Source organism: Mus musculus, chromosome 10 (assembly GCF_000001635.26).
Source record: "Mus musculus strain C57BL/6J chromosome 10, GRCm38.p6 C57BL/6J".
NCBI lineage: Eukaryota > Metazoa > Chordata > Mammalia > Rodentia > Muridae > Mus > Mus musculus.
In genome coordinates this window covers 81,968,018-82,082,151 of record NC_000076.6, presented here as the reverse complement: position 1 = coordinate 82,082,151, position 114,134 = coordinate 81,968,018, and the positions used below count along the sequence as shown (strand labels likewise).

The 114,134-nt window shown below is 41.8% G+C and overlaps 2 protein-coding genes, 2 long non-coding RNA genes and 5 pseudogenes across 13 annotated transcripts; 4 read left to right on the top strand and 5 right to left on the bottom strand.

The window, feature by feature from the left end:
- Positions 1-4,424: 4,424 nt before the first annotated feature.
- Zfp873 (zinc finger protein 873) lies at positions 4,425-34,068 on the bottom strand. Of its 6 annotated transcripts, none has more exons than XM_011243504.3 (5): positions 33,923-34,068; positions 23,656-23,782; positions 23,409-23,469; positions 20,987-22,635; positions 4,425-4,644 (listed from the first exon to the last, which is right to left on the bottom strand). In XM_011243504.3, the coding sequence occupies exons 1-5, from the start codon at positions 33,923-33,925 to the stop codon at positions 4,565-4,567; spliced, it is 1,920 nt and encodes a 639-aa protein (XP_011241806.1). In that variant the 5' UTR covers positions 33,926-34,068; the 3' UTR covers positions 4,425-4,564. The 6 variants fall into 6 exon arrangements, with proteins under 6 accessions (XP_011241806.1, XP_011241807.1, XP_017169511.1 ...); XM_011243505.2 differs by lacking the exon at positions 4,425-4,644 and adding an exon at positions 16,995-17,963; XM_017314022.2 differs by lacking the exon at positions 4,425-4,644 and having other exon boundaries at positions 16,995-21,082; positions 21,335-22,635.
- Gm18556 (predicted gene, 18556) lies at positions 25,051-26,044 on the top strand (annotated as a pseudogene).
- A 35-nt stretch (positions 34,069-34,103) lies between the features above and the next one.
- On the top strand, positions 34,104-35,705 carry Gm46195. Its single transcript, XR_001779681.1, has 2 exons — positions 34,104-34,263; positions 34,566-35,705. It is a non-coding gene; the product is annotated as a predicted gene, 46195 (long non-coding RNA).
- Positions 60,439-61,627, bottom strand: Gm8170 (predicted gene 8170; annotated as a pseudogene).
- Gm10777 lies at positions 63,331-85,551 on the bottom strand. 5 transcript variants are annotated; one of them, XR_380630.3, is made up of 6 exons: positions 84,138-85,226; positions 83,615-83,691; positions 82,708-82,794; positions 70,423-70,549; positions 70,163-70,223; positions 67,581-69,611 (listed from the first exon to the last, which is right to left on the bottom strand). It is a non-coding gene; the product is annotated as a predicted gene 10777 (long non-coding RNA). The 5 variants fall into 5 exon arrangements; XR_003948920.1 differs by having other exon boundaries at positions 85,035-85,226; XR_003948921.1 differs by lacking the exon at positions 83,615-83,691 and having other exon boundaries at positions 85,035-85,226.
- Positions 72,070-75,214, bottom strand: Gm8290 (annotated as a pseudogene).
- On the top strand, positions 72,352-72,674 carry Gm46194 (annotated as a pseudogene).
- Positions 85,552-89,578: 4,027 nt separating the features above from the next.
- On the bottom strand, positions 89,579-104,063 carry Gm19802 (predicted gene, 19802). Its single transcript, XM_030245429.1, has 5 exons — positions 104,042-104,063; positions 103,378-103,571; positions 93,435-93,561; positions 93,174-93,234; positions 89,579-92,664 (listed from the first exon to the last, which is right to left on the bottom strand). The coding sequence occupies exons 1-5, from the start codon at positions 104,061-104,063 to the stop codon at positions 91,278-91,280; spliced, it is 1,791 nt and encodes a 596-aa protein (XP_030101289.1). The 3' UTR covers positions 89,579-91,277.
- Positions 95,724-96,255, top strand: Gm8158 (annotated as a pseudogene).
- Positions 104,064-114,134: the final 10,071 nt, after the last annotated feature.

Genomic DNA, 114,134 nt, shown 5'->3' with positions numbered 1-114,134 from the left:
TGGTCTCCCTTGGCTGTAGGCAGGTTCTAGAGTGGGCCAAATTCTGACATCTCACATCTAGGCAACATCTTTTTGTTGTTGTTGTTGTTTGTTTGTTTTTTCGAGACAGGGTTTCTCTGTATAGCCCTGGCTGTCCCAGAACTCACTTTGTAGACCAGGCTGGCCTCGAACTCAGAAATCCACCTGCCTCTGCCTCCCGAGTGCTGGGATTAAAGGTGTGCGCCACCACACCCAGCCAGCAACATCTTTTTATCAAGAGAAAAATATTGGTGAGATACAGCTGTCTAGGCAACATTTCTCGTAGACTTACACCTGCTGTCTGTGGAGAAGGATCCCTTGCGTTGTTACGAATTCTTTTAGTCACTGGCTCAACTTTCCTGCTTAGTGCTGAAGACCATGCAGGTGCCCAAAAGCAATTTTTTGGGCCACTTGTGCTACTGGTGCTCAGATGTGGTGTGAGCTTGATAGGACCCTCAGGCTCCTCTAGCCTTTTTCTACCACTTATCTATCACTGGGAAGGTAAGACAAAGGCCTTACTTGACCAAGTTTGGCTTCCTCAGAAGCCTGCATGGAGCCTCCTCATTGTACACTGACAAAGTTTTGAATTAACTGAATAGGATCACCATGGCTCCATGAACAAGACACCAAGTGACTTTTCACAGGTACAGAATACTGATCAATGGCCCACAGACTGCTGGGATCTCATTGACCTGAGAGGGCAAAGAAGAAAATATTCTCCCTCTTAATCCTTCTGACATTAGAATAGCCTGCAAGTGTGTTGACTGTACTTCCAGAGATCTTTTAGCCACTACTTTTTCCTACTTTTAACTGCTCATATTTCATCTTAGGGAAAAACAGGGATAAAGATGATCAGTAGAGGGCTGGAGAGATGGCTCAGCGGTTAAGAGCACTGACTGCTCTTCCAAAGGTCCGGAGTTCAAATCCCAGCAACCACATGATGGCTCACAACCATCTAGTAATGAGACCTGACGCCCTCTTCTGGTGTGTCTGAAGACAGCTACAGTGTACTTACATATAATAAATAAATAAATCTTTAAAAAAAAAAAAAAAAAAAAGAGACCAGTAGAGGGGCAGAGGCCTGCGGTGAAGCAGAAAGACCCAGCTTGATTTGTACCTGGTTCATGGAGCTCTCACAGATGCTCAGTGGCAGCAGCTTATCTAGCACCCAGCAGTCTATTGTTTTGGTTCCTTTGGGATGTGTGCTTTCCCAATGTTGGTTCTCTAGGCTGATATAAATTCACATGAGTCGTCAAATCTAACCAGTGTAGTAGGTTGTGAACTTTGTTTGATAACTGGATATTTGTTGCAGGCACACAGATAAGAAAATTTGCATGATTTTAATAGTGTACATTTTCTGGCACTATAGTTGAGTCTACAAAAGGGAAGCCCATGACATTGAAGGACACGGTGAAAGGTTGGGAAGACATGGAAGGCAATTCTCATGTGCAAGCTGATACATGTGTACATCTAAAGAAATTGTAATAAACCCTTGTATTTTAAGGAAACGCTGCAGTGTAAATAAACACAGCTGTGCTGCTTATTAAATTCTCATACCACCATATCTCAATGTCAGGTAGCTGATTGTGGGGAAACCTTGCCAATTAAATTTAGAGTCTGCCATTGTCTGGACAGCACAAAATGTAGAACTCCATTTACCAACAAGGCTTCTCCTTCTCTGGTCTTCTCAGGAAGCCTGAAACCCCCACCCCCTCTACACGCAGAAAACTACATAATCTTAGTGAGATTATAGGTTCTGCTTACTTACTCCCGATACCTGCTTTTTTCTTTGCTGATTATGAAAGCCAGGATTCTGGGCATCCCAAGCAAGCAGCCTACAAACTGATCTTACCCCTGGCTGAGAAAATACTAGCTTAGACTTGATGCCTCTCTCTGCACAACCCCCACGTTCCTCACACAATGTTATTATACCACATTTGGCTAAGAAGGGGTTCAAAACTAATTTGTCAATAATATTCTCAGGTCTGTTATGCAAATACATAAATTATAACATCTAGAAGTGGTCCTCCCTCAGGCTAAGGATATGAAAAATGAGTACCTGGGCTCACTCCTCAAATCTCACCATTTAGAAAGCTGGGGCAGGCTGATTCCACGAGTTCCAGTCCAGTCAGAAGTTTATTACAAATTTCCACCAGTGACACTACTATGTGAAATCCTCCCTAAAACAGATAAAATGGAAAGAATCCAACCTTTCTAAACCATGAACTCAGAATTCGTTAAATCCTGGTGCTTAGACTTGGGAGTGTGAAGTACTGGCAGGAAAGTTAGCTTAATATTATTGCATTTTTTTAATCACTTGTGTATTTATTCCTTCTGGATGGGTAGATATGTGTGCCACATGCTCCTGGGTAGGAAGTGGCTCTGTATTCCATGTGTGCAGAAGTTGGTACCCTACGGATTCCAAGAGTTGAACTCAGGTCACATGGCTTGTCTGAGATCACCTTTAAGCAGCCTGCCTGGCACAGGAATTGGACAATTAAATTTCTCCTTTACCTTTATGAGCAAAGGGTTTTGGTGAAGTAAGAGTACAGTCAGATCCATTACACTGTTTTTACCATATTGAAATCATTCCCCAATGTATCTGCCTGCAGACTCTTCTGGAAAGGATACAGTAAAGACCACTCTTCTTTGGTGACGCTAACAAGCACATCCTCATAGGTCATTGCAGCCTAAACTATCCTATTAATGTACATAATGAAAACAGTGAAGTAGACAGTATTGCAAATGTACATAACATTGAGAATATATATGTCAAGGTGGGAACATGGCAGCATCTAGGAAGGCATGGTGCAGAAGGTGCTGAGAGTTCTACATCTTCATCTGAAGGCTCCTAGTGAAAGACTGACTTCCAGGAAGCTAGGGTGAGGGTCTTATAGCCCACACCCACAATGACACACCTACTCCAACAGGGCTACACCTCCTAATAGTGCCCCTCTCTGGACCAAGCATATACAAACTATCATAGAGGGTGAGCTGGAACTCGGATATCTGCTTGCCTCAGTCTTCTGGGATTAAAGGTGTATACTACCTTGCCTGGGCCTAAGCTTTTCATGACCACTATGCCTTAAGATCTCCATACCAAGATCTAGGTCAGAAACCTGTGTCTTCCAGCCTTAAGATCTGGATCACAGGTGTGTCCTCCAATTCTGGATTGTAGTTCATTCCAGATATAGCCATGTTGGCAATCAGGAATAGCCATTACAACAACCAAAGGGAATGTAAAATTATGAGTTTGTGACTGAATTGTAAACACCCAGTATTCCATTAGCTTATTAGAACTCCATTGAGCATTAAAATTTTGAACATTTGAAAATAGCACAAATGAAGAAAGGAAATCTGAAGCATTCTCCGTTTTTCAGATACCTTAAATCACCTTCTTCCACCTCTACAGCTTGCATTTCACACCTTAAATAATTTTCAAACCCTCAGAACGTACCTAAGCCGTTACATCCTCAGACCATTATATACCTTAGAACACACGGTACTTGCTTTAAACCTTTTTATTTCCATATAACCATTTATCAAAGACATGAATAGTTATTACTGAGAACAGTTTATTGCAAAGCAAGTTTAACTAAAGGAACAGAAAAAAGCTACATCTGAAACCTGTTTATATTTTAGTTTGAAGCCTGTTAGCAAGGCGAACCTGTCTGCTTTTTGAAAATAGAGACCCAGTAGTTTTAACTAATAATTAACCAATGACCTAACATAGTAGTGGATTATCTTGACATAAAGAGGTAGTTGACTGTTGTTAAGATGCAAGAAGCTGTCAATGCGATGAGAAATTGAAGGAGGATAAGTTGTAATAAGTTGACTATCAATTAAAATGACAGATTCGCCCATTAACTAGATGGCCACCCCGTTAGGTTCCTGTGACATTGATGACTTCATTGGGGCACAGGTCCCAAGGCAGGATCAATCCTGCATTGATTTTGCAATATCAAAGTAGCTTTTTAAAAGAAGGCAGTCATAGAGCATAACCATAGTTTTTAGAAGACAAAAACAATTTTCAATTTTTTTAACAGTATAAATAATCCAGTGTTTCTAAATCAATATAAAGTGCATTATTTTCATGTTACGAAGTTTGGCTGTCAGCAAGAAAAGTTCTTGTATATAAACATATGGAGGTACAGATTTAATGCCTCGTTAAAGAAACATTTTGTTGTCATATTTATTATTAATAATAATTATTGTATTTCTTTAAATTCCAAATGTTGTCCCAACTCCTGGTCCCCCAATCTCCCTCCCCTTTACCTTTGAGAGGATGCGCCCCCAGACATACTCCCTCCCTGGGGCATCAAGTCTCTACAACATTAGGGACATCCTCTCCCACTGAAGCTAGACAAGGCAGCCTTCTGGTACATATGTGCCAGGGCCTCAGACCAGTCTGTGTATATTCTTTGGTTGGTGGCTTAATCTCTGGGAGCAACCAGGGGTCCAGGTTAGTTGACAGTGTTGGGCTTCCTATAGAGCTGTCATCCCATTCAGTTCCTTCAATTCTTCCACAGGGATCCCAGATCTCAGTCTAGTGCTTGGCTGTATCTGCATCTGCCTCAGTCAGCTGCCGGTGTAGCCTCTCAGGGGACAGCCATGCTAGGCTCCTGTCTGCAAGCACAATAGCATCGGTAACAGTGTCAGGATTTGGTGCCTGTCCATGGGATGGATCCCAAGTTGGGCTGGTCACTAGTCGGACATTTATTCAGTCTCCGCTCCATTTTTTCCCTGTATTTCTTTTAGACACAGACAATTTTGGGTCGAAATTTTTGAAGGTAGGTTGATGTCCCCCATCCCTCCACTGGAGGTGGTCTCTTCAGGTTCCATATCCTCACTGTTGTGCATGTGAGCTAAGGTCACCCACATTGAGTCCTGAGAGCCTTCCCCATCCCAAGTCTCTAGGACTTTCTAGAGATTCCCCCCACACCCACACCCTGTCAGCTGCGTGTTTCCATTTATTCTCCTGGCCCTCTGGGCTTCTCTCTTGTTTCCCTCCCATACCTGATCCTGACCCCTTTCCCCCTCTCCTTGCACTCTCTCACCTAGGACCGTCTCTCCCTCTGCCTCCCATGATTATTTTGTTCCCCCTTTTAAGTGGGATTTAATATCCTCACTTGGGCCTTTCTTCTCATTCTATTTCTTAGGGTCTGTGAGGTATATTATGGGTATTCTATATTTTTTGGGTATTCTCCACTTATCAGTGAGCGTATACCATGCATGTCCTTTGGGGTCTGGGTTTTAAATGCTATCTCTTTAAGTCTAGTTTCTAGAACAAAATGTTATTCCAATTTAAAAGTATCTTTAGAGACCTTGGTTGACTCATGCTATGTGTTGTTGCCCAGGATGGCTTTAATCCTGAGTTATTTTAAACCACTTTTCTGTTAGCCACTCTTTTCTTTGAAATTAGTTCAAACTAAGTCAGGGGTGAATAGCCAACAAATGAAATTTTCACCATTTTCCCCAGACCTAGATGTCCTGCCTAAGGGACCCAGACAATCCACAGTGCATAAGTTAACGATAAAACAAAAACAAAAACAAGAGTCAGTAGACCAGCTGGCCATTTGTTCATATAAAAGATGGTTAGTTTTTCTGGCTCTAAAGTTAAGCTTAGATTCTCTGCCAGGCATCTTAAGTCCTTAAAGTGTAACCAGACTAGAGGAGCTGGTGTAACAGCTGGTGGTGTCTTTCAAGGGAAGAGGGAGGAACCAATAATCCACAAGCACATAAAACAAGCGGACACACAAAGGTGTTCCCAGGAACGCAAAACCAAAAAGAGAAGGCTGTCTCAGACGGTCTTCCTTCCTGGGCCTGGAAGACCCACAGACCCACAGCAGATTCAGAAATCAGGTGAGAACTAGCAAGTCCTCCCAGATGGGTTTCAGGAGAGAGTCCTCCTTAACTTCAGGCTAGTGATAGACTACACAGCTGCTCTGTCCCTCTCAGCCTCCAGATTGACAACAGAAAAACAGGCACAGATACAGACCAAGCCCTAAAACAATCAGATATTTGAATAGGGGTCTCCAAAGAATTCAGGATGAACTCCCAATTGTTAGGGTTCAAGAATCGCTGAAGGAAGATTCAAATAGTACACAAAAGCAAAGAGCATTTATTCAGCAGAATTAGCTGCATGCAGCCAGGCAGCGGTGGTGCACGCCTTTTAATCCCAGCACTCGGAAGGCAGAAGCAGGCGGATTTCTGAGTTCCTGGCCAGCCTGGTCTACAAAGTGAGTTCCAGGACAGCCAGGGCTATATAGAGAAACCCTGTCTCAAAAAACAAAAAAAAACAAAAAAAAAAAAAAAAGAATTAGCTACATGCTGGGGTTGGGAATGGAGACACAGGAGTGGGCTCTGCAAAGCCAATTTAAAGCCTGTTAGATTAGGAGTGGGTGGCTTTTACCTTTCTTTCCATTGATTGTTTTGGCTCTATCCCCAGGGGTATGGATGTCTTTGTGATTGGTTAGGGCTCAGGAAACTTCCATAGTGGCAAGCTATCCTCAAATTGGCTGCCCACAGCTATGGTTGGCTGACCAAAGATTCCTGGATTCAGGTTCTCATTTCCGAGAAACAGAAACTTGGGCCTAGTCTCCCAAACTGCCAGATTGCAGCCTGTCATGAAGTCACCCTGGCTCAGGCTAACTTAGTCCTCTCAATATCAACTGTGTCCATGGGTGGCATTTATGGAAAATGCCTCCTCCCAAATGGAGGTGAGGTGGCTTACCATTTGGTGAGTCTTATTTCATGAGATTTTCATATTTATCTAATCTGAGGGATTTTTTTTCTAGTGCAGTGAGGTATTCCCTGCGGTGGGAAAGAAATGGAAATGCCTGGTAGAGAGAACTTTTCTGCAGCCTTCTATCAGCAAATTGAGCCCTGTCCCAAAACATCAGCATGTCCACAGGTTTAAAAGCTCTGGTGACCACCCTAGCAGTTCTTACTGATCAATACATAATGGGTTTTTCCTTTCTTTTTTTTTTTTTAAGGAAAAAAGACAGAGGGGGCATTTCTAATTTTGGGAGAGGCTGTCAGGGTGCAGGCAGAGGTGTGAGGACCTTCTACAGACACCAAGGAGTGGCTGACCAGAAGGTTTCAATTGTCCTTTCAAAGTGTCTGAACCCAACCTGATGGTGCAAATGAAAAAACAAAAAAAAAAAAGGAAAAAATATACTGATAGCTTTCAGGTTGGGGGAGGCTTAGGGTCTTGGGTTAATACCAAATGCTGGGCTTGGGGCCTCTCATCTTTCCTGTTCAAACTGAAAGTCATATAATATCCATCTTGGGTGCCAGCTGCTGCTCCAGGTTGACTTTTCCTTTTGGGGTATTCAAGTACCATGGCACTGGGCACTGAAGTGGATGGAATAAAGTTAGCTGAGAGTAAGTAGGTTAGGCAGGATCTTAGTCACTGTCGAGTGTGAGAGAAACGGCTTTCCGTAGAGATGGTTTTAAATGAAATAGCTCTATTTATGGGGGCAACTAAGGACTGTATAAATACTGGGAAATGGACAGGGACCTTTGGAATGAATGTACACCATTGGCTAGTGACAAGGTGAAGGGAATGTGTCATTTGCATGAAGAGGAATTCCAGGTACTTCCTGGACATGTCCTTATAAGGAGAAATGAAGTTCAACCTGACACCAGGCTACGTGATTACCTCAAGATGGGGGTTGCACTGATACATGCGTTGGGACATACAGACTCAAAGGAAGAGGAAAGAAGTCCTACTTCTAGCCTCCTTCTAATCTACTTCTAATCTACTTCTTATCTACTTGTAATCTACTTCTAATCTACTTCTTGTCTCAGGACAAGAGTTTCAGAGTTTGGACACATCTCAACCTAAATGCTGCTCTGAATCGGCTCTCCTAGTAGCACAGTTTTCCTGGCCCTACAAGAAAGGAAATCCTTTACAATCTTTAGAATGCAAAGGTATAGTGTAGAAAGTATTATAAAAACAGTCTATAAAATCTAACACTTATAAGAGGCTAGCTGTTGGAAGGCCTAGTTGTAAAGGTCCCATTAATTCCATGGTAGCATTTACTCAACATAGATCCTGCAGCAAAAGCCATTTTTCTGATCATTTGTTTGTTTTGTTTGTTTTTTAATTTTTTTGTCGAGACAGGATTTCTCTGTGTATCCCTGGCTGTCCTGGAACTCACTCTGTAGACAAGGCTAGCCTCAAACTCAGAGGTCTGCCTGCCTCTGCCTCCCAAGTGCTGGGATTAAAGGTGTGCGCCACCACACCCAGCTTCTAATCTTTTTAAAATCACAAAATAGAAGAATTCCATGACTGTCATGTTCTTCAATATGTTCCTTTCCCAGTTGTTCAAAGAGTAACACCCGGGTGACTACTTTCTTTTATATTGTAAGGAGCCACTGGAAATCCCAGAAGGGATGCTCAGAAATTCAGGGTATATGATCAGCATGATACTCTCAGAAGTTCCTAGGAAAGATATCCCAAGTTTTCTCTATTGGATTTTGGAAGGGGATTTAAAATTCAGTTATTTCCTGCAACTCTTTCCCCAGATCAGCCAGGTTCCTTCAAACCTTAATATCAGGGATGACAGTTAATTTATGGGGAAGAGATGTTCCCCATAAATTTATCTCTTTATTTACCACTGCTGAACAGTTGATGCTCTCACAAGATTGAATTCCAGGAAATAGTTTTCAACAAATGGTGCTGGACTAACTGGGTGTGTGCATGTGGAAGAATGCAAATACACACACACACACACACACACACACACACATATATGTATATCAAGTCCAAATGGATCAAGAACCTCAATATAAAAGGGGTTGCCTAAATCTCATAGAAGAGAAAATGGGAAATACCCTTGAACATATTGAGACAATTTCATGGACAGAACACCAATGGCTCAAGCTCTAAGATCAACAATTAATAAATGAGACCTCATGAAACTACAAAGCATCTGTAAGACAAAGGATACTGTCTACTGGACAAAACAGCAGCCCACAGATTGAGAAAGATCTTCACCAACCCTACATCTGACAGAAGAATAATATCCAAAATGTATAAAGAATACAAGCAGGTAAACACCAACAACCCAAATAACCCAATTTAAAAAATGGGGCACAGAGCTAAACAGAATTCTCAACAGAGAAATCTCGAATAGCCAAGAAGCACTTTAAAAAATGATCAAAGTCCTTAGTCATCAGGGAAATGCAAATTAAAACCTTGAGATTCCCTCTTACACCCATCAGAATGGTAAAGATCAAAAACTCAAGAGATAGCACATGCTGATGGGGATATGGAGCAAGGGTATGCTCCTTCATTGCTAGTGGGAATGCAAATTTGTACAACCACTTTGGCGGTTTTACAGAAAACTGAGACTAGTTCTACCTCAAAACCCATCTATTCCACTACTGGGCATATACTCAAAAGATGCTCTACCATCCCACAAAGACACTTGCTGTCTAGCAGCTTGTTCCTAGCAACTTTATCCATAATAGCCAGAAACATGCTGAGGCAAGACATGTGCCAAGACAAGACCCATGGAGGACACATGATGTTTAAAGGGAGTATAAAAAGACTCAACAGACAGTGATAGAGGCTGAGCTTGGCTTGCTTACATAGCTTAAACACTTGTTGGTCTGGTGTCTTCACTGGTCTTTGCTTTGCTGAGCTTCACTTCACTGAGAGAAAGAGACACAGCTCAAAACCTTTCCCAGTGTTCCTGTTGGCTCTGATCCCTCCTGTTGACAGCTAAAGCCTGGCTGCTCTGCTATGACTAACCTGACTCTACCAAACTAGACTGCTGTTATATCCATAAAGTGTTTGTGAGTAGACTGAGCTGTTGATGCTGACCTGTGAAATAAATTGCCAATTTCCAGACAACACAGGAGATGCTCCAAAGAACCATTTCTTAGCAGGTCCACTTCCTCCATATCCTTTCTTTTCTACTACCTCTGGTGGGTGATGGCCTAAAAGAGAGGTTAAAGCATTTAAGAACCATCACTTAAAATAAGCCTTAAAAAAATAAAGTTATCTGTTGGTAACAGATGTATGGGTATATTTCTGAATCTTATATTCAATTCCATTAATTAATGTGTCTGTTTCTGTACCAATACTATGCAGTTTTTATAATTATTGCTCTACAGTACAGCTTGAGATCATTACTTTGGGTCCTCCCAAAGTTTTTTATTGTTCAGGATTGTTTTGACTATCCTGAGTTTTTTTCCATATGAACTTGAGAATTACTCATTCAAACTCTACAAAAATTGTGTTGGAATTGTGATTGGGATTGCATTGAATCTGTACACTGCTTTTGGTAAGATGGCCATTTTCACTGTTATATCCTACCTATCTATCAGAATGGGAGATATTTCCATCTTCGGAAGTCTTCAATTTCTTTCTTCAGGGACTTGAAGTTCTTGTCATATAGATCTTTGATTTGCTTGGTTAGAGTTACACCAAGATATTTTGCATTATTCATGGCTATTGTAAAGGGTGTTGTTTCCCTAATTTCTTTCTTGACCATTTATCACTTGTATAAAGGAAAGCTACTGATTTCTTTGAGTTAATTTTGTATCCAGCCACTTTACTGAAGGTGTTTATAAACTATATAGAATTTTGGGGGTCACTTATGTATACTATCGTCCAATAGTATGGATACTTAGACTTCTTCCTTTACAATTTATATCCCCTTGATCTCCTTTAGTGGCTTATTGCTCTGGCTATGACTCCAACTACTATATTGAATAAATAAGGAGGGAATAGACAGCCATGTCTTGTCCCTGATTTCAGTAGAAATGGTTTAAACTTCTCTCCATTTACTTTGATGTTGGCTATTGGATTGCTCTATGTTACTTTGATTATATTTAAGTATGTGCCTTGTATCCCTGATCTCTTTAAAACCTTTAAGATGAAGGGGTGTTCGATCTTATCAAAGGCTTTTCAGCACCTAATACAGTAATCATGTGATTTTTTTTCAAGTTATACGGTTGATTATATTAATGGATTTTCCTGTATTGAACCATCCTGCATTCCTGAAATGAAGCCTACTTGATCTTGGTGGATGATATCTTTGATATGTTTCTGGATTTGGCTTGCTAGTATTTGATTATTTTTGCATCAATGTTCATAAGAGAAATTGGTCTGAAGTTCTCCTTCTTTGTTGAGTCTTTGTGTGGTTTAGGTATCAGGGTGACTATGGTCTCATAGAATGAGTTTGGCAGTGTTTCTTCGGTTTGTATTTTGTGGAATAGTTTGAGGAGCATTGGTATTAGCTATTCTTTGGAAGTCTGGTAGAAATCTGAACTAAAAATATTTGGCTCAGTACTTTTTTTGGTTGGGAGACTTCAAATGTCTATTTCTTTAGGTGTGATAGGGCTGTTTAAATAGTTTAACTGATAGGATTTAACTTTGGTAAGTGATCTCTGTCTAGAAATCATCCATTTCATTGAGATTTTCCAATTTTGTGGAGTACAGGCTTTTGAAGTAAGACCTAATGATTCTTTGAGTTTCCTCAGTGTCTGTTGTTATGTCTCCCTTTTCATTGCTGATTTTATTTGGATACTGACTGTCTCTGTGTCTCTTGATTAGTTTTGCTAAGGGTTTGTCTATCTTTTTTATTTTCTCAAAGACTGAACTCTTGTTTTCCTTGATTCCTTGTGTTGTTTTGTTTTGTTTTTTTATTTCAGCCCTGATTTTAATTGTTTCCTGCTTTTTACTCCACTCTGGTGTGCTTACTTCTTTTTTTTTCTAGAGTTTTTAGGTGTAGTTTTAAATTATTGGTATGAGAACTTACAAATTTCTTTATGGAGGCACTTAGTGTTATGGAATTTCCTCATAGCACAGCTTTTATTGTATCCCATAAATTTGGGTATTTTGTGCCATAATTTTTGTTGAATTCTATAACATCTTAAATTCTTTCTTTACTTCCTCCCTGACTGAAATATCATTGAGTAGAGAGTTGTTCAATTTCCATGCGTGTGTAAGCTTTCTGATTTGTTGTTGACATACAGCTTTAATCCTTGTTGGTCTGATAAGATACAAGGTGTTACTTCAACTTTGCTGTATCTGTTGAGGCTTGCATTGTGACTAATTAATTATATGGTCAATTTTGGAGGGTCTGTGAGGTGATGAAAAGGTATATTCTTATGTGTTTGGGTGAAATATTCTATAGATGTCTGTTAGGTACATTTGATTCATAATGTCTGTTAATTTCATTATTTATCTGTTTTAGTCTTTGTCTAGATGACCTATTATCAATGAGAGTGTTGTTTTGAAGTCTCCCACTATTTATGTGTGAGATTCAATGTGGGATTTAAGCTATAGCAATGTTTTGCTTACAAATGTAGGTGCCCTTGTGTTTGAGGCATAGATGTTAGAAATTGAGATATCATCTTTTCTGTTGATGGGTATGAAGTGTTCTTCACTGTCTCTTAATTAATTGTGGTTGAAAGTCTATTTCATTAGATATTAGAGTGGCTATTCCAGCTTGGTTCTTGGGTCTGTTTGCTGGGAGAACTTTTTTCTAGCCCTTTACTCTGATTTAATATCTGTCTTTACTCCTGGGGTGTGTTTCTTGTATGCAACAGAATGTTGGATCCTGTTTTTGCATCCATTCTGTTCACCTGTGTCTTTATTTGGGGAATTGAGTCTATTGATGTTGAGAGATATTAATGACCAGTGATTATTATTTCCTATTATTTTGATGTTGGTAGTGTTTGTTTGTGTGTGTGTGTGTGTGTGTGTGTGTGTGTGTGTGTGTACACTTTCCTTGTATTTGCTGGTATGGAATTATGTATTGCTTGTGTTTGCTTGGATATATTTATCCTCCTTGGGTTAGATAATGTTTGAATTTGCCTTTGTCTTGAAATATCTTGTTTTCTCCATCTATGGTGATTGAGACTTTTGCTGGGTATAGTAATCTAGGCTGGCAATTGTGGATCTTTTTTTTAAAAGAGGTTACAAGATATCTGACCAGAATCTTCTAGCTTTTAAATTCTCTGTTGAGAAGCCAGGTGTAATTCTGATAGAACTGCCTTTGTATGTTACCTGGCCTTTTCCCCATGCCTCTTTTAATATTCTTTCCTTGTTCTGTAGGTTTTGTGTTTTATTGTATAGTGGGAGGATTTTTTTCTTTTCTGGTCCAGTCTAATTGGTGTTCTATGAGCTTCTTGTATGTTTATGGACAACCTTTTCTTTTATGTATATTTTTTATTAATTTATTTTTTACACTCCATATTTTATTCCACCCCCATCCACCCTCTGTTGTTCCACATCCCATACCCCCTCCTCACCTACCTGTTTCCACGTTGATGTCCCCCACCCCCCACCCCACCTGACCTCTAAACTCCCTGGAGTCTCTTGAGGGTTAGGTGCATCATATCTAAATGAACACAGACCCAGCAGTCCTCTACTGTATGTGAGTTGGAGGCCTCATATCAGCTAGTGTATGCTGCCTGGTTGGTGGTCCAATGTTTGAGAGATCTCAGGGGTCCAGATTAATTGAGACTGCTGGTCCTCCTATAGGATCGCCCTTCTCCTCAGCTTCTTTCAGCCTTCCCTAATTCAACAACAGGGGTCAGCTGCTTCTGTCCATTGGTTGGGTGCAAATAATTGCATCTGATTTTTTCAGCTACTTGTTGGATCTTTCAGAGGGCAGTCATGATAGGTCCCTTTTTGTGAGCACTCCATTGCCTCATTAATAGTGTCAGGCCTAAGGACCTTCCCTTGAGCTGGATTCCACTTTGGGCCTGTTGCTAGACTGTCTTTTCCTCAGGCTCCTCTCCATTTCCATCCCTGTAATTCTTTTAGACAGGAAAAATTATGGGCCAGAGTTGTGACTGTGGGATGGCAACCCCATCCCTCATTTGATGTCCTGTCTTCCTGCTGGAGGTGGGCTCTATAAGTTCCCTCTTCCTACTGTCAGGCATTTCATCTAAGGTCCCTCCCTTTGAGTCCTGAGAGTCTTTCACCTCTTAGGTCTCTGGTGCATTCTGGAGAGTCCCCCCAACCTCCTGTCTCCCAAGGTTGCCTTTTTCCATTCTTTCTGCTGGGCCTCGGGGCTTCAGTCCTTTTCTCTCACCCAATACCAGATCAGGTTTCCCTCTTTCAGCCTCTTCCCCCCAAATCTACTTTCCCTCCCAGGTCCCTCCCTCCCTCCCTACTTGCGATAGCTTTCTTCTCTCTTCCAAGTGGGACTGTGGTGTTCTCACTTGGGCACTTCAGCTTGCTGACCTTTCTGAGTTCTGTGGACTGTATCTTGGATATTCTGTAATTTTTTTTTTTTTGCTAATATCTACTTATTAGTGAGTACATACCATGCATGTCCTTTTGGGTTTGAGTTATCTCAGGATATTTTCTAGTTCCATCCATTCGCCTGCAAAACTCAGGATGTCCTCGTTTTTAACAGCCGAATAGTATTCCATTGTGTAAATGAACCACATTTTCTGTATCCATCCTTCTGTCTTGGGACATCTGGGTTGTTTCTAGTTTCTGGCTATCACAATTAAGGCTGCTATGAAAATAGTGGAACACATGCCCCTGTAGCATGGTGGGGCATCTTTTGGGTATATTCCCAAGAGTGGTATAGCTGGGTCTTCAGGTATATCTATTTTCAATTTTCTGAGGAGCCTCCAGATTGATTTCCAGAATGGTTGTACCAGTTTGCAATCCCACCAGCAATGGAGGAGTGTTCCTCTTTCTCCACATCTTCTCCAACATGTGTTGTTACCTGAGTATTTGATTTTAGCTATTCTGATTGGTATAATGTGAAATCTCAGGGTCATTTTGATTTGCATTTCTCTGATCACTAAGGATGTTGAACATTTCTTTAGGTGCTTCTCAGCCATTTGAGATTCCTTAGTTGTGAATTCTCAGTTTAGTTCTATATTCCATTTTTTTATTGGATTGTTTGGCTTTTTGGTGATTAACTTCTTGAGCGCTTTATATATTTTGGATATTAGCCCTCTATTGGATGTCAGGTTAGTGAATTTTTTTTTCCCAATCTGTAGGTTGCCGATTTGTCTTATTGACTATGTCCTTTGCCTTACAGCTTTCTTTTCTGGTCCAGTCTAATTGGTATTCTATAAGCTTCTTGTATGTTTATAGGCATCTTTCTTTAGGTTGGGAAAGTTTTTTTCTATGTTTTTTTTTTTTTTTTTCTTTTCTGAGAATTATTTTCTGGGCCTTGAACCTGAGATTCTTCACTTTTTATTTCTATTATTCTTAGGTCATTTCATGGTATCCAAGATTTCCTGGATGTTGTGTGTCAGTAATTTTTTAGATTTAACATTTTGACTAATTTATCAATTTCTTGTATCTTCTACACCTGACGTTCTCTCTTCTATCTCCTGTATTCTGTTGGTGATGCTTGCATGTTGGTACTGTTCTCTTCCCTAAGTTTTCCAAATCCAGGATTTCCTCAGTTTGTTTTCTTTATTGCTTCTATTTCCCCTTTCAGGTCTTGCAGTTTATTTCCTTCACCTGTTTAATTGTATTTTCTTGTATGATTTTAAGGAAACTGTTTCCTCTTTAAAGACCTCTGATTGTATATTTCTGTATTACTTTAAGGGATTTATTCATTTCCTCTGTAAAGGCCTCTATCATCTTTATAAGATTAGATTACAGGTCATTTTTCTTGTGTTTCAGTTGTTAGGATATCCAGGGTAGCTGTACTTTGGAGCTGTCATATTTCCCCAGCTTGTGTTGATTGTGTTCTTTAAAGAGACTTTATCATCTGAATGGTTTTGGTACCTGGATGTTCTTGTTGTAGTAACTATTGGGAAGGGGAAGTACCAAGCTTGTATTGGTGTGGAAGGCCTCTGATAGTTATCTTGGGCTGTATGGTTCCAGACCTGCAGGTCTCTTATGATTCAGAAGCCTCAGGTCCGATGATGGTAGGTGGAGACATGGCAGGAGAATGGAGGTCTCCCTGGAATAGCAGGCTACTCAGGGCAGGTTGGCTTGGCCCAGAGGGCTCAGAGAGCAGGGAAGATGGGTGGGCAAAAGGAAGCTTACCTAGGTGTCTCAAGTCTGATGAAGGTTTGGGAGAGAGAGCAGGAGAATGGAATATAATGTTTTAATTTTAAGGGAGATTGCTCCCATTTAGGCAAAATTAAAGGTAAAAGTGACACAACTGACAACTATGTCAACTGATGGTCTCCTGAGTGCCCTTACTGAAACCTCCTTTAAATATGTGCCTCTACTGCCTGAAAATGACCCTGAAGCATGGGACATGGCTGAAAAGAGGAATTGTTTGCCAGTTCTTCCCAGGCATTTTGATGTGTGCTTAATATTTCCTGTACAATTTCAGCAAATCAAAATGCTTATTAGGGATTAGGTATGGATATAATGAAAGACTTTTTTTTTAAAGATTTATTTCTTTCTTTATTTCTTTATTACATGTAAAGCACACTGTAGCTGTCCTCAGACACTCCAGAAGAGGGAGTCAGATCTTGTTACGGATGGTTGTGAGCCACCATGTGGTTGCTGGGATTTGAACTCCTGACCTTCGGAAGAGCAGTCGGGTGCTCTTACCCACTGAGCCATCTCACCAGCCCAATGAAAGACTTTTAAAAGACTTTTGCTTCCTATGATCTAGTTCTTCATACTCTTGTAACTATCTTTCTGTTTGGAGCAATGACGCACAATGGCTGCCATATGATTTTCACACATTTGCCCAAATGGTTGTTAGTGCTTCCCAATCTCTTCGATGCTACATGTGGCTTGCAAATAAAGCTCATGAAAAATTTGGACAACTGGGACTAAGGGGTAATTGTGGAAATGTGGTATATGAAATGCTGACAGGGAGTTATGATAGGTACCCACAGATTACCAGCTATGTAATAAACCTCCTGCTGTGTTCCCATATTTTAGGGGCATAGCCAAGGCTGCCTGGATAAAACTGATATAGCATCTGATACTGGAGTCCAGCTCTTGTGCAGTTCAGATCTTGAGGAAGGGTGGAGTTGGAGAAGGAAGAATGAACACACAGGGATGTGTTGATCGCACTCTCTGTCTTCTCTCAGAGAGGACTTCTTTTCTTTTTCTTTTCAATAATGAAACCATTAAATACAGGAAAGCATGTGTTACATGGATTTTACATAATCAATTTCCAAGAACTTTCAAGATTACAGTGCAATGTTCCTAAAACCTTCTACCCACATTCTCCTTCCACATCTGGGGAACAAAGGTCCTGCTGACCTGACATCAGTTCTACTTCTATAAAAATTAAAGAAAGGTTCCTCTGAGCTCTATGCTGATTCCATAGTGAGGCTCAAAAGTGCTATTGAGAAATAAGTAAAATGGGATCAAATTCAAGAGTTATTTTTAAAACAGCTGGATTTTGATAATGTCAATTGTCTTAAGAGTTTCACCACTGTGAACAGACACCATGACCAAGGCAACTCTTTTTTTTTTTTTTTAATATGTAAGTACACTGTAGCTGTCTTCAGACACTCCAGAAGAGGGAGTCAGATCTCGTTACAGATGGGCTACCATGTGGTTGCTGGGATGTGAACTCAGGACCTTTGAAAGAGCAGTCAGGTGCTCTTACCCACTGAGCCATCTCACCAGCCCCCAAGGCAACTCTTATAGGGACATTTAATTGGGGCTAGCTTACATGTTCAGAGGTTTAGTTCATTATCATCAAGGCAGGAACATGGTGGCATCCAGATAAGCAGGGTGCAGGCACAGCTGAGAGTTCGACATCTTCATCTGAAAGCTGCTAGCAGAATACTGCATCCAGGCAGCTAGGATGATGGTCTTAAAGCCTACACCCACAGTGATACACCTACTCCAACAAGGTCACACGTACCCCAACAGGCTCACACCTTCTAATAGTGCCACTCCCTGGGCAGAGCATATATAAACCATTATATCAGTGAATACTGCCAAGGATCAATCAGGCTTCAGAGAGAGACAGGAAATGTTATGGACTTTCTAAATTATGTAGAAAACTTGAGACCTAAAACATAGAACAAAATTATCAGCTTTAGAAATCTATACTGTTCAAAGACATGTGTCTGCAAAGTGTTTAAATTTCAGCCAACCTGGCCACTTAAAGAAACTATATAAATTGCTCTTATAACAAATGAATACTTAAGAGTTCATGGTTTATGCCCTAGATCCAAGAAAACACTGGGCTAAGGAATGTCAATCTAAATATAAGGACAGCTATGCATGGTCTAGCAACTATATCAATATCAACCGAGAGCTGGGAAATGGATTGAGGTCCTTCCACTTCATACCCCACAGAAATAAAAGGGTTAAATCCCAAAGCACTAACATTTGTGCTAGCTTCAAATTATAATCAATCTATTCCTTACTACAAGCTGGTGCACACACACGCACACACATACACACACACACACAAGTGTTGTTACTGACATTTCTTGCTCTAAAGATTCTGCCATTTCCTTTCTTCAATATACCTCTTAGTTACACACAGGAAATTGTGAACTTGTTCTATCAGGAACAACTGGACTTTTATTTAGTCACAGTAGTTTACCTATGAAAGGAATCATAGTTCATGCAGGAGTCATATTAACAATTAGGCAGTGAAATTGCTGTCATGGAAAATGTGCTTTTGAGAGGACTGAGTTAGCCAGAGCCAGACAGCCTCCATAAAAGGCTGCAAACTGTCAGTCTGGGAGACTAGGCCTGAGTTTCAAAGTCCAAAACAAGTCAATTTCAAGGAAATCCACCCCTCATGAACAGCAGATCAGGAGCTGTCAGAAGCTGCCCCACCACCTAGCTTGAACCAAATATCAGTCAAATCTATCAAATAAGCAAAAGTCCCCCAGAGCATTAACCAATTACAAAAGCAGCCATACCCCTGGAGACAGAGCCAAACAATCAAGGGACAGAAAGGTATGTCACCCACTCCTACCCTAACAGGCTTCTAATTGACCCTGCAAAGCCATACCTCTGTCTTCCATCCCAGTATATGGTAGACCCTTACACGCTGATTCTCTACAGAATAAATACTCTTTGCTGTTGCATACAGTTTGAGTCTGGGGTATCATTCTTCCTGAATCACAGACCCTTACACTTGGAAAGAAACCATCTAGGAAAGGCTATAGCAAGAAAATAAGTTTTATACAGATGGCCCACCATCTTGCATGCCTGTAGTGGTTTGCTCTGTGATGCAGGGTCCTGAGAGACCATGCCAAAATTGCTTCTTGCTGCTGATATGCCTTTCCTGTCACAATTACATAGCCTAATGATTCCTGGCCATCAGCCAACCCTATGGGCAAATTTCCTGCAGATCAACATGAAGATGAACTTTCATAAATTAGTGCTGTTTAGAAGAATTAATGACTTTATAGAATTCCTAGTTATTCAAATTCAAATAATCTCCTTTAATATTTAAGGAGATAGTTTAGTTATTTTGCCAGAAAAAAAAAGTAATAAAGTTAGAATCAAGAATAGAATGTGAAGCCGGGCGTGGTGGCGCATGCCTTTAATCCCAGCACTCGGGAGGCAGAGGCAGGAGGATTTCTGAGTTTGAGGCCAGCCTGGTCTACAAAGTGAGTTCCAGGACAGCCAGGGCTACACAGAGAAACCCTGTCTCGAAAAACCAAAAAAAAAAAAAAAAAAAAAGAATAGAATGTGACCTCTCCTCACAGAATAGTCAGTAAAGGTTACATAATAGGGAATGCAATGAGATTTTCTAAATTGGACGAAGAATTGAAATAGGCTTGGGACGGATTTGTAATCAAGGGAAAACATTCATTCTGAGTCGTGTCCAAAGATGAAGAAGCCACAGGTGTGCACTATAATAAAGCCATGTTAAACTGTTGCTTTGAACTAATAATAAGCTTATACAATGAAACACTGCTTTAAACTTACTATGAACATTCTCTGCAACTCCCCTTTTGTGTAACATTTTATCTGTGAAGTAACCTTTCCTTTAATAGAGAACCTTTTGTCCAAAAAGTTATAAAAAGTTGAAACAATAACAAAGGTTGGTGCAGCCCTTTTCGGCTTCCTTCACCCAGTGTACATGTGTCTCTGTGTGTCTGATGTTCTCTTTCTTTATTTCTTCCTTTCTTTTCTTTTCTCTCTGGCTCATGGAGAGTTAACAAGTTCTGAGCTTCTCACCTATCCAACAAGGAGACCTGAGCCAGGGAAAAAGAGCCCAATTAACTAAGCTTTTCTTCTTAATCCCCTACTGCCGGAAGCTTCTGGCCCCAGAGAGAGAAACAGTTAAACTGCCAGACACCAGCAGATTCACGACCCAGAATAACAAGAGTTAAGTTGCCAAAAATCAGCTGGGCATGGTGGCGCATGCCTTTAATCCCAGCACTCGGGAGACAGAGGCAGGCGGATTTCTGAGTTCGAGGCCAGACTGGTCTACAGAGTGAGTTCCAGGACAGCCAGGACTACACAGAGAAACCCTGTCTCAAAAAAAAAAAAAAAAAAAAAAAAAAAGTTGCCAAAAGTCAGCAGCTCTGGGCCCCAATCGCTGATGCCATACCCCACTGCTTTCCCCATTACCTGGATGCCAGAAAAGGTTACCAGCAGTGCTTCATTCATGATGGAGGATTTGATAATATAGATAAAACTGTAACTTTAAGCACTTTATTGAAGGAGAATCATAAAACATTAATGTATTTAAATTAAATGTAAGAGTAAAAACTTTACATAACTGACTCTGGAAGAATGGCCGCCTACATGGCCTGGGATGGACATATATTCAACCCTGCTAGGGATGTAACTACTACCTCTCAGGAGAGTAAACAATGTGCTACAAGGTTACAGTGCATAGGTCCAGAAGCGGGTCTGTTCCCTTATGTTACTCACCATGCCATTCATCTTTGTATCAAGCACTGCCACAGGGTTTCTCTCCAGCACAGAATTTTCTGTGACTACAGAGACTAGTGAGATATACAAAGGCTTTGCCACACTGAATGCATTCATACCGCTTTTCTCCCGCATGGGCTCTTCTGTGTACTTGCAGATAACTACGACTTACAAAGGCCTTACCGCACTGAGTGCACTGATGTGGCTTCTCTCCAGTGTGCGTTCTTTCATGTACTTGAAGAAGACTGCGAAGTGCAAAGCCTTTACCACACTGACTACATCCATAGGGCTTCTCTCCAGTGTGATGTTTTTCATGGTATTGAAGACTAGCACGACTTGCGAAGGCTTTTCCACACTGATTACAGTCATAGGGCTTCTCTCCAGTGTGACTTCTTTCATGGATTTGAAGATTACTGCGACGTGCAAAGGCTTTCCCACACTGACTACATTCGTAGGGTTTCTCACCCGTGTGAGTTCTTTGGTGTATTTGAAGATGACTGGGACTTACAAAGGCTTTCCCACACTGATTACATCCATAGGGCTTCTCTCCAGTGTGATGTTTTTCATGGTATTGAAGACTAGCACGACTTGCGAAGGCTTTCCCACACTGATTGCATGCATAGGGCTTCTCTCCAGTGTGAGTTCTTTCATGGATTTGGAGATTACTGAAACACGGAAAGGCTTTCCCACACTGACTGCAACAATAGGGTTTCTGTCCCGTGTGAGTTCTTTTGTGTACCTGCAGATTACTGAGCCGTGTAAAGGCTTTTCCACAGTCACTGCAATCATAGGGTTTCTCTCCTGTATGGGTTCTTTGGTGAATCTGAAGATGACAAGGACTTACAAAGGCTTTACTGCACTGACTACACTCATAGGGTTTTTCTCTAGTATGATTTTTTTCATGTTGTCGAAGACTACGGAAATTTGCAAAGGCTTTACTGCATTGACTACATTCATAGGGTTTCTCTCCAGTATGAATTCTTTTGTGTACTTCAAGATAACTTCGATTTACAAAGGCTTTTCCACATAGAGTACATTCATATGGTTTCTCTCCAGTATGAACTCTTTTGTGTATCTGAAGAGAACTGTGACTTATAAATGCTTTACCACATTCAGTGCAATCATAGGGTTTCTCACCAGTATGAGTTCTTTCATGTACTTGAAGAGAACTGGGACTTGGAAAGGCTTTACTACAATGACTACACTCATAAGGTTTTTCTCGAGTATGGTATTTTTCATGTTGTCGAAGACTATAGAAATTTGCAAAGGCTTTACTACACTGATTACATTCATACGGTTTCTCTCCAGTATGAACACTTTTATGAATTTTGAGATAACTGCGACTTGTAAATGCTTTACCGCATTGAGTACATTCATATGGTTTCTCTCCAGTATGAATTCTTCTGTGTATTGGAAGATAACTGCGACTTGCAAAGGCTTTTCCACATTGACTACACTCAAAGAGTTTCTCAAGAGTATGATGTTTTTCACGATTTTGAAGATGATTGTCATTTTCAAAGGCTTTACCACACTTCGAACATTCATAAGGTTTCTCTCCAACATGACTTCTTTTGTGTATCTGAGAACTGGGACTCACATAGGCTTTACCACAGTGATTACATTCATACGGTTGTTCTCTAGGGTGATTTTTTGCATGTTGTGGAAGACTATGGAAATTTACAAAGGCTTTACTGTATTGATTACATTCATAGGCTTTCTCTTCATTGTAGATTCTTTCATACATTTGAAGAAAACTGTTGCATGCAAAGGAACATTGCTTCTTTCCATGGTCTTCATTCTCACAGGGCTTGTATCCACAATTACAAATGTATCTATTAAAGAAGAAATAACAAAAGCTTTCCACACTGCATTCACACATATGAACTGCTTCCCCCATACATATGTGCTACAGGGGTTAATGCTTCTCCAGTGACAACCACCTGCTTGCTTCCCATAAGCTATTCCCTCTCACTAAACTTCGGAAAGTCACTGTAAGGGTATGAGTAGCACGAGCTTTACTATGAGCGACTTGGTTATTAAAGACATATACTGGTCCCCTAATCAGTGCTTTCTCTGATACTCGAATACGATGAAACCAAACGGACTTACAGTTCTACAACACAGCTCTCCTGACTAAAATGGTGTCATGTGTTAAAATATCCTCTCACTCTCTCTCTCGCTCTCTCACTCTCTCGCTCTTGCGCTCTCTCTCTCTCTCTCTCTCTCTCTCTCTCTCTTTCTCTCTCTCTCCTCTTTTTGGTTTTTTGAGACAGGTTTTCTCTGTTTAGCCCGGGCTGTCCTGGAACTCACTCTGTAGACCAGGCTGGCCTCAAAATCAGAAATCCACCTGCCTCTGCCTCCCAAGTGCTGTGATTTAAAGGCATGCACCACCACTGCCTGGCTAAGATATTATTTCTCCTTTTCCTTAAAGGAATGCCTTGCAAACACTGGCCAGCTACCTGAAATCCAAGTACATGGTCTTTTGAGAATTCACTAATCATCAGGATACTTAAAGCTGTTCACACTGTTGATTTTCATTAAAACTTCAAGGTACATTAAAATGTCTACAGTGATGCATTTGTATTAGCTTGCACATAAAAATTACCTCCCAGGTCTTCTAGAACTTTGACAGTGTTCTTCAATATTGTGGTCTTCCAATCTGTACCCTAAAATACAGTACCACAAAATTTATGATGTATTATTTGATACTGTGCAAATTTTAAGTTAGTCTCTGGTGAACATGAGAACCATGTCTGAGTATTTATATTTACCACATTCTTCCTCTGTCACAAGAGAAATCACAGAGGTGCACCAATAACCAAGAAACACTTGTCCTCTTCTTTACATCTTACCTATAGCAGTGAGGTTCCTGCACGTTTCCAGCATCACATCTTTGTAGAGACTCTTCTGGGAAGAATCCAGCAAAGCCCATTCTTCATGAGTGAAGTTCACATGCACATCTTCATAGGTCACCGCAGCCTAAAATATCCCACACATGTACATAATAGAAATGGTGAGAATGACTGCACTGCAAATGTACATTTCACTGAGAATATATTTATATAATTCTGGGTGCTCCACACATTTATTCCATATCACAGACATTCAAATGAAGTCTCCAAGTGCTTTTAGAAGAAAACAGAAAAGGAGGATCACATCTCTCATTTCTGGGCCCACTGAATTCCATAGGGCACTGCAAGAGAAATGACTACTAACAGACAATACAGAGAGACACTCAAACAGATCAGTGCTATTGAGTATACAGTAGCAAAATTGTATCAAAGTCCCTAACTTCAAGAAAGGATGCACAAGATGAATGTGGTGATGCACACCTTTAATGTCAGACCTTAGGAGGCAGAGACGGGTGAATTCAGTGATGGCTAGGCCAGCCTACTTTGCATACTATTTTCATGATAGTCAGAGGCACACAGTGAGACTCTGTCTCAAAAAAACAAATAAAGGATAGAAATCACACAAGAGCTTACTTGACATTCTTCCAACAAATTAAAATTTACTCCAGTATAAGACTAGTTTGTCAAAAAACTGGAGTGCCCCAGTTTAAACCATAGGGGGGATATAATATTTCTACATAGGAATGCATTTGTAATAAGTTACTGACAGATCAAAGAGGTCTCAAAAATATTAGCAAATATATATTAATCCAAAATCAAAACCAAAAACAACAGCGACGAAAGGAACATAGAGAGGAAAAATGGGTCAACACTTAGGATTAAGTGGGGACGTCAGTCCCCAACACTCATGTGGAGGCTCCCAACCATTCATAACTCCAGGTCAACAGAATCCAATGTTCTCTTCTGACTTTAGTAAACACTAGGCACACAAGTGGTACACATTTATGTATTTGTGTACATGTGTTTGCATGCACACATATGTGTATATGCAAAAGACTCATACACATTTTTTTAAAAGCAAAAACATACATAAAGATAGGGAGAATGTGAAACAACTACAGGCCAATGATTGTGGAGACTCAGTATTAAGGTCAGGAATGCATGCCATTTGCTTAAAAAATAAGACCTTATGCAAAAGTTCAAAGCTCATGATGTGAGTAAAGGTCAATACATGTGCTTGGTGCCAAGAGTAAGTGCATGTGGGTGCCATGCTGCCAGGGGAGTGGGAGCAGCTGACCAGGCTGATGTGTACAAGGGGACCACATCCTGAAGTTCATCACCGTCTTTCCCACACGCTTTCCTGAATCAAACAATGTGTAAGATTCTGGACTAGAGGAAGGGAATGGCATGGATGTTGAAGGGGTGACACACAAGCAGGTAGTGGACCTGATTTGCACAGGCAAGGAGGAATTGGTCTTGACAATGTTGTCTGTACCTCTTCCTGAGGCTGATAACCCAGTGACCACTCCTTGGAACAATCATTTTATGATTATACAGAAAAGCAAGCAGTGCCCATTTTAGTCCCCTATACAAACATGTGGAACAGAATGGTGAGATATTTATGGTATACAAAGTTTACATGACAGGGAGGCAGCTATGTTCTAAGTGGTACCAGGAGTTTGCCATATTGCACCAAAATCTAAAAAGAGAGTTTGCCAACTTTACATTTTCTTGACTTCCAGGAAAGTGGCCATTCTCATTATCAGAACAACAATTAGATACCTGACATTCGGGGTCGGGAGTGGAAGAGAGAATATCTAGAATAGGTGTGTTCAATCCAAGTCACTGGTGAGAGAGACATCATGCAGGAATTCCCGCCAAATCTGATGACTACAATGGTATGTCTGATGTAGAGCTGAGAGTAGTGTTACTGGATGGGACAACAGTCACTGTTAGAGTGAGAACAACAGTTCTATGGCAATGTGAAGAAAGGTTACATTAAAGCAGAGAAGAGGAACAATCTTACCAGTTACAAAAGGTATATGAACAAAGGAAGATGGTCATAAGCCTCAAAATGGTAAGGACTTGTAATGGTAATCAACTTCCCATACCGTGCCTGTGAATCTAAAAGGAGGGGCATGTGGTCACGAGCCATCAGCCTCATGAACTCTAAACTTCATGCCTGCACTGAAGAAGGGCAGTCAGAGAAGCAGGTAATAAATAGGATTTGAACGGGATGAGATATAGCAATGGGACACAAATGAAGAAGGAGTGGTCTTCTGAATATGCACAAAGAGAAAAGAAGCCTCCATGGATTAAAATCTTCATACTATATTTCAATTACATGTATGAATATATTGAGAGGGTTTTCTGCAAGCTCAAGAAAAGATGAATATTAGTTAGAGACTGATTATTCCATGTAAGCCAGGACATTCTCTGGTCTCTGGATGATGAAGGGACTATGCAAAATGCCCTGCTTCTTCCCTTGTGCAGGGCTCTCCCATCTTTCATGACTTCATGGACCCTCTCTGCCTATCTGATTTGTTGTTGTTGTGGTGGTGGTTGTTTCTTTGTTTTTTTAATCAAATAACCCTCCATGCTGCACCTGACCCAGGAGAGCACCTGTCCTGAATTTTAGCCATGTGATTAGATAAGTCACAGTAGAGTCTTTCTACACTAACCAAGAACATATATGTGAGGACATTTTTTTGCTACTGTTGTTTGTAGGCATCAATTAGTACTGGAGCAGAATTTAGAAGACTTTAGCTACTTACTCTCAAAGAAAATCAGAAAATCAAGAAGCCAGTCACACAGAAGTTTGTGTTCTTGCTATAGTAGAAAGAATACTGGGCTCTGGAAGTCATCTGAGTCATATACTCTTGTCCACACAATTTACCTGCAAATGTTCATTACAACTGGTCTTGTTTGAGGCCTCCGTCTGCTACACTACCAATATTGGATATTCACCAGATCTCTGTGTCATGGAGATCCTACAGCTTTGGATCTGCAACAATGGCCCCTTCATGACCTCCAGCAGTTTATAGATGAGGTAGATGTTGAGGTCAGCTAACTCACAGCCCTGGATCTGCATCTGGGTAACAGCTGAGTTGGTCAGACCACCAGCTCTCTCACATACTACCACCAGGGCAAGGTCTACAGCACTTCCCCAGCGAGACAACTCAATGATATAGCAGGCAAAAATCAGGGCTAAATTTCCCACTCTCTGCACTCTGAGCTGGCTGGCCCACATCTACACTAGGGCCAGATTTACTGTGCTACTCAGGCAAGGCACAGGGCCAGCTCTCCCCAGTGCTAAAATCAGTGAGGTACAGAGCCAGCTGGTCGGCCATGCACAAGTGACAAGGGTTGAGAGGGCGGAGGGCATCTTTCCATCACCCATACACAGCAAATGATGGGAGGGGCCAGCACTCCCACTTTCATGTCTTCAGGGCTAGCTTGTCCAAGTGCCCACAAGGGTCAGCTCTACTATGCTATCCAAACAAGGTGTGGGGCCGGTTCTCCCATGTGCTAAACAGGTTTCAGGTATAACTTTGACCAAAAGAACATACTTTATAACCGGGCGTGGTGGCGCATGCCTTTAATCCCAGCACTTGGGAGGCAGAGGCAGGCGGATTTCTGAATTCGAGGCCAGCCTGGTCTACAAAGTGAGTTCCAGGACAGCCAGGGCTACACAGAGAAACCCTGTCTTGGAAAAAAAAAAAAAAGAACATACCTTACAATGACTGTCTCAAAAATAACTACTTATGTCTCTGATAAATGATTAAAAGAAAAAAAGATTCAAAACCCTTGCAAGGTCCAAGAATAAAAAACTTAAATAAGTTTTAAGGATCTCAAAAATGATTTAAAATGTATAGTAATAAAACAAAGTTTCAGATTTCTTTCCCCTACTGTGCCGTTATTGCTGTGAGACTTCAGAAGTTCAAGGTTTGATGGCGCACTGACTTTATTTCTCACTCACAAGCTCAGGATTTTTTCAGTCTTTTAGATATAACTTAAAGATGCTTTTCATCAGACTAAAACACCTCTGCCCAATCTATATATATCTGGCTCTCTTTAAAAAAAAAACAAAACTCATGTCTTTTTAACCTAAAGGTATAGTTTTTTACAAAGACCCAAAGGCATGAGTTTGCTCCTGCTGTCTTACAGACACCTGTTAACTTCTTTTTCTACCATGTGGATGTCAAAACAATGGTAATGCTAATATATCTCCTTTTGTAAACTAAAAATTCACATAAGCTTCGGGGAATCAAAGAAGTCACAAGACTTGGATCCACCTGTCACATGTTAAAGGGACTTAATATAAATGCAGTCTATGTTTCTACATCTGTCTATTCCTGAAAAGTCAATTTTCCCCTAATCTTGGGATTTCTCTATGTCTGACTTAGGGTTTTACTGCTATGAAGACACACCATGACCAAGGCAACTTGCATAAAAGCATGGCAATTTACAGGCATACTTGATGATGGAGGCACACTTGAGTTCTATATTTGATCTCAGGCAGCAAGGAGGATACTATGTTCCACAGGCAGCCAAGCACATTGATTGCACACTGGGCAGAGTTTGAGCATAGGAGACCTCAAAACCCATCTCCAGAGTGACACACTTCCTTCAACAAGACCACATCCTGCAAGGCCACACCTCCTAAAAGTGTCATTCTTGAAGTGGAAATTCTAGTTGTCATGTGATGCAGACTCATGGGATGTTTGGCTGAAGCAAGCCCCTCGAGAGAACATGTGATGATTGGAAAGCATATAAGTAGGTCCCAACAGACAGTGACAAGTACTTGCATTGCTAGCCGTGCAGTGCTTCACTGGTCGCACCTCTTCACTTGTTGAAGCACAGCAGAGAACGTCTCTTTGGATTTCAGCTGGTTCTGCTCTCTCCTGCTGACTCATGATGATTTGGCATAGGCCTGGCTGTTTCTGCTAGATTGTGCCACTGCTGCTGATCCTGACAAAGGAGACTGGAATGGCCCCAAGGAACTACTTCTAAAAAGGTCCACATTCCCTTGTCCTAAGGGGGTTAAAAGTGTTTGAGAACCATTATTAAAGTAGGTTTTGAAAAAAATCTAACCCTAAACATTCCCCATGGGCCAAACATTCAAGCACCTGAGTCTATGGGGGCAAAACCTATTCAACCCACCACATTCCACTCCCTGGCCTCAATAAACTTGTAGCCATAATATAATGCAAAATGTTTCTAGTCCAAAAGTCAAAACGACGTTTATAAGTCTAAAGTTAAAAGTTTCTTCTGACATTCATGCAATCTCTTAACTGTAATCCCCAATAGAATCAAAATCAAAAAGTAAATCATATGCTTCCAACATACAACAGTACAGGATATGCATTAGCACACCAAAGCATACGGAAGGAGCACAGTGAGGAGACACTGGACCAAAGCAGGACTGAAAACCAGCTGGGCACACTCCAAAGTCTGCACGGCCATGTCTGATGTCAAAGAGCTCTTCAGATCTCCAACTCCTTTGCCTTGTTAAGTGCAAGACACTTCTATCTCTTGGGCTGATTTTACTCCCTCTCAGAACCTTTCCTTGGCAGGCATCCTATCTATGGCTGTAGCACCTCTAGCATCTTGGAGTCTCCAAAGGAAACTTCAACTTCACAGTTTCACGCAATAGCCTTTCTGGGCCTCCGTTCAGGGTCAGCAGCACCTGGCCTCAGCAGCTTTCCTTAGTCAGGTAGGGAGAGTGTGTAACTCCTATCTTGGCTCTAAAGCCAAAGCAGCCAAGTTCTGCTGTTTCTTGGTACTGGAACATGACCTCTTCAGTCAATTACATCTTCACTAGCTTTATGTTTTCCATGATTTCCTTTACTGCCTAACCTTGGCTGTCTTGGAACTTTCACTGTAGATCAGGCTGAACTTGAACTCAAATCTACATGTCCCCTGAGGGCTAGGATTAAATACACATACTGCCACACCTGGACCTAAACCTTTTCTTTACCTGGAATTTGCTCTGTAGGCCAGGCTAGCCTTGAACTCAGAGATCTGCATGCCTCTGTCTCCTGAATAATGGGATTACAGGTGTGTACTACAAAGCTTGGACCTCAGTTCTTCTTAATAGATTCTTTATCAGCATGGCCACTATATCTCAAGATCTGGATTAAAGGCTTGTGTGGATCTGGATCAAAATAGTGCCATCCCACCTCAAAATCCATATCAAAAGCCTCTATCTTTCAGACTCCAGATCTGGGTCAAAGCATGCAATCTTTCTCCCTCAATATCTGGAGCACTGGTTGTGATGGTTTGACTATGCTTGGCCAGGGAATGGCACTATTCGGAGGTGTGGCCTTGTTGGTGTAGGTGTGTCACCATGGGCATAGGCTTTAAGACCCTCATCTCAGCTACCTGGAAACCAGTCTTCTCTTAGCATCCTTCAGATGGAGATGTAGAACGCTCAGCTACTCCTGCACCATGCCTGCCTGTTTGCTGCCATGTTCCTGCCTTGATGATAATGAACTGAACATCCTGAACCTGTAAGCCTGCCCCAACTGTTGTCCTTATAAGAGTTGCCTTGGTCATGGTGTCGATCCACAGCAGTAAAACCCTAACTGAGACACTGGTATACCCTCCATTTCTAGATGGTCACGTTGTATGTTGTCACATTGACAAAAGAAAACAGATATCATAACTCATCCCTTGTTAAATGTGACACACAATCATATTTATGTCTAAATGAAAACAATAACCATGTCAAAATAATGCCTAACTTGATATAACTATGCCTCGTACAGCAACAAAGGCATAAACAACAAGCTTACCTAGGTTCTATCTTGCCTGAGTCCATCATTCCCTTATTTCCACTTAATATCTTCAATCTATTTATCTGCTTGAACACAGGATTTAGCTCCATTCCACTTCCTGGTGCCCCTTTAATGCTTGAACATACATTTTGTATTGAAAGAAAATAAAACTTGAGACCTGTGATTCATGTAATTTATGTCAAATAGCCCAAAGAGTTGTTAGTGAGCTTTGAAACCTGGGGCTGAGAACATAGCAGAACAGGCCAGGACATGCCCAGGCAGGCCCATCCTTAAGACATTCCTGAGGCTGCTTGGCCATAAAGATAAAGAGAATGACTGGCCTGGAGCCTCCCTATCTCCCGCCCTTCTGACCTAAGTTAAATGTTATCTGCATTTACAGTCTGCTGATGTTTAAATGAACCAATCATGTGAAACTGCGCCAATTCCTCCCCCAGTCCCAGCCCCTTTTCTATAAAAACCCCTGGCTTCCAAGCCTCGTGGTCGAATCCACTGTCTCCTGCATGAGATACATTTTGACCCGGAGTTCCACCATTAAACTACCTCGTGTTTTTACATCAAGACGATCTGTTCGTGATTCTTGGGTGCACGCCGAATCGGGAGTTGAGTGGGGGTTTCCCCACTAGGTTCTTTCAGTATCTGTCCTTGCTCATATTATTCCTTTGTAAAATGTTCTCTTACTAAGAGTGAACCACAGAACAGAGTCTACACTAGGCTGTTTTGAGATTTCCTTTGCCAAAGTAATTATTCTAAATCTCTTCACCTTAGCCTCAAGCAGCCTCTTCAGACATAGGCAAAAAGCTGTCACACTCTTCACCAAAATATCACAAGGACAATGTCTAAAAAACATATTAAAATTCTTCCCCTATGAAATCACTTGAGCCAGGCACCCAGAATTCAAATTATGCTCAGCACCACTGTCTTCCATGCTTCTAGCCCATTAAATCCCACTTAAAGCATTCCACTGCTTTCCTAATCCAAAGTCCCAAAATCTACATCTCTCAAACAAAAGCATGGTCAGGCCTATCACAGCAATACCGCAGGCCCTGGTAGCAACTTCTTAGTTAGGGTTTTAATGCTCTGAGGAGACTCCATGAATAAGGCAACTCTTATAAAGGACAACATTTTATTGGGGCTGATAATGGTTTCAGAGGCTTTGTCCATTATCCTCATGGTGGAAAGCATAGCAGTGTGTATGCAGACTTGCTGCTGGAGGTACAGCTGAGGGTACTATAGGTGATCCTCAGGAAGCAAGGAGGACAGGCAAGGAAAAGGAACACTGGGCCTAGGGGCAGGGCTGTCCATAGAAAATACAAGGGACAAGACAGAGGAAGTAATAGCTGGATCTATTGGATTAGTGAGCTGACCTTCCTGGAAAGATAGGAACATAATGATTTGACTCCCCTGGCATCATTTGCCTAAGGAAATTAGAGTACAAGTTTTAAGAGATAGGATTTGGGCTTGTGAAGGAGCCCTAGGGGAAGTTGCAAGAGGAATGAATATTGCATATGAAGAAAAGTTTGGAAAGTACTGTAGAAATAGATATATAAATGAATATATCTTAATAAAGAGATCTTGCAAGTTTTAGACAAGTTAAAAATATTAACATTATCCTGACCTGTTTAGGCACCATTCTGTTTTCATGCTAATGCTATAACCATATGTTCATGCCTAGATGACCTGTGATGTGGAGTTTTTTCTGAGAGATAAAGGTTAATGTAAAACTTGCTTTAGCAGACACTAAACTGTGTCTTTGGGTGTGCATTATGCTTTCTGGTGGCATAGTTACATGAGGTTTTTCAGAAAAACTAATGTGCTTGAGAAAAGTAATGAAAAGGCTTTGGATTATGTATTACTGCATAACAAGGAAGTGTGTAACCAATAAAAGCCTGAGATGAACTCAGAGAGAAAAAGAAAAGACAAACCAGAAAGCTGTCTCTGAGCTCAGCTTCTGAACAACTATGAGTCACCTGTCAGCTTGAGCCTGCATCATTGCCTGAGACTCTTGACTTCACACTGGTCCAATCCTCCCATTCTCAAGAACCCCAAAACAACTGAGGCTGGTCCTCAGCAATTGTTCCTAGCCACAAAAGTACAAATGATCTTGACTGGTGGCCATGGTGGCACCAAACACAGTGGGGTAAGCACTATTATATCAATCATTAATCAGGAGAATACCCTACACATTTGCCCACAGGCCAGTCTGACTCTAGCTTGTGTCAAACAGACCGAGTCTCAAACAGTACCTCTGAGACATCTCCCAACTCCCAAACACAAGACTTTTAACAAACCTCAATCACCTTAACCCTCAGTTTTCAGCCTGTGAAATGGGCACACTCACATGCAAATTTTTCAAAGTCTGTCAAGTTTAAGACAGAAGAGATGGCTCAGCAACTAAGACTTCTGCTCTAGTGGAAGAGCTGGGTTTGGTTCCCAGCACTAACATGGTGGTAAAAAATTATTCCTAGATCCTGGTGGCGACATCTAATGGCCTCTTTGGTCTTCTATGGACACCAAACACCCAACTGATAAACACAAATACAAGAAAGCCAAACACTTGTGTACAAGAAACAAATGTAGTAAATTAAAAGTACAGATCCCCATATCTCTTATATGTCACCATGGATAAAATGGCCAGAAATACACAGAAGTGGGACAAATATCGGTTGCCAAAACTATAAATATATAATAAAAAAAAAAAAATCAACGAATTCAATCAAAGGAGAGAAATTGCAAGATTGTAGACAAGAAGTCTCAGTATTATTGCAGGACACAATCTGAGCTATGGATTCAACAAACGTCCACTAAAGAGTCTAACGATTTCTGCAATGAACGACAGAAAGCCGATGACAAAAGGTCAGCATGAAAGAAAACATGAACACACAAGGCTGAATAAACAGCACAGTGACACCGTCTGGCTTCTAAGTTACCCTACACCTGCGATAAAGACTGTGCTGTTTGAGAAAGAAAGAGACCAACAAAACACGAGAGAGCACTCAGAAACAGCAACACAGTTAATGTAGGTAACCCAGTAAGTCTGGTCTTACACATGGGATTGGACCACGGTGGCATCTGCATGCGAATGTGTTAATAGCACAGACTTTACACCTGCGCAGAATTCACTGGAGATGGAGCCCACACCTGAATGGCAAATGCCAAGTGAAGAACTTCTAGAAGACTCTAGAGAAACTAGAGCTCTGCAAGTCAGAAAATCTGGCTACCGTGAAACCCGCGCATGCGCGTGCACTGAATGGTGCTTTGCACTTTGCGGACAGCAGGTCCGGCGTCCCAAGTTGTACGCAGGCGCAGAGAGGGGAACTAAGTCGATCAGAGGTCCCGCCTCCGCCTGGGAGATGAGGGGACCTCAGGGGGAACAAAGGGAATCACACCGGGCCCCGCGTCTCGCCGCCGGTTCCCGCACCCCGGGCTCCCGCAGATCCTCCCCGCGTGGGGACGGCGGCCCCGCTCACCATGGTGCGGATTCCGGGCTCACCCACTCTCCTCACAGCTCCTAGCAGCAGTTGAAAAAGCAGCACACAGAACCACAAGAGCTTCCCTAAGACTCACAGTCAAACCTGCAGCATGGTGGCGGAAGTGCCCGCCTCCGTTCTGACTGGCAGTCCGAATCCAGGCTCTGATTGGTTAATAAGGCCTCTGTGACAGGCGCTAACACTCTAGAGTCAAGAGTGCCTTACAGGGACAATGCACAGTGGTTTGCAGGGACAGAACTTTCCCAGAGCTGTGGAGATTGGCATTGCAGCTGAACTTGTGCCTGGATTGCAAAGTCATTCCGGCACTTCTCCTTCACACAGTAGGTATTTCCCCTTCTTCCTCCTGGGCACAGAATGTTAGGTCCTACAACCAGGGATAAAAAACTAAGGTGGGTACTTTATCAGCGCAGAGGCTGTCTGTCAACTTCTCCCTGCATCCCTCAGTCCATACTGCTTACAGAGTTGGCTGGCATGCCCCGACCCTACCCTGAACTTCTACAGCCCTGCTTCCCACAGCGGCCCTTCCCTTTATAATCCAACCATTTAGATTACCTAGGGGTGGGGATGTATTTTTATTTTTCATCTACCCTTTACATTCCCGATCTCTTGGTCTGCCTGAGAGGCTATTGATGGAGCCTAGTTGGAGCACAAGACCAGAGCATACTGGAGAGCCCAAAACCAAGGGATGATCACCAAGAACAGCGCAGAGTGCTACAGAGGGCAGAGCTGGAGATATGACTCAAGCCCTTTGGAGGAGCCCAGAAGATAATGTGTGTGGATCCCCAACATTGGAACAAGAAGGTGTGAAGTTGAAGTTGCCTCGGAGACTATATTAGAGATGCCAGAGCCATAGAATACCTGCCAAGGAAAACTGCTAATAGGAAGTGGAGCCAGCCAAGAGAAAGAATTGTGTTTCAGTCACCAAAGCTGAAAGGAGTTAGAGATTAGACATGAAAATGCAGAGTTTGGCGTTTCCCCAGCTGATTTCTGGTCTGGCTTTGGTCCAGTATTTCCTCACTATAATTTTGGACTGGTCATGTGCATCCTGTGATGTTGAAAATACACAATTTCCATTATGATTGAGATTTTTTTTCAGGTGATTACAGTTAAGAGATTGCATAAGTCTCAGAAGAGACTCTGAACTTTGGACTTTTAAACATTGTTGAGACTATGATATACTATGGGGACTTTTGCATTGTGGCTATGATGGCCCCTATAGACTTGTGTGTTTAAACAAGGATGTAAGGCCAGGAAATGGAATGTGGTGGTTTGAATGTGCTTGGCCCATGGGGATTGGCACGACTCAGGTGTGTCAATGTTGGGGTAGGTATGGCCTTGGAAGATGTGTGGCACTTAGCGAGGTGGGTGTTGAGGCTCCTATGGTCAAGCTTCATCCAGTGTGGGAGACTGCCTCCTCGTGGCTACCTAGGGAAGACAGCCTGTCCTGTACTGGGTACAATCAGATCAAGATGTAGAACTCTTGGCTCCTTCAACACCTTGACTGCCTGCTCACTGCTATGCTCCTACCATGATGATAATGGACTGAACCTCTGACAATGTAAGCCAGCCCCAACTAAATAGATTTCTTTATAAGACTTGCCATGGTCATGGTGTTTTTTCATAGCAATAGAACCGTAACTAAGGCACACACTCAACAATGCTTATGCCTTTTACAATAATTGAATGGTGTGAACCCAAATGGACAGGCAGTTGTACAACATGGCTCTCATGTGGCTATCACTAAAATTGTGACATCTGTTAAGGCATTCTTTCCTTGTGTTGTTTCTTAGAAAAAATGCCCTCAAAACATTGATCAGGTACCTGGCATTGGGGTATGTGGCATTATGAGAATTTAATAAGCATCACGCTGGGCAGTGGTGACACATGCCTTTAATCCCAGCACTTGGGAGGCAGAGGCAGGCAGATTTCTAAATTCAAGGCCAGCCTGGTCTACAGAGTGAGTTCCAGGACAGCCAGAAAAAAACAAAAACAAACAAACAAAAAAAGCATCACAAAGCTGGCCTTATTTACACTGTAGCTTTTCCTTAAAACTTCAGGTTATATTACAATTTCTTCAGAGGTACATGAGTATATCCTCTTGCACATGAAAATTACCTTCTACATCTTCTAAACCTTTTTTATGTCCTTCAATATTGTGGTCTTCCCTTTTACAAAGTGCCTTTAATATAATACCAGAAAATGAATATTATCAGAAATTATGCATATTTTGGTAGTCATGTGCCTCCAAAAGATATTCAGGTATTAACAGAGGTCCTAACCCTCCACATTGGTTTTTTGTTTTGTTTTTTATGTTGTTGTTTACCCTCCACATTGTGAAGGCTCTAGTGAATATGCAACAGCCTAAAGAGCCAACCATGGGAAAGCACACATCCAAAGCAAACCAAAGGAAGAGATTGCTGGATGCTCCAGAGGTGCCACCAGTGAGCAGCCATGAGAGCTGAAGGCTGCAGACAGAGGCAAAGCTGGGTCTCAACGCCTCACATCATGCCCTGCCCTGCCCTGCCCTGCTACTCTCCATGCCTGTTTTTTCTTAATATATTTGTGACTCCTCTTTTGAAGTTCATTCTTGTTTCTGCCCAAGGATGTCCTAGGAACCCATGCTTTTATTTCCATTTTTTTAGTGACTTTGACATAAACAAGGTATGGAGAAAGTACATTGTAATATAGTTTCCTTCTCAGTTAATTTATTTGTTTCCTGTTTTCTGTGTCCTACCCTATGAGTGAGTACTTAATCTGCTAAATTATAATTTAGTAGGCCACCTAATATAAAATGCCATCTCTATGTGGGGGGTTTAGTTCATTCATGATCTACTTCTATCAGAGATTGATGAATTGTAAAATTGGAGAAAGGAAATGCTTGTCTCAAAATTTTTCCGTTTTCTTTTGCTTTCTCCCTATTTTTTCAAGAAAGCTCTTGCTGCCCTGGAACTCATTCTGTGAAGGAGGAGGGCCTGGAACTCACAGAAGTCTACCAGACTAAGCCTCATCAGTGCTAGGATTAAAAGTGTTCCCATCACCAACCAGCATGAAGAAAATGTTTAAAGGGGACATTGGAAGTGTGTCCCTGAAGGAAGACAAAGCCCTCCCTAACTCACAGCCATTAAAAGTTTCCTGGGATCCTGTTACTCTCCTGTACATTTACAGGGATCTCAGTCTTCAATGATGGCGATGAAAACGTTTTCTAGGCCTTTGCTCTCGGGATCTTCTCCTTCAATTCCTATTATTCTTAGGTTTGATCTTTTCATAGTGTCCCAAATTCCCTAGATGTTTTGTGTCATGAACTTTTTAGATTTTTCATTTTGTTTGATGTATCGAGTTCTTCTATCATATCTTCTCTGCCTGAGATTCTGTATTCAATTTCTGATATTCTGTTGGTGATTCTTGTGTCTGTAGTTCCTGTTCTCTTTCCTAGGTTTTCCATCTCCAGGATTGCCTCAGTTTCTGTTTTCTTTATTGCTTCTATTTCCATTTTCAGGTCTCAGACAGTGTTATTCATATCCTTCACCTGTTTGTATTTTCCTGTATTTCATTATATTTGTTTGCTTAATCTTTTTTTTTTAAAGAGGTATTTATTTATTTTATGTATATGAATACACTCTCCTGTCATTGTCTTCAGGCACACCAGAAGAGGGCATCAGATTCCATTACAGATGATTGTGAGCCACCATGTGGTTGCTGGAATTTGAACTCAGGACCTTTGGAAGAGCAGTTAGTGCTCTTAACCATTGAGCCATCTCTCCAGCCTGCTTAATCTTTTAATGCCTCTAACTGTTGGAATGTTTCCCTGATTTCTTTGAGGGATTTATTCATTTCCTCTTTAAAGGTTTCTGTCATCTTTATAAGATTGGATTTAAGATTATCTGTGCCTCTGTTTCATTTGGGTATCCAGGGCTTGCTGTAGCAGGATAGCTGGGCTTTAGTACTGCCCTGGATCTTGTTATGTTTTTCCACTATCCTTTAGGCATTTCATTTTCCCTGTTGTTGGCTGGATGATCCTGATGATCTCAGAACTTCTTGGGAAGGCAAGGGGAGCTGTTGGCCAGACAATAAAGGTCAGGGGACCCAACTCTGCTGGATGTTCCCCTAGCTGGACTGCCTTGTCTGACCTTAGTAAGAGAGGATGAAACTAGTCCTGCAGTAACTTGATGTGCCAGGGAGGGAAGTGATACCCAGAGAGGGCTCCCTGTTCTCAGAGAAAAAGGGGAAAGAGAACTGGGGAAGGATCTTTGTGAGAAGGTACTGGGAGGAGATGGGGACTGATATTGGGATGTAAAGTGAATAAATCTTTTTTTTTTTTAACGTTTACTGGTCTTTTTGCCATGTGAGATTCAGTACATACATTCAAGAAGTTTGGAACAGGGCTGGAGAGATGGCTCAGCAGTTAAGAATACTGACTGCTCGGGGCTGGTGAGATGGCTCAGTGGGTAAGAGCACCCGACTGCTCTTCAGAAGGTCCAGAGTTCAAATCCCAGCAACCACATGGTGGTTCACAACCATCTGTAACAAGATCTGGCACTCCCTCTTCTGGAGTGGCTGAAGACAGCTACAGTGTACTAACATATAATAAATAAATAAATCTTTAAAAAAAAAAAAAGAATACTGACTGCTCTTCCAGAGGTCTTAAGTTCGATTCCCAACAACCACATGATGGCTCACAACCATCTTTAAAGGGATCTGATGCCCTCTTCTGGTGTGTCTGAAGAGAGCTACAGTGTAACTCACATACATAAAATAAATAAGTAATTTTTTTAAAGTTTGGAATAAGCCAAGCAGTGGTGGGATATGCCTTTCTTTAATCCCAGCACTCAGGAAGCAGAGGCAGGTGGATTTCAGAGTTCGAGCCTGGTCTACAGAGTGAGTTCCAGGACAGCCAGGGCTACACAGAGAAACCGTGTCTCAAAAATTAAAAAAAAAAAAAAAGGTTTGGAATATAACAGTTGATGTTAGACCTCATTCACCTGAGATGACCTTAATAGGAGAAGCTGCCACTAGAGGCCTTGAGACAACACAAAATTTCAAATGTTTTAATTGTGGTGAGCAGGGTCATTTCAAAATAAACTGCAGAGAAAAAAAATCCCAAAAGGAAGCCTAGGCTTCCTGAAATATGTAAAAGATGTGGCAAAGGCCAACATTGGACTAGGGACTGTAGATCAGCAACAGACAAATAGGGAAACAAAAAAACTCCCAGGGGAGGGAGCTCTTGTGGGCCCCAGTGCCAGACAGGAAGGTTCTCTTCCTCAGGACCATTAAATACCACTGCTCTGAAAGAGACATTAAAAGAGATAACAAGGTTGAGGCAAATTCTATAGACAATTCAAAAAACCTAAAAAGGGGTCAAAAAATGAATATTTTGACAAATTTCTATAGAGGATCAAAGATCCAAGCTAAGAATACTTGTAAACAATATTGAAATTGAAGGAATGTTCGACACTGGAGCAGATGTCACCATTATTTCTGCAGATTTTCGGCCTGCAGGTTGGCCACTTCAAGAAGTAGACATCCAATTGTAAAGAGTTGGTACTTTATCTCAAATAAAGCAAAGCACCAGATGCCTTAAATGTACAGGGCCAGAGGTCAGATGGGAAAATTAATGGTAGGTACACTGCTGATACAGCCATAAACGTATGGGGAAGAGATCTGTTACAACAGTGGAAAACACAAATTAATATTCCTTCAGTTTCACAGGCTGGCCACAAAACCAGTCAGGCTCCTAATTTAAAAATCAAATTAGTTAAGGAATGTTATCAAAGACAGTTTTGGACTGCCCAGGCTATTCATAAACAAGACACAGCAGGAGCTGACAATTCAGCTTTACATCAAGGAGCCACTGCGAATAAAACACCAACAGCCTTTCTACTAAGGTGGTTAACTGACCAACTCATTTGGATTGATCAATGGTCTATGACAAAAGAAAAGCTACAGGCACTTGAAGCCTGGACTCCCATTGCCTTCCTTGTTGCCTAAGGAATGACCTATTATAGTGATTGAGCTAAAAGATTGTTTTTTCACAATTCCTCTACATGAATGTGATAAGGAAAGGTTTGCTTTCTCAGTACCTACCTTCAATAGAGGTCACCCCCAAAAAAGATATCATTAGAAAGTCCTGCCACAAGGAATGTTAAATACCCTTACCTTGTGTCAATATTTTGTACAACAGCCATTGAAGATGGCTCAAAAAATTTCTTCAATCTATTATTTATCATTATATGAATGATATCCTACTGGCTGATTCAGGTATAAATATCCTGGAAGGACTGTTTGATAAAGGAAAAAACACTTGCCTAGCTGGGAATTGCAAATTGCTTCTGAAAAAAATAAATTCTATTAATTATCTAGGATATAGAATAAGTCTACAGGTTAGGCATCAAAAGGTGCAAATCAGAAGAAACCAATTAAGGATTCTTTATGATTTTCAGAAGCTACTAGGAGAAATTAACTGGCTTGGCTACTCAAGAGCTAAGCAATTTATTTCAAACCTTACAAGGTAATAAAGATTTAAATAGCCCAAGGAAATCATCAACTGAGGTTGAGAAAGAGTTAGCTCTGGTAGAAAGGAAATTTCAGAATACACATCTAGATCTTGATGCAAAAAATGGCCTGCATCTTAGTCATCTTACCTTCTACTCATTCCCCTACAGGAATTCTTATGCAGAGGGAATATTGTATATTAGAATGGATGTTTCTAGCACATAAACAAAGTAAGAAATTTTTTTAACTACACAGAAAAGATTTCTGAATTAATACTAAAAGGGAAAATGAGGCTTCAACAATTGGGAATGGATCTAGCTGAAATTGTGGCACCTTTTACTACTGCAGAGATTGCCTCATTATAGACACAGGATGAACATTGGCAAAGGGCATGCAGTATCTTGGGAGAGATTAATAACCAATACACTAAAAGCAAGCAACTTAAGTTCATAAAAAGAACAAACTGGATTCTCCCTCCTATAGTAAAAAGAACTCCAATTTCTGGAGCCCCTACATTTTACACTGATGATAATAAATCCGGAGGCGGGATATAAGTCAGAAGATATAAGGTGGTTGAGAGTACATATAAGTCAGCTCAAGAGCATTAATTATATGCAATACTTATGGTGTTAACAGATTTTCAAGAGTCTCTTAATATAGTAACTGACTCTCAATATGAAGAAAGGGTTGTTTTACCCATAGAAACTGGTGAACTTACTCAGGATGATTCTGAATTGATATCACTGTTTATTAAGCTACAACAAATAATCAGGAATAGGAGTCATTCACTGGATATAACACACATAAGATTCCATACAGGTCTGCCAGGCCCTCTGGCACAAGGTAGCAATGAAATTGATCAGCTATTGATAGGAAGTGTACTAGAGGCTTCAGAATTACATTTTTAAAACACCATGTTAACAACAAAGGTTTAAAGAAAGAACTCTTGATAACTTGGCAACAGCCAAGGAAATGGTCAGACAATGTCCTACTTTCTCATTATATAACCAAATTTCATTAACTATAGGAATGGACCCTGAAGGGACCCAAAGAAATGACATTTGGCAAATGGATATGTTCCATTTTATAGAATTTGGTAAACTGAAATACGTGCATCATACTATAGACACTTATCCAGGATTTCAATGGGCAACGGCCTTCGTTGATTCTGTAATTATACATTTGTTAGAAATTATGGCCATTATGTGACGTGGAAACTTAAGGGCTCCTTGGAAAGTCAGTTGGATGATGTTTTGCTGGGGCAAACATGTGAAGGAATGTTTCATTTAAGTGGACACATGTGTGAAAGACTAAGGCAGCCTCGTGAAGGAACGTTTAGCTGAAGCAGACACAGGAGAGAGGATGTTCTGCTAAAGCAAGCATGTGAAAGAACACGTGATAAAGGACTCTTTGCTAACAACACACACATTTATTGTTCCACCTTACATTTTGTAGTTGAGCTCCATTTTGAGGACTCCAGGAACTCAGGCTGATTGGATGCACCTGCTGAGGTAAGACACATGCTGAGGCAAGGACACATGATGTTTGGAAAGTATAAATAGGACTCAACAGACAAGACAGAGACAAAGGTTGGCTTGCTGGTACAGCTAGTTTTGCAACATTTTGAGTCTCACGTCTTTGCTGATCTTCACTTCCCTGAGAGGCGCAGCTGATAACTTCTCCTGGTGTTCCAGCTGGTCCCTCCTGCTGAATTGAGCCAAGGTGGAGGCCTCGTTGTATCTGCTAGGTTGTGTCACTGCTGTTGCTACACTGAATTGGACTGCTGGTATATCTGAGTGTTTGCAAGTGGATTGAGCTGCCACTGCCTGTTAACCTGTGAACTGAACTGCTAATTTCCATACAACACAGATGGGAGTTTCTCCAAAGAACCCTTCTAAACATGTCCACTTCCCCTGTATCTTTCTTTCCTACTACCTCTGGTGGGTGGTGGGCTACCAGGGAGGTTAAAGTGTTTAAGATCTGTCATTAAAATTAGGGACTTGAAAAGATTAAGCATAAATTATGGGAATACCCATACAAATTAAAGCTGACAATAGTCTGGCATGTGTCTCTGATAAGATGAAGCAGTTTTTTACATATTATAATATAAAACATGTTACAGGCATATCACATAATCCTACAAGACAAGCGATTGTGGAAAGACCTAATCATACCTTAAAGGAGACGCTTACCAGACAAAATGGGGCAACAAAGACCACCAGAGATGGATAGTGCTTTATTACCCTTAAATCGTTTTAAATGCTAATGAGCAAAAAACTACAGCTACTGAAAGAAACTGGATTGTGGGAAAAAAAAAAACTGCTGAACTAAACCAGCCTATTTATTTTAAGGATGTTCTAACATCAGCATGAAAGACAAGAAATGTGTTACACTGGGGAAGAGGTAATGCCTATATTTTCATAGAAAAAAAAAAAGCTATGTGTTCCTTCCAAGTTGATAAAAATTAGACATGACAAAGGGAGACCCCCTGAAGATCTTGGCTACAGACAAGAAAGAGGTTGCCAAGATAAGGTAGGTGATGTATATGTCTCTGTACACAGTGACAGTTCTGGGACTTGCTGAGACTTAAATGTATATATACAGCCAATAACTCTTATTAGGTACAAAATTCTCATGACTTATTATTACATACCATCCTTTAAGATGGATATTTATATTTTAGTTTGATTATGTAATCAAGCTAACTTCTAAAGAAAGGCAGTTGTCTTCATTTATTGATCTTCCTTAATTGATCTGTGTACCCTGCATATCCCCTACAAATGTCTTTACAGAGCTATGTGTTGCTTATAAGGTTTGTATATTGCAGAATGGAAGACGAGAAAGACAACCCTGAAAGGATGCACACTCTGGGATGCTGAGATTCTGGGACCATTCCATTCCAGCTCCCTGACTGGTAAATCCTACCTCAACTACATTAAAGCTGTTTCCTCTCAAGTCTTGCTACCAAGACATTTCTAGAACAGCTAACTTGCGCATCCAGCCTTTCAACTGCTACAGTCAATGACTTCAGCTAAGATACGAACTTTCTCAGCATGGAGACTGAATGACAAATGATGCCAGCTAGCCTTCCTTTGACAAGACCAACTTTCCTATTTCCCTTTGGGCCCCCAGAAGAGAATTCTTCAACCCAATTCAGCAAGAAGCAAGCAAAATAAGATCTTGTCCAGTCCCTTAGATTGGGGTAGATGGTTCTGGTTATTTTATGAATTATAGATATGTTATCATTTAAAGGGATAATTTGCTTTGAACAAGGAGAAAACTAGAAAGCATAGACTTAGGCACTTCTACCTTCCCTTTCATCCTCTCTATCATCCTTAAGTAAAAGAAAAGGGGGATAGTAATTGTCTTAGTCAGGGTTTCTATTCCTGCACAAACATAACCAAGAAGCAAGCTGGGGAGGAAAGGGTTTATTCAGCCTAAACTTGTTGCTGTTGATCACCAAAGGAAGTCAGGACTGGAACTCAAGCAGGTCAGGAAGCAGGAGCTGATGCAGAGGCCATGGAGGAATGTTCCTTACTGGCTTGCTTCCCCTGGCTTGCTCAGCTTGCTTTTTTTTTTTTTATAGAACCCAAGACTACCAGCCCAGAGATGGTACCACCCACAAGGAGCCCTCCCCCTTTGATCGCTAATTAAGAAAATGCCTTATAGCTGGATCACATGGAGGCATTTCTTCAACTGAAGCTCCTTTCTCTGTGATAACTCCAGCTTGTGTCAAGTTGTCACAAAACCAGCCAGTACAGTTATATTATAGAAATTAGAGAAATAGATGAATAGTGATAGGACACTAAATTTACTCATAAACAAAGCCATAAACTTACATTGGGAGAAATCTTTATATTTGATGCAAAACTGAAGTTATAATTCCTTACATTGTTATAGAATTTATATATTGTTACAGATGTAAGGTTTTCACTGGTATAAATCTTTTTATACTGATACAAAATTTAAAATTAATATTGTTACTCTTAGATAGTACCTACACAACTCATTTAAGAATACAAAGCTTAGGGCTGGTGAGATGGCTCAGTGGGTAAGAGCACCCGACTGCTCTTCCGAAGGTCCAGAGTTCAAATCCCAGCAACCACATGGTGGCTCACAACCATCCGTAACGAGATCTGACTCCCTCTTCTGGAGGGTCTGAAGACAGCTACAGTGTACTTACATATAATAATAAATAAATCTTTAAAAAAAAAAAAAAGAATACAAAGCTTAGACCCAGACCTTCCTTTTAATAGCTGCTATTTCAAACTGGTTAAGATGATTAAGTAATGCAACTTAATAGTCAGATAGTAAAACTCATGGACATATCAGATTCTAATTTAGTTAATTACAAAAAGTGTTTTCAAGATTGTTAAAATAGTGAATAGCTAAGAATAATTAATGTTTGACAATTATATATATATATATACATATACATACGTGTGTGTGCGCACTCTTAACAAACATCAAAGATCAGAGATCCACAGATTATGGCATTTAATATTATTTCATTATGAAGGATCATTTGACTATGAGACATGTGTGCTCCGGACAGTATCCCCATTTTACTTCAAGGAATATATTGAGCATCATTACTTCTAGGTGGGGTTGCTTCAGTTGTGGCAAGGTAGCCAGCCAATGGACAAGAATTGCCCTAATTCATCTGCAGACAAAACATACTATCCAAAATGACAAACTGATGTGGGATAGTCGACTGCTAAGCTCTGCCAATAAAATGTAAGCTAGTCCTTCATAATTCCATCATCACTTAAGGTCTGTCAGATGGTTCTGAGCCAGAAGGCTGAAGACAGATGCTCCAGAGCTAAAAGAAATTAGGGAACTCTTGAGGCAGTCAGCTGTTTCTATAAATTGTATAGTTTTGGAAGCTATGGCTTCTACTTCTTACATATTCCTTTTCAGATCTCTGATGGGGTTGAAAACTGGTTTTAGTCTCATAACTGAACCTAACTTGTTTAGCATTAAAGAAGATGTTACAGATTTGAAAGGATGGATTTCAGATGGTAATACAAGGTAAAATCAACATAATTCAGGCACAGAATTGTAAATTCTTTAAATTAGGATAATTTACAAATATGATGGACTAGATGTTGAGTGTATATCATACCTTATAATTTGCATAATTTTATAGTTGTATTCAATTTATATCGGAGAAAAAGAGCTTTTTATTGGACAAAAAGTAGGAAATGTGGTGAGTTCTCCTGATGCTGTTTGTATGCTAAGAGGGGTTGACCCCAACAAGCAATAGATTGTATACTCAGGTGATCTCATGTGAACCTTCTCCCCATTTTAACTGGTCAATAAAGGCTAGAGTCTGTGGTTGGGCAGTGGAAGGGAAAGGGGAACAAGAGGTTTTTGAGAGTCGGAACAGGTAGAGAGGACAAGAGTATGAGTGGGGGTGGGGAAGGAGAGAAGACAGAAGAAGAGGAGAACATACCCATGGTGACACAGAACCATGTGACCAGGAGAAACTGCAAGTAGCAAGGGGTCTTATAGCTGGGGAATATGTTATTATAGTATTAGATCTGCCCAATCTAGGCTTATAGTTTATAATTATAATAACTAGATTGTGTGGGTTTTTTTATTTACGTTTTATTGCATTATGATGAGAAAAGGTACATAATTTCAATTTATCTGAATTGTTAACATTGAAAAACATATTTTGAGTAAATAGAATTACATCACATTCTTCTTTCCCTTTTGTACCCCAACTCCTCCCAGAGACACCCCCTTCAATACCTGTCATACCTTTCATTTTTTTAAAATTTTATCATATTCTTTAAAATTTATAAAATATTGTAACAATAAAATGGGTACTATAAAAGTTGTTCGATATAAAACAACAATCAATTGAAGTCTTATGTAGATGCTTGCCTACAGCAATACTGAAAATACATGTTTTTCTCAATATAAATTTTAAGTAACTCCAAATATATTAACTATGTGATATTTTTAAATAATATATAACTGTTGGTTTTTTTAATGAGCATAGATGAAGTCTTTTGTTTGTTTGTTTTGTTTTTAGTAGAGCTTAAAATCTTGGCTCTTACTGTGGTATACAAACCCAAAATAAGAACAATTTTTAGACATTGGAGTTCATTGTAATAAGGCTGTACTTCAATGTCCCTCACATGACCAAAGGAGTTTACCTCCATAGCGGCTAAGAGTTGATAGTTCTGCTACACCAAGGAATGAATTGTAAGCACGATTTTTGGATACAGATTTCCTGCTATGGTCAAAGCTATATGACTTAAGTGATTGTCTTCACTCTCAGCCCACGGGGAAAAGGTTACATTCATTTAAGAGATGGTGTGTGTATTAAGATGGTCTATCCATGAAGTCATTCATCAACTGTTTCAATGAAGAATGGTTCTGCTTGGAGGGTGGCACAGACATTAGGTGAAGGTAAGATTCTGGCTCATTGGCTGTGATGATTTTGAAAAGCATTCATCTCAGAATTCTAAGAGTAACTTCTTCAAAATTGATACAATAATTATAAGTATCAAGCAAAGCAATCAGTCTCACTCTTTGTTGTTCTCTTACAAGCAATCTCCCAAATTAATTGTTAACATTTCTTTTGGTGGTATAAATAATTTTGAAATATGTAAACTGTTCTGAAAACCATAGTACAGTGTAAAAACGTCAACTAAATAATCCTACTAATAGAGAGGCTGAGATAGGAGAAGCATGATTTCAAGATCATTATGTGGTACACAGCAAGTCACTGTCACATACAAACAAGCAGAAAATTTATATGGATTGTACCATATTGGACCTATTTCTCCAATTACCAAATTAGAGAGACCACTAGATGACAGCCAACAAATTTCTAATTCCTCATACTTTTGAATTTCAATCATTAGGGTGTGTTGGTAATATTAATTTTCATATTAAAAGATATTAAGGAAAGGTGATTGTTACTTCCTGTTAATTTTCTTGTTAGATGTGGAATTATGTTTGTGTGGGTTTGTTGAAAGATTACTTTCTTGCTTCTTCTAGGGTGTAGTTTCACTCCTTGTGTTGGTGTTTTCCATCTATTATCCTTTGTAGGGCTGGATTTGTAAAAAGATATTGTGTAAATTTGGTTTTGTCATGGAATATCTTGCTTTCTCCATCTATGGTGATTGAGAGTTTTGCTAGGTATAGTAGCCTGGGCTGACATTTGTGTTCTCTTAAAGCCTGTATAACAACTGTCCAGGATCTTCTAGCTTTCACAGTTTCTGGTGAGAAGTCTGCTGTAATTCTGATAGGCCTAACTTTATATGTTACTTGACCTTTTTCTCTTACTGCTTTTAAAATTCTTTGTTTAGTACATTTGGTGTTTTGATTATTATGTGACAGGAGGAATTTCTTTTCTGGTCCAACCTATTTGGCATTCTGTAGGCTTCTTGTATGTTCATGGGCATTTCTTTCTTTAGGTTAAGGAAGTTTTCTTCTATAATTTTGTTGAAGATATTTAGTGGCCCTTTGCATTGGGAATCTTCACTTTCTTCTGTCCTGAATTTCCTGGATGTTTTGGGTTAGGAATTTTTGCATTTTGTATTTTCTTTGACCATTGTGTCGATGTTTTCTATCTGCACCTGAGATTCTCTTTCTATCTGTTGGTGATTTTTACATCTGTAACTCCTAATCTCTTTTCTAGGTTTTCCATCTCCAGGGTTGCCTCCATTTGTCATTTCTTTATTGTTTCTATTTCCACTTTTAGGTCTTGGATGGTTTTGTTCAATTCCTTCACCTGTTTGATTGTGTTTTCCTGCATTTCTTTAAAGGGTTTATGTGTTTCCTCTTTAGGGGCTTCTGTTTGCCTGTCTTCTCCTGTATTTTTTAAGGGAGTTATTTATGTCTCCTTTAAGGTCTTCTATCATCTTCATGAGATAGTATTTTAGGTCAGAATCTTGCCTTTCAGGTGTGTTAGGGTATCTAGGGCTTATTGTGGTGGGAGAACTGGGTTCTAGTGATGCCAAGTTATTTTGCTTCTGTTGCTTATGTTCTTGTGCTTGTCTCTTGCCATCTGGTTATCTCCTGGTGTTAACTGGCATGGCTATCTCTGACTGGAGCAGGTAGAGCTCTGTGGTGAGATGGTCTCGAGTAGGCCTCCTGGGGGGTAGAGAGTGCTGTCTCTGTTTAGGAGGGCCTCCTGTGTCCCTAGTTAGGGCAGGCCTCCTTTGTCCCTGGTTATAGCCAGCCTTCTGGTATATAGACAGGCTCTGTGTTGTGGGAGTCAGGAGCTCCAGATCTGCTCCTGGTGGAGTTACAGACTGGAAGGAAGATGGGGCTCTAGCAGAGTGGATAGATCCCACATTTGTTGGGCTCTGTGAGTATCCCACCTGGGGCAGGTACTGAGGTGGGGGGTCTCACCTGTGTCCCTGGTTACGTCAGACCTCCTGGGAGACAGACTGTTTGTGGGATGTGAGAGGGGTGGTGCAGGAATATCCTATCTGCCTCAGGTGGAGTTGCAGACTAGAAGCAATATCCTTGTTTTTAATAGCTAAATAGTTTTCCATTGTGTAAATGAACCACATTTTCTGTATCCATTCTTCAGTTGAGGGACATCTAGGTTGTTTCCAGTTTCTGGCTAGCATGAGTAAAGCTGTTATGAACATAATGGAACATGTGTCCTTGTGGTATGATGGAGCATCTTTTGGGTATATGTCCTGGAGAGGTATAGCTGATTCTTCAGATAAAACTATTTCCAATTTTCTGAAAACCACCAGATTGATTTCCAGAGGGGTTGTGTGTTGCTGGAATTATCAATCCTAATAAGCCCATATAAAAAACACACAATCAGTCTGGGCCAGTGCCCTGAGCAGAGCTTGGGCGCAAACTCCACAGCCAGTTCCACAACACCCAGGGCAGCTCCACTCCCAGGCTTTCTAACACGCCCAGGATCCCAGGAGCTTGATCATACCAGGATCTCAAGGTCCCAGAGGCAGCTTGACTCCCAGGAGCTTGGACACACCCAGGATCTTAGGATTACAGGATCCCAGAATCCAGGATCATAGAGACAGCTTGACAGTTCTGACACAACCAGGATCACAGGAAGGACGAGCTCCAGTCAGATACAGTCAGGGCAGGTAACACTAGTGATAACCAGATGGCGGGAGACAAGCATAAGAACATAAGCAACAGAAACCAAGGTTACCTGGCATCATAAGAACCCAATTCTCCCACCATAGCAAGTTCTGGATACACCAATACACTGGAAAAGCAAGATTCAGATCTAAAAATCACTTCTCATGATGATGATAGAGGACTTTAAGGACCAAGATGCCTAACAGTGGGGAACTGGATCCAGAAGAGGCCATCTCCTGTAGCCAGACAGCCCCCAGTGAGGGATGTTTCCACCATGCCCAAAAACTTTGACCCAAAATTTTTCAGGTCTAAAAGAAATGCAGGGGCAAAGATGGAGCAGAGACTGAAGGAATGGCCACCTAATAACCAGCCCAACTTGAGCCCCATCCCATGAGCAAGCATCAATCCCTGAAACTAGTAAAGATACTCTCTTATGCTTGCAGACAGAAGCCTAGCAGGAGAGGCTCTACCCAGCAGCCAAACATTGGATGGGGCTCAAAGACTCTTATGGAAGAGTTGGGGGAAGGACTGAAGGGCAAGCTTGGGCTGGACCAAATGCTCCCAGCACATATGTAGCAGATGTGCTGCTCATTCTCTATGTGGGTCTGCCAACTAGACCAAGGGCTATTCCTAAAGCTGTTGCCTGACTGTACAATCCATTCCCGAAAAGGGCTGCCTTGTCTGTTCTCAGTGGGAGAAGATACACCTAACACTGTAGAGATGGGATGCACAGGATGGGGGATACCCAATTGGGCCCCATCCTCTCTGAGAAAATAGGAGGGGAAGTAGGGGAATGACTCTGGGAGGGGACTGAGTGGAGGCAGTGATGAGTATGTGAAGGAAGGAAGGAAGGAAGGAAGGGAGGGAGGGAGGGAGGGAGGGAGGGAGGGGGGAGGAAGGGAGGGAAGGAGGGAGGGAGAGAATGAGGGAGGGAGGGAAGGAGGGAGGGAGGGAAGGAGGGAGGGAGGGAAGGAGGGAGGGAGGAAGCAAGCAAACAAGCAAGCAATCTCAGATTAGCTGGGATTCCTACCAGAGGCGGATATAAAGACTGAAGTGGCAGAACTTCCAGAGGAGGAAGGGGCACATAAGTCCATCCACAAAACCTTACACAAAACACAAAATTTATCTTGCCAACATAACGTGTAGGGATAAAGATGGAGCAGACAACAGCCAGCCAATGACTGCCCGGAATTAAGACACACAGCATGTGAGAGAGCCAACCCCTGACACTATTAGTGATACTCTGCTATGCTTCCAAACAGGAACCTAGCATAACTGTCTCCTGAGAGGCTTCACCCAGCAGCAGATGGAGATGGATACAGAGACGCACAGGCAAACATCAGGCAGAGCCCAGGGAGTCGTGTGGAAGAGTGGGTAATGAAAGTGAGCAACTCAGACGGATCAAAGACACCACAAGAAGACCCACAGAGTCAAGTAATCTGGTACCTTGGGAGCTCACAGAGCCTGAAACACCATCCAGGGATCATGCAGGAACTGGAGCTAGATTCCCCACCCATTTGTAGCAAATGTACTGCTTGGTCTTATTGTGGATCCCCTAGCAAGTAAAACAAAGGCTATCTCAGTCTCTGTTCCCTGATATTGGATCCCCTCTCCCCAAACACTTGTTGTTCTCTTTCCTGTTAACACAAATACAGAGCCTCTCTCCCAAAATAGCATGTCCTTGATCCAGCAACCCAAAGTCATCAAAAGTATATAGATTGATTTAATTTAGCAGCCTGTTTTTTATTTAGGTCTGCTCTACTTTGTCCTCTCAGATAGAGGATGTGTAATACCATTATAGCCACCAAACTTACAATCACCTTAAAATTTTGATAATTAAAATAACTGAAAACAATTATTATTATTTATTGAGATAGGGTTTCTCTGGGTAGCCCAAGTTAACCTGGATTTGTTTATAGATTAGATTGACTTCAAACTCATAAGAAACCATGCCTTTGTCTTCTAAGCATTGAGATGAAAAGTCTGGGTTTATTTCTTTACCTATATATCCTTAAAAACATTTAAAGCAATTTCCATTTATTTCTGTCTTCTATCCTTAAAAACAAAGTAATTTTTATTTATTTCTCCCTTTTTATAGAGATAAATGTCTCTGTAAATAAACATACTTACATCCTCTTTCTCTTTATATAAATTGAATTAATATCCTTTTCTATATTATTATATTATTTAAATTCCTATCTATTTACTATATGAGCCTACTTTCAGGGCACCATAAGTGTCATGTGCTAGGCTAAGCAGTCCCAGCATTCCCGTGGAGCCCACATTGAAAGAACCTGGTTGCTTATGATAGTACTGACATCTTTATGAAGGTGAACATCAATACCTCAATATGGAGTTACTTCAATTATGACAGGCTAGCCACTGGGTGAGAAATGCCCTGATTTCATCTGAGGACAGAATGCTGTCCAAGAAGGACAAACACAAGATAAACAACTACAAAGCTCTGCCAAAATAGGATAAGCTAATTCTTCATAATTCCTACTTCACTTAAGGTCTGTCAAATGTTCTGAGCCAAGAGACTAAAATTAGATACTCCAATATTAGAAAAATATTGGGGGCCTTCTGGTCCACTCGAGCACCGGGGTGCCTTGCCAGCGGAGTCTCCGGACACCCGCAAGGGTCCACACAGGATTCCCCACGGGATCCTAAGACCTCTAGTGAGTGGAACACAACTTCTGCAGGAGGCAGGTTCGAACAACAGATATCTGGGCACCTTCCCTGCAAGAAGAGAGCTTGCCTGCAGAGAATACTCTGACCACTGAAACTAAGGAGAGAGCTAGCCTCCCAGGTCTGCTTATAGAGGCTAACAGAGTCACCTGAGGAACAACCTCTAACCAGAGACAACTATAACAGCTAGCTTCAGAGATTACCAGATGGCAAAAGGCAAACGTAAGAATCCTACTAACAGAAATCAAGACCACTCACCATCATCAGAACGCAGCACTCCCACCCCACCTAGTCCTGGGCACCCCAACACAACCAAAAATTTAGACCCAGATTTAAAAACATTTCTCATGATGATGGTAGAGGACATCAAGAAGGACTTTCATAACTACCTTAAAGAAATACAGGAGAGCACTACTAAAGTGTTACAGGTCCTTAAAGAAAAACAGGAAAACACAACCAAACAGGTAGAAGTCCTCAAAGAAAAACAGGAAAACACATCAAAACAGGTGATGGAAATGAACAAAACCATACTAGAACTAAAAAGGGAAGTAGACACAATAAAGAAAACCCAAAGTGAGGCAACGCTGGAGATAGAAACCATAGGAAAGAGATCTGGAACCATAGATGCGAGCATCAGCAACAGAATACAAGAAATGGAAGAGAGAATCTCGGGTGCAGAAGATTCCATAGAGAACATCGGCACAACAATCAAAGAAAATACAAAATGCAAAAGGATCCTAACTCAAAACATCCAGGAAATCCAGGACACAATGAGAAGACCAAACCTACGGATAAAAGGAGTGGATGAGAATGAAGATTTTCAACTTAAAGGGCCAGCAAATATCTTCAACAAAATAATAGAAGAAAACTTCCCGAACATAAAGAAAGAGATGCCCATGATCATACAAGAAGCCTACAGAACTCCAAATAGACTGGACCAGAAAAGAAATTCCTCCAGACACATAATAATCAGAACAACAAATGCACTAAATAAAGATAGAATATTAAAAGCAGTAAGGGAGAAAGGTCAAGTAACATATAAAGGCAGGCCTATCAGAATTACACCAGACTTTTCACCAGAGACTATGAAAGCCAGAAGAGCCTGGACAGATGTTATACAGACACTAAGAGAACACAAATGCCAGCCCAGCCTACTATACCCAGCCAAACTCTCAATTACCACAGATGGAGAAACCAAAGTATTCCACCCAAAACCAAATTCACACATTATCTTTCCAAGAATCCAGCCCTTCAAAATATAATAACAGAAAAAAAAAATACAAGGACAGAAATCACGCCCTAGAAAAAGCAAGAAAGTAATCCCTCAACGAACCAAAAAGAAGACTGCCACAAGAAAAGAATGCCAACTCTAACAACAAAAATAAAAGGAAGCAACTATTACTTTTCCTTAATATCTCTTAATATCAACGGACTCAATTCCCCAATAAAAAGACATAGACTAACAGAATGGCTACACAAACAGGACCCAACATTCTGCTGCTTACAGGAAACCCATCTCAGGGAAAAAGACAGACACTACCTCAGAGTGAAAGGCTGGAAAACAATTTTCCAAGCAAATGCTCTGAAGAAACAAGCTGGAGTAGCCATTTTGATATTGAATAAAATCGACTTCCAACCCAAAGTTATCAAAAAAGACAAGGAGGGACACTTCATACTCATCAAAGGTAAAATCCTCCAAGAGGAACTCTCAATTCGGAATATCTATGCCCCAAATGCAAGGGCAGCCACATTCATTAAAGACACCTTAGTAAAGCTCAAAGCACACATTGCACCTCACACAATAATTGTGGGAGACTTCAACACACCACTTTCATCAATGGACAGATCGTAGAAACAAAAACTAAACAGGGACACAGTGAAACAACAGAAGTCATGAAACAAATGGACTTAACAGATATCTACAGAACATTTTATCCTAAAACAAAAGGATATACCTTCTTCTCAGCACCTCACAGGACCTTCTCCAAAATTGAACATATAATTGGTCATAAAACAGGCCTCAACAGATACAAAAATATTGAAATTGTCCCATGCATCCTATCAGACCACCATGGACTAAGGCTGATCTTCAATAACAACATAAATAATGGAAAGCCAACATTCACGTGGAAACTGAATAACACTCTTCTCAATGATACCTTGGTCAAGGATGGAATAAAGAAAGAAATTAAAGACTTTTTAGAGTTTAATGAAAATGAAGCCACAATATACCCAAACCTTTGGGACACAATGAAAGCATTTCTAAGAGGGAAACTCATAGCTCTGAGTGCCTCCAATAAGAAACGGGAGAGAGCACACACTAGCAGCTTGACAACACATTTAAAAGCTCTAGAAAAAAAGGAAGAAAATTGACCCAAGAGGAGTAGACGGCAAGAACTAATCAAACTCAGGGGTGAAATCAACCAAGTGGAAACAAGAAGAACTATTCAAAGAATTAACCAAACGAGGAGTTGGTTCTTTGAGAAAATCAACAAGATAGATAAACCCTTAGCTAGACTCACTAGAGGGCACAGGGACAAAACCCTAATTAACAAAATCAGAAATGAAAAGGGAGACATAACAACAGATCCTGAAGAAATCCAAAACACCATCAGATCCTTCTACAAAAGGCTATACTCAACAAAACTGGAAAACCTGGACGAAATGGACAAATTTCTGGACAGATACCAGGTACCAAAGTTGAATCAGGATCAAGTTGACCATCTAAACAGTCCCATATCCCCTAAAGAAATAGAAGCAGTTATTAATAGTCTCCCAGCCAAAAAAAGCCCAGGACCAGATGGGTTTAGTGCAGAGTTCTATCAGACCTTCAAAGAAGATCTAATTCCAGTTCTGCACAAACTATTTCACAAAATAGAAGTAGAAGGTACTCTACCCAACTCATTTTATGAAGCCACAATTACTCTGATACCTAAACCACAGAAAGATCCAACAAAGATAGAGAACTTCAGACCAATTTCTCTTATGAATATCGATGCAAAAATCCTCAATAAAATTCTCGCTAACCAAATCCAAGAACACATGAAAGCAATCATCCATCCTGACCAAGTAGGTTTTATTCCAGGGATGCAGGGATGGTTTAATATATGAAAATCCATCAATGTAATCCATTATATAAATAAACTCAAAGACAAAAACCACATGATCATCTCGTTAGATGCAGAAAAAGCATTTGACAAGATCCAACACCCATTCATGATAAAAGTCTTGGAAAGATCAGGAATTCAAGGCCCATACCTAAACATGATAAAAAACAATCTACAGCAAACCAGTAGCCAACATCAAAGTAAATGGAGAGAAGCTGGAAGCAATCCCACTAAAATCAGGGACTAGACAAGGCTGCCCACTTTCTCCCTACCTTTTCAACATAGTACTTGAAGTATTAGCCAGAGCAATTCGACAACAAAAGGAGATCAAGGGGATACAAATTGGAAAAGAGGAAGTCAAAATATCACTTTTTGCAGATGATATGATAGTATATATAAGTGACCCTAAAAATTCCACCAGAGAACTCCTAAACCTGATAAACAGCTTTGGTGAAGTAGCTGGATATAAAATTAACTCAAACAAGTCAATGGCCTTTCTCTACACAAAGAATAAACAGGCTGAGAAAGAAATTAGGAAAACAACACCCTTCTCAATAGTCACAAATAATATAAAATATCTTGGCGTGACTCTAACTAAGGAAGTGAAAGATCTGTATGATAAAAACTTCAAGTCTCTGAAGAAAGAAATTAAAGAAGATCTCAGAAGATGGAAATATCTCCCATGCTCATGGATTGGCAGGATCAACATTGTAAAAATGGCTATCTTGCGAAAAGCAATCTACAGATTCAATGCAATCCCCATCAAAATTCCAACTCAATTCTTCAACGAATTAGAAAGAGCAATCTGCAAATTCATCTGGAATAACAAAAAACTTAGGATAGCAAAAACTCTTCTCAAGGATAAAAGAACCTCTGGTGGAATCACCATGCCTGACCTAAAGCTTTACTACAGAGCAATTGTGATAAAAACTGCATGGTACTGGTATACTGACAGACAAGTAGAACAATGGAATAAAATTGAAGACCCAGAAATGAACCTACACACCTATGGTCACTTGATCTTTGACAAGGGAGCTAAAACCATCCAGTGGAAGAAAGACAGCATTTTCAACAAATGGTGCTGGCACAACTGGTTGTTATCGTGTAGAAGAATGTGAATCGATCCATACCTATCTCCTTGTACTAAGGTCAAATCTAAGTGGATCAAGGAACTTCACATAAAACCAGAGACACTGAAACTTATAGAGGAGAAATTGGGGAAAAGCCTTGAAGATATGGGCACAGGGGAAAAATTCCTGAATAGAACAGCAATGGCTTGTGCTGTAAGATCGAGAATTGACAAATGGGACCTCATGAAACTCCAAAGCTTCTGCAAGGCAAAAGACACCGTCAATAAGACAAAAAGACCACCAACAGATTGGGAAAGGATCTTTACCTATCCTAAATCAGATAGGGGACTAATATCCAACATATATAAAGAACTCAAGAAGGTGGACTTCAGAAAATCAAATAACCCCATTAAAAAATGGGGCTCAGAACTGAACAAAGAATTCTCACCTGAGGAATACCGAATGGCTGAGAAGCACCTGAAAAAATGTTCAACATCCTTAATCATCAGGGAAATGCAAATCAAAACAACCCTGAGATTCCACCTCACACCAGTCAGACTGGCTAAGATCAAAAATTCAGGTGACAGCAGATGCTGGCATGAATGTGAAGAAAGAGGAACACTCCTCCATTGTTGGTGGGATTGCAGGCTTGTACAACCACTCTGGAAATCAGTCTGGCGGTTCCTCAGAAAATTGGACATAGTACTACCGGAGGATCCCGCAATACCTCTCCTGGGCATATATCCAGAAGATGTCCCAACCGGTAAGAAGGACACATGCTCCACTATGTTCATAGCAGCCTTATTTATAATCGCCAGAAGCTGGAAAGAACCCAGATGCCCCTCAACAGAGGAATGGATACAGAAAATGTGGTACATTTACACAATGGAGTACTACTCAGCTATTAAAAAGAATGAATTTATGAAATTCCTAGCCAAATGGATGGACCTGGAGGGCATCATCCTGAGTGAGGTAACACATTCACAAAGGAACTCACACAATATGTACTCACTGATAAGTGGATATTAGCCCAAAACCTAGGATACCCAAGATATAAGATACAATTTGCTAAACACATGAAACTCAAGAAGAATGAAGACTGAAGTGTGGACACTATGCCCCTCCTTAGAAGTGGGAACAAAACACCCATGGAAGGAGTTACAGAGACAAAGTTTGGAGCTGAGACGAAAGGATGGACCATGTAGAGACTGCCATATCCAGGGATCCACCCCATAATCAGCATCCAAACGCTGACACCATTGCATACACTAGCAAGATTTTATCGAAAGGACCCAGATGTAGCTGTCTCTTGTGAGACTATGCCGGGGCCTAGCAAACACAGAAGTGGATGCTCACAGTCAGCTATTGGATGGATCACAGGGTTCCCAATGGAGGAGCTAGAGAAAGTAGCCAAGGAGCTAAAGGGATCTGCAACCCTATAGGTGGAACATTATGAACTAACCAGTACCCCGGAGCTCTTGACTCTAGCTGCATATGTATCAAAAGATGGCCTAGTTGGCCATCACTGGAAAGAGAGGCCCATTGGACACGCAAACTGTATATGCCCCAGTACAGGGGAACGCCAGGGCCAAAAAAATGGGAATGGGTGGGTAGGGAAGTGGGGGGGGAGGGCATGGGGGACTTTTGGGATAGCATTGGAAATGTAATTGAGGAAAATATGTAATAAAAAATATTTTAAAAAAATATTGGGGACTGTCCAGACAGTCAACTGTCTCTGCCAATTATTTAAATTTTAAAAACTATGTTGTTACACTTCTTACATAATCAGATATTTATTCCTTCTCAAATCTCTGATGAGATTAAAAACTAAATATAATCTCATAATTAAAAAATTATTTAACATTAAAAAATTCTAGATTTAAAAAGAATTTTCAGGTGACAATATAAGTTAAAATCAAAATAATTAAGATATAAAATTATAAACACATTAAGATAGATAATAAAATACTTTATCTAAATTGCCAAATATAATATACTAGACATTATAAATATATACCTTATAATTTACATAATTATTATAATTACATTCAATTTATAATGAAGAAAAAAAAAAGCCTTTTACAACCCAGACACAGGGTTTCTACCCGGCATTTGACCATTTCATTCCCAGGAAACAGACACCACCTCTATATTTACAATAAGCCTTAAACAGCACAAGGGTTGGGAAGACACTTGCCCTCTGTTATTAGAGTCTACTTTTTACTGATAACACTGAGTCATTACTTACTACTTACTATGTTCTATCTTGGCTGTTCTTAACTCCAGTTGGCCAGCCCTCAGGGCCACTGTTGTATGGCTCACCTAACCCATGGTGGCTTCTCTTTCTTCCTCTTGCACCTTCTTCATGATTCTCTGACCACAGGCCCAGGGACATTCTAACCCCACCTATGTCCCTTTGGCCCGGCTATTGGCTGTTGGCACCTTTATTTACCAATCAGAAATAACTTGGGGGCAGGGTCACTGGGGCTATATGTAGACTCTAGGTCTTGGAGGCCCACATTTGACATTACAATAAACAGCAAGACCAGACCTCAACAGATTAAAGAGTTATAGAATTACAACACATAGGTCCAGAAGGCATAGTTGTTTTTCTTCTGGGATGGGAGGGTTATCCTGGAACTTGGAAGCCCAGGAACCATATAGCTCTGAAGGAAAAAGTATCTCAGTAGAAGGCCATCCTGAGACATGGGAGCTCAGAAATCACACAGCTCTGAAGGAAGTCTCAGTAGAAGCATTGCAGATCCCAAGGGAGGGCCTCAGCCATGCTCCTTCTTCACTTGTACTCTTCATTGCTTCTTTGTTTTCTCAGCACCTTCTGACAACAGAGTAACACCAGGCAGAAAATCTCATGAAAGAGATTTATGGGAGGCTCTAGGATGTGGAGGATGTGGATGGTGATGACTCCAGGGGTAACTGCCCTGTGATTCCAGGAGTAGGAACCAGGGAACTGGACAAAGGGCAGGGCTTTTCAGTGCAGGGATTTCCGGATTGAATATTGGGGGAAATTCAAGTCCTGAGCTTGGGGAGTTCAGGGGTTGGTGGGGTTTTGTGAAAAGCTCGGGCATTGGTAGGTTTTCATGATCAGGGATTTGTGGGATTATTTCGTCCCTTTTCCTAGCAACTGCCCATGGGTTAGGGTGGGAAACCCTTCCTGGATATAGCTGGCTTTTGTTGAGGCACCATCTCTGTGGAACTGCTGGGGAGCATGGAGGGGGAGGCTGGAGAGGAGGTGCTGCCACTGTGGACAGTTCCTGTGGGACAGCTCTTACAGTGGTGTTTCATGAAGGCAGTAGGCTGAGGCAGAAAAGGTGTCACCACCGTGGACAGCTCTTGAGGGGCAGCTTCTGCTGAAGCTGGAAAAATGATGAAACCCTATGGACAGCTCCTGTGACACCACCACCCCACCACCAACCCCGCCCCAGGCTGAGATGCCATAGTGCTGCCATTTTGATGAGAGCTGCCATTTTTGACAGCTCTTGAAGAGCATCTTACTAATGCCATAGGCTGGGGCAGGAAGGATTGCAGCCCCTGCACCCTCCTAACCTCCCCTGTCCTCTGTTCCTCATGTTGTTTCAGGCCCCTGATAATCTACAAGAGCCAGCTTTTCTCTTCCCTCAGGCACAGAATCTTCTCACAAGTCACAAGCATCCTAATTGTCCTGTCCCCTACCCACAAGGCAACACCACTTTAGGTGAGGTCTCTAGAACTATGCCATCCTGAGTGTGAGGCAGAGTCTCACTCGACCCTATGCTACCCCTATCCCTTATAGATAGGTAATGGTGTGCTTGCCAGAAGCTGGGGTGTGGGGGGCTTCCTCTTCTTGGGGGCCCCTTGCTCTTCATGGTTGGACACTGAGTTCTTCCACAAAGAGAAATAGGACATGGGGCCAGGCCAGGATACACATAGATACAATGTGAGCCATGCCCCCCCCCCAGCTCCTAATCTTTTTAGGCTATTTACATAAAACCTGCTGAGTTCCCTTTATCCTGTGCTTTTTGCTTTTTTCTCCTCTTTTTTCTTTTTCCTTTTCTTTTTTTTTTTTTGTGGGTGCAGCAAACTTTATTGATGGTATTCAAGAGAGTAGGGAGGGCTCCCTAGGCCCCTCCTGTTATTATGGGGGTCTAGGGTGGAAACTGTGAGGGAGATGCTCAGTGTACGGGACCAAGTTGGGATAGGGACTCCTCAGCAACCGAGGGCCTCTCTCTTGCTCTCAGTGTCCTTGCTAGGTGAGTGGTCCAGGGTTTCTTACTCCTTGGAGGACATGTAGGCCATGAGGTCTACCACCCCGTTGCTGTAGCCATCCCAGGAAATGAGCTTGACAAAGTTGTCATTGAGAGCAATACCAGCCCCGGCATCAAAGGTGGAAGAGTGGGAGTTGCTATTGAAGTTGCAGGAGACAATCTGGTCCTCAGTGTAGCCCAGGATGCCCTTCAGTGGGCCTTCACCACCTTCTTGATGGCTTCATACTGGGCAGGTTTCTCCAGGCGTCACGTCAGATCCACCACACATTGAAGGTAGGAATATGGAAGGCCATGCCAGTGAGCTTCCCTTTCAGCTCTGGGATGACCTTGCCCACAGTCTTGGCAGTACCAGTGGATGCAGGGATGATGTTCTGGGCAGTCCCATGGCCATCACACCACAGCTTTCCAGAGGGGCCATTCACAGTCTTCTGAGTGGCAGTGTTGGAATGAACCGTGGTCATGAGCCCTTCCACAATGCCAAGGGGGCTAAGCAATTGGTGGCACAGGATGTATTGCTGACAATCTTGAGTGAGTTGTCATATTTCTTGTGGTTCACACCCATCACAAACATGGGGGCATCAGCAGAAGGAGCAGAGATGATGACCCTTTTGGCTCCACCCTTCAAGTGGGCCCCGTCCTTCTCCATGGCAGTGATGATGCCAATAGACTCCATGACACACTCAGCACCGGCATCACCCCATTTGATGTTAGCGGGGTCTCACTCCTGAAAGATGGTGATGGGCTTCCTTTTGATGACAAGCTTCCTATTCTCGGCCTTGACTGTGCCATTGAATTTGCCATGGGTGGAGTCATACATATAGACCATGTAGTTGAGGTCAATGAAGGGGTCGTTGATGGCAACAATCTCCACATTGCCATGTGGAGAGAAGACAGCAGCCCTGGTAACCAGGCGCCCAATACGGCCAAATCCGTTCACACCAACCTTTACCATTTTGTCTACAGGACAAGAATAGCACTGTACAAGAAGATGCCACTGTCTCTGGAACAAGGAGGAAGAGAGAGCCTTGGTTTTTCGAGATAGGATTTTCCTATGTAGCCCTGGCTATCCTGGAACTCACTCTGTAGACCAAACTGGCCTCAAACTCTGAAATTCACCTGCCTCTGCCTCCCGAGTGCTGGGATTAAAGTGGTACAGCACCACTGCCCAGCTATTCTGTGTTTTTCTTAAATGTGTGGTTTGTTGCATTGAGTCCAAGTGGGGAAAGATTTCCAGTCTTTCTCTTCCAACAGGATTTTCTTGTTACTTTGTCCTGAGACAGGGTCTGGTGTAACCCAGGGTGGCACAGACTTAGCAAATTCCTGAGCCTTCCCCGATGCCTCCTGAGTGCTGGATGACAGGAGCAGCCCACCATACCTGGCTTTACTGTACCAACAATGGAAACAAGCAGCCTACAAACTGAGCTTAAAGGACAGCGTCTGAATTCTTTCATGTATTAGATAGACTTGATGCCTCTCTGCATGCCCTCCCTGTTCCTCACACAATGTTATTATACCACACTTGGCCAAGTAGGGGTCATAACAAATTTGCCACTGACATTTTGGGGTCTGCTTTGGAAATACACAAATTATAACACCTAAAAGTGGTCCTCCCTCCGGCTATTAGTCCTGTTGCTTTTAAAGAAATGGAAACAGCACTTTGGCTCACTCATGTAATCACAACACTTAGAATGCTGAGGCAGGAGGATTCTATGAGTTCCAGCACAGTCAGAGGTATATTGTGAATTTAGGTCAGTTTAGGCTACAGTGTGATATCCTGTGTAGAATTGAATAAATAGATAAAATTGAAAGAGTCCAGCCTTTCAAAAGTGTGAACTCTGGCTGTGAAGATAAGGAATGTCTATAATGTGATTAATATTCCATTCCTTAAAGAGCATCTTAAACTTTTTACTACTGTAGACTGATTCATTGTCAGTTTTGATAGAAGTAGGCAGCCCATAACAGCCAAGGTTTGTATAAGAGAATATACGGCAGAACCATTCTCTGAGGACTGAGAAACAGGGAAAATGTATTAGTGAAAATGTACAGGGATAGCATCCGTGGCACAGGAGCCAAGTAAATGACATCCAGCTGCCATAATTCATCAGTATTCTTACCTCTGGGATTAACACCAACTATATGACTGTGACAGTGTAAGGAAGCACAAGTAGGATATTCCTGCACAATTGTCATGTTTCTGTAAATGGGATGTAACACATGAAGTCTATGAACATTAGTAGGTCGGTGCTGATGTTCCTGTTCGAGAGAAGCAAATAATAAGACAGGTTAATGTATCAGCTTGATTATTCCCTTCTACAATAAAACCAGGGAGGTTACACTATGCATGAATATGAGTAAGAAACAAAGGATGTGGGCAGATTTTAAACAGATGTTACAGTTCGACTGTAATGGAAACATAAAAGGAAGATAAAATTAAAGCAGTATCTACTGCTGCAAATAATCCTACAACATGAACAGAATCTGAAATGATTTATAAGGGTTTATTAATTAGCAATAATAGAGGAATCAAATCACTAGATCCAATTGTTGGGCTGAGGAAAATGAAGTATTAATAGATTGATGGATAAAAAGTATCTGGAAGCTGAATCCCTCCTATACCATTTGATTAGCCATCCATGACTTAGTATCTGCCTGTGGAATGGGAGAAGTTTGGACAGCTTTTGTAATAACAAATTCAGTTCATATGAGGGAATCCCACATCTTGCCAGCTGGATAATGAATTCCTATCCTTCTGTGGTAATCTACAAACAAAATTTGAAAATTCATAGTCTGTATAACACTCTTAAAACCTCATTGTTAGTTAGGGGTAACACACCGACCACAGCAGGCACCACACCCACGCAATCGCTGGCACCAAGTCATCCACTCTGATAATTAAGCATGAAGACTAAGAAAAGCAGTTAATATTTTCTGACCATTATGGTATAAATAAATCCATTCCAAAGGTTTATTGTCTTGTGTTATAACCTGTATTTTATGGGTAAAATAAGTAAGTTTAAAGGCAATTAAGGATCCAGATAATACAGAAATGCCTCCTTTGGTCTGAATTCAATAGCTGTAGCTTTTCCCTTGCTTCTTGAGATAATTCTATCCAGGGTTTTAAATAGATTGCTTAGTGGGTAATTAGGAATTAAACATTTTGATTTTGCCTAAATTTACTTGAAATATGATGTACATGAGGCAAGGAAAGAATTTATAAACAAATTTCTCTTCCCTGTGTGCCCTAGCTTCCCTCCATTGTAAAGTTAGCTTGGACACAGGCTCTCTTGGTCTTCATCAAGAAACGGTGGGAACTTAAGATTAGATTGATGATCACGTCTTTTCCCCATCTTCAGGGGGATTTTCAGGCAATGGAGTATGGATAGCTAAAAGGAACTACAATAAAGGAGCTGAGGGGACTGACTGTCACCTGGACAGGAATTGGTGGTACTGTTTTTACTTTCAATTTTACTTGAACAGGAAAAATATTCCTTTTATTTTACTTTTCTATTTTTTGGCTCTTTAACCAGTTTTCAGGTTTGATTACCCAGCTTTGAGTCAGTCTAGAACTCAATATTAATATCCTCCTTATTGTTCTTAAGTATTTGGAAACAGTCCAAATTAATGGCCAAGTGACCCAGAATTGAATGTGGATCTTTTAGCCTAGTTCATCTTCCTTTTCAATATTCTTTTAGACAATGTTCCATACTTCCTCACCTAGAGTCCTTCGTTATGGACTTTGCATGATAAGCCCAGTAGGAGAATTGAGTTGAAGACAAAAGAACCAAAAACAATCAAGTTTGTGATCTGCATACATCCTGTATTCTCCATTCTTCCAGAGTTAACGCTCTCTGCTTTGACTGTGAACCTTCTTGGCCTATGTACTGGTTAGTTTTGTGTCAACTTGACATAGGCTGGGGTTATCACAGAGAAAGGAGCTTCAGTTGAGGAAATGCCTCCATGAGATCCAACTGTAAGGCATTTTTCTCAATTAGTGATCAAGGGGGAAAGGCCCCTTGTGGGTGGGACTATCTCTAGGTTGGTAGTCTTGGGTTCTATAAGAGAGGAGGCTGAGCAAGCCAGGGGAAGCAAGCCAGTAAGCATCCCTCCATGGCCTCTGCATCAGCTCCTGCTCCCTGACCTGCTTGAGTTCCAGTCCTGACATCCTTTGGTGATGAACAGCAGTATGGAAGTGTAAGCCGAATAAACCCTTTCCTCCCCAACTTGCTTCTTGGTCATGATGTTTGTGCAGGAATAGAAACCCTGACTAAGACAGCCTGTTTTAAGTCCAATTTATTCTATTACTTATACAGTTAATTAATTGTGTGTTTAATATGCAAATATACCAATACATCAAAATAACTGTATAATTACTATAATTAAATCAATTATATTGTACATTTAAAACAAATTTAAGTAATTTAAAACAAATTTCTTAAATTACTTAACAATTTGAAACAAATTGGATTAACTCTTGAGTAGTTAATCTAATGGTAGGCTATAGCCTAATAATATTTACCATTAATTTTTGAAAATCAATAAGAGTTTGCAACTGATCTTTCTGATTTGTAACTTTTGTGGTTGAATTTTCTGTTATTTCATAACAGAAATAGTCAATAGAATCTCCTCTCTGTAATTTTTCAGAAACAATCCATAAACCCATGCATGGCAGAATTCTTTACGCTTCCTTAAATATTTCATCTAAAGTATCTGCATCAGAATTAGCCCCCCCCCCAAAAAAAATCCATGTAATGATAAATGATGAATTGAGAAAATTGCTTACAAATTATTTCTAACAGTTGTAGCACAAAATATTGGCATGAAGTTGGAATATTCCTCGTGGAAGAACTTTCCACTGACACCTTTTTACTGGACCACTATTATTGTAAGTAGGCCCTATTAAAGCAAACCATTCCCTATCTTGCTCTTGCAAGGGGATAAGAAAGCACTCTCTTAAATTAATTAGTATCATAGGTCATGGCTTAGGTAATAAAGAAGGTAAAGGAAATCTAGGCTGTAACGAATCCATTGGTTGAATTAGTCTATTCACTGCTCTTAAATCTGTTAACATCCTCCATTTTCCTGATTTCTCTTTTATAACAAACACAGAGGGCTCCATGGGCTGGTAGACTCTGTTGAGCCTGCAGCTGCTCTTTAGTATATGTACTGCCAAAGCAAGCACATCTTCAGCTGCTCTTGTACCAGCTACTCTACTGCCTGTAACGTACTCTTTAGTTAAGGGTCACTGATCTACTCACATAGCCTTGTCAGCCAACCACTTTAAGGGTAGGGCCATTGATATAATTTCAGCAGTGGCTTTGTTTACAAATTTGGAAACTCCATCCCTGTGATGACGTGTTTGGACAACTGACACGGCCTGGGGTTGGTTTTCATGACTGAGATAGATATAGATATATATGGATGTGTGTGTGTGTGTGTGTGTGTGTGTGTGTTTGTGTGTGTGTGTGTGTCAATGCCTTCCCCAAGAACATCTACCATTTCACCCCTAATTTCATCAGGGGTGCTCTCTGGAAATGCAGGAATATTATACTGAGTACCCAAATGTTGTAAAAGATCCATTCACCATAAATGTGCGGGTATATCAGCCACATAAGGTCGTAACTTTCCTAATTTAACCTTCTGGTCCCACACATTTAAGCCATCTCACACTTCTTTTTTAGTAACTTCCCAATTCCCAGAAACTGTGTATAAACTTTTTAAAGTGGGTCACTATGAATTCCAAGACCTTTGTAAAATAATAGTTATATCTGCTCCTCTACCCACCAAACCTTCTATTTCAATACCATTTACCTGCTATTTTAATTTTGACCTCTCATCATAAACAACTGTTCGCCAGAACACATGTTTCCCAGTACTTTCAACCCCTTCTGTTTTTTCTACTAGTGCAGGTCTGGCTTTGATATAGGGAAACAGTAGCAGCCAAGCAATCCTATCACCTGCATTAAAATGCATCTCATTTTTTACATAGGCCATAATTTTAATTTCCTCTTTGAAATCTTCATCTATAATTCCTGGATGCACAATGGACCTTTGGAAAGTCAATCCACTCCTTTCCTAAGTCATTCCTACTGTCCTAGCAGGTAAAGGACCATAAACCCTGTAGATATTTTGTAACATTAAATTTTGGGGGGTAGAGTAAGATGTTTATATATGGCCAAGTCTACAGCAGTACTTGCACTAGAAGCACATGCAGCAGTGCTTGCATGCTACTTTGCAGTAGCATGCACTAGATCTGCAATATTAATCGAAGGTTTTCTGCCTGATTATTATTTCATGGCTTACAAGAAACACACACCTCGTACTTTTTGGCTGCAAGACCTCAGACCAGGTCTTGCATTTTTCAATGATAAGAAAATTGCCTTGGATATCTCTGCTGGACCTACACTTAGGGGTCCAATGGCAACACTTGCCACATTGCCTGCACACACATTGCCTGCACACATCTGGAAGCCTAGGCTGTTTTTCTGGTTTATATTAACAAAAGCCATTACCCTTAGAGATGCTTTGACCCTGAACAAATGTTTTATGAAGCAAGTACAGTATTTCTCACAATTAATGCACCAGATATTTTGAGATCTGAGACCTTCTGAGCAGCTTGGTCACAGTGCCTTTGCAAATGACCAAATTTCCCACAACAGAATCACCAGGCCTCTTGATATTGGAGACCACTAGCTTCACCTACAGTGGCACACATTAGAAACAGTAGTACACACAGGAAACGGAGAGGAAAATGAACTCACGTGAGGACTTTGGGTCTCCCAGATGAGCTCATCAGCCCTAACTGCGGCTACCTTCACTCACTGAGGACATTCTCTGGACGAATTTGTGGTTCTGAGAAAGTGCTAAAAACAAGTATTTGTTCCTCAGAATAAGATAAGATAACCCACAAAAATGGATGGCAGTATAAATATCATTTTCATTTGAAAGTATGTTTTATTATTCAAGTTTTTCTGTGTTCTTCTATACTTCGGTAACACTTTGTATACAATCTAAAAAGAAGACAGTATTCTAAGAATGAAATGGTTCTACTAATCTTATAAGCACCAGTGAGATGACTCAGGAGGAATAATATGCTTGTTGTGCAAGCCCTTACTACATGTATTAGATTTCATGGTGTTTCTCTCCTGTAAGAATTCTTTAATTCCTTTGAAGACGACTATAAGATGCAGAGGTATTGTCCCATTGATTACATTTTAAGGTTTCTCTCCAGTATAAGTTTTTTGATGCATCTGAAGATTACACTGATGTGCCAAAGCTTTACTGTTTCAATTCCATTCATAGGAGTTCTCTAGTATGACATGTTCTGTGATAATGAAGACTACTCCAATATGCAGTCTTTACCACACTGAGTAACTGTGACTTGTAAAGGATTTTCCACATTGAATACACTCAGAGGTTCTTTCAGTGTGGTTTCTTTCATATATTTGAAGATGGTGGAAGAGACGTAAACGCTTTAGCACACTGATTACATTCATTAGGTTTCTCAATATTATGATGTTTTTCATGATTTCGAAGACTACTACGACTTGCAAAGGCTTTACCACATTGATGACACGCATAAGGTTTCTCTCCACTATGACTTCTTTCATGTTTCTGAAGAAGACTGCGACGTGAAAAGGCTTTTCCACACTGATTACATTCATAAGGTCTCTCTCCAGTGTGAGTTCTTTCATGCATTTGGAGACTACTGCGACATACAAAGGCCTTACTGCATTGATTACACTCATAAGGTTTCTCTCCAGTGTGACTTCTTTCATGTATTTGAAGAAGACTCTGACGTGCAAAGGCTTTACCACATTGATTACATACATAAGGTTTCTCTCCAGTATGAGTTCTTTCATGTATTTGAAGACTACTGCGAAGTAGAAAAGCTTTTCCACATTGATTACACTCATAAGGTTTCTCTCCAGCATGAATTCTTTCATGTATATGAAGGTGACTGCGACGTGCAAAGGCTTTACCACACTGAGTACATACATACGGTTTCTCTCCAGTATGACATCTTTCATGTATATAAAGATTACTGCAATATGCAAAGGCTTTACCACATAGAGTACATTCATATGGTTTCTCAAGAGTATGATGTTCCTCATGATTTCGAAGACTACTACGACTTGCAAAGGCTTTACCACATTGATTACATCCATAGGGTTTCTCTCCAGTATGAATTATTTCATGTCGATGAAGATCACTGTTATATGCAAAAGCTTTACCACATTGATTACACTCATAAGGTTTCTCTCCAGTATGCACTCTTTTATGTATTTGAAGATGACTGCGACCTATAAAGGCTTTACCGCATTGATTACACTCATAAGGTTTCTCTCCAGTGTGAGTTCTTTCATGTATTTGAAGATGACTGCGAGTTGCAAAGGCTTTCCCACATTCATCACAATCATAAGGTTTCTCTCCAGTGTGAGTTCTTTTGTGTATTTGAAGATGACTGCGACATGCAAACGCTTTCCCACATTCATTGCAACCATAGGGTTTCTCTCCTGTATGACTTCTTTTATGTATTAGAAGATTGCTGCTACGTGCAAATGCTTTTCCACATTCACTGCAATCATAGGGTTTCTCTCCTGTATGAGTTCTTTTATGTATTTGAAGATGACTGCGAGTTGAAAAGGCTTTTCCACATTCATTACAGTCATAGGGTTTCTCTCCTGTATGCGTTCTTTCGTGTATTTGAAGAGAACTGCGACTTACAAAGGCTTTACTGCACTGACTACACTCATAGGGTTTTTCTCTAGTATGGTTTTTCTCATGTTTTCGAAGACTACGGAAATTTGCAAAGGCTTTACTGCATTGACTACATCCATACGGTTTCTCTTCAGTTTGGATTCTATCATATATTTGAAGAAAATTGTTACAGGCAAAGATATATTGGTTCTTTCCATATCCCTTATGCTCACAAGGCTTGTATCCACAATGACAGATGTTATACCTATTAAAAGAGAAATAACAAACAAAAGGTTTCACACTGCATACACACAGGTGAAGTTTTCATTCCACGTAGATATGTACTATAGGGATTAAGGTTTCTCCATGACTGCAACCTTCTTGCTTCCCATAAACTGTTGTTCTCACTAAACTTTGGAAAGTCACTAGAAGTATATGAGCAACACTAGCTTTACTATGGACTATTTGCTTATAAAGTCTTAGACATACACTAATCCCATAACCAATGGGCAGGCTTTTTATAATACTTGAATGAGATGAAACAAATAAATTGACATTTCAACAATGTGGTTCTCTCAGGTTGTCTAAAATAGTGTCATGTATTAAGATATTGTTTCCTTGTCTTGTTTCTAAAAAGAATGCCTTATAAACACAGCTCAGCTACCTAAAACTCAAGTACACGGTCTTATGAGAATTTATTAATCATCAATATATATAATGCTGTACTTATTTACACTGTTGCTTTTCTTTAAAACTTAAAGGTAAATTAAATTTTCTTCAGTGATACAATTATATCAGCTTGCACATGAAATTTACCTTCTATGTCTTCTATAACTTTGATAGTATTCTTCAACATTGTGGTCTTCCAATTTGTAACCTAAAATACAGGACCAGAAAATTTATGATATATTATTAGATAGTATGCAAATTTTAAGTCAGAATCTTTGGTGAAGTTGAGAAGCATGTCTGATTATTCACCACATTCTTCCTCTGTCACAATAGAAATCACAGTGCACCAATAACCAAGAAACGCTTGTTCCCTTGTTTAGAAAGTGAAAGAAAACTAATATTCTTACCGATAGCAGTGAGGTTCCAGTAGGTTTCCAGCATCACATCTCTGTAGAGACTCTTCTGGGAAGAATCCAGCAAAGCCCACTCTTCATGAGAGAAGTTCACATGCACATCCTCATAGGTCACTGCATCCTAAAATAGCCCACACATGTACATAATAGACATGGTGAGACTGCATTGTAAATATACATTCACTGAGAATATATTTACATAATTCTGGGTGCTCTACGCATTTATTCCTTATCACAGAATTTCAAATGCAGTCAGCAAGTCATTTTACAAGTAAACAGAAAAGGGGGATCACACCACTCATTTTCAGACCTGTAGGAAGCCACCCTCACATTCGCCGTTGCAAGATTGCGCTGACATCCTGTGTTCTAAGTGGTAAACAAATAATCTGCGCATGTGCCAAGGGTAGTTCTCCACTCCATGTGCTCTGCCTTCCCCGTGACGACAACTCGGCCGATGGGCTGCAGCCAATCAGGGAGTGACACGTCCTAGGCGGAGGACAATTCTCCTTAAAAGGGACGGGGTTTCGCCATTCTCTCTCTTGCTCTGGCTCTTGCTCTCTTGCTCTCTTGCTTTTGCTCTTGCACTCTTGCTCTCTTGCGCTCTGGCTCCTAAAGATGTAAGCAATAGAGCTCTTGCTCTCTTGCGCTCTGGCTCCTGAAGATGTAAGCAATAAAGCTTTGCCGCAGAAGATTCCGGTTTGCTGCGTTCTTCCTGGCTGGTCGTGAACGCGTGTAAGACAGACCCACTGAATTCCATAGGCCATTGAGAAAAGGTGACTACTAACAGATAATACAGAGAGACACTCAAACTGCTCACAGAGTATGCTTTAGCAAAATTGTATAAAAATTACTAACTTCAAAAAAGATGAAGAAGATGGATGTGGTGATGTACACCTTTAATCCCAGACCTCAAGAGGCAAAGAGGAGTGAATCTCTAATTTCTAGGCCATCTTAGTCTATGTAGTGATTTCCATGACACTCAGTGCTACTTCATGAGACCCTCAAAACAAACGACAACAAAAAGAATGAGAAAGAAAGCACGCAGGGGCTCAATCAAAATTCCTGCAAAGAGTTAAAATGTACTTCAGCTCAATAATAGCCTATCATAAGTTATAAGGGAAATATAATATCCCTACAAAAGAAAACATTTTTAGTAAGTGACTAAGAGGTCAAGAGTTTTCAAAAATATTGGCAAATAAATATTGATCCAAAATCAACACCAAAAACCATAAGGAAGAAAGATGGGTCAGCAGTTAGGAGCACATGTTGCTTTTGCAGAGGACCTGGATCAAATCCTAACACTCGCTTGAAAGTTCCCAGCCATTCATAACTCCAGATCAAGAGAATCCAATGTTCTCCTCTCACTTCAGGAAACATCAGGCACACAAGCGGTATACATCTATATACATGTATATGTGAACATATATATATATATATATATATATATATATATATATATATATATATATATATATGTACACATATGCACAAAAGATTCATGCACTTTTTTAAGATTTATTAATTATACATAAGTACACTGTAGCTGACTTCAGACACACCAGAAGAGGGTGGTCAGATCTCATAGGGGTGATTGTGAGCCACCATATGATTGTTGGGATTTGAACTCCGAACCTTTGGAAGAGCAGTCAGTGCTCTTACCCACTGAGTCATCTCGCCAGCCCATGTTTTTTGTTCTGTTTTTTTCAAAATCAAAACTCCACAAAGGTAGCAAGAATGTTGAACTGCAATGCGATGATCCTGAAGCCTCAGTATTAATGTCACGAATGGATGCCATCCTGGTGAAAACAATACCCTCTGCCAAGGTTCCAAAGTCAAGCTGTGAGCAAAGCTCGGCACAGGAGGAACGGAGTGACACGTACAAAACCTAATTATGCTTTCTGAGCTGATAGCAGTCCTGCAAACATGGTGGATGTTCCTAAGACCCACCAGACATTCTGCAAGAAATATGGGGAAGCACCAATCCCACAAGGTGACACAGTACAAAAAGAGCAATGATTCTTTGTATATCCAGGGAAAGCAGCATTATAACAGGAAACAGTGTGTTTTTGGTGGGCAGACTAAGCCTATTTTCCACAAAAAGGCTTAAAACTACATAGAAGATTGTGCTGAGACTTGAATGTGTTGAGCCCAACTGAAGATCTAAGAGGATGCTGGCTATTAAGAGATGCAAGCATTTTTAACTGGGAGGAAATAAGATGAGAAAGAGCCAACTGATCAAGTTCTAAGCCAATTTTGTTATGAAGACAATAAAATCTTGACCTTTCAACCCCTTAAAAAATTAATTCTATCAGCCAGCAATATAAAAATAAAATATGTAAGGCCAGAAAATTAGCTTAGTGAGCAACTGCTTCTATTCTACCTTACACTTTTCAGGGATGGAGTGTGTAATGGTGGAAAGGTGTGGATGCATGAGAAGAAAGCATGGTGCTCAGTTTGAACCACCAGAATTCGTAAAAAGATGAAGTGTGGTGAGAAAATAAGCACTCAACACCCTTCCCCAGAGACTAACCTCCTCCAGAAAGGCTCCTCCTCCTAAGGTTCCATAAGCACTGCAATGAAAGCCACAAACATGAGGCAAATGTTCAAATAAACCATCCTACCTGGGAAGAGTTGTCATTCAGCCTACCACATTTCAACACAGGTCATGGCATGCTCCTGTGTAGAGCCTATTCCAGTCATCCCATTACGCAAAACATATTTAGTTTTACTTCAAAGATTGCCATATTATGGAATAGTACCAACATTGTTCCAATGTCCAAAGGTTTTTCTGACACTCCAGGCAAGATTTTTTTTTTAATGGTGAAAAAAAAAGAGTATATTTAGAATTAGCCATCTGGACTCAGTTTAGATGATCCCAATCTTGTTGGCCACATCTAGGGCATCATAATCAGGAGCCAAGCAAACATCCGCCTTCTTCTCTCCGTCAGGTCTTATCAGGGTATTGACTTTGGCCACATCAATGTCATAGAGTTTCTTGACAGCCTGTTTGATCTGATGCTTGTTGGCCTTGACATCCACAATGAACACAAGAGTGTTGTTGTCCTCTATTTTCTTCATGGCTGACTCAGTGGTCAGTGGGAATTTGATGATTGCATAGTGGTCAAGCTTGTTTCTCCTGGGCGCACTCTTCTGAGGATATTTTGGCTGCCTCCGGAGCTGCAGGGTCTTGGGCCGCCGGAAGGTGGGTGACGTTCGGATCTTCTTTTTGTGGCTGTGGATGCATTTCAGCACCGCCTTCTTAGCTTTCAAGGCCTTCGCTTTGGCTTCAGCTTTGGGAGGGGCAGGAGCTTCCTTCTTCGCTTTTGGCGCCATCGTGGCGAAAAGGCTCCAGGCAAGATCTTGACTGTGATATCATATTTTATATATATATATGGCTGCACAATGGCACAGAATACACATACTCTTTCCAACAAAGAGAAAAGGAATAAAACAAAAAAAAAAAAACCTGGACCAAGGAAAGACTGAAATCTTTCTAGGCAAAACCCATATCTTGCAGCTCTGCGTCTCAGTTTCAAAGAGTTTAGATGGCTCTTTCTCTCTGCAACTTCTCTTCTTCACCATGGTTTCATAAAAAAGGATAAATGCCATGTAATTTATAGATTATTGAAACCACATGGCATAAACTGAACGGTCAACACCCATAAATTTCCTGGTGTCACTCCAGTCCACTAAGGAGATGTCAGACTTCCACGCTGTGTGTTTGCTTTGATTTATTTTACACATTGATTTACCTGATGTATATACTCGCTTCCCCAGCCAAATGAGAAATTCTATTAGCTGTGTGGCTTCAACAAATAGTTATCAGTTATCAAAGGAAACTGCTAATGATCTACAATGCTTAGACCTCAAAGACTCATGTGAATTTACATCAGCCTAGACATTCAACCTTGGGCAAACACACACCCCAGGGGAACCAAAACAGCCTGCTGGGAGCTAAGTGAGCTGCTGCCAGTGAGCAGCTAGCACAGCTGGAGGCTGCAGATACAGGTGAAGCTGGGTCTTACAGCCTAACCTCACACCACCCCCGAGAATCTCCATGCCTGTTTCCCCCTAAGACAGTAATGACTCCTCTCTTCCACCTGTGGCATCCATTCTTATGTCTACCCAAGCATATTCTAGGAACCTGTAGTTTTATATTCATTTCTTAGTTGCTTTGACATGAACAAGGTATGGAAAAAGAACATTCTAATATTGTTTCATTATCAACTATTCAAGATGTTTTTTCTGTATTCTGGATTTTACAGTCCTTAAACTATGAGTAACTAATGCCAGATTGCAATCATTTTGGGGGGAGGGAGCAAAAGGGGTTTTTTTTTACTCACATTTTCATATTACAGTTTGTAATGGTTTGTATAGGCTTGGCCCGGGAAGTGGCACTATTAGGAGGTGTGACCTTGTTGGAGGAAATGTGTCACTGTGGGGGTGGGCTTAAGACCCTAATCCTAGATGCCTGAAAACCAGTATTCTGCTAGCAGCCTTCAGATGAAGATGTAGAACTCTCAGCGGGAGATATAAAACTCCTGCACCACACCTGATTGGATGGGGCCATGTACCCACCTTGATGATAATGAGCTGAACCTCTAAACCTGTAAGCCTGCAGCAATTAAATGTTGTCTTTATAAGACTTGCCTTGGTCGTGGTGTCTGTTCACAGCAGTAAAACCCTAAGCCAAAAGTTGGTGGCTGGAGTTGGGTATTGCTGTGACAGGCCTGACCATGCTTTTGTTTGGAAGAATGTAGATTTGGGGACTTTGGATTTGCAAAGCAGTGCTACGCTTTAAATGGGGCTTAATGAGCAATCCTAGTAGGAATATGAAAGACTTTGTTACTAAGAGTGATTTGAATTGTGCAGACCTGGCCCAAGAAGTTTCAGTGGAGAATTTCAATATGTGGCCTAGAGGCCATTTTTGTGCTATTTTGGTGAAGAATGTGGCTACTTTTTGCCCTTGTCTGAAGAGTCTACCTGAGGCTAAGGTGAAAAGAATCAGATTAATTGCACTGACAAAGGAAGTCTCAGAAATGAGTCAAAGTGAAGAAAAACTTAAATCCAGGCTTGGTGGACCATACCTTTAATCCCATCATAGACTTTGTTTTCTGGTTAAGTCCCATGAAGAGGATTTTAAACAAGTGGAGCAAGCTTAGAAAGGAAAAATAAAAAATATATGGTTCAAGTATTAAACAGGTACCAGGAAGTGAAATGGATCCTAATCCTGGGTTCTAGAAGACAGCAGATGAAGGGAGTGGGGCTTTGGGGCAAGATCCTACCCAGCTAAATTTAGATCCAGGCATGGTAGTTCGAGCTTTTAATCCCAGGAGATAAAGCCAAGCAAATCTCTGAGTTCAAGGCCATCCTGGGAAAAAGCAGGGTCTAAGTGAAGAAAAATTTAAATCCAGACTTGGTGGACCATACCTTTAATCCCAGTGTTTAGGAGACAGACATGCAGATTTCTGAGTTCAAAGTTAGTCTACAGAGCAAGTTCCAGGACAACCAAACTTAGGCAGTGAAGGTGTTGAAGAACAGAAAGCTGGTGATAATGTAATCGAACAAGAGAGCCATGTTCCAGCCCCAACAAGCAGCAGAAATCCACAGTTTTGGCCATGTGGCTCTGGCTTTAGAGTCCAGAATAGAAGGGACTACTAGGACAATTGATGCTGGTTAGCTGGAGCTAAGAAATTAGTGGTGATTAAGAAGAGATCGGCATCACTGAAGTGAAATGTTCTGGGAAGTTTTTCTGAGAACAAAGAGGCTGTGTTCCAAAGATAGCCAAGGTTGTACCTCATGCTGCAGCCGTACTTGGTAATGTGTAAGAGTCACTCAAGTGGAACTTGTTTTTAAGGCATGAAGGGGTCATGAAGAGCAGCTAAGGCTTGGCACTGTGAGAGTTCATGGAAGGCCATTGGTGAAGATGCAGCCTCAGTTGTAGTTGATCGCCCAGGACTGAAGGGAACATGCAAAGGAGTTGAGGCTTGGCACCATGATGAGAGCCTATGAGAGACTATTGGTAAAACCTAGTTGCAGTGGAAGACCCTAGTATATTGGAGATGCCACTACCATGGGGATGATCACCAAGAACAGCAGCAGCAATGGAGTGGATCAACCTGAGCTTAGAGTGCTACAGAGAGCAGAGCTGAAGAAGTGATGCTGACCCTTTGGAGGAGTCCAGAAGATCATGTTTGGATCCCAGGCATTAGAACAAAAAGGTATAGTATTGAAGTTGCCTTGAAGGCCCCAAGATGTTTGAGATGCCAGAGCCATGAGATATCTGCTGAGGAAAGCTGCTAAGAAAGAGTGGAACCAGCCCAGAAGAAAGAAGTTTGTTGCAGTCAACAAAGATGAAAAAGGAGTTGGAGATCTGAAGACCACTTTGACATCAGACATGGAAATGTAGAGTCTGGGGTTTGCCCAGCCAGTTTCCTGTCTTGCTTTGGAGATTACAGTTAAGTGACTAGATGGATCTCAGAAGAGACTTTGAACTTTGGACTTTTAACATTGTTGAGAATGCTATGGGGATTTTGGAAGTTGGATTAAATGTACTTTTTATTATGCTGTGGCTAGATATGGCCCCCATGGACTCATATGTTTGAACAAGCCTATGGGGGCCAGGGAGTGGAATGTGCTTGGCCCAGAAAGTAGCCCTATTAGGAGGTATGGACTTGTTGGTGTAAAGGGCTGCAATATATGTGCCGCCACTAGATGGTGCTAAACCATATAAAGCTTATGCCAGCTTTTGCCCAACCCCTGGGGGCTTTAACCTATCCCCAGGGTGCATGAGGATCATGGGTGTTGCTACCAGTCCTAGTTTAGACACGTCACCAAAAGTATTTAAGCCACACACTTTCTGAGCCTTCTTTGTCTACCTCAATATGATATAGAAGTAAAAGTTAACCGTGGAAGAATCTGGTGTGTCCTGTGTTTATTTCCCGCGGGACGGGGATAAGCTCGGGATATGTTGGAGTAGGTATGTCACTGCAGGTGTGGGCTTAAGACCCTCATCCTAGCTGCCTAGAAGTATTCTTCTAGCAGCCTTCAGATGAAGGTGTAGAACTCTCAGTTGCTCCTGCACCATGCCTGCCTAGATGCAGTAAAACCCTAACTAAAATACAGTTCATTATCAAAAAGTTAGAACAGAAACCCAAGCCAGGCCGGGCGTGGTGGTACACGCCTTTAATCCCAGCACTCGGGAGGCAGAGGCAGGCGGATTTCTGAGTTCGAGGCCAGCCTGGTCTACAAAGTGAGGTCAGGACAGCCAGGGCTATACAGAGAAACCCTGTCTCGAAAAACCCAAAAAAAAAAAAAAAAAAAAAAGAAACCCAAGCCATGGAAGAATCTGGAGGCAGAGGCCATAGAAGTTTGCTGTTTTCTGGCTTGCTCCCCATGGCTTGCTCAGTCTGCCTTCATACAGAACACAGGACCAATAGCCCATGCATGGCACAACTACATTTGGCTGGGCCCTCCTGCATCAATCACTAATTAAGAAAACGCTCCACAGCCACTGTCTTAGTTAGGGTTTTACTGCTATGAACAGACACCATGACCAAGGCAAATCTTATAAAGACAACATTTAATTGGGGCTGGCTTACAGGTTCATAAGTTCAGTTCATTATCATCAAGGCAGAAGCATAGCAGCATCCAGGCCGGCATGGTGTAGGAGGAGCTGAGGGTTTTATATCTTTACCCAAAGGAAGCCAGGAACGGACTGGGCATCCTCGGGCAACCAGGAAGATCTCCAAGCCCACCCCCACAGTGACACACTTCCTCCAACAAGGCCACACCTTCTAATAGTGCCACTCCATGGGATGAGCATATGCAAACCATGACAGCCACTTTTTAGTCTTTGTGAATTTCATATCATGTACCCCAATACCTCTCATCTGCCTGCCCCTTTGTTTCAGCCCTCTGCCCTTTCAACTCCCTCCACCCCAGAAAAAAATCTTGTTGTGGAAGCCATTGTGTATGTAGCACAATGTGTCTCACAGTATAAACTTTTGTCCACACATCTGAGTTGCAAATGTTCATTGCAATGAGTGACTGATCTGGTTTGAGTCCTCTGGCCTCTACTACCTCCCCGAATCCCCCTCGGATATCCTGTTGTCCTCTGTTGTGGAGATCCTGGAACTTTAAATCTGCAAGTGAAGCCCCCTTCATGTGCCCCAGCAGTTCAAAGATGAAGTAGATGTTGGGTTGACTTAACTCATAGCCCTGGATATTAACCTGAGTGGTAGCTAAGTTGGTCACACCAACAGCTCACCCACACCCATACCACCAGGGCCAGCTTTACTGTCCTGCTTAAGCAAGGCATAGGCCAAGCCCTCCCAAGTGCTGCAGCCACTGAGTGGCAAGGCCAGCTCTCCTGCTTGATATAGGTGGCAAGGGCTGGGGCGGGGGTAGTCTCTCCCTCCAAACAACAAGGAGGGGCAGGACCAGCACAGACCAGGGATGTCTGATGGCTTTTGGTAGTAATACAGGCCATGGACATCTACATGGACACCTGCTGCTGCAAGCCCTCTGACCCGGACATGAGCCTCAGCAGCTGCACAGGCCAGGACTTCACCGTGGCCTCAGGGACATAGCATTCTACTCACGTCGGGCTGCTTTTTTCACCTTTGCATCTGTTGAGCCACTGTTAAGGCCAGAAAGTTGTGCAATTTCAGGAAGCCAATCTGGAGCAAGAATGAGGCTGAAACATGTCCAAATCCCAAAAATCTTGTCCTGAGACCACCAGGAGGTAGGACTGTTCCCTCCTTCGAGTCTGCATGTTCTAGTGCACATAGGCTCTACAACCCCAACCCTCTGCCACCCTGAGATAGCTACATAGCCTGGAGACCAAATTGCACATTTAGCTTCCTCTCTCCCTGAGGACACGCCCAGCAAGCGCCTGGAATTCCTCTTCATGCTAATGGAGTGTGCCCAGCACCTCAGCACAGCTAATGATGTACACTCACTGAAAACCCACCAACCTCCCAAAGTCCATATGGCCCCTGCTACCCCCAACAAAGGAGGGCTGTTTCACTGAGAATCTCTCCAAGGCTTTTTCTCCCCTGCATTCAAGCTGGCTGGATCCTGCAAATACACCCCACCTGCATAAGCTTCTTTGCTTTCATTCCAGGCATGTGGATATCAGTGCCTGGTTACCCTGAGAGAGGAAACAGAGCCAGGGAATAAAGCCTAGGTCACCTGATCTGTACAAGCTGCTCTTAAAAAGTCACCTGCACATCAGCTTTCTACAGCAGGTATTCAGTGGCTAGTCACACAAGAGAACCACTGTGACCATGAGAACTGGACTCAACAGGTAGCAAGGTCCTCTTCTCTTGAAATTACAACTGGAGGAAGTTTTGTCTGTCTGTTTCAAATGTATAATGTGGCCACTACATGTTTGTTTCTGACTGGTCTTAAATATTTGCATATACAATGTTCTACATGTTTTGGTTATAGATCAATGGCTTATAAGTTATTGGGTATGGTTAAAAACCTGTAACATCTGTATCAAAAAGTTAACTTAAAACTCCTAACTCAGGGTGGGAGCCATTCTGGGCAGTAATACTGGGCATGAGCTAACCAAGAAAACGTGTCCAAAGATACTTTAAAATAAGGAAAAGATTTTATATAATTAATTTCTGTCCTGTCTTAAAACCCAAGGGTGTGTGTGTGTGTGTGTGTGTGTGTGTGTGTGTGAGTATTAAAACTGCACCTCCATACAGTCATGTACAAAACAAAAAAACAAAAACCTTTACAACTTTGTAACATAAAAGTAAGCCAGTTGTTACTGATTTTGGAAACACTGAGTTGTTTACACTGTTAAATCTTGGTTTTGGCCAGGCGTGGTGGCGCACACCTTTAATCCCAGCGCCCGGGAGGCAGAGGCAGGTGGATTTCTGAGTTCAAGGCCAGCCTGGTCTACAAAGTGAGTTCCAGGACAGCCAGGGCTATACAGAGAAACCCTGTCTCGAAAAACCAAAAAAAAAAAAAAAAAAAAAAAAAAAAAAAAAAAATCTTGGTTTTGCCTTCTAAAAATGACTGTGCTCTCTGACTTCACCCTTTACACAGGTACTTTTTCAATACTGGAAAACATACAATTGAGAAATTTTAAACTTCTTTTTAAAAAGTTTAGGAATTTTACAAAAAAAATTAAAAACTGGACATTTTAGAAACAGCAAATTTTTTAATTTATAAGGCTATGAGACAATTTAAAGTTCATCAGATATTTTATTGTAATGACCTTATCAATATATGATCTTGATGGATAGATAAATAAGACTAATAAATATCACAGCTAAACACCAGGCCACAAAATTCCTATCTTATGAGGCAACAGAATAATGACTTTAGACAGTCTGATAAGGAACTTGAAACAGTTTCTCAACCTATGGGTTGAAACCCTTTGAGAATCAAAAGACCTTTCTGCAGCGGTCCCCTAGTGTTGCCAGACTGTCATATGTTTGTTTTAAGGTTGTGGTCACAACAACATAAAAGAAGAATTATGTTAAAGGATTCCAGGATTAAAACACTAAGAATCACTTGCTTAAAAATATGTCTCTCTGGGCTGGAGAGATGGCTCAGTGGTTAAGAGCACTAGCTGCTCTTCCAGGGGTCCTGAGTTCAATTCCCAGCAACCACATGGTGGCTCACAACCATCTGTATTGGGACCCAATGCCCTCTTCTGGTGTGACTGAAGACAGCTAGTGTATTCGTATAGATAAAATAAATAAATAACTTTTAAAAAAAAATATGTCTCTCAGGCTGGAGAGATGGCTCAGTGGTTAAGAGCACCGACTACTCTTCCCAAGGTCCTGAGTTCAAATCCCAGCAACCACATGGTGGCTCACAACCATCCATAATGAGATCTGGCGCCCTCTTCTGGTGCATCTGAAGACAGCTACAGTGTACTTAGATATTATAATAATAATAAATAAATCTTTAAAAAAAATATGTCTCAGCCGGGCGTGGTGGTGCGCGCCTTTAATCCCAGCACTTGGGAGGCAGAGGCAGGCTGATTTCTGAGTTCGAGGCCAGCCTGGTCTACAGAGTGAGTTCCAGGACAGCCAGGGCTACACAGAGAAACCCTGTCTCGAAAAACCAAAAAAACAAACAAACAAACAAAAACAAAAACCAAAAAAAAACATTTCTCTCTTTACCTATCTATTCCGACTAACACAGACTGACTTAAAGATACATGTCTAACCTTAGCTTAGAAAAAGCCTCTACAAGACTGGGTTGTAGGTAGACCTGCAAGGCATTTTTTTTTTTAATTAGCAATCAATGGGGAGGACCCAGTCTACTGGGAGTGGTGCCATCCCTGGGCTGGTGGTCCTGGGTTCTATAAGAAAGCAGGCTGAGCAAACCATAGGGAGCAAGCCTTCCATGGCCTCTGAATCAGCTCCTGCCTCCAGGTTCTTTCCCTGTTTGAGTTCCCATCCTGATTTCCTTCAATACTGAACAGTGATGAGGAAGTATAAGCCAAATAAACCTTTTCCAACCTGTTCTTTGGTCATGATGTTTCATCATAGCAACAGAAAAACTAAGACACCTACCTACATGACACATTGTTCTAAAAAAATAAATGAATGAATAACCACTTGCAGAAAATTGAATGAAGTTCATAATAAGTGAGAAGCACTGGAGAACAGAAGCAAATAGAGACGAGAGCAGTAATGCACGTACAAAAATGATATTGTGAAAGTGATACTGCAGTGGTCTGAGTGAGAATGACCCCCGTAGGCCCCTATGTTTCACTGAGTGGTCATCAGGGAGTGGCAATGCTTGAGAAGGATCGGGACACGTGGCCTTCTTGGAGGAAGTGTGGTCTTAGAGGAAGTATGTGACTAGGGGCGTGACCTGAGTTTCAATAATTAGTCAGGAGGGAGTGGCACCCCTTGGCAGAGAATAGGAGGGGTGGTGTTGTAGAAGAAAGTGTCAGTTGGGGTGTACTCCGAGGTTTCAAGGGCCCAAGCCAGGACCATTGGCTTTCTCTCTTCCTGCTGCCTACAGTTCCAGATGTAGAACTCTCAGTTAACATGCCTGCCGCATGCCACCACACTCTTGACCATGATGACAATAGAATAAATTTCTGAAACTGTAAGCAATCCCCAATTAAATGCTTTCTGTTATAAGAATTGTCATGGTCTTGTCATAGCAATAAAATACAGGCTAACTGTATTAGTTAAGGTTTCCATTGTTGTGAAGGGACACCAAGACTACAGACAGCAATTCTTACAAAAGAAAACATTTCATTGGAGCCAGCTTACAGTTTCAGAGACTTACTTAGTCCATTATCATCATGGCAAGAAGCATAGCAGCATCCAGGCAGACGTGGAGCTGGAGAAGATCCTGAGAGTTCTAAGTCTTGGTCTACAGGCAGAAGAAGAGGGGGACCGTGTCACACTGACCACATTTGATCATAAAGGAGAAGTCAAAGGTCACCTCCACAGTGGCACACTTCCTTCAACAAGACCACACCTACTCCAACAAGGCCACATCTCCTCATAGTGCCACTCCCTAGGAAGCAAGCATTCAAACACATGAGTCTATGAGAGCCATATCTATTCAACCCACCACACTAAGTCACATATTGAAACTTGGCTTTTAAAAGAGATTAGAAATAAATAAAAGATCAGCTAGATATTTTTACTTTAAAACAGAATAAATTCTTTCCTGGTAGAGAAAATGCATTCATAGGTGACTATCTGGCCTGGCCTGTGTAAATATTAACTGCTGGGTGCTGTACACAGGCCAATCAATACCCTGTGTCTCAGTCCCCTACCAGAGTGAAAAGAGCCAACCAGATTTGCATTTATTTACCCACATGAGAGAGTTATTCAATTGAAAATTTCATTAGCCCAAAATAATATCCCAAAATTGGACCCACCAATTTGGTTTGGCTTCATTCATATGGTCTGAATTGATGTATGCTAGTAAAAGTACACAGAAAGTCACTCACCTGACACATCAGCACCTTCTTTATAACAAAGACCCCAGCAGTTCACTGAATTAAACAACCTATAATTCAGCTATTGCATAGCCTGTCTCCCCCTGCAATGGACACAATGAACTTTTCCTTCTATTCTGGTCTCAAGGGAGAAGCCATATTCCACACACAGAGCCTTATGGACAGCCCACGACATGAGTCACATAGATTTTTTTTTTTTTAGAACCGTGTGATGTTACAAACCTTTAATCCAAGAGTTGAGGATGTTGACTCTGAAAGGGAACAGGGCCTGTATAGCCACATAGTGGGATGAAGGCAACCTGAATCAACATAAGAGACCTTCTCATAAATTTATTTTTTTAAAAGCCCTACCTGGACTGGTTGGGCCTCATGTTTTACAAAGAACATCAGCTATGAACAAAGCTGTCTCAGACTCTGAAAGAAGACAAGTGGTAATAGAAACCTTGGCATATGGAAATGCAAACACTGAATATTTAAAAAGATATTAAATCATTAAAGGCAGGGGCAGCGCCCATGTACAAGTGGATAAAGGAGACAACTGATATTGTTCTAACATGCATCATGCTAATATCATTTGTTACTAGCATTAACATGGTGGCACAAAATTATCCATAGCTCCTGTTGCAGAGCATCTGATGTCCTCTTTAGTTTTCTGTGGGTACCAAACACCCAACTGATGAACACATACATTGAAGCAAAAACACTCATGCACATGAAAGAAATTTAGTAAATAAAAAACACATACCCTCATAACACTTACATGTCCCTTTGAATGAATACAGGAATACCTAGAAATGTGACAAATGTCTGGAGCCAAAACTGTAACTATGTTATAAAAACAATCAATGAAATCAACCAAAGTAGAGAAATTCAAGGATTGTAGACAAGAAGTCTCAATATTATTTTAGTGCAGAATCTGAGCTATAGATCCAACAAATGAAGAGTCTAACGATTCCTGCAATGAACGACAGAAAACAGATGACAAAACATCATCATGAATGAAAACATGAGCACACAAGGCTGAATAAACAGCACAGAGACACCGTCTGACTTCTAAGTTACCCTACACCTGCGATAAAGACTGTGCTGTTTGAGAAAGAATAAAAAGATCAGCAGAACATAAAAAAACAATTAGAACAAAATCGCAATTAATATTCGGTCGATTTTGACAACTTAGGCAGGGAAACACAGTGGGTCTGGCCTTACTAACACACGTGAATTAACACATGCGAATGTGTTAATGACACAGTCTTTAGACCTGCGCAGAATTCACTGTAGATGTACCCTACGCGTGAATGTCAAGTGCCTAGTAAGAACTTGTAGAAGACGCTAAGGAAACTAGAGCTCTGCCAGTCAGAACACTTGTCTTCCCTGACAATAAAAGCCGCGCATGCGCGCGCCCTGCAGAATGACGCGAAGAGTTTCCAAGCAATTTCTCAGGCTGTGCGCAGGCGCAGCCAGGGGACCTGTGCCAGGGAGAGGTCCGGTTTCCGCCTGCGAGGGGCAAAGACCCTCAGTAACCTCAGGTGAACGAACGGAATCACACCGGGCGCCGCGTCCAACAGACGGTTCCCGCACCCCGGGACAACCCCACACGGGCTCCCGCGGATCCTCCCCGCGTGGGGACGGCGGCCCCGCTCACCATGGCGCGGATCCCCAGCTCGCCCTCTCTCCTCACAGCTCCTAGCAGCTGGTCTCAGCACGGAACCCGGAACCACCAAAGCCTCCCTCAGAAACACAGCGGAGCCTGCAGCATGGCGGACCGGAAGTACCCGCCTCCATTCTAACTGGCATCCGTATCCAAGCCCTGAGTGGCTAGTAAGGCCTTGAGTGACAGGAGCGGCTCCCTTAGCTACAGTGGCTTGCATAGACCCAGCATTGTGGTACACAGCCCTGGGCGGCTCCACCCCAAGTACAGAACTGTCCTACTGGACAGACCTGCAGAGAGACTGTAGAACTTACACCGTAGTGCAAACTTGTCCCTGCACTATTTCTGCACACAGTAGGCACTACCTCGTGTAGGCATAGGGTGTCTAGCATACACATCGTTACTCTGTGTGCACTGTGTGATCCTCCTGCTCACAGCTGAAAAGAGGTCATATTTAAGCAACCTGATTGATATTCATCAGGCATTAGCAATGTCTATAAGACTCACTAAAGATTGCTCGAATGTCTCTCAACTGAACACTGTTGGCCAAATATTAACACTTTCCCAACTTTCTGTGGTGGCAATGACCTTTCATGCCACCTTTTGGGAGGTGGAGGCAGGGCATTAAAAGTTTCTGGTCTGAGACCAGAAACACAATTATGGTCCCCAAAGGGGAGATTCCAGGGTGATGACCTAGGATTCAAAAATTAAAAGTTTGGCATCGCCCAGCTATGGTGATGCATACCTTTAATGCCAGCACTTGGGAGGCAAAGGCAGGTGGATCTCTGTGAGTCTGAGGCCAGCCTGGTCTAGCCTTTCAAAAGTGTGAACTCTGGCTGTGAAGATAAGGAATGTCTGTAATGTGATTAATATTCCATTCCTTAAAGAGCTTCTTATACGTTTTACTACTATAGGCTGGTTCGCTCTCAGTTTTGATAGAAGTTGGCAGCCCATAACAGCCAAAGTTTGTATAAGAAGAAAGCATACTATGAAGCATTCTCTGAGGACTGAGAAACTACCCAGAATTTTTTTTTTTTAAGTATCAACAAAAATGTACAGGGATGGCGTCTGTGATGTTTTGTATATCCTTGGACCAGGGAGTGGCACCATCTGAAGGTGTGGCCTTGTTGGAATGGGTGTGTCACTGTGGGTGTGGGTATAAGATCCTCACCCTAGTTGCCTGGAAGTCAGTCTTCCACTAGCAGCCTTTGGATGAAGACATACAACTCTCAGCTCCTCCTGTGCCATGCCTGCCTGGATACTGCCATGTTCCCAACTTGATGATAATGGACTGAACCTTTGAACCTGTAAGCCAGCCCCAATTAAATGTTGTTTTTTATAAGACTTGCCTTGGTCATGGTGTCTGCTCACATCAGTAAAACCCTGACTAATACAGCGTCTGTGGCACAAGAACAAAGAGAATGACATCCATCTGCCACAATTCATTAGTATTTTTACCTCTGTGATTAACTACTGCTATTTGACTAAGGCATTAGGGAACACAAATAGGATATTCCTGCACAATTGTCCCATTTGTCCAAGTAGGATGTGACACATGAAGTCTATGAGCATCAGTGGATAGGTGTTGATGTTCTTGTTCTGGAGAAGTAAAAATAAAACAGATTAATGCATCAGCTTGCTATTCCCTTCTGCAGTAAAACCAAGGTCAGACTGTCTGAGAATGGGTAATAAACAAAGGATCTGGGCAGGCTTTAGCCAGATTTTGTAGTTCCATTTGTAACAGTAGCCTATCAGGAAGTGAAGACGAAATTAAGGCAATTTCTATTTCTGGAAATAATCCTACAACATAAGCAGAACAGCATAAGCAGAATGGTTATTAGTGAACCATCTAAGGGTAGGGCTGTTGGTACTACAACAGTGGCCCTCCCATATAAAACTGGAAACTCAATCACTGTGATGTCCTGTGTTTGGACAACTGGCACAGCCTGAAGTTCTTTTTCAAAACATCAGTATCTTCCCAAGAGGCATCTACCAGTTCATCCCGAGTTTCATCAGGGTTGGCCTCTAGCACTGAGGGAATATTAATCTGATCTCACCCCTGTTGTAATAAATCTTGTCCCCATAATTTATGACTATGTCAGCCACATAAGGCCTTACTTAACTTGACTATTTGTCTTCCCAGTCACTTAGGAAACTCTTTTATCTGAGATAACTTTCTAATTCCTAGAAACTGTGTATAAACCTTTTCAAGTGGCCATTCTGAATTCCAAAATGTTTGTGAAATGAGTTACATCAACTCCTGTATTCACCAAGCCTTCTACCTCAATACCATTTACCTGCGATTTTAATTCTTGCCTCTTATCATTAACAACTGCTTGCCAGAACACACATTTTCCAGTACTTCCAAACTCTTGGGGTTTTTTTTTTCCCCTATGGGAGTGTTTTGCATTTGATGCAGGAAAACAGCAGCAGCTGAGCAATCCTATCACATCCTATCAATCCTATCATTTGCTTTTTTTTTTTTTTTACATAGGTCATAATTTGAATTTCTCCTTTGAAATCTTCATCTATAATTCCTGAATGCACAATGAATCTTTGGAAAGTTAACCCAGTCCTTTCCAAAATCATCCCTATTATCAAGGCATGCAAAGGACCATAAACTCCAGTAGATATTTTATAACATTGAGGTTTTAGAAGTAGAGTAAGGTGTTTATCTATGGCCAGGTCTAGAGTAACACTGCCTGCAGAAGCATACATTACATTTGCAATACTTAGTTAAGATTTTTCTGCCTGCTTGCTATTTCCTGGCTGACAAGAGTCAATTAGCTCGTACTTTTTGTTGTGGGGTTTCAAGTCAAGCCCCCAAGCAATCTCCTGACTGTAAAAATTTGCCTGGGATATCTGCTGGACCAACACTTCAATAGTAAAGGGCAACCCTTAACACATTGCCTGCACAATTCCAGAAGCCACTACCCTTCAGGATGCCTTGTTCACTTTTCCTGCACAAAACCCCTTATTTCTTGCAATTAATGCACCAGTCATCTTGAGAGCTGAGATCTTTAGTACCTTGGTTACACTTTCTTTGCAAATGACAGTATATCCCACAATCCAATCACCAGGCCTTTTAATATTGAAGACCTCCAGTTACTCCTTCACCTATGCTATTAGCCTGGTACACATTGGAACAATATCAGTTGTATCCTTTATCCACTTGTACATGGGTGCTGCCCCTGCCTTTAATGGTCTAATAAGTGCTTTTAATATTCAGTATTTGTATTTCCATATGCCAGGTTTCTATAAATGCTTGTCTTACATCAGGGTCTGATACGGCTTTGTTCACAGCTGACATTTTTTGTACAAAAAAAAAAAAATTCAGTGAAGGCTTCGCCAGACCTTATATAGTCTTTGTAAACAAGGTGAACCTTTTCTGAGGTCCTCAAATTTGCCCCAAGCTCCTAACATTGCTAATCAACATTGTTCTGTAGTAGCATCATCAAACTGAATCTGTTCCTTTATATCAAGTCAGCAACTGGTCCTTGACTAGCCTCCTTCCCCTCGCTGTATTTCACTGTTCAGTATTTACAGCTTCTTCCCTCTACTACATCAGCCATTGCAATTGTGGGCTGGCCTCTAGTGCAACTGTCACCAGTTCCTTCCGGTCTTGGGGAATAATTCTTTTTTGAGTAGGCCAGTTTTTACAATTGCTTTCATATAAGGTGAGGACATCCCCTATGAAATTGCAGCCTCTTTAAAACACTCTAGATCTATCATTTCTAGAGGTCACCATCCTATATCACAACCTTGTTCCACCCCATTAGAAAGCATATCCTAGCAGGCATACTGGGAGATGGTGGTGATTAGGTAACCTACACCCCCACCTCTGGTGGTACAGCTAGCTCAAGATTAACCCTTTCCCTCAAAATGGGCTATTTCAGCAGACTGTTCCGCCTTTTCTGCCTCTCTCTGACCTGACCACCCTCTTGCACAGCTTCTCACCCTCTTTCCTCCTATGAGAAACTCCTGCCTGTTTGCAGTCACCCAGACTGAGGTTTTGCTGTTGTTCTCCCTCTTCCAGTGTTTCTTGCTTCCCAAATGCTTCAACTTCCATCCACAACTTTCCCAGCATCCCTGCCAATTCTACAGCCCTTTCAGAAAAGAGCAGAGAACCTTTTTGTCTTCCCATTTCTGCCTTTTTTGTTGTTGTTGTTATTTGGGTCCCTCATATCTACCCACAATTTTTGCAAATGCTCAGTCATTCTCCCAATCTTCTTTGAGACAGAATAAAGGTAGGAAAGAAGAAAAGAAGAAATTTCCCGTGGGAGCAGACCATGGAATTTTCCAATGACAGCTGCCAAAATGTTTTGCTGTTATCTTGAAACAAAGATCCATCCCTTCATCCACTACTGTGTCCTCTAAAGTATTTGAAATCAAATTTCCCATTCTGATTGGTCCCAGTTATAAGCACCAATTATAGCCGGTGTTTGCTACTTTGGGGATTCTTATTTCTTCCACCCTTCTCCACCCCACTTTTCTTCCCTTATACCACCCCTAAAACTAAACAGGAGAGAAAGAAATGATAAAGGAGAAAGGAAGCAATTTTTATTAGACTACTTCCTGCTGACTAGGGGTATCAGGTTCCTTAGGGCAAGTCTGATCTTTGCCATCAGGATATGTAATTTCTACTTCTCATTTCTTTCTGCGGTACTACTTAAAAACTGACAAACTGCAACCAACACCAACCAGCCACTCACACTGCCTCTTAGAGCCCTAGCATTTATATAAACTCTGAAAAGTCCCCAGAATTCCAAACATCACACAATTCCATAAATTATCTGCTCCTGGCGAAAATCATACCTCTGATGGAGCAAGAGGCAAATCATACACAGCTTCTATGAACAATCTGAAGCAGTCCCATATTCCCACACCTGGATTTAAAACAAAAACCTATTCACTTAACATTTCTGTTTTTTAAAGAACCCAAAATTACAAACTTCTCACTACATTCAGATTATTTTAGGAAAAGAATCCATAAAGGGAGAGATGGTTGTTTGGTTGGGGCTTTATTGTTGTCTTGAGGGTTTGTTTGATTTTTATGACACAGGATCTCTCTACATAGCTATGCCATCCTGGACCTCACTATGTGGTCCAAGCTGGCCTTGAATTCAGAAATCCACCTGTGTCTCCAAGTGAGGGATTCTAGGCATGCACCTCTATATCCAGCTGAGATGTTTGTAAAATGACCTATCTTATAATCAGAGAGTGAAAGGATAATGGAGGATCTTGACCCAGCTCACAGGTCAATCAACGGGGTCTGCAAGGGAGAGAGTGAGGATGGAGGGGCAAGAGACACGAAGAATGGAGACAAGACAGTCTGCCTGATCAAGTCTATTGAAAGGCAACTATGGATATGTAAGCACAAGCTGGGGAGTGCAACTGGAGACACTTAACCACAAGTTTAGGATGTGTCTGAGAAAAACAGGATGTTATCAGAGTGTGTTCAGCTGTGGTGGGCTGCTTGTATAAACATCATGCTAGGAAAACAAGTCTCTCATCAGGGTGGAAAAGTACCAACCTGTAAGTAAACAGCCTGAGATGGCTGCAGAGATGATAGCAGCTTTCTGCTAAGAGTCAGCAGTCCTCTTAACAGGATCTAAATAGGAACCATCATTATTTTGATGAACAGAGACATTTCTTGAAATATTACAATGTATTAATTGGTAAATCATTTATGTTCTGAATATTTTCATTTTGTTTGCTTTAATTTCATCGTTAATAAATTTTACCTGTGTGTATATAACTATCCTCTGGTGTGCATGTTCCAGTCAGATGACAACTTACAGGTGTCTACTACCTATTTACTCTTTTATTCAAATTATTGTGTTCCTCTATCCTTGGATGACAATTTGTATACATTTTGAAAAGAAGGCAATATTTTAAAGATGAAACAGCTCCACTAATCTTACATAAGCACCAATGAGATGTCTCAGTAGGAAAATGTGTTTGATATGTAAGTCTTTACTGCACTTATTAGATTCATGGAGTTTCTTTCCAGTAGAAATTCTTTCATAACCTTAAAGAAACCAGTAACACGCAGAGGCAGTATCACATTGATTACATTTGTCAGGTTTCTCTCCAATTTATATCTTTAATGTATCTGAAGTTTACACTAACGTGCTTTACTGAATCAATTGTATCCATAGGGGTTCTCTTCAGAATGACATTTTTTGTGATTATGAAGTCTACTCGAATATGCGAATGATTTACCACAATGATTATTCATAGTTTTTCTCCAGAATGATTTCTTTCATGTCTATACAGATTACTGCAATATGCAAAGGCTTTACTACATTGACTACATTTATATGGCTTCTCTCCGGTATGAGTTCTCCTGTGTATTTGAAGACTATTTTGACTTGTAAAGGGTTTCCCACATTGACTACACTCATAAAGTTTCTTCCCAGTATGATTCCTTTCATGTATTTGAAGACGCCTGAGACATGCAAAGGCTTTAGCACACTGATTACATTTATAAGGTTTCTCAATAGCATGACGTTTTTCATGATTTCGAAGACTACTACCACTTGCATAGGCTTTACCACATTGATTGCACACATAAGGTTTCTCTCCAGTATGAATTCTTTCATGTATTTGAAGAAAACTGCGACTTGCAAAAGCTTTACCACACTGATTACATTCATAAGGTTTCTCTCCACTGTGAGTTCTTTTATGCCTTTGAAGACTACTGCGACATACAAAGGTCTTACTGCATTGATTACACTCATAAGGTTTCTCTCCACTGTGACTTCTTTCATGAATTTGAAGACTACTGGACCGTGTAAAGGCTTTACCACATTGAGTACATTTGTGCAATTTCTCTCCAGCATGATATTTTTCATGTATATAAAGGTTCCTGTGATTTGCAAAGGCTTTACCACAAAGAGTACATTTATGTGGTTTATCAAGAGTATGATATTCTTCATGATTTCGAAGATTTCTACAACGGGCAAAGGTTTTACCACACTGATTACACATATAGGGTTTCTTTCCAGTATGAATTATTTCATGCCTGTGAAGACTACTGCTACAAACAAAGGCTTTACCACAGTGATTACATTCATAAGGTTTCTCTCCAGTATGACCTCTTTCATGCATTTGAAGACTACTACGCCGTGTAAAGGTTTTACCACAGTGGTTACATCTATAAGGTTTCTTTCCAGTGTGAATGTTTTCATGTATTTGAAGATAACTGAAACACGCAAAGGCTTTTCCACACTCACTGCACCCATAGGGTTTCTCTCCTGTGTGAGTTCTTTTGTGTGTTTGAAGATTACCTTTACTTGCAAAGGCTTTCCCACACTCACTGCACCCATAGGGTTTCTCTCCAGTGTGAGTTCTTTCATGTATTTGAAGAGCACTGGGACTTGGAAAGGCTTTACCACACTGATTACATTCATAGGGTTTTTCTACAGTATGATTTTTTTCATGTTTTTGAAGACTACGGAAATTTGCAAAGGCTTTACTGCACTGATTGCATTCATAGGGTTTCTCTTCAGTATGGATCCTTTCATATGTTTGAAGAAAACACTTATGTGCAAAGGTACATTGCTTCTTGCTGTGTCCCCTATGTTCGCAAGGCTTGTATCTGCAATTATAGATGTTATACCTATTAAAGGAGAAATAACAAACAAAAGGTTTTCAAATATTCATATAGTTTGAGTTCTTGTTCCCCACAGATATGTGCTATAAGGATTAAGGTTTCTCCATGACATCAGCCTTCTTGCCTCCCATAAACTGTTCTTCTCACTAAACTTTGGAGCGACTATTTGTTTATAAAAGTTCTCGGACATTCACGGGTCCCCAATCAATGTGCATGCTTTTTGTTAAAATTGAATAGGATGAAACTAAATGGGTTGACAGTTCTACAACACATCTCACAGGCCTATGACTAAACTATTATCATGTGTTAAGGTATGATTTCTGTGTTTATTGTAAGTTTGCCTTGCAGACACAGGTTAGCTACCTGAAACTGAAGTACACAGCCTTGTGAGAATTTAATCCTCATTAATATACATAAAGCTGTGCTTATTCCCACTACTGCTTCTCTTTACAACTTCAGGGCACATTAAAACTTCCTCAGTGATGCACCTCTATCAGCTTGCACATGAAATTTACCTTCCACGTCCTCCGGAACTGTGACAGTGTTCTTCAATGTTGTCATCTTCCAATTTGTAACCTAAAATATAGTACCAGAAAATTTATGATATATTATTGGATAGTATGCAGTTTTAAGTTAGTATCTTTGGTAAACCCGAGAATCATGTCTCAATAGTCACCACATTCTTCCTCTGTCACAAGAGAAATCACAGAAGTGCACCAATAACCAAGAAACATTGTCCCCTTGTTTAGAAAGTGAAGGAAAACTCAGATTCTTACCTATAGCAGTGAGGTTCCTGCATGTCTCCAGCATCACATCTTTGTAGAGACTCTTCTGGGATGGATCCAGCAAAGCCCACTCTTCATGAGTGAATTTCACATACACATCCTCATAGGTCACCGCATCCTAAAATAGCCCATACATATACATAATAAAAATAGTGAGACTGGCTGCACTGTAAATGTACATTCCACTGAGAATATATTTATATAATTCTGGGTGCTCCACACATTTATTCCAGATCACAGAATTTCAAATGAAGTCTCCAAGTGCTTTTAGAAGGAAACAGAAAAGGAGGATCACATCTCTCATTTCTGGGCCCACTGAATTCCACACGGCATTGCAAGAGAGATGACTATTAACAGACGATACAGAGAGACACTCAAACAGATCAGCACTATTGAGTATACATTAGCAAAATTGTATCAAAATCCCTAACTTCAAAAAAGGATAGACAAAATGTTTAATATGCTCAGTAGATACTGGCCATTAAACCTGTCTGAGATCTGCTGAGTATGGCATTTAAGAAGTTTAAAACTATCATGACAGAGACTCTTAGGTCCTAGCAATGACCCTCAAGGTCTCCAAAAAGACAACTGACACAGCAACAAAGGACTCCACCTGGATTGTGGTAACATTAACTGGTAATGGCCATGCATCATCTGCAGGGTACGCATTTGATTGCTTCGCTGATGGGCCGTTTCTGTGGCAAGGCCCATGGAAAACGCTTCCCACTTGGCAAGGACATGTGGTGAATTTTGATGGCCCACTGCTTATTACCTAGGTCATATATGCTACAAGGTCTCTTTGCTTTTGCTATGCTGTTTATACTCATAGCAATATTTAGTTTCACTTTGTGGGTCATGGACAAAGCCAAGATTATGCAGACTGAAAGCCCTGTGGATGATTCTATGTTTTTCTAAATACTCATTCTAGAGGCAAAACCCTCCTCTCCTCTCTCTATCACGCTTCTACTTGTGACCATTAATCCTGAGTATTTTGGGACATATAATTGTGTCACTAGAGATACTGCTACAGTCACACTGAGGAAGTCTGTGGCAACCCCAGGCTTGTGAAGAAGAGTATGTCCTGCTTGCATAACTGTTCTGAGGAAGATATGTCTGAACAAGAGACTTAAAATGGGTAAGCTGTCTGGTCAACTGAGACTTAAAAGATAAGGAAGCTCTGTCTGATCAATAGAAAATTAAAATATGATTCCCGGAAAGATTGATAGTATCAGAAATTGATAGGTGCACATGAGGGAAGAAGGTGACTTAGTAAAATGAGCACATCTTTGTCTTCAGTTTAAAAAGTATTTTGACAGAGGGGTGGTATCTGATGACTGGACTTATAATCAGGAGTGTTTAATCTGTCTATCACCTTGCATAACTGTGTAATGGCATTTGCTACCAGCTTGGTTTGTGCTCATATCCACAGGTCATGCCTGGCTAGACATTTATTTTTGGCTTTCTGAAATTGTGCTTTGTAGTGCAAAATAAGATTAGGGGTGTGTGACTGACCCAGTGGGAGGAGGAAGAAAAACTATTGGGGGCCTTTACAATGATGGGACTTTTATAATGCTGATATTATGATCTCTTTAAATTAAAGTAACCAATAATATCACTACTCAGGCAAGCAGGATTGGGATTGTATAAATAAAGATGGCTCAGGGCCACTTGCTTAAACAGGCGGTCACTGTTTTCACTTTCCCTGACACCACACATCCATCCTCAGGTTCCAGAACCCCTCTAGTGCTGGATTCCAGCAACTAACCACTGGGCAAGACTGCTTCGGGGCCAGACTGCCCCAATGCCTTGCCTGCTGCTAGGGCCTAGCCTGAACTGTGGATAAGCAGGATGCTAGGGTGTTGACTGCCCCACTTTACCTAGACAAGATAAAGTCAATCCCTCCCATATTCCTCCTACACAGGAATGTCTCTGATGCTGATACCTCTGCCCCCATCACCATGGAAACCACAGGAGCCTAGAATGGCTGTCTACATAATGAACTATGGACCAGCCTTGATCATTTCAGTTGACACATAGCCCATTTAGATTATAATTTGTCCTTCTGAAGTCTCTGACCACATTGATACTAAGCTATCTATAGTTTTGTCACTTAGACAACAGCAATCATCTTCTTCCCCCAAGCCACCTTGTTAGTCCATTAGTTAGTTCTTTAGTTAAATAAAGCTGCCGTGTACCTTGTTAAGGAAAGGAAACCAAGTTTACATTGTTAACAGGCTTCATGTTAAAAGATAAACAGGTTTATAACCTTTTACTAAAAGAACATAATTTACGTTTTTTTCGCCAAGATGGCGCCGAAAGCGAAGAAGGAAGCTCCTGCCCCTCCCAAAGCCGAAGCCAAAGCGAAGGCCTTGAAAGCTAAGAAGGCGGTGCTGAAATGCATCCACAGCCACAAAAAGAAGATCCGAACGTCACCCACCTTCCAGCGGCCCAAGACCCTGCAGCTCTGGAGGCAGCCAAAATATCCTCGGAAGAGTGCGCCCAGGAGAAACAAGCTTGACCACTATGCTATCATCAAGTTCCCACTGACCACTGAGTCAGCCATGAAGAAAATAGAGGACAACAACACTCTTGTGTTCATTGTGGATGTCAAGGCCAACAAGCATCAGATCAAACAGGCTGTCAAGAAACTCTATGACATTGATGTGGCCAAAGTCTATACCCTGATAAGGCCCAACAGAGAGAAGAAGGCGTATGTTCGCTTGGCTCCTGATTATGATGCCCTAGATGTTGCCAACAAGATTGGGATCATCTAAACTGAGTCCAGATGGCTAATTCTAAATATATACTTTTTTTTCACCATAAAAAAAAAGAACATAATTACGATGACAGTTAATAATAACTACTATGTCTCTGATAAATGATTAAAATTAAAAACATGTTCAAAACCAACACAAGGTCTAAGGATATAAGAACTTAAGTTCTAAGGATCAAAAAATGATTTAAAATATATAGAAACTTTTAAAAAAAAAAGTTCAGATTTCTTTCCCTTCTGTGCTGTTATCACTCTGAGATTTCAGAAGTTGAAGACTTGATGAAGCACTGACTCTTTATTACTCAGTCACAAGCTCAGGATAAAGGGAAAACTTCTGGTTTCTTTGGAAAGTTAGTTAGATCAAATGATGTTTTGATGGAGCCAACAGGTAAAAGGAGCCTTGCTAAAGCAGACACATGAAAGAATATTTTCCTGAAGCAGATACAAGTGAAAGAATGTTTTGATACAGCAAACGTGAAAGGACGCTTGACAAAGTAATATAAATACGATGCCACAGAGAGTGGGAGGCGAGCGCCGAGCATTGGTTTGGTATGCTTCACTATGCTGCCATTGAGAGAAACTCACCCAAGACCTACTCATGAGGTTCCTTCAGCAATATGCCACTTCCACGACCTCATCTCAGGCCAGCTGGAGCCTAACAGTTCTTTCAGGATTGAACGACAGCTGCCGGTTCATGCCTGGTGTTGGCCTGCCAAAAGGACTGGTCTGTAGCTGTCAGTTAGTGTGTGCTGTCTGCAGGTGCTGAGTTGTATTTGGTGTTTGCTATGAGACTGAATTACTGCCAAAAAGATCAAAGAACTACTGCTGAACAGGTTCACTTCCCTCATATCCTAATAACTCCTCTCTTCCTCTACTTCTGCTGGGTGGTGGGCTAGAGTTTGAACCCTTATTAAAAGTAGGTTGTGAAAAATTTAGGTCTAAGAGATTTTGAGTTTTCTTTGTCATCTAGATGTAACTTAAAAATGCTTTTCATCACGCTAAATTATCTCTGTCCAAACAATATACCTTGCTCTCTAGAAACAAAAATCATGCCTTTTAAATCTAAAACTACAGTTTTTGTTAAGACTCAAAGACATGAGTCTACTCCTATTATCTTACAGACACCAGTTAACTGCTTTGTCTACTATGTAGATTTCAATACAATGATAACGCTAATATATATCCTTTTGTAAACTAAAAAATCATGTAAGCTTCAGGCAATCAAAAAGGTGTTACAACCTGGATCCACCTGTCCCTGGTCAAATGGACTCCAGGTAAGTACAGTCTAAGTTTCTGTATCTCTCCATTCCTGAAAACGGGATTTCCCCCAGCTCTTGGGCTTGCTCCCCTTTGTAGCCAGACTTTGACTATGTTGTAGGTTTTTCTTAGTTCCACCCTTCTCCATTCCTTTTCTTCAATACTTTCAACCCATTAACACTAGATGGAAGATCTTCACCGTCAGGATAACTAATTTATTCTTGTTTCTTCCCTGCCCGTGAATAGTTAACAAATTACAACCAGCAGCAACCAACAACCTACCACCTCTTGGGGACCCAGCATTTACATACATACCCTTTGAAATATCTCCAGAATTCCAAACATCACACAAAACTATCTGCAAAAACTCTGTCACTGGCAAAATCACACTTCTGCTGGAGCAAGAGGCAAATCATACTCAGCTACTGTGGACAATCTGAAGCAGCCCCATATGCCATACCTGGGGCTAAATGAAAACACTTCCCATAATATTTCTTCTTTTTTTTTTTAAACCAAAATTCTCACTACACTCCTTCACCAGTTATGAGGAAATGTAAACTTCTCTCATTAGTCTATATTTGTCTCAGCAGATTCCCACATGGTTGGCAGACATCGTGCAGGGAGCACCTTTGGACTGCAACCTGCTGAGCTCTGGACATCCTGAAAGCTGATGTAAACTATTCCAGCTGATCTAACTTCAGATCAGATGCTTCGGAAATGCCACACTGCCCAGCCTTTTACTAGCACTTCAGCCTTCGTGGACCCTGACAACTTAAACCCCAATTTCAGCTCCAAGTACTTACAGAAGAGCGTGTAGGGCTAGGGAGCTGTGGGACCAGAGGAGCTGGGCAGGAGCAAAAATAGGGTCAAAGCAAGTTCAGCCCCAAAAATCTTTTTTTTTTTTTTCTTTTTTTTTTTCCATTTTTTATTAGGTATTTAACTCATTTACATTTCCAATGCTATACCAAAAGTCCCCCATATCCACCCACCCCCACTCCCCTGCCCACCCACTCCCCCTTTTTGGCCCTGGTATTCCCCTGTACTGGGGCATATAAAGTTTGCAAGTCCAATGGGCCTCTCTTTCCAGTGATGGCCGACTAGGCCATCTTTTGATATATATGCAGCTAGAGTCAAGAGCTCCGGGGTACTGGTTAGCTCATAATGTTGTTCCACCTATAGGGTTGCAGATCCCTTTAGCTCCTTGGCTACTTTCTCTAGCTCCTCCATTGGGAGCCCTATGATCCATCCATTAGCTGACTGTGAGCATCCACTTCGGTGTTTGCTGGGCCCCGGCATAGTCTCACAAGAGACAGCTACATCTGCGTCCTTTCAATAAAATCTTGCTAGAGTATGCAATGGTGTCAGCGTTTGGATGCTGATTATGGGGTGGATCCCTGGCTACGGCAGTCTCTACATGGTCCATCCTTTCATCTCAGTTCCAAACTCCGTCTCTGTAACTCCTTCCATGGGTGTTTTGTTCCCAAATCTAAGGAGGGGCATAGTGTCCACACTTCAGTCTTCATTCTCCTTGAGTTTCATGTGTTCAGCAAATTATATCTTATATCTTGGGTATCCTAGGTTTGGGGCTAATATCCACTTATCAGTGAATACATATTGTGTGAGTTTCTTTGTGAATGTGTTACCTCACTCAGGATGATGCCCTCCAGGTCCATCCATTTGGCTAGGAATTTCATAAATTCATTCTTTTTAATAGCTGAGTAGTACTCCATTGTGTAGATGTACCACATTTTCTGTATCCATTCCTCTGTTGAGGGGCATCTAGGTTCTTTCCAGCTTCTGGCTATTATAAATAAGGCTGCTATGAACAAGCCCCAAAAATCTTGTTCTGTAATTGGCAGCAGTAGGATCACTCCCCAACTGCTCCAGGACTGCATGTCCCAATACACGTAGTCCTATGCCCTCACCTTTGCCCCACCAGAGGTCACGTAGCTCAGTACCCAGGATAAATTTCCTCTCCCATTCTATAGTTATATTGCAGGAAATATTTTAAAAAGAACATCAAGTTCCCGTGCTTCACCCAGCTACTCTCAGCCCCTGCAGACTCCCAGGGCAATTCTTATCTCGTGGAGACTCTCTGACTCAGAACTCCAAAATCTCTCCACCCAGCTCCCTAAGTTCCCACTGGCGGGTCACTACCACACCAGCCCCATGCTTCAAAACCCTCAAGACCTTTGTGGTGCACACCAGACTGAAAGATTAGAACTACTAACAAGTAGAAGTGGGGAATGAAAAAGTAAAACGTAAAAACAAAATTCTAGGCCTTTAGGCCAGGCATGGGAATGTGGCCTTTGCAACTCAATGCTCCAAGGTATGCTAATCATAAAACAGATAGCGACATTCCTCTACCCACCCGCTTCCTGGGTTCAAAGAGTGTTCATTCAAAGAAAGTCACCCTGACCATTACAGGAACCTGCAATGCAAATATGCAATTGTTAGGGGCTCTTAGAAACTGTCTTGAGAGTTAACAATTACCAGGTATTCCTTGTGACACTTGTGACTTTGCCCTTCCTTGTGACTCTTAACTGGTATCTTTGGTATTTTTTTTCCAACAACGCCCTCCCCACTTCCTTGAGTTGTGGTTTCTTCCTTTAAATACCCCCTTATCCAGCTACTCGGGGCGCCGCGGTCCTCTACCCCTGCGTGGTGTATGACCGTGGACCCGAGAGCGCTCTTGAATAAAAATCCTCTTGCAGTTTGCAGCAAGACCGTTTCTTGTGAGTGATTTTGGGGTGTCGCCTCTCCTGAGTCAGAACGTGGGGGAGTCCTCACGTTGTGGATCTTTCAAGACAAAGCCACGCTTTGCCACTGTACCTTTCTCTCTTGAACCTGAGAATGCCATGTGAAGTGTAAAGAAAAACACAACACAAACTAACTTCAGAAACAATGGTAACTCCACCACTGGGCACAACTAAAATCCTAATCTTGTAAGCCTTATTAAATCTAAATCCAAGCCAGGCGGTGGTGGTGCATGCCTTTAATCCCAGCACTTGGGAGGCAGAGGCAGGCGGATTCCTGAGTTCGAGGCCAGCCTGGTCTACAAAGTGAGTTCCAGGACAGCCAGGGCTACACAGAGAAACTCTGTCTTGAAAAACCAAAAAAAAAAAAAAAATCTAAATCCTCCGATGATGTTGAATCCTGATGGATCCAGGATCCACCATTGAAACCGGCAGACACTAGTAATTATATCTTGTCCTCACACCCCACCGAAAAGGACCCACCCCCTCTCCTGCGTCCTCTCTTCCCCTAGCCAACCTGAAAGGCCTGCCTACTCACCCAGTAGTTGGCTCCTTTATTCATTAGGGGATGGTTCACAAGAAGTCACTGGAGTCCTTTGCAGACCCTCCCAGGAAAGCAGAATTAGCGTCAAAATCCAAGCAACCCCAGGGCTATCCACCACATGGTTCTGTCCAGCGGTGCCTGGAATTGCTCCTGATGCAAATGACTCTTCCCAGGCATCCTGTCCCCAGCCAACAATATATATTCGCCCTTATAGCCCATAGTCACCCCACAAATGTTTAAATAGCTGTTGTTCCTGAATTAAGTGAGATGTTTCACTAAAGCCTGACTCCCAAGAGTCTTTCTCATCACACTTACTGGCCGCCTGAGTCTCTTCATGTCCACTTGTTTGGTGTTCACTTCCTTTGCACCCAAGCCAGGATCCACCAGTTGTGATCACGGGCTGAACACTCTGAATTGGGCAAGGAGGCAGACACTGAACAACAGCTAGTGCTGCCATGCGGGGCTCCCACGGAGACCACCAGGATCAGCAGGAGGAGAGGGACCAATCCTCCCCAGAGGACACAGTTGGCCCAATTCAATCTTGCCTCGGCGTTATGAGAGCTAGCATTCTGTTTTTCCTACTCTCTCTTACACTGGTTTACGCTATCACATGGAACCGGATACAGTAAAAGGGCAACGGACATCTGGTCAAGGATACACTTTGGCATTGGCAGAAGTCCACCAACCTTTCTGCCTGAACCCCAACAGCTCACTTAGACATCAGCAATAACCTCCTATCTTTTTCTCCTTAAGAAAGAATGAAAGAAAGAAAGAGAGAGAGAGAGAGAGAGAGAGAGAGAGAGAGAGAGAGAGAAAGGAAGGAAGGAAGGAAGGAAGGAAGGAAGGAAGGAAGGAAGGAAGGAAGAAAGAAAGGAAGAAAAAAAAAAAGAAGTTATCCATGTCTGCTTGGGTTGCTTTGGATAGCTGGACTCTAACACTGGCTATCTTCAAATGTATGCCCAACCTAAAGACTGCAAGGGATGTAAAACTCTGGCCAAAATTCAACACAGCACAGTAAAACTGTAACTCAAATTCGAGTCATCAGTCTCCTGATGAACCTCCAGAAATTCAGTGCAACAGGCAGCAGGGGGAGAGACACTGGATCTGCTGTTCTCATTACAATGAGAACTATGCAATTTCGGCTTATTTAAAATACACGACAATTTTATGAGGCTATGTTTTCCTTTGATAAAACCCACCAATGTATGAGTTGCTGTGACTCCCAGAGCTGTGTCCTAGCCCAGGGTGGCACTAAACTACGTGGGAAGGGCACTATTACATCAATCCTTAAACAAGAGAATACACGATACTTCTGGCCACAGGCCAGTCTGCTCTACCCTATGTCAGGTTGACCAAATCCAACCAGCATACCTCTGAGACATCTCCCAACCTCCAACCACATATTTAATCAAGACTTCATTCTCTTAATGAAGAATCTCACATGATTTCAGCCTGTGAATGTGCACACACATGTAAAATTTTGAAAATATGTCACATTTAAGACTGGAGAGATGGTTCAGCAGTTAAGACTACTTATTGCTCTTACAGATGACCTGGGTTTGTTTACCAGCACTAACATGGTGGCACAGAATTATCCCCAGATCGTGGTGGAGGACATCTAATGGCCTCTTCTGTCTTCTATGGGCCGCAAACACCCAAGTGATGAACATACATATGTGAAAGCAAAACACAGGCACATGTAAAAAGTTTAGTAAATAAAGAAGACAGATCACCATAACATTTATATGTCACAATTGATACGTTGGCCAGAAATACACAGAAATGGAACAAATATCTGTAGCCAAATCTATAACTTTATAATTAAAAGAATCAAGGAACTCAATCAAAACAGAGAAATTGCAAGACAAGATTGTAGACAATTAGTCTCAATATTATTTCAGTACAGAATCTGAGCTATAGATTCAACAAACGTCCAGTAAAAGAGTCTAACGATTTCTGCAATGAGCGACAGAAAGCCGATGACAAAAGGTCAACATGAATGAAAACATGAGCACACAAGGCTGAATAAACAGCACGGTGACACCGTCTGACTTCTAAATTACCCTACACCTGCGATAATGACTGTGCTGTTTGAGACAAACAGAACATGAGAGAACACTTAGGACAAAAACACAATTAATATTCAGTCGATTTGGACAACTTATGCAGGGAATCACAGTGAGTCTGGCCTTACTAACACACGTGACTGAACCACCGTGGCATCCACACGCGAATGTGTTAATGACACAGGCTTTACACTGCGCAGTTAACTGCGATGGATGCTACACCCGAATGTCAAGTGCCCGGTGCAGAACTTTAGAGGACACAGAGAAACTAGAGCTCTGCCTGTCAGAAAATCTGCTTTTCCTGAGGAGGAAAGCCACGCGTGCGTGACCACTTCCCAAGCACCGACTCCCGCGTCCCATGCTCTGCGCAGGTTCAGCCAGGGGAACGGAGTCAGAGAGAGGTCCCGCTTCCGCCTGGAGGTGCAGAGACCTCGGGAACCAACGCGATCACACCGGACGCCGCCGGTTCCCGCACCCCTGGGCAACCCACACGGGCTCCCGCGGATCCTCCCCGCGTGGGAACGGCGGCCCCGCTCACCATGGCGCGGATCCCCAGCTCGCCCGCTCTCCTCACAGCTCCTAGTAGCCGGTCACAGCGCAAAGCACGGGACACACTAGAGCTTCCCTCAGACTCGCAGTCAAACCTGAGAATGGCGGGCCGGAAATTCCCGCCTCCACTGAAGTGCGCCTCGAGGCTCTGATTGGCTAATGAGGCCTGAGTTACAGGAGCATCTTAGGGACAGAGGGACTCTTAGGGACTCAGCACATTGGTTCTCAACCCTTGGCTCCACCCCAGGCACAGACCGTAAAACTTGCACCCACCCGTAGGGTAAAGTCGTCCTTGCACTTTTCCTGCACACAGTAGGCACTTCTTCGGGTAGGCATAGGGTGTCTAGTACACAGAGATCGTTACTCTATGTGCACTGTGTGGTCCCTCTGCTCACAGCTGAACCAACCAATCACAGAATCAAATACTCTAAAGGTCTTCTCTGCTCAATCTGAAGTGGCCCTGGCACTGTTTGCAAAATTTTTAAAATATTTATTCATTAGTGTTACTCTATGTGAGCCACAGCTTTCGTGTGGATATCAGAGGTCAAATTGTGGGTGTAGGTCTTTTCCTTCCACCGTAGGTTCTAGGGGCTGCACTCCATTCGGTCATCAGTCTTGCATTCCAAATGGTTTTGCCCACTGAACCATCTCACCCGGCTGTCCCCAGCGCTTCATCGCCTTGTCTGCTTTCATTTCCTCACAGACTCTACCTATCAGCTGAAGTTATCGTATTGCTCTAACTTTTAAAAATCTATCCTCTCTCCCCAGACTCCTAGGAGGGCAGAGACATACATGTGCCCATTCGGGTCAAATTTAAGCCACCCAATTGATATTCACCAGGCATCCTCAATTTCATTAAGGCACAGTTAAGATTTCTCACATCTCTTTCAGCTGTACACTGTTGGCCAAATATTAACACTTTCCCAGCCTTCTTTGGTGGCAATGGCCTTCCATGCCACCTTTTGGGAGGTGGAAGCAGGGCATCAAAAGTTTAAACCAGCTTGGTCTGAGACCCAAAACATCCAAAACTAAAGTCCCCAAACGGGAGGTTCCAGGGTGATGATCTGGGATGGAAAGATGACCAAAAAAAAAAAAAAAAAGAAAGAAAGAAAAGAAAAGGTTGGCATTGGCAGCTGGTGGTTGCGCATGCCTTTAATCCCAGCACCCAGGGACAGAGGTGGTGGATCTCCATGTGTTTGAGGTCAGCCTGATATACAGAATAAGCTCCAAGACAGCCAGGGCTACATAGAGAAACCTATATAAAAACAAAACTAGTGTATGGGGGAGGAAGGAAGAAAGACTGGCATCAGTAGATCTTGCATAAGCTGATCACACCGGAGGTTGTCAGATGGCTGTCCAGGAATCCAGTCATTTAAGGAGAATTGTGAATGCCCATAAGAACACTCCAAGAAACAAGACAAGAATCTTTCGGCTTCGGTGTATTCATGCTCCTCCCAGCGTTATTCGATAGGAGTGAAATTACCTGAGATTACTCCACTATTGCTTGCTGCTGTTATTCGGAGAAATGTTTATGCCTCTAAGGAAAAACATGATCCTTCTTTTCTTTTCTCCTTCTTCATATTATTCATATTATTTTTATTATTCTTATTCTTTGGTTTTTGAGAGAGTGATTTGGCTTGGCTTAGTCTTTTGTTTGGTTTTGTCGTTTGAGATGGGGTTCTATTGTGTAGCCCTGGCTGTCCTCATGCAACCTTTCTTAAACCTCAGAATATAAATCATCTGGGGCTCTGAATAAAGATGCCTATTGCATGAGATTTTAGTCTGCCTCGATTATCAACTCCATTGTCCCAGACCCCACCACCTCTAGAATGATCACTGGGTTCCACCACTGATCAGCCCCTACCTCCTCCCTGGGGGTTCTAGGTGGGGGTCTCCTCCCCTGAATTACAACTCTATTCCCTGGTTTCTTTAGATATTGCATTGCACTCATATTTATTGTCATAATTGTGTTATGGATCCAAAAGATTAAAGTGTTCTCAGTCCCCCTACCCAACCCCTGCCCTCAACCAGTGTCCCACACTGGTTGTGCCTCTCTCTCTCTTCTCTCTCTCTCTCTCTCTCTCTCTCTCTCTCTCTCTCTCTCACACACACACACACACACACAAAATGGGTGGAGGCTGTAATGTAGGTGGCATATTAGGATTCATCATATATCAGATGAGAAGTGATGGGAATCAGAAGATGAAAATCTATGGAGCCATGGGGTTATGGTTCAACTCGGCACCTGCTGGGAGCCTGCCCTACTACCAGTTGGTAGGGCAGTGACTGGGTAAGTGTCAGCGATTTTTGGGTGGCAAAAGTTGGCTTTGCAAAAGTAAAAGTTGATTACTATTAATAGCATTTACCTTTCTTGACTCTGTGCTATTCTGAGACCAGAAACCTCAGGCTTATGATGACTACCACCCCGTTGTTAAACAGTGGGGGATTAATAAAGAAGTTCTTTCTTTTCCTGCAGTCTATCAAAACAGCCCTGGGGCCCAAGGCTGGAAGTTTGTTAACTACTTCTCAACTAGAGAAAGTTACTTTCCCAGAAAGGGCTCACTTTGAAAATAGACTGGAATCTTTATTTCTAAGAGAAAGAAAAGGGGGAGCTACTCTACACTGCTGTGCATAATTCTTATATCTTTTCAGGATACGTGGTCAAACGTATTCTAGCATCTTTTAAAAAAAAAAGTTCAATAGTATGTCTTCAATGTTAAGGATGGATAACTAGAAAAAAAAAGCAAAGTTTGTCAATTTAGATAAACAGATGGTCCCTCGAGCACTTCAGAGACATGAAGAATATGGCCTTTAAAATGTTTAATAAAAAGCTTTCCAGGACAGATATGTCAGCTCCCAAGAGCACCCCTAATCTCCTCCTCTGAAGAGGACAGGCACAGAAGAACCTCCATCTGAAGTTTGCTTCAAACATGTTAAAGCTGCCCACTGGACTACAGACTGCCCATTGCCTCACTGGAAAAATGACTGCCTTACTTTGTATAGACAAAGATAGACCGTTTTCCCAAGTCTCTACTTCATAGAAAATTCTGTCAGGGCTTGGCAGGTGAATACTGATGCCCCACTGATGAAAGAGGAAGTTGGGGAATAAGCAGCAGGTCTAAGTAATTGTAATAGACGCAGAAGCTGTTTGGTCTGCATGTCCTGCTTATTCAAGTGAAATTTTTTCTTCTCGAGTCTCTGATAGGTTTGAAGACTAGACTAGTAAAAGAAGTAAATTTTACTATTCCTCTGTCTAAAGAAACTCACTTTACAAGGTTACTGCTCCCAGTAATTACCTGTGTCTTATGGTGATTGTAGCATGTAGTTTTATCTACACTGTTTTGAACTCCTGGCAAGTCGAAGGCACACAACCCATCCAGGAGCTATCTTGATCCACAGATAGAAACACACACACACATACACCTTGAAACACACACACACATCTTGAAATTCTTGGCTGACTCAATGACTGGGCGCGCCTAAATCTTCCCCTGATACCCTAGGCCCAGACAGGGAAGTGGCACTTATCTGAAAACTGACATGGCTGGTTAGCTTTAATTCCTCTGCTTTATCTCCTCCACTACTGTGTCCCCTTCTCCTCTCTCTCTCCCAGTCTCCCCCCCCCCCATTCTCTTTCTCTCCCTAGCCCACAGAAATCTTGAATTTCCGCTTCTTTCTTTCTGACCAACCATTGGCCACTGGCATCTTTATTGATAGATCAAAAAACCAATTGGGGTGAGGACCTTCAGCGTCAATAAACACAGACCACTCCCTGCATGTTATTAAACGCGTTCTCACGCCCGGCCAGGAAGAACACAACAGACCAAAATCTTCTGCGGCAAAACTTTATTGCTTACATCTTCAGGAGCCAGAGTGCAAGAAGCAAGAGAGCGAGAAAACGAAACCCCGTCCCTATTAAGGAGAATTATCCTTCGCCTAGGACGTGTCACTCCCTGATTGGCTGCAGCCCATCGGCCGAGTTGACGTCACGGGGAAGGCAGAGCACATGGAGTGGAGAACCACCCTCGGCACATGCGCAGATTATTTGTTTACCACTTAGAACACAGCTGTCAGCGCCATCTTGTAACGGCGAATGTGGGCGCGGCTCCCAACATCTCCCCCTTTCCTTTTAATAAGAGCAAATAGGCCACCCATATTAATGAGAGTGGAGATAGAGGTCAAATCCCCAGTGTGTAGGTAAAGGAGCCATGTACAGGATTAGCTCTTAGGCTCACAGGCTTTTACCCAGAGCAACCCTGACCTGCTCCCGTGTCGTTTTGCCTGGAGAGAAGGACACTTGGACACTCAACCTTCTTGAAAGATGACATGTCTCCCTAGAATAGGCTCATATATGCCGCAGAGCCTTTCTACTGCAGTGCTTAGCCGTGCAACTCTCTCGGGCTGCTGAAGCACACTCACTCTATCCCGTGCAATGAGACTAGCCTCGTGAGATGTAAGAGCTGAGTGGCCAGCGACCTATTGCCTAAGCATAGATAACCATATATCAGGGGGAGCACCATGTTCTAGAGCTGCAAGCGCCTGGGCAATAACCACCTTGTCTCTCCTAGTTTAGGCCTTAAGCTTACAGACCAATCAAAGAAGCAACACTAATCCACAGCAAAGTGTATCTCCAAATAATATTAATCCCACCCATTTTTTAAAGAAAGAAAATGCTGAGGAGATCCAATTGGGTAATCCTTTGGTCAGGGACAGGTCCAAGCGCGTGGAGTTGACCTGAAGTCTCAATTCCCGAAGGATCTGTTCAAATTCAGCCATCCAATTCTGTAACATATACTGAAAAAGACTTTTTGACAAATTAGCTGCCCTAGTAAATTTAACATACTGAATGGAAATAACACACAATCCCGGAAACTTTTGTTCACATCCCAGCTGAGTTATTTGTCATAATACATCTAGTTGTATCTGGACAAGATCTATGAGTTGATTAACCAGCATGAGACCTCCCTGTATCTTGACATTAGCTGAGGCCTGTTTATCTATGACTGTAGTCACCGAGGCTGACAAAGTGTTAATGGTGTCAGTCGTCTGGACCTGTCCAGACAGAGCCAAGGCTGTCTGAATTAAGGCTAAACCCAGTTCCCAGTTAGTGGTAAAAAAGCAGGAGAATACTTGAGCATTATACATCACCGTCATTGGGAGTGGAAATGTCGACATTATCCCCCAACGCTGCTCTCTTTTTATTATTGACGCCCTGGACATCACCAAGACGAGGGACATTAGTATTCCCTTGGTCAGTCTGGATTTTTCGGGTGAGTCTTTCTGGTATCCAAAATGGGTTGTCTTCATTCTGTGGGAAAACACAGATAGCTCCCCTGGATCTTATCAAAATAGGATCCGGGCCATACCATTTATTATCAAGGACATTTTTCCATTTAACCATCTCATTGGGCCTATCTGGCTCTGTACAATGACGTTCAGCCGCAGTATGGCCATGAGCATCAATATTTAAAAAATTGAGTGTAAAGAGTGCCAAAGACACAGACACTCTTGGTGCTCGGGGTAAAATCTCTTCAATTCCCCTCTTCTGTTTTATAAGATAGGCTTTGAGGGTGCGATGCGCACGCTCAACAATACCCTGTCCTTGAGGGTTGTATGGAAGTCCAGTCAGGTGGGTTACGTCCATCTGACGGCAGAACTGCTGGAATTTTTGAGACGTATAAGCTGGTCCATTATCAGTCTTAAGGAGTTTGGGTTTCCCCCAAGCACTCCATGCCTCAAGACAATGTTGAATCACATGTGAGGCTTTTTCTCCGGTTAACGGAGAAGCAAACATGATGCCAGAACATGTGTCAATGGACACATGGAGATATTGAAGTTTTCCAAAGGAAGAAACATGTGTAACATCCATTTGCCAGACCTGTAGAGGTCGAATACCGCGTGGGTTAATTCCCACATGAGGAACTGGCAAGAACTCACAGCAGCTTTGACATTGAGTAACAATGTCACGGGCTTCTTTTCTTGTCAGGGAGAAACGACTGCGTAATGTTTCAGCCGTCACATGAAAATTGTTAAGAAAATTTCTTGCAGCCTCTACCGGGGATGATAGGGCAGCAGCCACCACTTTAGTGGCCTTATCTGCCAAATCATTTCCCAGAGCCATGGGGCCAGGTAGGCCTGAATGGGCTCTAACATGAGTAATATAAACAGGAAATCTTCTAGATAACAAAACTAATTGTATCTGCTGAAAAATATTGGCAACTCTACTGGAAGGCTTAATCACTCCAGCCACTTCTAAAAGATTTACTGCATTAACCACATAACAGGAATCTGACACAATATTAAGGGGTTCTAAAAAGGTTTTTAAAACTTCTAAAACCACTAAACATTCTACCACTTGAGGTGAATTTTCATTATACTGTTTGGATACCACTTTACCATTAGCCACATAGGCACCTATGCCAGTTTTTGATCCATCAGTATATACCACAATCCCATTTTTAAGTGGGTTTCTTACTGTTATTTGTGGAAACACAACAGATTGATTTTGGGCAAACTGTAAGATTGGATGCTTTGGATAATGGTTATCTATTTTTCCTGAAAAGGAGGTAACTAAAACTGCCCAATCATTAGATGTGGCTGCCAAGGTTTGAACCTGTGCAGCGGTATAAGGTACAATTAAAAGATATGGACTTCGCCCAAAGTGGGTGATTGCTGCTTTTAGACCTTTAAGGGCAAGCTGTGCAATTGCATCAGGATACCAATCTATTATTTTAGCTGGGGATACGTTTGGATGGATCCACAACAATGGCCCATTCTGCCACAAAACTGCAGTTGGCAATTGTGCTGTCTTAAAGACACACAAACTGAAAGGCTGCGAATCCTCAATACGTTGTAATTGTGCATTTTGTAAGGCATTTTCCACTTTTTGTAAGGCCTGGTTAGCAGCTAGAGTAAGAGTCCTAGGGGAGGAGATATGAGGATCTCCTTCTAAAATACCAAACAAAGGCCTTAACTCAGCGGAAGGAATCTTTAAAAAAGGTCTGAGCCAATTAATATCTCCCAACAGCTTTTGAAAATCATTTAAGGTATGGAGGTGATCTCTTCTTATCTCTACCTTTTGGGGCACAATCTTATCTGGGGACACCACAGAGCCCAAGAATTGTCCTGTATCAGAAATTTGGACCTTTTCTGTGGCTATCTGTAAACCCCACTGACTTAAAGTTTTAAGTAGAAAAGGATATGCCTTTTGTAGCATGGTAAGGTCTTTATGGCACAGGAGGATGTCATCCATGTAAAGGAGCAAAATTAAAGAGGGGAATTGTTCCCTCACTGGCAAAAGAGCTTCTTGCACATAAAGTTGACACATAGTAGGACTATTGGACATTCCCTGTGGTAAGACCTTCCATTGATACCTCTTATCAGGTTCCATGTGATTAATAGAGGGGATGGTAAAGGCAAATCTGGGCCTATCTCTTGGACACAAAGGTATAGAAAAGAAACAATCTTTAATATCTATAATAATTAAATTCCAGCCACGTGGTAAGGCGGAAAGTACAGGGAGACCCCTCTGTACTGGGCCAAATAAGTTCATTTGCTCATTAATGGCTCTGAGGTCATGGAGCAGTCTCCACTTTCCTGACTTTTTCTTAATTACAAAAATTGGAGTATTCCAAGGTGAGGTAGAGGGTTCAATATGGCCTAGTTTTAATTGTTCCTCTACCAGTTGAATCACAGCTTCTAGTTTTTCAGAGGATAGGTGCCATTGAGGAACCCACACTGGGTCCCCTGTTTTCCATGGTATGGGTCGTGCTGCCCAATGGCCGCTAAGGAAAACCCAGACCCTGTCTGTCTTGGTTTCCATTAGGTGAGATGGGCTCTATCCTTCCCTGTTCTTGATGTCCTAACCCTTTTCCTTCTTTATAACCCATCTTTGCCATGATATTTTTTGCTTTAGTTGAATACCCTCCCGATGGGGCGTTTTCATTGGACAAAATAAGGCCCAAATGCTGCATAATATCCCTTCCCCAGAGGTTAACCGGGAGTGGGAGCACATAAGGTATGAATTTCCCTTGCTGTCCTTCAGAGGATTCCCACGTCAAGGCAACGGAGCTTATAGTGGGACATGATTGATATCCTAGGCCCTGTAATGAATGAGATGACTCTGTGGTGGGCCATGCTTTGGGCCACCAATGTGTAGAGATTATACTTTTATCTGCTCCGGTATCAAGGATGCCTTCAAACTCTTTTCCATTAATCTTAAGGCGGAGCTTAGGTCTATCATTTAAAGATACAACCAAATAGGCAGAATCATTTCCTGAGGAGCCCATTTTCTTTATCTCAGGTCCTGCAAATTTCTCCCTGGTATTATCAGGGAGGAGCAGCAGCTGAGCTATCCTATCTCCTTTACTAATAGAAAAAACGCCCTTAGGGCTTGAGCACAGGACCTGTATTTCAGGGGAATGTTGACAATCCATAACTCCAGGGTGGACTACTAAGCCCTGCAAGGTGAGTGAACCCCGGCCGAGAATAAGGCCCATGGTTCCCGGGGGCAAGGATGGTATAGGCTCCACCGGCACCGGCTGAATACTCATTTGAGGCATTAATAGGAAGTCGGAGGCGGCACGCAGGTCCACCCTTGTGGGTCTTCCTGGGTCGCCTCTCTGACTGCTTCCTGGGTCCTGACAAACCGGTTCCCATATCTTTGAGGGCCCTGGGACCGAGGGCCCGATGACCCGTTTTTTGGCACATAAGCTGATTGACTATCAGGTGGGGGAAGGACTCTGCCCTTTATATCCCTCACAGAGCGACACTGGTCAGCTCTATGATAACCCTTGCCACACTTAGAGCAAAGAGTGAGAGTCCCTCCCTGTTTATCTGGAGCTCTGCAATCTTTCTTAAAATGCCCAGGCTTTCCGCAGTTAAAACATGTCCTCTGATCATTTCTGCTCATGGAGCAGTTCTGAGATTGGAGGATGGCGGCCGCTAAACCTGCATTGCTGAGAGGTCCCCCAAGCTCTCGATAGACCCTGAGCCAGTCTTGTAAGCCTTTGTTCTTTCTTGGGGCTATGGCCGCTCGGCACTCCTTTGTGGCTTGCTCATAGATTAGCTGTTCTACCAGAGGCGCGGCTTGCTCTGAATCTCCAAAAATACGCTCTGCTGCCTCTGTCATTCTGGCCACAAAATCTGAGAAGGATTCCTGAGGTCCCTGGACAACTTTTGTTAATTGACCAGTGGTTTCACCTGCTCGGGAGAGCGCCTTCCAGGCCCTAATAGCCGTGGAAGAAATCTGGGCATAAGCTCCCCAATGGTAGTTTGTTTGATCAGCAGAATAAGCTCCCTGACCCGTTAACAAGTCAAAAGTCCAATCTCTCTGCTCTGGAGTCAAAGCAGCTGCGTTTGCTCGGGCCTGCGCTTGTGCAGTTTCATGCCAAAGAGCTCTCCATTCCATATATTTGCCCATACTAGGGAGAGCGGCTTTTACAACCGTTTGCCAGTCGGCAGGAGTTAGTGCCATGCCGGCAAGCCTGTCTAACTGCACCAAGGTAAAATTAGCATTGGTTCCGTATTTACGGACCGACTCGGCAAGTTCTTTAATTTGTAAGTATTCTACCGGAGCGTGGACACGCCCACCCTCGGCTCCTTCAAAGACCGGAAATGCCTGTTGTATTTTCCTTTGTTCCTCTCTGGGAATGAATGAGTCTGCGCACTGCCTCTCTGCGCACTGCCTCTCTGCGCAGGGCTGACGCACTACGCAGGGCGGGGGCTCCGCATAGGGCGGATCTTGAAGCCGACTGCCCTGAGGCCAATCAGCAAACTGGCCTTCGCCAGCCGCTTTTGGCTTCCTTAACTGATTAGCTAGCACTTTACCTGGCTGGTACCCTTTTTTCTCATAATGAGCTGCTTCTTCCTCCCAGTCTGTTTCTTCAGAGGAGAATTCATCATCTGATTCAGAGCTACCAAGAGCTGGCTCCCCGAGCCCATCCAGCGATGAGCACAGGCTCCTTTTCCTAGAGACCTCCGCTAATTGATCTTTCTTCTTTTCCCTTTTTCCTCTTTTTCTTCTAATCTCTCTCCAGGTATTCCTACCTAACCTTAACTTTTCCTCGGGTTCAAGACCCTTGGAAAGGCCTGTATACTTATTTTGTGTACCATATTTCCTCTTTGTTCCTACTCTCTCTCCCCACTTTACTTCTGATAGCTTGTCCTGAATTTCCTCTAGAATTTTCAGCCCTATCTTAATCACTTGATAACATGTGAAAAGGAACAAAAGGGCTCCTAACACCAGAAAAAATTCAAGGCCAAATATACCTTGCAAAGCCATTTTCCACTTTACTTCTGATAGACTGTCTTGAATTTCCTTAGAAAGTTCAAGATCAGACTTATCTTGTAAAGCTATACTTACGGGTTACCGCCGTTCCCCAGCTGAAAAGTTCTGAATTCACGCAGTTGAATCCTTCTTAACAGTCTGCTTTACGGGAACCTTTATTACCGCGACCCGCAGTTCTGGTTCTGGAATGAGGGATCTTCCTTGCGCCAGTCCCGAGTTTTTTCTCGTCCCGGAATTCGGCACCAATTGTTATTAAACGCGTTCTCACGCCCGGCCAGGAAGAACACAACAGACCAAAATCTTCTGCGGCAAAACTTTATTGCTTACATCTTCAGGAGCCAGAGTGCAAGAAGCAAGAGAGCGAGAAAACGAAACCCCGTCCCTATTAAGGAGAATTATCCTTCGCCTAGGACGTGTCACTCCCTGATTGGCTGCAGCCCATCGGCCGAGTTGACGTC

Coding starts and splice junctions, on each gene's coding strand:
- Zfp873 (NM_001319203.1), bottom strand. Junction 23,470..23,655: donor CAGGAACCTCACTGCTATAG/GTAAGATGTAAA, acceptor ACTGTATTTTAG/GGTACAGATTGGAAGACCAC. Junction 22,636..23,408: donor AGTTCTAGAAGACCTGGGAG/GTAATTTTTATG, acceptor CTTCTTTAATAG/ATACATTTGTAATTGTGGAT.
- Gm19802 (XM_030245429.1), bottom strand. CDS start 104,063: ATGAAGCGCTGGGGACAGCCGG. Junction 103,572..104,041: donor GAAGCGCTGGGGACAGCCGG/GTGAGATGGTTC, acceptor TCTGTCCCTAAG/ATGCTCCTGTAACTCAGGCC. Junction 92,665..93,173: donor AGTTCCGGAGGACGTGGAAG/GTAAATTTCATG, acceptor CTCCTTTAATAG/GTATAACATCTATAATTGCA.